This window comes from Bos grunniens, chromosome 9 (genome assembly GCF_055505025.1).
Source record: "Bos grunniens cultivar Pamir isolate PY7600 chromosome 9, Bosgru_T2T1.0, whole genome shotgun sequence".
Taxonomy (NCBI): domain Eukaryota; kingdom Metazoa; phylum Chordata; class Mammalia; order Artiodactyla; family Bovidae; genus Bos; species Bos grunniens.
In genome coordinates, this window is record NC_141173.1 from 26,110,156 (window position 1) to 26,232,051 (window position 121,896).

General features: G+C 39.4%; 2 protein-coding genes and 1 long non-coding RNA gene across 20 annotated transcripts; all 3 read right to left on the bottom strand.

Annotated features, from left to right (window-relative positions):
• Window positions 1-34,593: 34,593 nt before the first annotated feature.
• Window positions 34,594-96,900, bottom strand: TRMT11 (tRNA methyltransferase 11). 17 transcript variants are annotated; one of them, XR_015132313.1, is made up of 16 exons: window positions 96,813-96,900; window positions 88,368-88,433; window positions 86,489-86,562; window positions 81,641-81,722; window positions 81,445-81,537; window positions 81,018-81,152; window positions 80,125-80,281; window positions 71,548-71,660; window positions 69,912-69,992; window positions 67,112-67,276; window positions 64,895-64,967; window positions 64,626-64,757; window positions 62,465-62,556; window positions 57,592-57,712; window positions 41,209-41,320; window positions 34,865-35,148 (listed from the first exon to the last, which is right to left on the bottom strand). XR_015132313.1 is itself a non-coding variant. In XM_086316324.1 (13 exons), the coding sequence occupies exons 1-13, from the start codon at window positions 96,882-96,884 to the stop codon at window positions 35,017-35,019; spliced, it is 1,383 nt and encodes a 460-aa protein (XP_086172450.1). In that variant the 5' UTR covers window positions 96,885-96,900; the 3' UTR covers window positions 34,594-35,016. The 17 variants fall into 17 exon arrangements, 3 of the variants coding, with proteins under 3 accessions (XP_086172450.1, XP_086172452.1, XP_086172451.1); XR_015132315.1 differs by lacking the exon at window positions 41,209-41,320 and having other exon boundaries at window positions 34,594-35,148; window positions 71,548-71,657; XR_015132311.1 differs by lacking the exon at window positions 41,209-41,320 and having other exon boundaries at window positions 34,594-35,148.
• A 3,437-nt stretch (window positions 96,901-100,337) lies between these two features.
• Window positions 100,338-101,636, bottom strand: LOC147365704 (uncharacterized). The gene is made up of 2 exons (XR_015132317.1): window positions 101,451-101,636; window positions 100,338-101,338 (listed from the first exon to the last, which is right to left on the bottom strand). It is a non-coding gene; the product is annotated as an uncharacterized LOC147365704 (long non-coding RNA).
• Window positions 101,637-105,527: 3,891 nt separating this feature from the next.
• HINT3 (histidine triad nucleotide binding protein 3) lies at window positions 105,528-121,488 on the bottom strand. 2 transcript variants are annotated; one of them, XM_086316329.1, is made up of 5 exons: window positions 120,642-121,488; window positions 115,561-115,678; window positions 112,096-112,165; window positions 110,865-110,991; window positions 105,528-106,646 (listed from the first exon to the last, which is right to left on the bottom strand). In XM_086316329.1, exons 1-5 carry the CDS (start codon window positions 120,840-120,842, stop codon window positions 106,614-106,616), a joined length of 549 nt encoding a protein of 182 aa, XP_086172455.1. In that variant the 5' UTR covers window positions 120,843-121,488; the 3' UTR covers window positions 105,528-106,613. The 2 variants fall into 2 exon arrangements, with proteins under 2 accessions (XP_086172455.1, XP_086172454.1); XM_086316328.1 differs by having other exon boundaries at window positions 120,929-121,446.
• Window positions 121,489-121,896: the final 408 nt, after the last annotated feature.

A 121,896-nucleotide genomic window follows, 5' to 3' on the forward strand; every position in this document is an offset into this window, starting at 1 on the left:
TTGGAAAAGACTCTGATGCTGGGAGGGATCGGGGGCAGGAGGAGAAGGGGACGACAGAGGATGAGATGACTGGATGGCATCAATGACTCGATGGACGTGAGTCTGAGTTCACTCCATCACGGACAGGGAGGCCTGGTGTGCTGCGATTCATGGGGTCGCAAAGAGTCGGACACGACTGAGTGACTGAACTGACTGACTCTTGTTTACAGAATTTTTTTTGTACCACGGCATCTGATTTCTACTTTCTGCTCCTTAGACACAATCAACATCATATTACATAGATCACTAGTGTCACGTTTTGTTCAGTGTCATGACAATCAACTGCTCTGCGACTGAATACCTTATAGCAATAAGCAGAATTAATATAGCTCCTACTCAAGACTGTGAAGGTCCACTGTTGACTGTGCCAGATAAAAACAAACTGCCTCTGGTGGTTTTTGCAAAATAATTTATAGAGGGAAAGGCATGATTCAGGTCAGTAATTGTATTCCAAGCTCCGGGGCCAGTGTTTCTTTGTTTGAGTCATATTTAGAGACTAGCAAAGGCAATGGCACCCCACTCCAGTACTCTTGCCTGGAAAATCCCATGGATGGAGGAGCCTAGTAGGCTGCAGTCCATGGGGTCGCTAAGAGTCAGACACGACTGAGCAACTTCACTTTCACTTTTCACTTTCATGCATTGGAGAAGGAAATGGCAACCCACTCCAGTGTTCTTGCCTGGAGAATCCCAGGGACAGGGGAGCCTGGTGGGCTGTCGTCTATGGGGTCGCACAGAGTCGGACACGACTGAAGTGACTTAGCAGCAGAGAGTAATTGGAGTTAGTACCTGTTTAAGTTTATGATTCACAGTCATTCTCCAAGATTCAGTCAATGTCTGCACAGGCTGAACAGGTGAGTTCAATGGGCACATGAATAGGCACCCTGCACCTTTCAAGTCTTGACAGTGGCACTAATCTCTGCAATTTCCATTTTCTTTTGGTTTACTATAGTTGTAGGAATGGGAAATCCCAGGGGCTTCAACTTTGCCTTCCCCCTATTATAATGACCCTTCTCCACAGGTCAGAGAGCCTAAGGAAGAATTCTGAATGCTTCCAATTACATATCCCGATTACTACAATTATATATTCAGCAAAAATAATCACAATTTGGTCAGTTGAAAAACAGAGCTCATGGTGAGTTAAACTTGGGCTCAGACTGCATCAGTCTCTTGACCACTGAAAATCCCCATTTTAACTGGTGGACTACAGTGGGTATTTAGGTCACAGAAATTAAAATAATTAAGAGCCAGTATCTAGTAATTACTGAAAGACCTGTGTATTTCCTTTTGCTTTTCCACAAGGCATGGTCATTCTATCAAATGGCTGCAGGTCCCTTTAGGAAAAGACTTGCAGGAAATCTATGGTATTCACTTGAAGCAATAATGAAGGGTCCTCCCTCCAGGGGGCCTGGCTTTCAGTCAAGAAGCTCTGAATCTGTGAATTGGATTCGGTCAGAAAACTTGGTGAGTGGACTTTATTTTCCATTGTGGCAACTCAAGTCAGGTTTTGGCTAGCCGAACTTGTGGTTTTCTTTTATACAGATCAAGCAATACTTGATACAAGTAAACTGCTCATCTATTTCATTCCTAGGGACACCATGATCAGTTAGCCATCACCAAAGATCTCTGCAGCCCAACGCATTCTGATGATTGTGATGTCCCTGATGTCTACAACTGCAGTGGAAAGAAACTCCCTATCATGGGTAGGAAGAAAAAAAGGATCTTATTGATCTTGTCCTGGGATTTTCACAGTAAAAATAATTCTCTCTTTGGCTACCTCATGTGGGTCTGAGGTTCTGATTTATTCTACATTTATGGTCCAGGAACTCCCCAGCTGAAAAACTAACAAGCAATAAGCCCTTCTGGTCATAGTTCACTTGTCTGAAAGATGTAAATAATATTTACCTCCCACAAAGGGTAGTTCTAAAGGTTAAATGCAATAATGTATAAAAGTACATAGCATAACGCAGAGTACATATAAAATTTTTGAAAAATATTAGCTGTTATCATTATTTTATACGAGAAGACTATCACACATTGATTCTACAGAAAAAGTGCACCTCAGCTACTATACGCTGTCCAGAGTAGCAGGACAAGAGCACACAAACTTCCCAGTGTCCCCGGGTCAGCTTTTGCCACTTGTCTTGTCTGAAGCAGCTGTTCCCTCTCAAGCTGACTGGAGTTGTATACCTCTGGCTCCTCAAGTGGGGCTACGTGCATACCCCTCGGCGCTGGCTGAGTTTGTCCTCAAAGCAGCGTGACTCTCTAACCTTAAGTAAACCCAGAGATCCAGGGCCTATGACAAATGCACTGTAAGGACGACTTTATGACAGAAGAGTTGCTTGATTTATTGTGTCTTATGAAATAAAAACCTCCTCACATCATGGGAATTAGTGATGGAATTTTTAAAAGAATAACAAAATGAAATCATGAACGGAAGAAAAAAAATACCCTGATCCAACTCAAAAAAAAAAAACTTTCTAATAAAAAATGCAAACCAGATGCAGTTAGAGATGACTGATAATTAAGGATGATAAATGACTAATGTTTTCTATTGAATTATCCAGTGCACACTATTGTTTCTACATGAGGGAATGATTTACATATGGCTGCTGGGCTATCTTTTTACTTAAATTTGATTTCACAGGCAATTCACCCAATCCCAAAGTGCCCACTCCATCACTGAGTTCTATACTTCCCTCAGGAAAGTGACTATCTTACCTTTCAAATATTCCTTTTATAAGAATAAAAAAGAATAGGATATATTATAGATAAATATTTTCTCCAATTAATGTAAAATGTATTTCAGCAAAGCCACAATAAATAGGATACAAATGCTGTTTCCTCAGCAGTGGAAATGACGCATTAGCGTTGAGACTTCCCATATTCCCAAACCAGTCTATCTTGTGACAAAGAGTGTATATTTTTCAGGCACACATAATGGGTGAGGTGCATGGTCTGTAATTAAACCTTTCTTAAATCCCTGGAACAATCCTTCACTCTCACTGTCAATGTATCATTGACAGGCCACAGCCTGTTTTTTGAGCTCCTGAAGTTTCAGTCTGTATCACATCACATACTTTTAGCTATACGCTGCCTTTTGCTAGGAACCACTTCCCAGGTGGCACTAGTGGTAAAGAACCAGTCTGCCAATGCGGCAGATGCAAGAGGTGTGGGCTTGATCCCTGGTCAGGAAGATCCCCTGGAGGAGGAAATGGCTACAGTCCATGGAGTCACAAAGAGTCGGACACAACTGAGCAACTAGCACTATACACTACTGCTTAATCTATGCTAGTATTATCTCAGCAACTACATTATGAGCAGACTTGAGCCACTGACCCCATCTACTTAGTACCATGTGAGCATGATGAGTATCCTCAACACACACTTGGAGGATGTGTTCTCCATCTCATACATCCATATACATGCTAATACTCAACTGAGACAATTAGCTTCAACCCAGACTTGGTTTACGTAACTTCAGGATTTTTTAGACATGAGCTGATTATGTTAACCACATAATAAGCAGAATCCTGAAGAACGAGCTAATAGTCTAATAATCCATACTCTCTATCCCTAGAGAATCCTGTGCGGATGTGCCAAGTTGCTGTAGTCGTGTCTGACTCTTTGTGCCCCTATGGACCGTAACTCACCAGGCTCCTCTGTCCATGGGATTCTCTAGGCAAGAATACTGGAGTGGATTGCTGTGCCCTACTCAGAGAATCCTACTTAAAGCTTAATATTAGCCTTTCCTAGTCAAAGATGCCAGACATCAATTATTCTCATTTGAAGTTGTCAATTGAATTGTTAAATCTCCACTCTCACATAGGGAAAAAAAATAATGTTTAGTTTATATATGTTGAGGGGCTTCCCAGGTGGCACAGTGGTAAAGAATCTGCTTGCCAGTGCAGGAGACACAGGAGATCCAGGTTCGATTCCTGGGTTGGGAGGATCCCTTGGAGTAGGCAATGGCAACCCACTCTAGTACTGTCTGGAAAATTCCATTGACATGGGAGCCTGGCATGCTACAGTCCATGAGGTCACAAAGAGTAGGACATAACTGAGTACATGCACATATATACATACATGTTAAAGGAAAAACAGTCCCAATTTGGGAAAAAAGGAGAGGTCTTCTAACAGTGGTCCCCAACCTTTTTAGCACCAGGGACTGGTTTCATGAAAGACCATCTTTCCACAGACCAGGGTTGGAGGGATGGTTTCAGGGTGATTCAAGTGCATTACATTTATTGTGTACTTTCTTTCTATTATTATTACCTCAGCTCCACCTCAGATCATCAGACCCCAGAGGTTGAGGATCCCTGCTCTAAAAGGACACTTGACTCCTGCCCACCCCCCACCACCCTTCCAGAGTCAGTAACACTTTCTATCCAGTCAGTAGGAGGATTTGGGTTTAATTAACCTTAATACCTGAGGACAATCTATGGGGAGGGATTTAAGGGAATTTTCATGTGGAATGTTATTCAGTTCATTTAACTATCTTGGACAATAAAACTTTCTCTACTTTTGCTGCCTGGCTTGTGAAAGAGGAGGAATTCTGTTTTCCAGGTAGGGGTTTCCAGCAAACCTACACAGAATCAGATGAAAGAAACTACGTAAGAAAGGAAAGTGGTACGTCAGAGCCTCTGGTCTCATTTTATATGTCCACGTCTTGTCTGGTTTCCTAGTCACACTCTTCAAAGCCCACATGTTGCACATCTGCCCACATCTGGGGCAGAGCAGGTTGGACCCTGTGGTGATGACAATGTTAAAGGAAAGTCACTCTTCGGTTCCACGTCAGACAGCCAAATTGCTCTGTTAGTTTTAAATTTAAAAATTGGCCCCAGCTGCTTCAACTTCTTTTGGCTCCTGACTGAGAACACTACATAAAGACAAATAATTAATCAGCCTATTGGAAAGAAAGTAAGCAAATGTCATGTGATTTAGAGACTGAGGTTACAATAGTTTGGGTCATCAGAAAGTTAGAGCGTATCTTCTTTCAGACTTTTCAGCAGAAGTGTTGGGTTGAACAGGACAACTGGGCCAGATTCCCTGACACATTCTGCAAAGCTTGGTTCCGGCTGTGAGATCTATAGCTCCGCGTTGCCATGGCCAGAGAACACATCACTCAGATTTATTTCAGATATCTGCCAAACAGTCTCATTTTGGTAGAGGTGATGGGATGGAGGGGATTGTCTCCCTTAATATTTTTGATGCTGATTTAAATATTTGACTTGTCACAAGTGGAAATTATTAACTGGCAGAAGTAAATCCATTTTGACTCACATAGTAATCAGCCAACTAGTAATTATAAAACTACTAGCAGTTAAACTAGGATTAGGAAAAAAAAAAAAAACATATGTAGGACAATTTGTTACTCTCCATTTATATGATATCTAAATTACAAAAGCAACAATTCTGTGATGTAAATATATGGGTTACAACTATTAGTTACTCTCTTAGGCAACTGCAAGTTGTTTGGGTTTAAAGACAAAGAAGAACAAAGGTGCTATTTTGGAGTTTGTGGAGTGATAACTACTAGTTTTTTAGTTATGACTTAGAGAAACCAAACTCATCCTAGCTCAAACTAAAGGAATACATGGCTTACATAACAGGTAAAGTCAAGGCATGAACTGGCACTGCTTCTTCCAGGGGTTCTCTCAATGTCATAGAACACCTACTGGCATTATAGACATAGGGAGACTTAAAGAAGGGCCCCTCCTGTCTCATACTATGTCTGCTTGCCCAGCTCGAGAAAGGTCAAGCCAGAACTACATGAACCAAAACTGGGAGAGAGCTGGTTCTCATAAGGCAACAGGAGTTCTGCTACCAGAGGAGACAATAAATATCTACAACCTATGTCCTCTTCTCCCCGCCTCCTACTCCTAACCCATCAATTCTCGTAGTACATTTACCAGGCAGAAAAGGGGATGAGTGAAATCCAGTTGCTAAGGATGTTGTGGTTAAAGCAGTTAATGTTTACCAAGCATCCACATCCTCGCATGCACGTCTCAGCCTCCCCTGCAGTTATCTGGAGTACTGCCACTAGATCTTGCCAAACAGACTCTGAACCACGATGACACGTGTCACTTCCAGGCCAGGACAACTAAGACTCACGTGCCTCCTCCATCTTCCTTCTTCACATGAATGACCTTGGAGACTCTGAGGTCCAGGTGGGATGGCTATCGGATGGAGAAGGATTCACCTACCCACATGGATTCCATGTGAGCAAAACGTAAACTTTATTATATTGTTACCGAGGTTTGGAAATTTGTATGTTGCAGCAGCACCCAGCATTAATTATCTAACTAATATTTTTCAGCAATAGAGAGATGAGAGGCACCATTTAAAAAAAGCCTTACTTATAGATCTTGCATAGTCAGGTACTCTATGTCTTCTTCTTTTTTTAATTATTATAAATTTATTTTAATTGGAGGTTGATTACTTTACAATATTGTATTGGTTTTGCCATACATCAGCATGAATCTGCCACGGGTATACACATGTTCCCCATGCTGAACCCCTCTCCCACCTCCCTCCCCATACCATCCCTCTGGGTCATCCCAGTGCACCAGCCCCAAGCATCCTGTATCATGCATTGAACCTAGACTGGTGATTCATTTCATATATGATATTATACATGTTTCAATGCCATTCTCCCAAATCATCCCACCCTCTCCCTCTCCCACAGAGTCCAACAGAAAATGGAAATTTGAAAGTTTCCTTTATTTTTAAAAACTTTTAATTTTGTAGTAGGGTATAGCCGATTAACAATGTTGTGATAGTCTCAGATGAACAGTGAAGGAACTCAGCCATACATATACACGCATCCATTCTCTCCCAGATCTCCTCCCATCCAGGCTGCCACATAACATTGAGCGAAGTTTCATGTGCTATACAATGGTCCTTGCTGGTTATCCATTTTGAATATAGCAGTGTGTGCATGTCCATCCTGAACTCCCTAACTATCCCTTCCCCTCAAAATCAAATGGACACTTTTAATTACTCACTTTAAAGGCATGACTGACAAGAGAAATATGAAAAAATGAAACAGAAAAATTCCACTTGAGACCATAAGTTTGTTCCCTAAGTCTGTGAATCTCTGAAAGTTTCCTTTAACAAGAGAGTGAAAAGCAGTTGTTCTAAGGTGTCCTGCATGTGTCTCCATGATTATTTTATTGACAGTATTTTCTTTATACAGAATACTTTATTGGAATTTAGGAATTAACTTAGGAAACTTGATTTCCTAAATATCATGTTAGTTTACATTTAAATAATCTTTTGAGTTTTTATTGAGAATCTTTCTTAAATGTATTATTCTCATTATCAGCCATTATTTTTCAAAAATTAAGAAAATTTTGATGATATAATATCACAATGAAGATTGATTATCTTTATATACTTCAATAAATGATGAAATGGATTAAATGAGTGCTGACTTTCAGACTTTTTTCTGGCAGCACATCTTGAAAATAAATTATTTAATTACTTGCTCTTTGTATTGTATTTTTCCCTAAAGTCTGGTACAGGTAGGATCCAGTTAATTAGGGATTCTGCCTAATTAACTTCCTATTTATCTAGGTTCATTGAAATAAGAAATTAAGAAGTTGTCATGTTGGATGCAGTGTAGAAAACAGTGTAGAAAAAAAGACAATGTTCCAGGGATCCAACAGCAAAAAAAAAAAAAAAAAAAGTGATTAATTCCTAGGCTCTAATGTCTTTTCTCTCCCTGAAGGTGGCAGATTGGTACCACACTGGTACCAATTGGTAATGGCCCTTTAGATCATTAATTTTAGCTATAGGTACTATTCAATTAATTTAGCTTATATATACTTATCCCTAACCCAAGAAATCCATTTTGCTGAGAAAAACCTTCGTATCACTTATTCATTCAACAAGTAGTATGTGCCTATAATAAGTAAAGAAGCCTGTGCCCTGGACTTAAAGAGCTCACAGGGGGCACAGGATAAGGAGAAATTATGGTGTAAGAAATGCTAAATGCTGTGTAAGCCATATGCACAGGAATACATGCAGCAGGAGTGTAGACGAGACTTTCTGGCAGAGCAGATTCCTCAGCTTCTCCTTAGGGATAAGCCTGGTTAAAATGCAAATTTAGGATATTTCAGGCAAAGAGCACAGGTGTAGAGGCAAAGCAAGGAAGAAGGACTGGCTTGTTTTACTTATTAATGTAATCAGCCTGGGAATATTCAGGAGTCCATTTGCAACCATGGCATCTTTTCAAAAGACATGATTCTATGACCAAGTAAGTTATGCCTTATCTCTTGGAAGGACAATTCACAGCATGTTGCGTGAATTCTCGGTTTGAAAATGCATTGCCCGCAAATTGATCCCAGGAAGCTGAGATATGGCAGTTACCTCTGCAAGGACTGTCAGGAACACCAAGAGAGCCAGCCAGAGGGCAAGCGGTGGCCTGTAGGCTAAGCTGATTGGCTCCACAGGGTAGCAGCACCTAAGATGAACAAAACTGGGGCTCCACATGGTGTGGATCAGTGAGCTTCCTACTGGTGCCCAAATGTGGGACCCCCAACTGTGGAGTGAACCTTTGTCCCAGCTGTGTTAAAACCTCAGTGTGGTACCAATCTGCCACCTTCATGAAAACACCACTTATAGACCATGTTTTCTTGAGGATAGGTTGGCAATTTATTTTGATAAGAAGGGTGGCCTATTCTTATATGAAGGGTATATACTCTATTCAATTCTCCATCACAAACACCACTGCTAAGGGAAACTACAGGGGATTTCAATGTATTTTTCACCTTTCATGTGATCAGGATTATTCCTTATCAATCTGTATCTACTCACCAGATACTGATTTGTTTTTTTAAGTGTGACTAATTCACATGTATCCTTCCTTGTTCTGAAAGGATTTTAGGTAGTTTAAAAGAAATATAAACACAGAAGGATAGCATACATTAAGAGTAAGTGATGAGAGACATGCTGTTTACAGAAAAAAAGTGGCTTATGACACAGTTACACACTAATATGCCAATTTATTGAAACACAAAGATGTACCTGTGCATAGAAAAAGACTGTAAAATATTCTGGGCTTGTTGTTTTTGCCTTTCTATGTTTTCCAGTTAGTCTAAAATAAACATGAACAATTTTATAATTATAGTCTTTTTTATAAAGTAGATAACAAAAGAATTGGACACACACACACACAGGAAGGCAAAAACCGATATCCTGTACATTAGCTGATTAGTCACAAATAGGGTCCAAGCTGTCTAACAGCTACTGTGAGCATGGAAATTCAGTTAGTAACAATTTCACATTGTTTAAAAGAAACCAGCAGTTCAGGAAAAACACTGACATTTATATCCAAGAAAAAAATCTCCCTAAGACACTAAAAAAGAATGTAGTAATATACTAATAAAGTATTCGTTTATTATCTAACCAGTCAACTTTTGATGCCCATTTTCCTGTGTACAGGAAAATAAAAGAAGAACTATTTTATATTCATGTCACATGAATTTTTTGAGTACTAGGCAAGGAACTATTTCCAAAGTGGGTTTATGTTGTAACTTTGTCATTCACGTACCCATTTCAGTCATGTCTGACTCTTTGTGACCCATGGACTGTGGCCCACCATACTCCTCTGTCCATGGCATTTCCTCTGCAAGAACACTGGAATGGGTTGCCACTTCCTCCTCCAGGGGATCTTCCCAACCCAGGGATTGAACCTCCATCTCCTTGCATGAGCAAGCAAATTCTTTATCACTGAGCCACCTGGGAAGCCAACATCATTAGAGGACTTGACTTATTAACTAGAGAAATGAACTTGCCCTTACAATTAAAAATAGAAAATGGAATTATCCACATGTACTTAGTGTGTGAAGTCCAGTGATTAAGACTGTATTTTATAAGAGAGTGGTTTCAGTAACCGCTCGCTGAGTCTTCATGAGTAAAGACTCAGGAAGAGTGCTCATTCTCCCGAGTTCAGAGTGGGCAAATCTCCTTATGTGTGGTACTCAACTAGGGCTCACAGCATTTCTATTACAATACAAGTCTGTATTTTTAACAATGTTCAGAATCCAGCCATCAGTGATGGCTACAAGGGAAAAGCCTCCCAAAGAGACATAGAGCTGGAAGGCTACTCCTAGAAATCCTGGTAAGGGCAACATGAATACTCCTCAAATAAGACCCTCTCTGATCCGAGCCCCAAATGCTCAGTCATTACCTTCAACTTTTAAAAAACTGAGGAAAACAGATAATTTCTCCCAATTATGTATAAATTCTAATTCACATATGAAGGGTGCAAAATTTGTATTATTTCTATCTACTCAAAGACTATAATTTTACAGAACTGGCAACCAAGTTTAAATTTAAAATTCAATGTTTCAGCTCAACAAGCATCTATTGAACACCTACTAAACTTAAGAGATTCTCTCAGGTGCTGTGGCATACACAAAGACAAGATCACAAGTATGTGCCTTTCAGAAATAACTGTTTTCTTTTCAGAATGTCAGTGCTGAAAGGTTAATTATCAGGCTTTATTCTCTATGTTCAACATTGCTACCTGACCTTATACTGAAGAGCGTCATTAGTTCATTCTCAGAACTCCCCAAAAACAGTGAAATAAATATTTTTATCAGCTGGGATCCCAGCAGGTGCTATTAGATATATCATGTCATTCTTTTTTTTTTCTTTAATATGATTTTATTTTTAAAGATTTTTTTTATGTGGACCATTTTTAAATTTTTTTAATTTTAAAATTAATTTTTTTTCTGAAGGATAATTGCTTCACAGAATTTTGCTGTTTTCTGTCAAACCTCAACATGAATCAGCCATAGATATACATATATCCCCTTCCTTTTGAACCTCCTGCCCATCTCCCTCCCCATCCCACCCCTCTAGATTGATACAGAGAACCTGTTTGAGTTTCCTGAGCCACACAGCAAACTCCTGCTGGCTATCTATTTTACATACAGCACAGTCATTCTTAAAGTGATTGCTAAACCTGCAGTGGACTAGGAGCAAGTGATTCCAGAAAAAAGACACAGAACACTAAGAAGTGTTTAGATCACACAGCTGGATAGCATGGAGCTGGGACTGTAAATCAGACCCTCGAAATTTGGTACCTGTGCCCAGCAGCATCAGGATCAACTGAGAACAAGACAGCCATGCAAATCTCAGGCCCCATCAAAGACCTACTGAGTCAGAAACTGTGGCCTGGAGCCTGGCAATCTGTGCTGTGACAAACCCTCCAGATGATTCTGATACATGCTGCAGTTTGAGAACCACTGATATGCCAGGACACAGAGAAAACCTGAGCTGAGACTTGATTTTTCCAGCTGTGGCCATGATGTTCTGAACTAGATCTGATGTTACATCTTAACACTAAAGGCCAACTGTAGTGTGACTTCTAATCCCATCTTCCTTGCCCCAACTCTTAGAACAGTTCATTTTAGCTTCTGAGAAAAAAGAAAAATCTCCCTCACTGATCACTATGCCAGGTTTTATTCTTAGAACCAGGCCTGCACTGAATTATCTGCAAAGATCTCAAAGATCTTTAATATCCCACCAACATATGGGAAAATAAACCACTGACAATGTGTCAATGCTTTCTTTTGCCTTTTTCTTTTTTTTTTTTTTTGCTTTGCTTTTCTGTGATTGAGTTACTGGAAACAATGCAATTACTTTTGCAATCCTGAGCTCTGTGGACTTACAGAGGATCTACTAAAAATGTCATAAATTCAAAGCAATTTGGTAAAAGAAAAAAGAATTCAAGCTATCACACGAATGGCAATGGCTCAACTGGCTTATGATTAAAACATGACATCTACTTTTCATGACTTTTACAGCTAATTAGAAAGATTTATCAGTATCTAAAAGAAGCCCCCCAAAGAAACAGAGCTGCATGCAGTGATTAATGATAACCAGTCTTTCCTTCAAGGGCAACTACTGCTGCTGTGGCTGCTGTTAAGTCGCTTCAGTCAGGTCCAACTCTGTGCGACCGCATAGACGGCAGCCCACCAGATCCCCCCATCCCTGGGATTTTCCAGGCAAGAACATTGGAGTGGGTTGCCATTTCCTCCTCCAATGTATGAAAGTGAAAAGTGAAAGGGAAGTCACTCAGTCGTGTCTGACCCTTAGCGACCCCACGGACTGCAGCCTACCAGACTCCTCTGTCCATGGGATTTTCCAGGCAAGAGTACTGGAGTGGGGTGCCATTGCCTTCTCCATCAAGGGCAAACTACTACACTCCAAACACAACTGGCGATGAGAATGACAATTGGTTCTGAAGGGAAAGAACTGATCAGAACTGATGGCATAAGAAGGCCATAAATGACATTCACTTCCCCCACATATTCTTCACTAACTCAAGCTCCATAACTCCACAAAGATTAACTCACTGACACTGTATTTCCTTCTGTTTCTCACCAAATTAGCCAGTAAAGCACAGTGTAGGCTTCCCTGGTGGCTCAGCAGTAAAGAATTCGCCTGCAATGCAGGAGACACGGGTTCAATCTCTTAGTCAGGAAGATCCCCTGGAGAAGGAAATGGCAACCCACTCCAGTATTCTTGCCTGGGAAATCCCATGGACAGATGGGTCTGGCAGGCTGTAGTCCATGCGGTCGCAAAAAGCAGTGCATATGACTTAGCTTCTTAAGAAGCTGGCTTCTTTTAAGAAAAAGAAACTATGCAGAAATTAGAGAAACCCAAACAATTTTTGCTGTACGGATGTTTTCAGAATTCTCCCACAAACAGTAAAGGTATAGTCACTAACAATTTGGCATTTTAGTGGTTGCTCACAGCTTTGTCTCTTTGGCATCACAGACAACACATCTGCTCAAAGGAATCCCCTATCTCTGACACAAACTAGCAAACCACGGGTTTCCTGCTGCTTTCACTTGCTGCCTAACACTTGCAGCCTAGCTGCCTAGCTCTGCCATGTGTTCATTCAAGCACAACCTTACAGGTAGTTGGGTCAGATGAAGAGAATGGAGGAAAGGTAACCATTTACCAAACATCTTCTGTGACTTGGCATTGTTTTATGCTTATGGATCACTCTTTCAGTTATCAAGGAATCAGAATGATTGGATTTCACCAGCTTTCAAGCCCATACCTTCGTACCTTAACTTAAAGGGACTCCAAGTTCTCCCTCTCCAAACTGGCAGACTTTTCTTTCCCTGTGATCCCCTGCTCAGGTGCCCAAGACTCCCCAGATAGGCTGACTCATCTCCTAAGTGAGTCCGGTCCCTTGCCATTGGTCAGGAACTCCAATGGCTCTCGACTCTGGATAACTCCACAGCTTCTGGTCTGGAAGTTGGTTCCTATAGAAATCAGTGCTAGACCGCAGTCTTGACCATCATATTAATAGCTGTAGTGCCTAGAATATTGTCACTCACAAAGTGAGAGGAAACAATTTTTAGGGGATACACTTTGTAAAAATGGGGGTGTGGGAAAGGAGAATGAAGAAAGTCTTCCGGTCAAAATTCTAATACACACTTTTGTGGGATGTGACAAGATGATTTTTAAATTCATAAGAAAATACAAAGAGGCAAAACCACTACAATATTGTAAAGTAATTAGCCTCCAATTAAAATAAATATATTAATTTACACACACAAAAAAAGAAATAGTCAAAATGCTCCTTTGAATAAAAGCAAAAAAGGAAAGAGATGATGACTTGGCTTTTCTAGATATCAAAACATCAAATCATATTCTAAAGTTACAGAGATTAAGACAAGGTGGTATTGGCCCAAACATGTACAACCCTATCAATGGAATATTTAATAGAAAAAGCCCTAAACAGACCTGTGCATAAATGAATACTTCATTTATGTCAAATGTTGTCTGCAGAGCAGTGGGGAATGGATGATAATAATAATAATGAATATTCTAGCACTTTGAATAAACAGTGCTGCTGCTGCTGCTGCTGCTGCTAAGTTGCTTCAGTCGTGTCCAACTCTGTGCGACCCCATAGACGGTAGCCCACCAGACTCTCCCGTCCCTGGGATTCTCCAGGCAAGAACACTCCGTTGCCATTTCCTTCTCCAATGCATGAAAGTGAGAAGTAAAAGTGAAGTCGCTCAGTCGTGTGGGACTCTTAGCGACCCCATGGACTGCAGCCCACCAGGCTCCTCCATCCATGGGATTTTCCAGGCAAGAGTACTGGAGTGGGGTGCCATTGCCTTCTCCGAAACAGTGCTAGAAAACTGGTATTTTAACAGAATAAAAATAAAATTTTCTCAACTCACATCAATACACTAAAGTTACATCTGAGTGAATGAATCATAGATCTAAAGGTGAAAGGCAAAACAATAGGTTTTCTAGAAGATTATATAGAAGACTAACTGTGACTTGACTTAGGAAACTCAGTATTTCTTAAACAGGACACAGTAAGTTGTCACTATAAACAAAAAAGTTTTTGAATTTATATGCAACAAAATTGAAAACATCTGTTTATGAGATAGCAATATTAAACAAGTAAAAAGCACAAATTGAAGAAGAGTTTAGACATAGAATATTTTAAGAACTCCAGCGGAACAAGTGAATAAAGAAGATGGACAATCCCCTCAAAGGAGGCATAGATCTAGACCCATCACAGCTAAAATCCAAATGACCTGTAAACATGTGAAGAAGTGCTCATCTACAGTACTAGAAATCAGGAAAATAAAAATTACAAACAATAAGTGATGGTTACACAGTTCTGTGAATATTCTAAAAACCACTGAATTGTTCACTCAAGAAATGAGTAAATTGTGTGGCATGTGAATACTGTCTCAGCAAAACTATTATGAAAAGTAATATATAGCACAATTAGTACATACTTATCAAAATGACTAAAATTAAAAGGATTGTCCTGGTGAGAATGCAGAACAATTAAGTTGTTAATCACTTCTAGTGAGAAAGTGAATTGATATAACCACTTGGGAAAATAATCTGACACAATCTGTTAAAGTTGAAAACGTGCATACAGTGTAACCAGCACCTTAACTCCAAGGTACATGTGCATTCTAAGTCACTCCAGTCATGTCTGAGTCTGTGTGACCATATGGACTATAGCCCGCCAAGCCTCTCTGTCCATGGAATTCTCCAGGCAAGAATACTGGCATGGGTTGCTACGCCCTCCTCCAGGGGATCCTCCCAACCCAGGGATCAAACTCATGTTTCTCATATCACCTGCATTTGCAGGAGGATTGGAAAGCCCCAGCTCCAAGGTATCAGTTCAGTTCAGTCGCTCAGTTGTGACCAACTCTTTGCAACCCCATGGACAGCAGCACAGCAGGCCTCTCTCTCCATCACCAACTCCCAGAGGCTACTCAAACTCATGTCCATTGAGTCAGTGCCATCCAACCATCTCACCCTCTGTCGTCCCCTTCTCCTCCCGCCTTCAATTCTTCGCAGCATCACAGTCAATTGAAGAGTCAGTTCTTCCCATCAGGTGGCCAAAGTATTGGAGTTTCAGCTTCCGCATCAGTCCTTCCAATGAATATTCAGGACTGATTTCCTTTAAGATGGACTGCTTTGATCTTCTTGTAGTCCAAGGGACTCTCAAGAGTCTTCTCCGACACCACAGCTCAAAAGCATCAATTCTGTGATGCTCAACTTTCTTTACAGTCCAACTCTCACATCCATACTTGACTACTGGAAAAACCATAGCTTTGACTAGACAGAACTTTGCTGGCAAAGTAATGTCTCTGCTTTTTAATATGCTGTCTAGGTTGGTCATAACTTTTCTTCCAAGGAGTAAGTGTTTTAATTTCATGGCTGCAGTCACCATCTGCAGTGATTTTGGAGCCCCCCAAAATTAAGTCTCTCACTGTTTCCACTGTTTCCCCATCTATTTCCCATGAAGTGATGGGACCAGATGCCACGATCTTAGTTTACTGAATGTTGAGCTTTAAGCCAACTTTTTCACTCTCCTCCTTCACTTTCATCAAGAGGCTCTTCAGTTCTTCTTTGCTATCTGCCATACGGGTGGTGTCATCTGGATATCTGAGGTTATTGATATTTCTCCCAGCAATTTTGACTCCAGCTTGGGCTTCATCCAGCCCAGCATTTTTCATGATGTACTCTGCGTATAAGTTAAATAAGCAGGGTGACAATATACAGCCTTGACGTACTCCTTTCCCAATTTGGAACCCATCCTTTGTGCCATGTCCAGTGCTAACTGTTGCTTCCTGACCTGCATACAGATTTCTCAAGAGGCAGGTCAGGTGGTCTGATATTCCTATCTCTTTCAGAATTTTCCACAGTTTGTTGTGGTCCACACAGTCAAAGGCTTTGGCATAGTCAATAAAGCAGAAATAGATGTTTTTCTGGAACTCTCTTGCTTTTTCCATGATCCAGTGGATATTGGCAATTTGATCTCTGATTCCTCTGCCTTTCCTAAATTCAGCTTGAACATCTGGAAGTTCACAGTTCATGTACTGTTGAAGCCTGGCTTGGAGAATTTTGAGCATTACTTTACTAACCTGTGAGATGAGCACAATTGTAAGGTAGTTTGAGCATTCTTTGGCATTGCCTTTCTTTGGGACTGGAATGAAAACTGACCTTTTCCAGTCCTGTGACCACTGCTGAGTTTTCCAGATTTGCTGGCATATTGAGTGCAGCACTTTCACAGCATCATCTTCTGGATTTGAAATAGCTAAACTGGAATTCCATCACCTCCACTAGCTTTGTTCATAGTGATGCTTCCTAAGGCCCACTTGACTTCGCATTCCAGGATGTCTGGCTCTCAATATCATGTAACAATTCAAATGGGAAAAGAATTTGAAGAACAGATATATGTATATATATATAGCTGAATCCCTTTACTGTACACCTGGAACTATCACAACATTGTTAATCAATTTTATTTCCTTTTTAAAAAAGGAATACATATGTGGGGAAAGTGTGTGAATTTTTATGCAGCTCTATGAATAGATAAAACTGAAATGTGTCCACTAATTGACATCCTTTGATGGTCGTTAAGTGGATGGGTCTGTACTAATATTATTTTCTATACAATAGATTAATAAGTTCAACATGTGTTCTTCCTTTCCCTGGGGTTATTTTTAACTCATTTAAGATGTAACTCACTTAGAGCACCTGAAGACCAAAAGATATAAGAGATGGGAGGGAGGTTCAAAAGGGAGGGAATATATGTATACCTATGGCTGATTCATGTTGAGGTTTGACAGAAAACAACAAAATTCTTTAAAGAAATTATCCTTCAATAAAAAAAAAATAAAAATTTTTAAAAAGTCTGAAAACTAAAAACCACATTGTGCTTAAGGTTGAAGTCACCATGAATGTATCAAGTAGCTGTATCCTAGTGATTATTTATCAGTATTAGACTTTGCAAGGACATACTAATATATAATAAACTACAACAAGGTACAGGATAAACGTTATAAATAACATTGGAACAACCTTAAAATCTTTGACATCTGGCTAGAGAACACAATCCAGTCAACGAAACAAAGTAGAAAGTTGTGATTCGTAAGAGCCTTACCTCCTCATTAAAAATGAAATTAAGTTTTTCACAATGTGAACCATATTTAGACTCCTTTGCTCAGCCGATGTTATTTGACTTGAATCAACAGAAAGGAACTCTGGCTATTTTGGGCAAATAAAAATGGACTGTATTATAAGAGCATGAAATAGCAACAGAATAGAAAGTGAAACAGCCAGCCTCAGACAGAATGATAATTCTGAAGCCCCGGAATGTAGGCAGCAATGGTCCTTTCAGCTCTTAGAATAAATGAGCTTCAGCCTCACAATCAGAGGGTGTCTGATTGGTCCCTTTAGGTAACTGCCAACCCATCTGGCCACGGGGGGAGAGGGGAGGGGACCTTGTTTGACAGCCCCATCCACCTAGAGGTCTCTGATAAGGAAGATGCTATTATGAAATTAAGGGAAAATGGGCACCTGGGCAGGTAAGACCAACAGCTGTTCATACTGTTATTCACGGTAATCTTCTCACAGTGTGATGGCTATATACTGGCTATTGGTCGCAAAGAAAGACACCAACAAATTCAAATATCACACTGAACTGGTTACAGACATCAGTGGCTGAAAGAACTGACTGACCCTTGGTTTATTGTGAGGATTGTGAAGCATGTGGAGGGGAAAAAAAAAAAGAAGGCTATGATTTACCGATGCACAATAAATGGTTTTGGAGAGAGTCAACCATTTTAGTTTAAAGAAACAAATAATTAACCTTGATAACAAAAGTTTAAGGACTATGTGAATGACGTTAGTCATTTTTCTTCTCTGATCTTAGACGACAGTTGTTAACTTATGTGATATTACTGGAACTTGTTTTGAGTTCAGAGAGTACTTATCCAATTTTAATGTCCATATAAATCACTTGGGAGATACTGTTAAGATGCAGATTCTGGTTCAGCAAGTCTGACTTGGGGCCTGACTTTCTAACAAGCTCTGGGGGCGGATAACTGCAAAGTACCAGGTAGCTGAGCCTCTCCTGTGGCCATGATTCTCCTCTCACATCCCATCGTCCTTCATGCAGGGGCTGCATGATTCACCAGCACTTTTAGATCACAAGAGTCTACTTACCTTCTGGCAACTTTTAGAAAGCTATGGTGGAGAAGGAGATTGAAACTACCCATGAACATGAGTCTTATGGATTCCATTTACACAAGTGCAATGGACTGAATGTCTGTGTCCCTCCCAAATTCATTCATTGAAATCCTAGCCCCCAAAGAGATAGTATTAGGAGGTGGGGCCCTTGGGAGGTGCTTAGGTCATGAGGATGGAGCCTCATAAATGGAATTAGTGCCCTTACAAAAGAGAGACCCCAGAGAGTTCCCTTGCCCCTTCTGCCATGTGAGTTTACAGTGAGAATATCACTACTCAAGAACCAAGAAGCAGGCTCTCACCAGACACCAAATCTGCCAGCACTTTGATCTTGGACTCCCCACCCTCCTGAACTGTGAGAAATCAATTTCTGTTGTTTATAAGTTCCCCAGTCAATGGTATTCTGTTACAGGAGCCCAAACAGACTAAGACACCAAATAATCCCCTTTCTACAAGCACAAACTGCACAGTGCTTTTGTCTTCTGACCCAAAAGCAGACCACAAGTGGTTTATGTTGCATTTTCACAATGCTGCTCGACCCAGAAATCTAATATACTGACTTACCACCAGCCCTTAAAATGGGGGCATTGTCTGTCAACAGAGTTGGGGGATTCATTTCTCCATCAAAAGACAAAAAGGGCAACTTTGAAATGAATCTCTTGTGTGCTTGCTGGACAGAGTCCAGGCCCCGTCCTCACCTCTGGCAGTGACTGGCCACATCCTGTGAGCAGGGCCAGCCCAGACCCTCTGGATGCAGTGAGGGGCTTTTATCTGCACCTTGTCACAGACCCACTGAGTGACAGAACATGAACTGAATAGCCCATTCTCTCTGTCGAGACAGAGTCAACAGTGTTCTTGTAGCACACTCGGCCTTCCTTGCCTGAAGGAGAGTGAGGGCACCGCACACACCCGCTCTGGCAGCTCACTTCCCTTGGTGGACAGCTTGAGCTGGAGAGCCAGAGATAAGATAAAAGTAGAACAGAAAGGGCAGATGTCAGGTTCAGAGGCGAGGCATTATTTTTAGAGCTTGTAGGTAAAAGAGTGGCTAACCCTAAAGGGAAGAGAATTCCTTAATTTTTAAATTTGAGTTCTTGACCTAAGGTTCTGAATTTAAGAAATATAATAATTTTAAAAAAAATCATGCAACCAGGTCTAGGTTTGTCCTAAAGCATGAGGACAGGAAATTAAAAATAGAACCTACTCACAAAGAGTAAAAGTGACAATACATTTTCAATAAATCAACAGAATTTATATAATCTTTCTCTGGGTCTTGATGGTCTTTGTCCATTCATTTTCACTAGAATGCTGGTAAGCAAAGGGCTTGTGAAGACATCATGGCCAACAGTAGCAGTTCTCATCCACATCTCCATTGACCATGACTTTTTTCCTTTCTTTCCTCCAAATGAATTTTTTGAATATCTTTCCAGAGCTGTCTTTGGACATGGCAATGTGCAGTTTTGTCAATGGAGGCCTTACACTTCCTTGAGAAAAAGATACAATTCTGTATAACCACACTATGATTAGGTATTAAGAAATCCAAGAGAAATGGGCCAGAGGCCTTATCCTGGAGAAACCTACAGTCTATAGGAGACAAGCTATTGGTAGACTGCAATGGTCAAAAGTACAGACCTCATCAGTCAGATGCAGGTTCAAATCCCACCTCTAACATCATTCACCATTAAACCACTCACTTCAGTTAGTCTCTGTGAATTTCAGTTTCCTCATGCATAAAATAGATATAATTCCAATGGCATAAAATGACCATGAAGATGAAATATTCCATAAAAAGCACTTATCACAATGTCCACCTATTAAATATTTGGTATATACTAGTAATTATCATCAGTACTGCAGCTCACTGAATTTCCTCATGCCAATCCTCTGCCTTCTACGTATTGTTTTTCCTACTACTCATGTTTTGGGTCTGTTTACAAGACCTCGTTTTAGCCACATGATCTTTGGTCCAAAATACATTGAGAGAATAGGGAGGAACATCCTGAATGGTGTGATATACAATTGGCTTGGATTAATACCACCTCTGGGATCATTCTGGGTCCAGAATCTTAGAAGTGAAGAGAAACTTAGAAATCTATTAACTAATCCAACTTATAGAGGAGCTTTTACCTGCCACATCTTTGGCCACCAATAGTGAGATACAGTGGGGCTGATAGAGCCCGGAGGTACAAGGATCCAGTACCTCCAGAGGTACATAAAGAAATAATCTCAAGACCCAACATAGGCTCCTATATCTGTCTGAGGTGCCAATGACAAAAATCTATCCAGCTCCATCATCTGCATTGACCTTATCCTTTTGAAATACTATTGGGGAGATGGAACTGTGCTGCTAAGCCTCTCAGTCCCCACCTGCCTTTTAGCAAAGGTGCTCTAGTAGAGACTTTGAAGACAACCAGAGCCACAAGGGGGTAATCTCTTAGGCCACTAGGGCTTGACCTATGTGTCTTGAGTTCCACTGCTGTCAAAAAGCTAAAACCCTCTCAGATACAGATGGTAGGTTTGACTGACTGAAGACAATAGAGTAAATGACACATTGTGTTTTTCCTGAAGACTAATTGCTGCCTGAATAGAAGCATTTTAACTATTCTAATTATTATTAAACCCATTACAAAGCTCCTTTAAGCAACTTGCTTAACGAAGCCTATTTGATTCTTTGGTGGCCATGACTTCTCCTAGAATTACAGTGCTCAGAGTTCTGATTCAATACTGACCACCAATCCCTTCCAATCAGTAGGGACTCTCAACTTCTCCAGGGAGCCCCTAATAGAGTAAGGAACAGAAAGTGTCTCCAGCCAGACATATAATTTACAGTAACTTCAAAGAAAACTTAAGACTTCAACTCCCAGCATCAGAAAATCAAGACACACACCATTGAGACCACCAGACAATTGCCTGTGGAGTACCATTTATTTCCTGCCACAGAGGAATGGAGAAGAGAAAGAAGGAGAGAGGAGGCAGTAAAGACTTGCAACCTCAGACATTCTCCCAGGCAACCTGGACTTTGTTTAGGCTGCTTCCTAATGGAAAATGAATGTTCAAATCAAGTTTATCATTCATTGAGTCTGTAACAGTCTCTTAAAAAAAAAAAAAAAAACGAAGAAGTCTAGGAAGGGCATAAGATGAGGGTTCGTCTGATAAAACTGTGCCAGAGTTCACTGACTAGAGGACACGGGTCTTGTGCGCTTAACTGAGGGCTCTCTATTTGTCACCACACAAGACTCAGTGGACCGCAGACCAGAGCTGCTATCTGCCCTAGACACAGCCTTTCTGGGGTCAGGTGCAGGCATACACATGTCAAAGCTCACCTTATCTCCCTCCCTGCTATCTATCTCCAGTCGATAAACAAGGGCTCCAGTTCTCAGCTATCAGGCCAGGTCCTCTTCACATATGCATATTCAACTGCACAGACAGTCCTCATTCCTTCTCAAAGTACAGCTTCCTCCCCAGTGCAGTACATAGGCACGCTTTGGCCTCAGGGAGGATGGTGATGTTCATCCTGAAGACACAGCCCTCCAGCAGTCTGTCTTGTTTCCCAGTCTCACATGGTTTTCCACATAACCTTGACTAGATCTTTTCTTTGTTGGAAACCACTTGACAAGTCAGAAAGGAATCAAGCATCTCAGGAAATAAGCCTCAGCTGACCCCCAAGGCGGGAGATCAGGCGGCTACAGAAATCAAACCAATATTGTAAAGCAATCATCAATTAAAAATAAAAAAATATAACTGGAAAAAAAAAAAAAAAGGAATCGCATTCTTTGCTTAGTCACGCACCCAGAAGAGGACGCTGCCTCCACTAGGTCACAGGAGGACTCAAGAAAGGATCTGAAAATGGACAGGAAATAAATCCATCCTTTACCTTCCCCTACTGAGCCCCCAAACCACTCCAAGTTCTTCCTTGCAAGTTTTGAAATCACGTGAAAACTTTCTTGGAAGACAGCCCGGAGGATTCGACCCTTTCTTGTGACAAACAAGCCTGATGGGTTTAGCGTTAGGCTCTGGGTTTTCTCTTCCTTACAGAACAACCTTTCCAAACGCATTCATACATATCATCTCAATATACCTTCATTACAAGGGAGATAGAGAAGTAAACGTTATTATTTTTAAGTTAACAGTGAGAGAAACAGACACAGGTGAAGTCAGAGCTGTCCTGACGGGGCTGGGACGGACCGGATAACTTCGGGTCCTTTTCTTGCCAGCAAAGCCCATGAATAATTCCTGGGAAGTAAACATAGAATCTGGGTAATAAAATAAAGCCTAACCTTTCGTTTTTCCTTTTCCTTTGTGCTTAGTCTGGTTTCACTTGCTCACAAGATGCCGCAGGCAGAGGCCTTGCCCTGGTGTTCCTCGCAAGAATGTGCTGGACCAACACCTCAGCTTTGAAGCAGGGCAGAATTCAAGATGGTGGGAGGCTGGCAGAATTCAAGATGGTGGCGGGCTGGCAGAATTCAAGATGGCGGTGGGCTGCGTACAGAGACCACGCCCTCCCTCACGCCCCACTGGGATCTGGAGCCCCCCAACCTGGCTGCACCTGCTGGCATGCCCACCCTTGGGAGGTCTGCTCCCCGCTCGCCCCATTAAGACCCTATAAAGCAGCCGGGAGCACAATTTGTCAGGGAGGGCATGGGCCACAGAGTGAACTCTCACCTCTCCATTCTCTGATCAAAGACTAAAACTGTCCTCGGTTTTAGGAACTGAGTCTCATTCTATTGGCCCAAACACCATCCGGCTGGAAGAACCTTCCTGGAGCCAGACAAGTCACACTTGGTTCTCGCCATTGATTGTCCCATGTGTGTGATGCAATGATGGCCTCACATTTAGACTGTCCTAGCGCCAGTGTTCTTGCCTTGAGAATTCTAGGGATGGGGGAGCCTGGTGGGCTGCTGTCTATGGGGTCGCACAGAGTCGGACACGACTGAAGCGACTTAGCAGCAGCAGCAGTAGCTTGTTTGAAGGGGACTTCCCAGGTGGCGCTAGTGGTAAAGAACCCGGCTGCCAATGCAGGAGACATAAGAGACATAGGTTCTACCCCCTTGGTTGGGAGGATCCTCTGGAGAAGGGTATGGAACCCACTCCAGTATTCTTGCCTGAAGAATTCCATGGACGAGGAACGTGGCAGGCTATGGTCCATGGGGTTGCAAAGAGTTGGGCATGACTGAAGCGACTTAGCACACACACCCATATCCCCAGCCTACCTCTCCACCATTCTCAACCTCACTAGTCTCTCAGCAAAAGAGCAGTATATTGAAAGTGACATAATCTATGTTTTGTCTGATATTTTTGCTTGTTTTTTTAAGTACCTGACTTTGAAACTCGGAATATTATTTTTAATAGTTTAACAAAAATCACCTTAACCAAAGACTATGTATATAGCTTCTCAGCCTGAGATAAACACACTTTTTATCATCTTTTTGTCCAAGGTGGTTGGTATACATTGGGTATGCAGTAAATGCTGAAGGAGAAGCAAGAAGGGAATGATGGAGGGGGCTGGAGAGGAAAGAAGGATGATAAACAAGGGCTCTGAGGATTTCATCCTGCCTTCCTTCTCATCCTCATTATTTATGGGCTTTTAAAAAGTCATCAGAATATGATTCAAAAAAAAAAAAACCACAAAACTGGATGTTATTGGTAGCCTACTTAAAGAAGTGCTCAGGGTTCTTAGATGTAAGAACAATGAACCCCAAGGCAAGTCTCTGAAACAAGCAACAGTATTTGAATCACAAACCGTTTTTTATTTACAACAGCTTTCTTGAGGTTGATCAGTAAAATATCCTTTTGAAATCTATTTGCTAGGATTTCAAAATTATGACACTTCAACAGCTCATTTGTCTGGAGTAGAGATGCAGCTCCTGGAGACAAGGTTTGTGTTTGTCCTTGAAAATAAGGACAGACACGAGCTGGCAACTCAGAGTCTTTATTTTCGTCAGCTTGCTCTTCTGCAAGCTTACACCGTCAGCACTGTGTGAAGAGTGAAACCAATAAAAAATCACCTCCCTCAACGCAGGAGGCCAACTCAAGACTGTTTCTTGGCTCAGGAGCAAGGATCTGTCAGTCAAGGTCAGGGAGGTTTCTGCTGCATTCAGCCAAAAAATCTCTCACACAGAGTAACTGGGAGCCTGAGAAGGGAGCCTAAATGGAAGAAACTGAGGCTCCCAGATGATAACACTTTGCCTCAGTGAGGCTCGCCCTACTCAGAGGTCATTAACTGAGATCCAGAACCAAGAAAACAACAGACCCTAGTGCAATGGCAAAGTCACAAAACTCCATCACGTGGGACATTTGTCAAGGAAGTCAAGAATCTCAGCCACAGGGAGCCATTTTGCAAGAAGCTACAACTTCCTAAAGAGCCTTGACAATGGCATAAGGGAACAATCTTCATGGGGAGGGAGCTTCTCTCAGTTCAAGCCTCAAGCCTAGACTTTGTAGCAAGGGTTGGAAGTCCTTCATGATCTGGCCCTAGTTTCCTCTCTAGCTTCATTTCTTCTAGTCATCCAACACTTGTAGTTGAGCTCCAAGTATCCAAGCTACTTGAACTGCTATCCAAGTGTGCTTTTCCAGATGCCTGGAATCCCCTGCCCGCCCTCACACAACCTGACGTCAGCTGGCAAGTTCCACAGCTTCTTCTTCAGGAGCCTACTTAGATGTCAGTTCAGTTCAGTTCAGTCGCTCAGTCGTGTCCGACTCTTTGTGACCCCATGAACTGCAGCACGCCAGGCCTCCCTGTCCATCACCAACTCCCGGAGTTCACTCAGACTCACGTCCATCGAGTCAGTGATGCCATCCAGCCATCTCATCCTCTGTCGTCCCCTTCTCCTCCTGCCCCCGATCCCTCCCAGCATCAGAGTCTTTTCCAATGAGTCAACTCTTCTCATGAGGTGGCCAAAGTACTGGAGTTTCAGCTTTAGCATCATTCCTTCCAAAGAACACCCAGGACTGATCTCCTTTTGAATGGACTGGTTGGATCTCCTTGCAGTCCAAGAGACTCTCAAGAGTCTTCTCCAACACCACAGTTCAAAAGCATCAATTCTTCTGCACTCAGCTTTCTTCACTATCCAACTCTCACATCCATATATGACTACTGGAAAAACCATAGCCTTGACTAGACGGACCTTTGTTGTCAAACAACAAAGATGTCAACTTTGTTGACAAACAACTTAGATGTCACCCTCTCTCAAAAGTCTTCCTGGACCCAATCCTCTCCCACTGTTTGTGTTTGAAAATGTAGATTTCCTGATTATTCAGGTTTGCTGAGACCAACAGGTCAGAATACCATTGCAAATGAAAAGAGAGTGTTCATCAAAGATCCCCAAAGAGGGCAAGTCTTGCCAAGCCGGTGCACACAGATTTGTCAGGAGGCAAGAGGGGAGGTAGGGGGAAAAGGTGGGTAAGAGCCTTTATAAATAAAGGTTTTTATTTATTTATTTATAAATAAATAAAGGTTTCCTTTATGGGAGTTCCCGTAGGAACAAACGGAGAAGCAGGGTGAGGAGGCTTGGGATTGGCAAGTCTGACGTTTCCGTGGGCTCTGGGGTGTAGGGTCTGTCCCTATTGTCTGTGCCTGGCCTTTGAGTGATTATGGCGTGGGAACAGGGGCCCAGAGTATGAGAGCCTGAAAGAGGCAGGGGTTTATAGGCTCTGAGGTGTGTGTATATATGAGAGGCGAATCCTTTACTACCTCTCAGAATTGTCTGGCCCTGGAAGGAGCAGACTCTCCAAGGTGAGCAAGACGTTGCATGTCATGTCAAAGGATCAGAAACACATGATTAAAGACTATACACTGTTCAAAGTGGTTAACTGCTCCTCTTAAGCTCCCATGGACTTACCCTCTGGAAACCTGACTACTTAGCTCTTTATTTGCTACCACTTTTGGCCCCCTGGACTTGAAGCTCATTGAGGACGGCGGCTGTATCTTTTTCAATGCCAAGAATGATAACAAAGTATACAGAGATCCACTTGATTGGCTTCGAGGTCTAACCCTTGTTTGGGTGTACTAGGTGACCACTGCAGGATCGAGTCTCATGGAGGGTTGATCACCCGCTGCAGGATCGGGTCTCATGGACCACTCAGCAGCTCATGGAAACATGCCGTGTCTTCCACAGCACTATGTTGCCCTTTTTTCCTTAGGAACCCAGTTAGCACCATGCAAGACCTCTCTTTGGGTTCAGAAAGCCAAACTGAAGGCAAAAACAAAGTTCTGTTGTTTCCAGATTCTTGATCTGTTTTTCCAAAACTGAGAAAACAAGCTGACAAAGGCAAAAATCAAAAAATAAAATTTTACTCATCTATTTTGCTTCAAAAGATAAGACTTTGTAGAACTAAATGTCAAGGAATCTTATGACATTTCTTGGCAGAATTTCTGTGTGAAGCTTTCAAATCAATCAGTTTAATCCAAATTAGTAGGGGCTTCAGAAAAGGCTTTTGGCCCATCCTTAACTGGGAAGAGGTTTTGTCATGGACTCTGCCAAAAGCATAAGTATATATAAAAAAGAGATGGAGGGAAATTGGGATTTTGGCCCAATATTTTTTATTAATGGGGCAAACAAAACCCTCAACTTAATTAAAAATTTCCCCACATTCTGACCTACCCTGTGTGATTTTTATGTTGCTACCCAAAAGCTATTAAGAGTTACTTAAAAAAGAGAAAGGGGAAATATTTTTAAAGGAGAAGAGGAAAAAACTCGAGGTTTCCTTTCCTTTTTCTACATCCAGAGTCCAAACCATGGTGGCCTGTTTCTTTAGCAGGTTTGTCTTTGAGCCAACTAACAGCTTGTCAGTTTTTAAAGTTCTATAATGAGGCTCATGAACATATACAATAAATGGGGTGCATGTATTCATTCAGTTTGGACAGGGGCTCATCACCCCAAAGCCAGGGGTATTGCTCTCTGCAGCTTCTAACAGTGCAATGCAGCAATTTCATCTCACTGGATGAATTTCACCTTACTATATCTCACTATATTTGTAATTAAAATTAAATTTCTCATAATAATTTTGGAACTACCTCATTCAGTCTGACAGGTGTTGCTGCTGCTGCTGCTACTAAGTCGCTTCAGTCGTGTCCGACTCTGTGTGACCCCATAGATGGCAGCCCACCAGGCTCCCCCATCCCTGGGATTCTCCAGGCAAGAATACTGGAGTGGGTTGCCATTTCCTTCTTCAGTGTATGAAAGTGAAAAGTGAAAGTGAAGTCACTCAGCCGTGTCCGACTCTCAGCAACCCCACGGACTGCAGCCCACCAGGCTACTCCATCCATGGGATTTTCCAGGCAAGAGTACTGGAGTGGGTTGCCATTTCCTTCTCCAATGCATGAAAGTGAAAAAAAGTGAAGTCACTCAGTCATGTCCGACTCTTAGCGATCCCATGGACTTCAGCCTACCAGGCTCCTGCATCCATGGGATTTTCCAGGCAAGAGTACTGGAGTGGGGTGCCATTGCCTTGGGTCATGCCAATTCTCTTTACTAAATATACATATCATGCAAGGGGGCAATGCAACAGAATGAACCGGTAGGGGGTATCTTCACTCAGTGGCTCTTTGTCTCAGGCAAGGATCTTCTGCTCCTCAAATTTGCAACCACTATCCAGATTTGCTCTTGAATACTCAACAGTCTGTTGTGCAGTTTTCTGTGCCTGTTCCATAGGCTTCTCACATTCAGGATGTCTATCTGTCCAAACCTAAACACACGGTCTTTTCTATTTTCTATTCCATTGTGCCATCCACCCAGTCGCCCAACTGGAACTCTGGACATCATCCATTACTCATCTCTGTGTGTAGTCAGTCAATCAGCAGGACCTGCTCATTTCATCTTCTAAATATTCTCCATTCAATCTTTACTGTCACTGCTCTCTGGTTGAGATCCCCACATCTCTAAGCAACCCTCTGACTAGCATTCCAGCTTCTAATCTATCTCCCTTCATTCCAAACCACTGCTGCAGTGATGGTGATAGTCCAAGCCTGAAAATATCACCCACAAAAATCCCAAGGTAGCTTGCCTTCCACCCCCAGGAGGCAAGGTAGAAAGCCCTCCTGCCATAATTTCTAGCCTCATTCTGTTGCTCCCTTCAGTGATTCCAAACCACATGCAGTTCCCCTACACACCTTCATCTTTTTATGCCTTTAATCAACCAATCAGCAGCAAGCAAGCCTTAGAACACGTATAACAGGAAAAGCAGGGAGCTTCTCTGGTGGTTTAATGGTTAAGAATCCACCTTGCAATGCAAGGGATACCAGTTTGATCCCTGGTCCAGAAAGATCCCACATTCTGTGGAGCAACTAAGCCTGTTCTCTGCAACATGAGAAGCCACCACAAAGAGAAGCCCGTGTACCACAAGGAAGAGTAGCCCCACTCTCTGCAACTAGAGAAAGCCTGTATGCAGCAACTACGATCCACCACAGCCAACAAATAAAATTAGTCCTTAAAATAAAAAAAGGAAAAGTAGAGTAGCACATGTAACTGGTACATGGCAAAACAGTTATCATTAAAATAAAACAGAAAAGAATGTTTTTACATATTTTGGGCTCTAGAGGAAAATATAAAGAGAAAAAAATTAAAGATAATAAATCAGCTGAAATATTGATTTTCCAGCTTCAACATCAATAAAGCATACCAGGTAGAGGGCTCCTTTTGGACCAGATTGTCACAGCTCCCTCTCTGGGTCTAGTTCTGGAAACCTTCCCAGTCTGAGGCTCAAGCTGTTAATCAACAATTGTCTCTGAGCTGAAACCCAACAATTAAAACACTTAGGTGTCTGACAAAGGACGAAACACTGTACTGTTCAGAGCTAACTCTAGAGCAATGTATTACTAAGCCTTTCTGAGAAGGCTTGGTAAACGACTGCCAGAGAAAACATAGAACAATGCAGAGAAAATTTCCAAAGCTCAAAAATTCCAGATGCCTGTGGATGGTAGGGAGCATGGAAAGTCTATCAAATACCTTGACTATCAGCCCATGGTTGAGCGGCTTTTGCAATAAAAGGTATAATACCATTGTCATACCAATGGTTCAGTAAGCCAAACATATGACACCACTTAGTTTCAAGGGCCAAAGTGATGTGGCTGGAGTCAACTGATCAGACTGGAACAGCAACACTGTAACCAAAGAAAGTGCCAACAGCAATGACACGCAACCAACAGCTCTGAGAGTGGGGGCAAAGATCCGAAATAATCAATCTGCCAGGAGCAGGCTGGACAACACTCCATGCAACGTGGCCTCCTTCACCGCAAGGCAATCAGGTCTACTTTTCGGCAGGAGTCATAAGTCTGGCACCGAACAGTAGCTTTGCGTCAGAAACACAGCCCTTTACTTTGTGTCCTGTCTACATACTGGCGGGTGTGCGGTCACATGTGGGACAACGATGGATCCAGGCCACAACGATGGCAATCTGGGTGGTGTCGGCCCAGCCAACAGCTTTCTTCTAGCTGGCTTCATCAGAGAATGACCCAGACAGCTCTGTCAGCAGCAAGTCTGTTTCCGCTGTTGGTAGCCCCCAAGGAAGGGTATCTTTAGTCAACCAATCTGTAGTTTCCCAAGTGATGGGCCAAACCATAGGTCATCAGCAATAGCCTAAAAGTCAGTAAAAATATAACAAGTCTCAGCAAAGAGGGTACTGGCTGGAGCTATGAGAACAGCTTTGAGATTTGCCCATGGACCAGGCCAACCACACCCATTTTCGGGTCTGAGTGCCTGGTGCCAAAATGGAGTGGCCACAGCAGCCCATTGAGCACTACTGGGTTTCAGTCTGGCCAATCCTTCAGTGAAAGAGGCAAAAGGCACTTAGAGGAATCTCCTAACTGTAACATAAAAGCATTTTTAACCCACCGTAAATGTAACCTTTAAGAATCAAGGAGACCATTGAGCCACTCCCTTTGTTTCAGGCAATGTGGAATAGGGGACAAAATTTTCCTCAAACGGATAGCTGCCACCTTTTCATCTAAATCCAAGATGTAAGCAGGGCTATGCCGGCTGCATTCTTGAGTACAGCAACTCCATCTGACAAATGAGGTTTGCTGGGCCCTTCTCATCGCGGTGAGTCTGTTTGATTCACTCCACATTGGCAGTAGCAGGTTGGTTGGCTCAGGTGTTCAGTTTTGACAAGAGCCGAGTCGTTTGCTGTTTTTTAGAAGGGGGAGCAGGCAGGGGGGGAGACACTATATCTCTATCTTTCAAGGGTGCTCACACATCTACCAAAAGAGTCTAGAATGTAGGCAGTCATTGCTTCCTTAGTAAGATATATAGAAATGCAAGACATCTATGAAGAATTGTCTCCCAACAAGGTAAAAACTGTAGAAAAATGCAAAAAAAAAAAAAAAATTAGTTTGCTGTTTGTGCTGGAAGCACTCAGACTTGTGAGATACTCCAGTCCATGATTTATAAACAAACCAATATCAAAGTAGACTTCACTTACTCTATGGATATAATCCTTCTAAGAAAAAAAGATTCTTACAAGTGTTTAAAGAGGTTTTACAGATTTTTAAAGGTTCACCAATACCAGCGCTGACCATCCTGATTCACTTCACAAATGTACAACATATTAGATACAATACTTAGGCAGACCATCGAAGCCCAACCCAAGTACCATTTCACTTCCAATTTTAATTTTCTCCTCAGCCATTTTTAAAATTTGACTAACTTCACACATAAGCCCAGCTAATCTCCACTGCTGGATGTTAGACAAAATTGAGTTCTTCTGATAAGCCCTCAGGAGAGAGATGGGAAGGCTTGATTAAAGGAGAGATTTTAAAGTCATAGAGGTCAAAGCAGATTCCTTTTTGGGTGATTCAATTTGGCATCACTGTGATACAATTATCTTAGTAAGAACATTCAAATGCTATAACAAAAATATACTAAGAACATCCTAATATCCCAAGAAATAGGGCTAGCAGTTACATAAAGTGAAGTGGGCTTATCTTAACATTCATCTCTTAAGCCTATTTTGTTCTGTGACCCAGGCTTCTTAGGAGACTGCCATGAGAATTTAGCCTCCATCTCCCTAAAAGCCTGTCTACAATGGCTTATGAAGGAAGGGATAAGAGCCAAATTCCAGGTTGGCCTTGGTTATGCCTAAATGTCAACTTGCTTATCCCACCTAGTGAAACATATGAACATCCTGAGGCAGACCTCTATTGAGGGAAAAGGGTCAGGTTCCCTAGTGAGCTTTGCTAGGAATGTGCTGTCTCTATGATTCTATGGCTAGACAGAGTCACAGATATGTTTATCATTCCATTACAATTCTTTACACTCTAGACCTTATGCTCTCAAACCACTCTTTTACAGACGCTCTCAAGGTTTTAGTAAAGTACAAACATCATCAGTCTAGTATTATTGTGTCCATGTGTATGTTCTGGATTAAAGCACTTTTTTTTTGGTTTGGACTACAAACCACATTACTTGATAAATATCTGAGAAAAATGGGAGTGAGTGAGTTGGAAATAAAAGTAGATTTTGCTTATTCTATGAGTACAATTCTTCTAAGAAAAAAAGATCCTTACAAGTGTTTAGTTTTCTAAATAACTTTATAATGGAGAAAAACCATGCTCTTGTAAGTTGTCAAAGTTCTTATTCTCGTATAATTTACTCCCTTTGGTCAAACAGAAATATCAACAATAAGATAATCAATGTTCTTAGCCACAATTACCTCCCATTTCTATCCCTATGCTCCATATTAATTAATTAATTTATGCCCTGCTTTATCTACAATGGATTTTTCCCCCCTATTAGAACTATTAACATCAGCTTAGTTCCACAGTGCTTTTACAAGGGAGATTAGAATGCGGTAGAAAGATCATTTTCCCCCAAACATGTCACCTTCACTCTTTAAAACATAAACATTATGCCTTATTACATATCTCCTGAGATTAGCAATACCTGATAATACTTCCAGCATGGGTTATTTCTTTTTATCCAAAATGACTAAGGCCTTTGATTCAAGAGTCAGATTTGCTTATATAACCACCTTAACATCTAATTTCCTGATGTTAAAAAAAAGTCATCCCTGATTGTAAGAGTATAATAAAACATATTACCTAAACAGTTGTTTCTGTCCCAAACTTTTAAAGCACATCTTTCACTCGATAATGTAAACACCTTCACTGTAATTCGTCCATTAACTCATACTCTACCTTCCTTTCCCTACCAAACTTGAAATTTCTTTAGTTGTAATCATCATTCTCCTTAAATGTATAGGCAATATCAAATTTTAAGTGAAATTTCACCATAAGGAAATAGTTGTAACACTGACTTACCTTCCAGAGTTTAAACAGTTTGAAAATACTTTATTGCTCAATCTCTGTATTTAAAGAATTAGTCATAAGGACGTTAGCGGTGAACAGGCCTAAACCCGGGCTACCCTGGGCAGGAAGCGGCTAGAAATTTATAGGAGATTTGAAACTTTTATTTTTAATCTGCTGGTCACTTTGTCTAAATACCCCAAAGACCACCTACTCCACTATTCCCTCCCAGCTATCACAGAAAAAAAGAAAAAAAAAAAAAAAAATCCACCAGAATGGATGGGAAGGAGGTTACTTATGATGAAACACCACCAAGGTAAACCATCTGGCTTTTATAGATGTTTTAATATATGCCAGAAGCGAAATTATAGAGTCTGTCATATTATGAACATTAACTAGGCCAGCCCACAGACCACCTAAGGTTCACTCACAGATTATACTGTAAATACATACCTCAGGACTGCCTAACATACAGGCATTATGCTAGGTGATATTCTTGCTAGTAAAGTGCATGAGGAATATACATAAAACTCAAGCAATCCTGGAAATGATCTTCTCCAACTTATGCAGGAAGTAGTAAGATCCTGATGCCAGAAAATAAAGTTGTTCTTTCTAGAATAAGAGGATGTGTGACCTCTAAAATCGAAATTGGTTGAGAGTGATTAGTTTCTTTTTCACTTTTGGGTACCGACCTTAAAACAAGTGAAAACAATCTCACAACGATGAAGAATTAAAGAGGAGAAGGCCTCCACTAGAGGTAATACGAAATCATTTGAATTTTTTTTTTAAATGTAGGGTCATTTTTCTAGAACAAGTGATTAAAATTAACATTGCAACTTTTCCAGATCTAATTTGGACTAATTTTTGTGAAAACCAAAAAACGAGGCAAGGCTAAAATTTCATATTCCAAATTTAGTCAGCTACAAACTTTCAAACTCACTCCCCATACAACCTCAAAAAATTTTAAATAAGACGGTTTACAACAGAAATACTGAAAATAAATCATTCTTGAATACTTTTAGATGTTCCCCAGTGTACCACAAATCACATCCAAAAACCCAAACAAAATAATCACTGAACTGTTTGAGATCTGCTGAAATTCAGAGCTGCAGAACAAGAAAAAGAGGGAGAATGTAGCAGACGGCCTGCTCCCTTTCTGCTTGGGCAGCACCGGTCTTCTGGAGGTCTTAAGCTATGCACATTCAAATTGTGAGTCCATAAAAGCCAGCAGTAACACTAAAATAATAATAACAGCATAAATAAAAATAGGCTCTGGTTAGAGAGAGAGGATTCATTTACTGCCGCCCTGCTGAGGTACTTTGGCCACTGAAAACAGGAAAGCTATTAGCATCCTGAATTAATGGGTATAGTGGTTTCCAAACAAGATATTTTCATGATGGACACAATGTGGACTCAGCAAAGTTTCTACTTCAAGAAAAATATAGCTTCTATTTCAAAGAGCTCTGATTAGACTTAATACCATTAGGGAACCATCAAGGATTTGTGTTGTTGTTACTGCTTTAACTATCAGTTACTTTCTAAACCAAAAATTGTGGGTAGTTAACTTGACCGACAGTCAAGGTTTAGGAATGCAGAAGCAAATCCAAGGTACAGACGAACTTCAAATGTGAACAGGCCTCAAGGAGTTTGGAATCTTTTTAGGTTGTCAGGTCCTAGCCTTTCTCATTATCACCATGATCATTGTTACTACTTATTTGTCTGCGATTTATAAATAGAAGTTCATTTCCATCATCACACCCCCTCTGTATACTACATGATTTTAGAAATCCTCAGTAAGCTTTATTAGTGACAATGACAATGTATAACAATTACAATCAAAAACAAAATAAGTCTACCTAATGATAAGTTCTCAACCACTATCAATTGCCTATAACATATCCAGCAGATTATGTTTAAAAACTCAATACGATTAGTTCCCTTTATAAATTAATTACCAAAAATATAACTGTTTAATTTCCATAATACTTGAAAGTACAAATATAAATTAAAGTTCAAAAGACACATACAAAATAGTCTGTAAAATAAAGCTAGCGTTAAAAGAATTGTACTTTGTAGAATTTATTTTATTATATAAAGCTATTTAAAACAGTACATTTTCTGTATTATACATGAAAATTCACATCCAGATGTCTTTTCTATCAAATCCTTATTCTTTCCCCTTTGTCAAAAATCTTAAATTTTCATTCCTGGCTAGACTTTTCTTCCTTGGCAATTCTTTTTGTTACCCCACTGAAATATTTCTCACGGAAGGAATTATGACCTTGGTACAGCAGAAAGTGATCGCTCAGCAGATGTGAATACTGGTCCCGGTTCTGGTTGGTTGGAAAATACAAAAAATAAAAATGTTTGAGTTACTTCTTTTGTTAGCCTGCAAGCAAAGCAGTTACTTTAAGCAAAATCTCACTCTCTGGTACACAGTTGTTTTTCCTTTATCACATGTGAATTGGAAATATACCACCATCTTATATCTGGGTCATGCCTGTGTATCCAAAGTACTTTCACCTACTTCACCTCACCCGGTCCACCCAACGGTCCTCTGCACAAAGAGGACACATACTCTTACTGGGTGAGAGGGAAAGCAGGGAGAACCATCTCCCCCAGCTTTAGTCTGGACAGCCATCAGCATCTTCCGATTCCTCACTCAGCACAAAGAGAAGCCTTCTTTGACTATAAGAATTATTGAGCGAAGAAGCTTCTATTCCAACAAATTACTATATCTGCATGATACCTTACAGGTCAGTAAAACTGTCTGGGGATACGTCCACGTTTGGTTAATGACGTCAACCACTCCTGGCAACTTTAACCTCAGTAGATGAGATACAGGCTAAACAAGTGGTCTTCACACTCTGAGACTTCAAAGACAGGTGAGGACTAATGGTCAGACAGATCTTTAGGAAACTAGAAATACCAAACTGGGATAGACTGTCATGTTTCAGATTCGAAAACTGAGGGATAAGAAGACTGACAGAAAACACTGAAACATCAGCTTCTTGGTCAATTTCACTAGTCGCCTCAAAATGTGAAAAAAATCGAATCAGAAATAAAACCTCATATCCCATCCCCTTCTGCAAGTTCATATTCTACTGCACAAGGATTAATGTGATTTGGAGAACAGGCATGGAGATACAATTAGAAAATATGAAGCCTAATTTATTACTCTGGTTTCAGTATAAAACAATATCTACAAATATATCTGGAATATCACAATCCTCAAAATATTCTTGTACTTTTCCTCATTCCTGTATGAGATGAATATGTTCATTCTTTCCCTCATATCTAATATTAATAATAGCCCAGGTTTAGCCAAAATAAAGTTATTTTGGCTGATTCATTTATTCGAAACTATTTTGCCCCAGAATGCTTTTTTAAGAATCACACACAAAAGAAACAAATTATTAAACATGCCAAGATTTCCTGATTCATTTTATTAAAAAAAAAAAAGTGGCTACTTAAAATTCTATGGCACTAAGAATACTATACTTCCAAATTCTTGCAAGCACATGAAAACATGATGGTGATTACTAACTTCAGGCTATATAAACGTCAAAAGATTAAAAATAAATTTTATCTATCTACAGGTAAAAAAATTAAAGAATACCAAATGAAAGATAGTGTTTATGTGGTATTTATTATGGGCCAAAAAGACAACCCACTCCAGTATTCTTGCCTGGGAAATCCCATGGACAGAGGAGCCTGGTGGGCTACAGACCAAGGAGCAGCAAAGAGTCAGACACATATACACACACACACCATCCTCAGTGCTTCGTAGAAGTGGAATTGTTAGTTGCTTAGTCGCGTCCAACTCTTTGCGACCACATGGACTATAGCCCCCCCAAGCTCCTCTGTCCACTGGATTCTCCAGGCAAGAATACTGGAGTGGGTTACCATGCCCTCCTCCAGGGTATCTTCCCAACCCAGAGATGGAACCTGGGTGCCTTGCATTGCAGGCAGATTCTTTACCATTTGAGCCACCAGGGAAGCTCAAATGCTTCATAAGCACTATCTAATATAAACTCATCAGCTCTAAGAGATAAGCACACTACTATCACATCTAGAGATGAATTATTTAAGAGTACAGGCCCAAGATAATACAGCTAGTAAGTGACACAGCTAGGATTTGAACACAGGTCTATCAGACCCAGGGATTACACTCTTTAAATGTAACATGATGAGGCTTTTTTTTTTTTTTTTTGGTCCCCCAAAGAGCTAACTCTTTCCTCAACTCGAGAAGCAGAAGTATATCTGGGAACAAAGCATGTGATGAACAAAGGCCTCCCAGAAAGGAAGAGAACTGGATCAGAAATGCTATTAACTTAGTTCTAGTAACTAAAAGAATTACTTCAATGACACAAAATCTTCCTACTAGGAGATATAAGGAGCCACAGATGCCCTAACCCTAGGAGGACAGTTGACTTGAAGGGAGGACTCAAGGTCCACATCTCAGAACCAGACATGGGAGAGCAGCAGCAGTACAGAACAATGGTCCAGCATTCAGCCTCTGCACATGCCAACTCTAATCAAACGTCTGACCGAGGAGTCATAAGAAAGGACGGGACACGCCTTCATCTATTCCTCCAGGTATTCTGCATTCTGTCAATATATCAAATAAGATCATTAGGAAACTTGTCTACTTGCTGAACTGCATGAGTTTAATCCTGGCAGAAATACCTTTGCTGCTACTGCTGCTAAGTGGCTTCAGTCGTGTCCGACTCTGTGTGACCCCATAGAGGGCAGCCCACCAGGCTCCCCTGTCCCTGGGATTCTCCAGGCAAGAACACTGGAGTGGGTTGCCATTTCCTTCTCCAATGCATGAAAGTGAAAAGTGAAGTGAAGTCGCTCAGTCGTGTCCGACTCTTCACGACCCCATGGACTGCAGCCCACCAGGCTCCCCCATCCATGGGATTTTCCAGGCAAGAGTACTAGAGTGGGGTGCCATTGTCTTCTCCAGAAATACCTTTACTTAGTTATAAATAGAGCTATATCCAGAAGTGACATCTCTCCTGCTATTACGTCTCACAGCTCTTTGTGTCATTCTCCACCCAGTCATCAAAATCAGAAAGTGATTTTGGGTCAAAGTGCTCTCTCTTTCTTTCTCACTTTAAATCAGTCCTGTAATATTAGGTCGGAGAAGGCAATGGCACCCCACTCCAGTACTCTTGCCTGGAAAATCCCATGGGCGGAGGAGCCTGGTAGGCTGCAGTTCATGGGGTCGCTAGGAGTGGGACACGACTGAACGACTTCACTTTCACTTTTCACTTTCATGCACTGGAGAAGGAACTGGCAACCCACTCCAGTGTTCTTGCCTGGAGAATCCCAGGGACGGGGGAGCCTAGTGGGCTGCCGTCTATGGGGTCGCACAGAGTCGGACACGACTGAAGTGACTTAGTGTAGTGTGTGTGTAATCTTAGGTTCTACATCCTAAATATTTCACATCCACCCCTCCTCTTCATTTATAACTCCAGTACTATAGTTAAAGCCTTCCTCATCTCTCCTTGCTTTTTTCCTGAACAGCCAGTTGCTCTGCCTTTGCGGCTCCCTCTCTAGTCTATTTTCTACAGTGGGATCAAATACAACTTACTAAAGTGCAAATCTACTACACCAGCATTCTGGTTGAATCCAAACAAGTCCAAACTCTCCCCAGTGCTGAGGCTTTTCTCTTAACGTTTGGGAGTGACATACAATTTCACATCAGTTTGCTGAACGTCCTCTCACTTTCCCCTTCTGAACAAGAGGGATCAGAACACTATCAGGCAGTGAGATCCTTCGGTTCTGCTTTCTGTCCTTTCTTCTCCCTGTGACTCCTCTAAGCCACGCAAATCACCTCTATACCAAAATGCACTGCAGACTAGTTTAGCGAATGTTCCAGGGCTACAGGGGTATGACAGGACAGAAATGTGTGATGCGAGTGTGCAAGCTTAAAAGGTAGAGGTGTGGTAAGACAGCTGAAGACCAGGAAGGGCCAGGAACTGACTGGGGCTCAGTTGGTCCTGCATGTAACCTACCTCAACTGCCAACTATGCAGCTCATGAGGGGAAGCAGGAGAGAGTCAGAGCACAATGGAAGACAGGTGTCCTCAGAAGACAAACTGAGAGCTTAACAAGATAGCTTGCCTTTGATTTCAAGGATATACACAGGACAAACTGATGATAAATAAAGACAAGACTATAAAGACCAGAGGCAGAGACTAGGAATGAACAGCAGAAGCCTGGAAAACTCAAAGTGATGATTATAACCTATACCAATGAATGATTACCAAGAAAACATGTACTAGCTATGGCATTCTTTATCTGACTAGTTTAGACCTCAAGATTTACTCAAAATACAGTAAAAGCAAACTAAGCCTCTTAACAGATCATATGCTCAGTGCTACAGAGACGCAGTGACAGAGAAATACATGCTACTGGAAAAGTGGGGAAAGACTATTATTAGAAATGCAACCTCTTCGGGGGTGGGGGGGGTATGGTGGTGGTGAAGTGAAAGTCACTCAGTCATGTCCAACTCTGCGACCCCATGTAATAATAGTTCATGGAATTGTCCAGGCCAGAATACTGGAGTGGGTAGCCGTTCCCTTCTCCAGGGGATCTTCTCAACCCAGGGATTGAACCCAGGTCTCCCACATTGCAGGCGGATTCTTTACCAGCTGAGCCACCAGGGAAGCCTTGGGTGGAGAGGGGATCCTATTCATCTCCCAGGGAGTAGAGAAGAATTAATGTGAGTCCTATACTGGAACGCCTCCTTATGCAATGATTGATTGCCCCCTGATTGCAAAATCAGACATTCATAACAAAAACTCCTGGAGAACCCCAAAGCTCCAAATCCCTTGTTCAGCCAGGGATCTGGCAAGCGCTGTTCTATTACTAACAGCATAAGTCTGCTTCAGGGCAAGCCAGACACTCCAGGACTTTGACTACCATTTTCATCTAAGTGGAAAAGACATGGTTCACAAAATGTTTCACATAATAAGTTCAGTACGTTTATGGTCCACATAGATATATGTAAATATCACACCTATGAACAGTACACTCTGGTCCGTTATGAAAAATACCATTTGCAGCATTCAGAACTTCTGTTACCTTGACGCTGAATAAAATAGCAAAGTCAATGTTTTTTTTCTTATTTCTCTCTTTCAACCTATCTTTAGTTCAGTTTACCAGGGATCACACTTGAGATGATGATATTCAACTCCACATATTTTTCATCACCTTTTGATAACTCTTCTCTATTCACATTCCCTGCCCATCTCAACCAAGAATATCTGCAGGTTTTTTTTTTTTTTCAACTCAGTATCTCAAAGGCCAAGGGTTTACTTAAAAGGGAGAAGAGGATCCTCAAGCAACACGACCCTTGAAGTCCCTCACTAACTCCAGCTTGCCCCGGTGTTTGATTTCTGGTTTCTCTGACACTTCCCAATCTGTCTATCACTATCAGTCATGATATCATCTGTGTATCATAAAACCTGAGTTCTGCCAGTTTTTAGTAAGCAAGATATACTGCATGGAAAATAAACATACACAAACAATTAGGAAATGCCAATAAAAAAAACTATGGCAATGAAAGATTACAGACCACCTTACCTAAATATGACTACTGGTTAAATTTTGGCACATGTCAGTACTTGAGGAAACAGGAATAAAATATTAAGATTGTTGATTATACTGTCTACTGTTTATCATTTTTATAACTAGAAATCAAGAATTTCTGTAGGAAAATTCTGGTTACATAATGGGAATACACAGTTTTCAGATCTATCGCTTAACTTTGTAAGACAAATAGCAATTATGACAAGAAACATATAAATTCTGATTTAAGAAAGCAATTGATATACATTTATAGCTATGTGTTTGACAGAAGTGAATTATTTAATTTTCTGCATCTTTTCACAGCAGATTATTATCTAAATTTTCCACAAACGGAGACTTCAAAAGTTTAAATAATCTGACACAAGTCACATAGCTATCAAGTAATGCCAGAATTGTAGACTAGATCAGGCTTTAAAGCGCATACTTTTTTCTGTCACACATTTTTTTTAACAGACATTACATCAAAACAGTGGTTAAAGAGTTAACTTCCTGCATGGTAGATTAGTGGGTTGTTCAAAATGGAGTGTGACATTTTGAGGCTGTTTTTCACTGAACAGCAACATTATGGTAGTACATATTTCGTCTCTAAACTTTTAGACAGAACCCCTTTAACCACTGTCCCACCCAGCCAATTTCCGGTCCTATCACTACTAATTCTAAACATAAACTTCTGGAGGAATTTTAACACAATTGCCAAGGGAAAAAAAAAAAATCAAAGGAAGCTTTACAATTGGCCATGTACTTTTTAATGTGTACAGTGCCCCCTGCTGGCTGGCGCAGATAAATTCTTACAGTATTTCCTGATGTGGGTAAAGCGCATTTGAAGCCCAGCTGACCACGATGCATCGGACAGTCAGGAGCACTCCACTTCCCTCTCTGTCTGAATCCTTGTTGCTGTAAACATCTAGAGCCACAGAACATCAACAGGACAGCCGTTTTCCTTCAGAGAGCACTGGCATGTATTCACATCATTTCATCCTTAGAAGAATGAGGTGGAAATATACCAATACGTATTTACCTTAGTGATTCTAAAGTGTTTTATCATTGTCATTTATGTCCAATCTAGAACTGCAAATTATTCTCTACAAAAATAAAGAAAAAGTACATAAACCACGCCTTATTCAAGTTAACCTTTATTTTTACAACTAATTCTACATCAAAAGTTGTTTAGTTGCTCAGTTGTGTCCGACTCCTTGGCAACCCCATGGACTTCAGCCTGCCGGGCTCCTCTGTCCATGAGATCTCCCAGGCAAGAATACTGGAGTGGGTTGCCATTTCCTCCTCCAGGGGATCTTCCCTACCCAGAGATCGAACCTGCATCTTCTGCATTGGCAGGCAGATTCTTTACCACTGAACCATCTGGGAAAAAAGTACAGCGTCAAAAAGAAAAAAAGAGACTTTAAAAGGGAAGTACTTTGGCTGCTTATAATTTAATAAATGTTAACTTAAAGGGGAACAAATCCTCAAGAAAAAAAACAAACTATGTTTTATAGTAACATCTGAAGCTGCAACTTTAAATGGAACTAATGACACACTGGATTAATCTGGGAGAATACATATTTGCAAGAGTGTCCTCAAACTGAATGTCATAAAACCGCTCACTTTTAAGAAAATAAAGCTGAGAACTGCACTTACATAAAACTATCCTTCTAACTACTGTCTTCTCCCAGAGATCTACCATTCTTTGTTATTTCTGCCTTAATTAGAAGGAAGGTGTTCTGATTTCCACAGTATACTGATCCACCTGTTTTTTTGTTTGCTTCTCATAACAAATAAGGCCTAGATATCATAGGATTAAACTATTTCTAAATCACTGACTTTTCAGGAGTGACATCAGGGTAATGACAAAATTCAGTGTATTACTCTTCCTTCAAATGGATGATTTAAATACATTTAACTGCTTTTATTCTAGAAGGGCCCCAAACAATCACCGAACAGTTACTATTTATTTCATAAGTATTTACTGAGTAGTGAGCAAAACAGTCAAACTCCATTAATTCAGAGTTACAGACATTAAACAATATACACCCTAACATATACTTACAAACTGTGATGAAATACTAGGAAGAAAAGGGTACCATAAAAATATAAGGAGACACCTAGTTAGATGGGAGAGAAGAAAATGAATAAGAAAGGCTTCCCAAAGGAAGTGACATTTACCTGAGACCTAAAGGATGAATCAAATTTACTTGTAAAAAGAGACAGGAAGAAAGCATTCTAGGAACACAATGAGTGAGGAAACACAATGTGAAAAGATTCAGATTAGAAACAGCTAAATACATTCTGGGGAGTGAAAGCGGGCCAGTGTGGCTCAGGCTTGAAGAATGAACGGAAAGGTGGCTCAAAATCAAATTGGAGAGACCGGCTAGAAGTAGTTCAGGCTGGCCCTGAAGGTTATGTGATGGATTCTGAATTTTGGTCTAAATTTCATAGCAAGTTATTGATGAATTTTAAACAGGGGAGTTTGATTATCTACTTCCACTCTATGTGATGGGAGGAGAAGCTGCAGAAGCAGGGAAACCAGGGGGAAGCCTCCTGCAGTAGCCCAGGGGAGCAGCGCTGCGCCCTGTCCTTTGGGATGGAGGGGCAAGGGTAACAACACCTGCAACCTACTCAGCCCAGATTTCCAAGTCAGCCTTCAACCTGTCTCCCTTCCCCAATCATTCAATCAGTCTTCAGGTCCTGCTGCATATACCTACCCGGAAACTCTCAATATCACTGTCTCTCCCTATATATATCACAATCTCTATATTCTTTTTTTTTTTTAAGCATTCTTTTTTTTTAATTTTATTTTTAAACTTTACATAATTGTATTAGTTTTGCCAAATATCAAAATGAATCCACCACAGGTATACATGTGTTCCCCATCCTGAACCCTCCTCCCTCCTCCCTCCCCATACCATCCCTCTGGGTCATCCCAGTGCACTAGCCCCAAGCATCCAGTATCGTGCATTGAACCTGGACTGGCAACTCATTTCTTACATATTTTACATGTTTCAATGTCATTCTCCTAAATCTTCCCACCCTCTCCCTCTCCCACAGAGTCCATAAGACTGTTCTATACATCAGTGTCTCTTTTGCTGTCTCGTACACTGGGTTATTGTTACCATCTTTCTAAATTCCATATATATGCGTTAGTATACTGTATTGATGTTTTTCCTTCTGGCTTACTTCACTCTGTATAATAGGCTCCAGTTTCATCCACCTCATTAGAACTGATTCAAATGATTTCTTTTTAATGGCTGAGTAATACTCCATTGTGTATATGTACCATAGCTTTCTTATCCATTCATCTGCTGATGGACATCTAGGTTGCTTCCATGTCCTGGCTATTATAAACAGTGCTGCGATGAACATTGGGGTACACGTGTCTCTTTCCCTTCTGGTTTCCTCAGTGTGTATGCCCAGCAGTGGGATTGCTGGATCAGGGCCAAAGAACTAAATAGACATTTCTCCAAAGAAGACATACAGATGGCTAACAAACACATGAAAAGATGCTCAACATCACTCATTATCAGAGAAATGCAAATCAAAACCACTATGAGGTACCATTTCACACCAGTCAGAATGGCTGCGATCCAAAAGTCTACAAATAATAAATGCTGGAGAGGGTGTGGAGAAAAGGGAACCCTCTTACACTGTTGGTGGAAATGCAAACTAGTACAGCCACTATGGAGAACAGTGTGGAGATTCCTTAAAAAACTGGAAATATATCACAATCTCTATATTCTATCTTTCTTAGTTGACAGCCTCATTGTCTTCACAAGATCATGCCAGAAGCCTCCAGGCTGGTGTCACAGACATCTTTCTACCACAAAAACTTGCCTGCATATTAAAGTCTGGGTGACCTTCCTAAACAAGAACCTCTGTTACTCTCCTAACTCACATCCCTCAGGATTTGCCATCGCCAATAGGATAAACTTGAAACTCTTTATTGGTAAAGACCTTCAACACTAGGCAGGCCTCTGGTTTTCCACTTTATCTCCAACCACCTCTCCCCAAATACTTTCAGTCACGCTTCAATGTCTAGAATTCCCTGAATGCACCCCTCTCGTATCTCTGTAGCTTTGCTGAGAATGCTGGCCTCTTGACTCTAGCACCATCTCCTCAGGGAGGTGCCCACTGGTGTTCACAGAGCAACTTGCACAGATCACTACAGAACCAAACTTTCTCTCACACCAAGTTCTCTAAGGGTAAGGACGATGTTTCATTAGTCTTGTTCTATCTCAGCAGATGACAGAAGTGGTTCTATAAACACATGCTGAGTGATGAAAGCCATGGCTTTCCCCTCAGGGAGCACACAATCAAGTCAGAAAAAGAAAACACAACAAAACTATCTGAATGTAAAAATCAGTAAAAGACAGCTTTCTTTCTCATTTTGCATAGTACTTTTTCCATTCGCTCTCAACAAAAACTTATATCCTTTATAGAGAAAAAAGAGGAGTCAGGAGGTATGAATTTCCTCAACCTCCTTGCCTGCAGCCCACCCTCTACTACAAACTGGATCCCCTTGCTTAATTCTACAGTCTCATCTCTCACACCACTCCCTACTCACATTCTAACTGAAGCCAAAATTCTCTCACAGCATCCCTTTTCTGCCAAAGAGTGACTTTTAAAGAATCCCCCAATAATACACCTAAGGATAATCATCAATTTATAATTAATTTACTGTTTAAAAACAAGAGCTTTCCCCTAGAAAGGTATCACTTTGGGGATGAAGTTGAAAACCATTTAGAAGAAAACCAAATGCCTTCTATTTTAATTATAGGTCAGGTTTAAGTTGTCCTTTTACTTAACTGACAATTCCTGATAATGAGATAATGATTTTTTCTACCTCACTAGTATTAACCTTAAGTCATTTATATTCTCAAAGTGGCAGCAGTTTATATAACACAGCAGTCTCACTGCAAACACTTGATACAAATGGCTTATGAAACTTATTCTTTGATAAGTGGAAACCAATGATGCTGTCATCATAATAAAAGCCAAACTGGTGATGCTCACCTAATTTTGTCAAGACCAACTTCTGGATTCAGGCAACAGATTAAAGGTATAATATACATTCTTTAATAAGGTGAGAGGAAGAAGGCAAAGAGATGGAAGAGAAAAGAGTCAATAGATTTTCCTTCTTATAATGAGCAGAGAGTGAAATGAAAAGTAAATGATAGTGCTGAATATAATGGACCTCTCAGTTCAGCTTCAGGGTAATTACCCATGTCCGGCTTTTGTTTAAAAATCCTTGCTCCCCTTATCAAAGCTTCCCACTGTTCTACATCTGGTACTGGACAGTAGCTATAGAAACCACTTGTGCTAAAGTTATACAACTATAAACAGCACTAGGCCATTTCCAAACCAAGGACAAGCAGGTCAAAAGTCTGGCATCCAATACTATTAAGGGAAACTTCTAGCATTACTCTTAATGGGAACAAGGTAAGGGTTGGAAATCTTCCTCCCTAAATTAGGTGTTCACATATAATCGATACTTGTAAAAAAAAAAATTACTCTGTACGGCATTAAGTTACCTAAAATCTGGTAAAATATTTTAATATATTAAAAAACTCTTTATAGCTAGAGTTCTGAAAATGAGTGACATTCAATGACTGAACTTTGACATCTGGCACTCAACACATAACTTCTAACTGTAAAAAAACACCAAAAAACCCATCATGGATATCTGTGCTATCATGATGATACAGAACTATGAGTATATTCTATATGCTCACCACTAAAACCTGTAACTTCATAAAATTCAAAACTTAACCCCAAACATTAAAATACAGGCCAAAGCACAGGATAAAAATCTAATGACAACTTATTAGTTACTCTATCTAATAGTTAATTACAGTTAAGAAGAATCTTACTTATTTTAAGCAGCAAAGGATGAGTCATAGACCAAAGCATGCACAGACATGCACATACAAACTGTTTTAATGTGGAGACACTCATCTCCTAGGTGACTTTTTAAAACCATCACAACCCATTAAAAGGAAAATTAATAAAAATACATGTGCATTTATATATATAAAGATCAAAAACAAAGAATTATTTTGCTTAGCAATGAACTGGATAGCGATAATATTACAAAAGAAAGCAAGGAAATGATTACCGTTAGAGTCAGATTAGTGCTTATACCTGTGGGAGGAGGTGTTTATGACCAAAAAGAGCCACAAAAGTGGGGTGCTCCAATACTCCATAATTTTGACCTTGGTGGTCGCTACAGAAATGTTTACTTTATAATTATTCATTAAACTGTACCCTTAGGATTTGGGCAAAAAAATACATATTAAATTTCAGGGTTAGGTTCTTGGTGGGTCATACGGTGAGAAGACAAGTTTGTGTCTGAATTTGAAAAATACTAAAAAGACAATTCTAAATTAAATAACCATACGATAAACAAAAATACAAAAAACAGAAAATGTGTCATTTGAGAATTATAATAAATTAAATAACCATATGATAAATAAAAATACAAAAAATAGAAAATGTGTCATTTGAGAATTATAAAAAAAAAAGCTCCAGAGGATTATGCTGACTCTGAACATACACTTCTCATTTCCCTAAACCATTCATGCCTTGGACTCCCAGATCACACTTTATATTTTGCAAATGACCTCTGCCTAAGATTCTGTAAGAGCAATACATTAAAGACTGTTTTACTGTCATGGTTTGAAAATATGAACATTAGAGCTGGAACATTAAGACGAATGCTCCCTCTGCCATCAGAGAACTGCTTTTTCCTGCAAATAAGAGAATTATATCCAAGTAGCATCGTTAAGTAGAAAGACCCAGATATCTTAAATGATTCCTTCTTGGAGGTAGTAGGGGACAGAGTTTTGTTTTTACCTGGTTTACCAGAAACAGTAATTTCAAAATATTGTGATAGGATTAATTTAACAGAAAATCCAGTCTGGCAAAGTCATTTGTTTGCAGAAATATAAAAGAAAAAGTCAAATGATGACTCTCTAAAATTTAAATTCAAGGGAAACTACCATTAATAGCAAAAGTAATTCACTTTGTAAGTAGATGTCATGATCCTTAAAGCTGAATTAATACAATATGATATATAGCATCATCAGGCTTCTATGTGTGGTTATAAGCCTTTTGTAAACACCTCAAGTTGAACTATAATTTAAAACTAATACAAATAGCTTCCTTTTGATTTCTAATGCAAAATAATTTGGAAGATTCTCTCTCCACCTCTGTTCCTTGACCTCTCTCTCTCTCTCTCTCTCACACACACACACACATTTTGATGCTAATGAATACTGTATTGTACTAAGACTCAGACTGAGTTCATATTCCACCATCACGTTCTTAGCGTCATTTTGTCTTATTTTTGTCACTGATAAACGAAGTAGCATCTATTTCCCACTAGGCTTAAGATCGAAATACTTCATACCTAATTTTTAATCTTTCCTCTCTGATCGAAAGGAAAATACCCAATCACCCTGGCAAGGGATAGGCAAAAAACAAAGTATTTCAGAAACAGGAAGAGACAACCTTTAATTCAAATGGCTGCCTAAGGAAAAACAGCTAACAACACTGATCCTGGGAAAGGGTAATGCATCGTGGAAACAGGTGCAGGCATGAAGTCAGCAGAACGCCAGAGTTTATGATTAGCGACACTACTGTCATTCTAATATGCCAACTACTTATACAGTCAAACTTCTTCCACTTCAAGCCATCCGTAAGTCACCTTCTCAAACAAGTGACCTCAGTTTCTCCTCTCTCTCCTCCTCATTTAAAACACTGTTGTTGTTAGTGGTATGTTAATGGCTCTTTTCTCCCTCCACAGCTTTAACATCTTTCAGTCCTTGAGTCAAGTCTTTCGGTTTTGGCCACCTTCCATTATGATTAATGAAGCATTCATAGGCTTCATGTTACGGGACTCTTTCATTTGGTCCAAAATAAAAAATTACATTAACTTTCATCACCTGCCACTATGACCTCCCAATATTCTCTATTTTAAGTCATGTGAACTATACTGCCTAGCTACTAAAAAAAAAAAAAAAATGACAACTGACTCACACTATAACTTTAGTCTAAATTAATGTCCGTGATATCTAAGATTAATTTACCCATATTTCAGTGCTTTTCAAATCACCAGCAGGGTAAGGCAGGATGTCAAGTAAATAAGCCACAAATAACTAGGGCATGTGTGTTAGTTGCTTAGTCGTGTCCAACTCTTTACAACCCCATAGACTGTAGCCCACCAGGCCCCTCTGTCCATGGGATTCTCCAGGCAAGAACACTGGAGTGGGTTGCCATTTCCTTCTCGAAAAGGAACTATAGAAAGAAAGAAAATGAAGTCGCTCAGTTGTGTCTGACTCTTTGCGACCCCATGGACCATAGCCTACCAGGCTCCTCCATCCATGGAATTTTCCAGGCAGGAATACTGGAGTAGGTTGCCATTTCCTGCTCCAAAATAGGGCATATGAGGCCTATTTAGTGTAATGGCAATTTAAGATAATTTTCTTATATTTAATTAAGTACTTCTATAGCATGTAAAAGTTGTATGAATGTTTAAAAAAAAATTTCAAGATCTTGAAAATGGCTGCCTTGGGTACACATTCGTCTGTCCAAGTACACTGGTATAGAACACAGAGTATTATTTTGGGTAATTTTCACTAAAGAGAAACTACCGCACTCATAGTCTTCTGGATAACTCTAGCTGCTGCTGCTGCTAAGTCGCTTCAGTCGTGTCCGACTCTGTGCGACCCCATAGACGGCAGCCCACCAGGCTCCACCACCCCTGGGATTCTCCAGGCAAGAACACTGGAGTGGGTTGCCATTTCCTTCTTCAATGAATGAAAGTGAAAAGTGAAAGTGAAGTCGCTCAGTCATGTCCCACTCTTCGCGACCCCATGGACTGCAGCCTACCAGGCTCCTCCATCCATGGGATTTTCCAGGCAAGAGTACTGGAGTGGGTTGCCCTGGCCTTCTCCAGGATAACTCTAGAGATCAGCATTTTTCTCCTATGAATTTTATATGAGAAAAATGTTTTATACAAGTAACCACTGTGACCACAACTACATATGGCAGCATTGACTACACGTTGTATCAGCAGGAAAAATAAGATGTAGTACAACAAATCACATTCTACCACAGCCACATGAGGCATGAGAAAAGAAACTTGTAACATGCCACTCAAGAATGTCTGCCTTTTAATCTTGGCATATTCTAAAGGCAGGATTGTGTTTTGGTAAAGAGGCAACATGATGCTGAAAAAAGGATATAGAATTTCAGGTGCAAAGGAGGAGTTTTGGTCTCAAACTGGCTACTTCCTACTTAAGCGGACTGGGCTAGGGCCTTGGGCACTTCCTCATCTCTAACCATATGCAACAATAAGAAGGTCAAATTGATGTGAAACTGCTGCAAAAAATAAAGCCTTATAAAAGGGCTATTTGTCATTCATTTAGCTTTCAGATTATAGCAACAGGGAATAATGACAAAAACTGGCTTTTCTTAGCATGCATTTTCATATTTTAACAGTCAGCAAGAATTTTCTTCCTTACTACCAATGTTCAGTAAGTCTAAAAAACCATACAATAAAGATACAAAATTTTATGACTTATCTATACTCTTTAGATATTTTTTACATTTATAACTTATGTTTACATTTTAAATGGGGGGAGAGGGAGAACACTTTATAACAACATATCAGCTGGGCCAAGAGTTATACTGAAGTTAATCCTAACAAGTGACAAATCAAAAATGAAGAGACACAGTATACAAAAGTGTAAAAATCTAAAATTAATAGTCTTCCACTGCCAAAGTCAACAACACTGAACAAGGTCAAGAATAATTCGTTAGATGTACATGAGAACTGTTTGACAATTTTATGTCATCACTTTCATTATAAAGGACTGGGATCTTGCTGCAATTATATACACTCCTCTCCATACAAACAGAAGGTAGAAATGAAGCAATTAATTAAAAGCCAAACATGACTAATTCAACATGACAAAATAATTTCAGTTATAATAAACTCCATGCAAATTAAAACTCACTGATTAAATTTGATCTTATAAAGGGAAGGCCATTTCAAAAAATTACTCGAGCAACAGGATTTCCTTACTTTATAAATTAATTTAAAAGGACAAAAGTAAAATATTAAATATTAAAAATATCTCAGGAGACTGCCTTTATTTTTAGATAGCAGAAATATTCTCAGAAGCATCTTTAGATCATCCTCTATTTCCTCTTCTGTGTATCAAATTTGCTTGGGGAAATATAAATCTATCCAAAAAATACCAGACTTTCTTAAACAAATTAAACTCGGAGGAAAGCAAACGTGCAATGGTCCACAATGGGTCTTAATTCTGTCATTAAAACAGAAATGACTGGCTTATCATGTAGCTCCATTAATTCTTAAGCCTTTTCTCTAGACTGTTCTTCCAGTTCTTTAGAATCACTGCTTCAAGTCTTCATAACTGTCATACGGTGTACTTTTTACAGAGGCCACGAAGTAACAATTGCTGATGTCATTCACTGTACTTTCTAATATCAAGACTTAAAACTGAAAAATCTATTGGTAATGTTAATTTTTCAAACATATTAAAATAAGCATTAAATAAACAACCTAACTTTATACCTCAACAAACTAGAAAAAGAGAACCAAAGCCCAGAGTAGAAGGAAATACAGGTCAGAGCAGAAATAAATGAAATAGAGACTAAAAGGATAATAGAAAAGATAAATGACATTAAGAGCCGGTTCCTTGAAAAGATAAAAACTGGTAAGCCTTTAGCCAGACTCATTAAAAATAAAAAAGGCTCAAATAAGTAAAATCAGAATTGAAAGAAGAGACTTGAAACTGACACCACAGGGGAAAAAGAAAGGACAAGAGACCACTGTTAACATTTACATGCCAACAAATTATACAATCTAGAAGAAATAGGATAAATTCTTAGAAAGACTTCTAAAGAATTCTAACAAATTCCTAGAAATTCCTTCTAAGACTGAGTCATGAGGACAAACAAAATCTGAACAGACCAATTACTAATAGAGACTGAAAAAGTGACAGTCAAAGTGTTAGTCGCTCAGTCGTGTCTGACTCTGCAACCCCATAAACTGCAGCCCACCAGGCTCCTCTGTCTATGGAATTCTCCTGGCAAGAATATTGGACTGGGGAGCCATTCCCTGGGCTTCCCTGGTGACTCAGACAGTAAAGAATCCACCTCCAATGTGGGAGACCTGGGTTCGATCACTGGGTTGGGAAGTTCCCCTGGAGGAAGGCATGGCAAACCACTCCAATATTCTTGCCTGGAGAATCCCCATGGACAGAGAAGCCTGGCGGGCTACAGTCCATGGGGTCGCAAAGAGTCAGATACAACTGAGCAACTAAGCATAGCACAGCACAGCCATCCCCTTCTCCAGGGGATCTTCCTTACTCAGGGATCAAACCCCGGTCTTCTGTACTACAAGAGGATTCTTTACCATCTGAGCCAGCAGGGAAATCAATAGAGATTGCATTAGTAATCAAAAGCTTCTCAACATACAAAAGCAGAGGACCAGAGAGCTTCATTCGGTGATTTCTACCAAGCATTCAAACAAGAATTAATACCAACTTTTTCAAACTATTCAAAATATAGAAGATGAGGGAACAATTCCAAACTCATTCTACAAGCCCAGCTGTAACCAGACAAGGATACCACAGCAAAAGAAATTACAGGCTATATCCTTCATGAACACAGATACACAACTCCTTAACAAAATATTACTGAACCAAACTCAACAATACATTAAAAGAATCATATACCATGAACACATGGGATTGATGCAACAGTTTCAGGGATGCAACAGTTTAATACAGATCAATCAACATGATACACCACATTAACAAAAGGAAGAATAAAAATCATATGATCATCTCAATAGATACAGAAAAGGCACCTGACAAAATTCAACATCCATTTATGATAAAAAAAAAAAAAAAAAAAAAACCTGTCAACAAAGCAGGTATATAGGGAATGTACCTCAACATAATAAAAGCCAGGTATGATAAGCCTACACTCAAGAGAGAAAAGCTTAAAGCTTGTCTTCTAAGATCAAGACAAGGATGCCCACTCTTGACAATTTTATTCAATTCAGTATTGAAAGTGCTAACCAAAGCAATTAGGCAAGAACAAGAAATAAAAGGCATCCAAAATGGAAAGGAAAAAGTAAAACTGTCACTATTTGTAGATGATGTGATAATATATATAGAAAACCCTAAAGGCTCCACTAAAAACTGTTAGAGATAATAAACTGTGATGTTTCAGATACAGTAAAGCTGCAGAATACACAAATCAATATACAAAAATAAGTTGTATTTCTATATACTAACAAACTATCAGAAACAGAAATTAAGAGAACAATCCCATTTACAATTACATCAAGAAGAAGAAAATACCTAGGAATAAATTTAACCAAGGAGGTAAAAGATCTGAAAACTATGACACTGATGAAAGAAACTAAAGAGAACACAAATAGAAAGGTATTCCATACTCATGGACTGGAAATTTTAATATTGTTATAACGTCCATGCTACAGGTTCAGTGCAATCCCTATCAAAATTCCAACGGTATTTTTCAAAGAAATGGAACAATTCTAAAATTTGTATGGAATTGCCAAAAAAAACCAAAAACCCAAAGAGCTGAAAGACAACACATAGACAATGGATACCTGAAAAGATGCTCAACATGACTAATCAGGGAAATGCAAATCAAAACCACAACCAGGTAACATCTCACACCTGTTAGAATAGCCATTTTTCAAAGGAAATAACAAGTGTTGGTGAGGATACAAACAGAAGGGAACCTGTGTGCTTTGTTGGAAGGAAGGTAAACTTGTGCAGCCACTATGGAAAACAGTCTGCTCCTGCTGCTAAATCACTTCAGTCGTGTCCGACTCTGTGTGACCCCACAGGCGGCAGCCCACCAGGCTCCCCCATCCCTGGGATTCTCCAGGCAAGAACACTGGAGTGGGCTGCCACTGCCTTCTCCAATGCATGCATGCATGCTAAGTCACTTCAGTTGTGTCCAATTCTGTGCAACCCCACGGACAGCAGACCATGAAGCTCCCCTGTCCCTGGGATTCTCCAGGCAAGAACACTGGAGTGGGCTGCCACTGCCTTCTCCAATGCATGCATGCATGCTAAGTCACTTCAGTTGTGTCCAATTCTGTGCAACCCCACGGACAGCAGACCATGAAGCTCCCCTGTCCCTGGGATTCTCCAGGCAAGAACACTGGAGTGGGCTGCCACTGCCTTCTCCAATGCATGCATGCATGCTAAGTCACTTCAGTTGTGTCCAATTCTGTGCAACCCCACGGACAGCAGACCATGAAGCTCCCCTGCCCCTGGGATTCTCCAGGCAAGAACACTGGAGTGGGCTGCCACTGCCTTCTCCAATGCATGCATGTGTGCTAAGTCACTTCAGTCATGTCTGACTCTGTGCGACCCCACGGACAGCAGCCCATGAGGCTCCTCTGTCCCTGGGATTCTCCAGGCAAGAACACTGGAGTGGGCTGCCACTGCCTTCTCCAATGCATGCATGCATGCTAAGTCACTTCAGTTGTGTCCAATTCTGTGCAACCCCACGGACAGCAGACCATGAAGCTCCCCTGTCCCTGGGATTCTCCAGGCAAGAACACTGGAGTGGGCTGCCACTGCCTTCTCCAATGCATGCATGCATGCTAAGTCACTTCAGTTGTGTCCAATTCTGTGCAACCCCACGGACAGCAGACCATGAAGCTCCCCTGTCCCTGGGATTCTCCAGGCAAGAACACTGGAGTGGGCTGCCATTGCCTTCTCCAATGCATGCATGCATGCTAAGTCACTTCAGTCATGTCTGACTCTATGCAACCCTACGGACAGCAGCCCACCAGGTTCCTCTGTCCACGGGATTCTCTAGGCAAGAGTTCTGGAGTAGGTTGCCATTTCCTTCTCCAATGGAAAACAGTATGAAGATCCTGCAAATTAAAAACAGAACTACCACAGGAACCAGCAATTCCACTTCTAGGAATTTATCTTAAGAAAATGAAAACACTAATCAGAAAAGATATATACAACCCCACATTCAAGGCAGTATTATTTACAATAGCCAACATATAGAAGTAATCTATCACTGATGGATGAATGGATAAAGATGTAATACATATATGCAAAGATGCACACAATAAAGGACGGAAATGGTACAAACCTAACAGAAACAGAAGATATTAAGAAGAGGTGGCAAGAATACACAGAACTGTACAAAAAAGATTTTCATGACACAGATAATCACGTTGGTGTGATCACTCAACCTAGCGCCAGACATCCTGGAGTGTGAAGTCAAGTGGGCCTTAGGAAGTATCACTATGAACAAAGCTAGTGGAGGTGATGGAATTCCAGTGGAGATATTTCAAATCCTAAAAGATGACGCTGGGAAAGTACTGCAATCAATATGCCAGCAAATTTGGAAAACTCAGCAGTGGCCACAGGACTGGAAAAGGTCAGTTTTCATTCCAATCCCAAAGAAAGGCAATGTCAAAGAATGCTCAAACTACCACACAATTGCACTCATCTCACACGCTAGTAAAGTAATGCTCAAAATTCTACAAGCCAGGCTTCAGCAGTACATGAACTGTGAACTTCCAGATGTTCAAGCTGGATTTAGAAAAGGTAGAGGAACCAGAGATCAAATTGCCAACATCCGCTGGATCATGGAAAAAGCAAGAGAGTTCCAGAAAAACATCTATTTCTGCTTTATTGACTACGCCAAAGCCTTTGACTGTGTGGACCACAACAAGCTCTGGAAAATTCTGAAAGAGATGGGAACACCAGACCACTTGACCTGACTCTTGAGAAATCTGTATGCAGGTCAAGAAGCAACTGTTAGAACTGGACATGGAACAGACCAGTTCCAAATCAGGACAGGAGTATGTCAAGGCTGTATATTGTCACCCTTATTTAACTTATATGCAGAGTACATCATGAGAAACACTGGGCTGGATGAAGCACAAATTGGAATCAAGATTGCTGGGAGAAATACCAATAACCTCAGAAATGCAGATGACACCACCCTTACGGCAAAAAAAGCAAAGAAGAACTAAAGAGCCTCTCGATAAAAGTGAAAGGGGAGAGTGAAAAAGTTGGCTTAAAGCTCAACATTCAGAAAACTAAAATCATGGCATCTGGTCCCATCACTTCATGGCAAATAGATGGGGAAACAGTGGAAACAGTGACAGACTTTATTTTGGGGGGCTCCAGAATCACTGCAGATGGTGATTGCAGCTATGAAATAAAAAGACACTTGTTCCTTGGAAGAAAAGTTATGACCAACCTAGATAGCATATTCAAAAGCTGAGATATTACTTTGCCAGCAAAGTTATGTCTAGTCAAAGCTATGGTTTTTCCAGTAGTCATGTATGGATGTGAAGAGTTGGACTGTGAAGAAAGCTGAGCGCCAAAGAATTGATGCTTTTGAACTGTGGTGTTGGAGAAGACTCTTGAGAGTCCCTTGGACTTCAGGGACATCAAACCAGTCCATCCTAAAGGAGATCAGTCCTGATGCTGAAGCTGAAACTCCAATACTTTGGCCACCTGATGCGAAGAGCTGACTCATTTGAAAAGACGCTGATGCTGGAAAAGATTGAAGGCAGGAGGAGAAGGGGACGACAGAGGAAGAGATGGTTGGATGGCATCACTGACTCAATAATGGACATGAGTTTGAGTAAACTCCAGGAGTTGGTGATGGACAGGGAGGCCTGGCGTGCTGCAGTCCATGGGGTCGCAAGGAGTTGGATTCAACTGAGTGACTGAACTGAACTGATACACACATATATATGTGTGCATATACACACAGCTTAGCTTTCAGAAATGCCCTGATACTAAAGCCCAATTATTGAGAAAAATGTCATACTGAAGATTCTGAACCTTACTCTGTAATAAAAATCGGTCACTAAAATTCCTGCAGAAAGAAGTCACCTAACAAATGCAGTGTTTTAGGAAGATTTATTTAACATATAGAGCTTCACAGGTGGCGCTGGTGATACCAAAGCTGCCTGTCAATGCAGGAGATTTAAGAGATGCAGATTCCATCCCTGGGTTGGGAAGATCCCCCTGGAGGAGGGCATGGCAACCCACTCTAGTATTCTTGCCTGGAGAATCTCATGGACAGAAAAGGCCTAGCAGGCTACAGTCCATGGGGTCGGACAGAGTTGGACACAACCAAAGAGTCTTAGAACACACGCACATTTAACATATAAGAGCTAGAGGTGTGAAAAGTAGAAGGAGAGGTAATTTAGGAGCTTATCAGCATAAACCAGGTATATGGTAACAAGGGCCTATATTAGCGACAGACAGGAAATAGAAATTAAAAGGAAAAAAAAAAAACAAGAAATTTGTAGAACAACATATGCAAACACACTGTATAAATATTAGTCTTTATTATTGTGAAAGAATCCATAAGCTGTGAAGCACATGAAAAAAATGAAATGCAGAGTTAAGGATGAGTAAGACAAAATCCTCAGGCAGTAACACTATTCTTTTCTGCTTGCCCTCCAGATCCAAAGCACTCATGGGGCTTACCCAAGTTCTAGTGAATGTAGAAGTGCTTTGGTTGTTAATCAAGATCTGTACAGACCAAGATGAATTCTGCAGATTTAATTAAGCTCCATGAGGAGGCATTATTCATATCAAATCTGATCTTGGTATGAAATAACAGATGTTTTGTTCTTTCTTTTCAACCTGAAATGAATTGTGTGTGGTAGAGAAAGAACGAAAGAGAGGTAACACATGTTGGACCCTAACAGATGGGTCCTTCTCCTTTATATAAAGTGACATTTTCTCTTCAGTAAAGTCTGCAGTCAAGCAGGTTCTGCTTTTGAAGAAAACGGGTAACTAGTACATTGCTAGTTACACCTTGGTTGTTTAATTAACAGTGCTCTGTTCTATAACTAAGTTAGCCTAAGGATAACAAACATAGCCTGAAAAATAAAGGTCAACCATTCTTTCTATTCTTCAGTTTCTATATTCTATTCTTACCCCACCAAATGCCACAAACCTGTTCAACTTTTGCCTCCTCCTGAATGCATTAAAAACTTAAAAAAATCAAGGACTAACATTAACCAAACTTCATTAGAGGAAATTAGAAAAATCTACGTTTAATTCTTCCAGAATTTATCTGAAGAAAAAAAAAACTTGGATAATTTACCTCAAATTCCTTCACCTTTTCCATTGTTATCAAGCGCCTTGATGTGTGACTGGAAAGCTTCTGCTCGCAGTTGCTGATGAGTTTCAAGCAGGGGTGCCAGGGTACCATCTCCTCGGTGTATCTGAAGAAAGAAGAACTGACAGTTATGAACACTCACAGGTGCATCCTGCACAGGATCATCAAGGGGGCTGATCCAGTGTGGAATGGGACCTCGTCCCCATATAGGCTGCACCATTTTATTTCACATATGCTAACTGTCCACATAATCCATAAACCATCTGCTTTTTATCAAGCAGCAGTTTAATTTTTTTACCTATATAATGTGAGAGAATACAGATACGTTTTATTGAAGAATGCCAAGCATTTAAACCACAAAAATACAAAATGACAATTCGACCCTAAAGGATACCGAAAGAGCACAAAAAGACAAATACAGACCACAATAACTCTCTGACATTCTTGACGGACTGATTCAGCTAGGGATTTTTATAAATTCCCCAAGTATAAAGTCCACTACACTATATGTTTTCCCCTTTAAAATGAAATGTCCCTGAAAAATTTTAATGACATCTTGAGAACTCTAATAACTTTGTTATGTAAAGATAATTGAGACAAACTACCGCTAGAACACTACAGAGGACATCAATCCTCTGCCATGAAATAAAACCAGAGTCAGGATGAAGAGCGGTGGTACCCGCTGCTGTGCAGCTCATGTAGCGTACTCGGTGAATGAAGATGAGGACACCAAGAAAGCACAGCAGTCCAGCTGCAGGAGTTCAGAACCTGACATCCAATAGGCTTCTGGCATTGATCTTGGTAGAAGAAGCAAGTAACAAATGTGGGGGAAATAGTTATGGAGCAGAATTCAGAAGAACAGTAGAAGAGAGGGCTCCCTAGGTATGGGCACCTTTAAGAACACAGGGATTGCCAGTTTTTGTTTTCTTTTTTCTTTGCAAATCTTCATACCTTTCTAGATACATAGTTTCTGCAAACATTTCTTATATGGGAAATTTTAAAGCTCTGATCCAAGGTGGGAAAGGAGCTGATCAGCACTTCCTGTAAAGGACCACCCACCATCTTGGTTAGCCCATTGTAATACATCAACACTGTCTCCCCCACCCCTCTAACTGATTTATCTAGGTCCCTGTGACCTTCAACAAGCTCTCCCTCACTACCTTGACCACTTGCTCAGAACCTTCACCACCCACTTACCAAACGACATTCATAATGCACCTCACTTCATTATCAGTGGAAGGAATTCTCTTGAAGTCATTCTCTGACTCCTTCCTCAGGGCTTTCCAACAAGTAATGACCATTTTGGATTTCATTTCACCCCACAATTCTCTAATGCTAACTACACAATCAAAAATGTGCTCTTATAACATCAGCTGACGTCAAATTTGGAGACTTCATATAAAGCATTTATGATATGAAAGAATACATTCTATATCATAGTTGACAGACTAAAATAATGATAACAGAAAGAAAATACAGTTCTGACCTTAGGCTCGCAAGCAGCAGGGTTTCTAGATGTCTGAAACTGTCAAATTTAGTAATGTACCCTTTTTTAAAGAAAAGCATCTTATTTTCCAGCAAAGTAATAAGGTATTATTGTTAAAATGCTTCTTAAATGTATACAAATATAAATTCCTCGTGCTTATATAATCTGTATAATTATAAAACCCAAGAGAAATCTAGAAATCAAAGGACAAAACCAATACAATTATTTATGACATGAATAATATTAAACTGGTAAAACTAAGTCATGGCATTTGGCTTAACAGCAGAAAAACATATTTACATGTTCTAGATTATTTTTTGACTTGATCTTTGAGTTTGAGCATGAAAGGACATCATTTAGGTTATCATCATTAACAAACTTGTTTTTAACTTACTACTCTTGAATGAGCCAATCAATTTAATCATGTACTTCCAAAATATACTAAAAAAAATTAAAAAACAGCATTTAAAATCATCTACTATATATTTATTAATATATTTCATACCAATGGATTGTTTGCCATCTGTTAAGTAGGAGCTATAAATCTGTACTATGCCCAGATTATGATGATGGAATGGTATCTTAATTCTGTTTTTATTACCATCCCCCTATGATACAAGCAACTATTTAAAAATCTAAATAGTTAATGGTCAGCTAGAATAGGTAAATCCACAGAGATAGATAAGTGGTTGGCAGGGAAAACAGCAAGAGACATTGTTTGCGTGAACGGGGTTTATTTAGGGGATGATAAAAACATTGTGGAGTTAGACCTGCAGAATGTCATGGACGGAGGAGCCTGGTAGGCTGCAGTCCATGGGGTTGCGAAAAGTCGGACACGAACTGAGCGACTTCACTTTCACTTTTCACTTTCATGCATTGGAGAAGGAAATGGCACCCCACTCCAGGACTCTTGCCTGGAAAATCCCATGGACGGAGGAGCCTGGTGGGCTGCCGTCTATGGGGTCGTGCAGAGTCGGACATGACTGAAGTGACTTAGCAGCATGGTTAAATAACCTTGTGGCAAGGCTAAAAACTGTGGGGTTGCACACTTAAAAACTGTGATTTTTCTGGACTTCCTTGGCAGTCCAGTGGTTAAGACTTTGCTTCCCAATGTTAGGGGGGTGTGGGTTCGATCTCTGGTTAGGGGAACTCTGATTCCACATGCCTCGTGGCCAAAAAAACCAAAATATGAAACAGAAACAATATTATAACAAATTCAATCTTATTTAAAGATAAAATTGTGATTTTCATGGTATACAAATTAAATTTCAACTTTTTTTAAAAAATGGGGGAAAAACCCTATATTTATACATAGCTTTTCCATCAATCAGTTCTGACAGTCATTTATCTTCCTGTGAATCTTCACGCCTCAGACTAACCATTTCCAAATGTCATTTGAGGTGTACTTCCCATTCAAGACACAGATTTTGCGCTGATTAGAGCACTTACTAAAAACAATTTAAAGAATCATTTTTTTCTGTTTCCCAAATGAAAAATGAAAAATATGTTCTGTTCACTGCTCTGAGCCACCACAAAATTCATTTTATCACAATTAAAATTTACCCCCAAATCCTACTCTGGAGTTCTTTATCAGACTTCTTCACTTTGTCATTATTTTTTCACAAGCTTAGCAGTTGGATTTCTATGAAAGGACATCTTTCACAAAGAAACACAGTTCCTAATCGTTTCATATGGATATGTGGAACCTGGGCAAGAAGCTACAGTCACTCAACAGCTTAGCAACTCCTGTAACATCAAACACACAAGTTGAATGTATGGCCTGACCAAATGAATGTTACACAGATCTTCAGTTTCATTTGCAAATAGTTGAAATTGTGAATAAACTCACATATACCAAGAGTCAACAGTAACTTTATGTGGTTAAGTTTCTATGAGTAATAAGAGTAAACTACTAGAAGAGCACAGATGCTAGACTGATGTATTCTGCTGAGAAGGGCCGGGAGGCTCAGAGGTCGTGACAATTAAGCCTGGCCTTAGATTACCAGAATTTTAAAGCTGAAGAAAGAAGAAAGAGTATATCAAGCAAAGGGGACAAAATAAAAAGGTAAAAGGATATAAAGAGTACAGAGTGTCTTGATGCAGGCCTCAAACCCAATATACTAGAGCAGGAAGAATCTGATCTAGAGGAAGCAGAATTTGTTGAGCAGTAGTTTCTTCACCACAATTTAAATTGTTAAACAGTGAAAAAAATCCTTTTTCAATCATCAGTTTTGATAATTCTTCACAAATAACTAAGCTGTGATGTTTTTATGATGCCTTACAACTTTCAAAATGTCCTGGGTTTAATGAATAATACCTTAACTTGATTATAATGTGCAATTCTTACTTTTAAACTTCAATCATATTAACAGGATTTGGTTGAGTAAATGAATTCAACAGCAGGACTAAAAGCCAACATCACTATACCAAAAATACAAAAGCTTTCCAATTAAGCTGTGCCAAGGCACAGTTTTAAAATGAACTCTTTATTCCCAGTCTAATAAGAAGCTATATCCACAATACAACATAACCAAACTAATTCTACATTGTTTAATTCAAAATATTTCAAACTTTCGCAGATGACTTTAGTTTTAAGTTTATCTAATAGAAACAGTAAAGATTTGGGGTTATGTTTGCTGCAAAGGTGAAAACAGTTCATTCCCTAATATAAACTCATGACAAATTAAGTTCATTAATAAGAGCACTTCGGGTTAGAAGACACAATGGAAGTCTAGTAATGAACATCAGAAAATCTGAAAATAACTCTCAGACAAGTAAGTCAGGGAAGTAAATGCCACAGAAGTCTTCCTATTTGTGTCCTAGCCTGGATGAAATCTGCCCTTTGATAAAACATCTAAAGCGAAAAAAAAAAAAAGATTAAAAACCTGCCTCCTTTTTTACTTGTAAAAAATCCCTTTGGTTATATGGACTTGGAAATTTCCCGTTGTCAAAAACTATCAAAAGAGACGTCACTGAAGAAACATCCTAGCCATTTTTTAAGATCTTCAGAAATAGTAAAATAGTTGAAAGTGCCTCCAATTTGACTTTTCTTAACAACAATAAAAGAATTATAAAACATACTCATAGCCACATTTAATTTCAATTATAATTAAATAATAAACTACAAAATAGTGGAAAGTAAAAAAATGCCAGAAAATAAGAAACACGAAAACTAACGAGGATACTTCAAAATGACAGAGCAGCTACCTCAAAGGGACTCTCATAGTTCAAATCTAGGACAATGTGAGTAACAAAGTCATGATAGAATTAAATTATAACCCAATGAATAATATTGGAAGACTCCATACCAATATAAATCAACAAATTAATGGGAGGGAAGGGGAAACTAATCCTTGCAGAATGCCAACTTACAAATGCAGAAGGAATGATGGAATAGCAAACTCATCATTATGGTGGTTGTCAACAATGAAACGAGATATTGGTGTATCCTGGGTTTCTGTCCCCTGGAACATACATATTGAAAAGAAAATGATAAATCACTTTCTTTATCAGAGTTCTGATATTTCTTTATCACAAATGATAAAGTTTTTCCACTTGACAGAACATGACCAGATGATTAAGATCTCCAGGAGGGGCTGCTTCTGTGTGCCCCATAATGCAATGCACTAAGAACATAGTATCATTTTTGTGGTATTCCTACCAAGAGCATTACCAGAGTCTGATCACGGAAGAAACATCAGATGGACCTGGTTAAGGGTCAACCTTCAGAATATAAGCCATGTACCGTACAACTCTTAAGGACACAAAAGATAAGGAAAAGACTGAGGAAGTGTTCCAGACTGGAGGAGAATGACATGATGGATCAAGGCAGTTTTCCTGGAGAGACTATAATCAGTAAAATCTGAAGAGGTCCAGGATCGGGCAGAAGCATTGTCAGTGCTGTTTCCAGACTCTGGGGCTTGATGGGGATTTGACAAGAATGCTCTTGCTACTGAGAAATGCAATGAAATACGTAGGGGTGATAGGACATCATATCTGCAACTTCTTAAACAGTTCCGAAAAAGACTAATGACAGTGGGCATAAATGTAATGTGTGAGCAAACAACGGCAGAGGAGGTGTATGTGAACAGTTGGAAAATTTGGATGAGGGGAGAAATTAGAGCTTTTTGTACTGTATTTGAAACTTTTCTGTAATTTTTAAATTTATTTCAAAATAAGTTTTTAAAAAATTCAGTCCTGAAACTTGAATTAAAACAAAAACACAAGGAAGCTTGCTGCTGGAATTTAGCTTGTCTAAGGCAGAAACCACTTTTTCATAGAAATAAGCAAATATGTTCTTTTCTGAAAATATTAATAAAACCTCATCTATCACTTCATATACCAGGTACCTGAGATCTTTGCAGGATGCTGAATTAAGTGAACACAGCACAAGGAATAATGAAACCAATGAACTAGTCAGCTTTAAACTTTAGACAAGTCATTTCATTCCTTAGAATTAACTTCTCACATTTCTAAAATTAAGAAACGATTAATTTCTTAACAGAACAGAAGCCCAGTGTTAAGGGGTTCAGATACAAATGTACACAGTTTTATTAGCCAAGAAACAAAATGCAAGACTAAAGTTAGCGCATGGTAGCTCCCAATGTGACATTTATAAAAAAACAAAAAAGCATAGCTTCCAACTGCTGAAAGACCATCCACCACTACAAAAACACAAACGAGATAAGACTGTTCTAAAATGCTCTTTGTATAACTATATACAGTAAATATAGAAATTAAAATAATTTTTAAGAAAGATTTCTATAGCAGATTGAATAGCCAAATCTTGAGCTTAATACTGCTTTTCAACTCTAAAGATTACATATCATGTCTTTCACTGTTGATGTACATAGCTCTGTTTAAAATTAATAATTACTGAATAATAAAACCCAAACCACTAATGTTGAACATAATCAGGGCTTTAACTATATGCATAGCTCTTATTTTGTTCTTAGTTTTTTAAGACAATCACAAGAGCCAACATATATTAAAGCTAACAGGCAGTAAATAGATGAATCACTGAGCTAAGTTGTTAAAAATTACCTAGGTTTGTGGCCTGGCAAAAGAGCTAATGAACAGCTGACACACAGACCCTGAGCTAAGAGTGATAAACACTAGGGCAAGCTTTTGCACTTACAGGTCAGACAGTAAATATTTTAGCCTTATGGACCACGTGTGCTTCTGACACATATTCTTTTTCGTTGCCTTTTTCCTTTCTAACAGCCCTTTAAAAAGGTAAAAACCAGCCTTAACTGCTTTACAAAAAAAAAAAAGGCTAAAGACCATATCAGGCTCATAGGCTGTAATTTGCCAACCCCTGATATAAAATAAAAAGTTCAAAGCAATTCAATCAATAAGAGAAAGGGGTCTGTTTTATACAACATGTTGGTAAATAAAGGCTATTGTTCACATGTACACATTAAACACGAAGATACTCACTCTGAATATGATTAGAGACAGAAAAAAAGCATGTTAGATACACAAACACCATAATAAAAATGAAATTAAAAGTAAAATTATTATTATTACGTACTCTGGTGTGTATACTGGTAACCAATAGACGAGCCTTCCACCTAATACAAGGGTCTCTGCTGAGAAGTTTAACAGGTCAAAAAACATATCACTCAGATGATAACTCAAGGAAACAGGAACGTGGCTTTCTGGACTAGACAAAACAAAATTTCAGAATCAGTGAAAAACTTAAAAACCACTGAAAACTAACACTATTAAACTCAGTTAATTAAAAAGAAGCAATATGCTTCTTCCCAAGGTAGTAATATATCATATTTAATATTCACTTACCATTTTTCTATTCCCTTTGGTATTTCCTTCTGTGAACCTGTTCTTCTTGTAGATTCTCTAATACCATATGGAGCTAGAGAGAAAGCACAGGGAATAAGGACAGTCAAAAGTCACCCCATCACCACTGCCAAGCAGATGGACACCACGTGCCTCCAGATGTGACATCCTGAGGACACAGCACCTGTGCAATATTCCAGCTGAGAATGCAAACGAGAGGGACATCTTGTTAACACTGGGAGGGCAGGCAGGCAGGTGACTGTGTTCTTCAAAATGTCAATGTCATGAAAGACAGAGGAAGGTTGTGGAAATGCTACAAATTAAAGGAGGCCTTAAAGATATGATTACTAAAAGCAATGCCTGACATTAGACTGGATACTGTACTTCAGGGAAAAATATGCTATAAAGAAGTATTACTGGGTCAACCGACAAAACTGGATGAGAAACTACAGATTAAAGTACTGCACGGACTCACTGAAATTGATAACTGTACTCTGGCTATCTAGGGCTTCCCAGGCTCAGTGGTAAAGAATCTGCCTGCCAATGCAGGAGCACAGGTTTGATCTGTGGGTTGAGAAGGTCCTCTAGAGGAGGAAATGGCAAACTGAGCCAGTTATTCTCACTAGGATAATCCCATGGACAGAGAAGCACGGCGGGCTGCAGCTCATGGCATTGCAAAGGGTTGGACAGGACTGAGCATGCATGCTCTCTGGCTATCTGAGAGCCTATCCCTATTCTTAGGAAATACACACTGGAGTGTAGGAAGGTAAAGGGCCAAGATGGACACAACTTACTCTCAACTGATCAGGAACAAAATTACATATTTTTATAAATACATATAGAGTGAGAGCAAGTAATACAGTAGGTTATAAATAAAAAGCCACCCAATTTCCATAAGTACATTCATAGTGACATTGTAAAGTGAAACTTTACAACGTATCCAACTCTTTGAGACCTCATGGACTGTAGTCCATGGAGTTCTCCAGGCCAGAATACTGGAGGGGGTAGCTTTTCCCTTGTCCAGGGGATCTTCCCAACCCAGGGATCAAACCCAGGTCTCCTGCATTGTGGGTGGATTCTTTACCAGCTGAGCCATAAAGGAAGCCCAAGAATACTGGACCGAGTAGACTGTTCCTTCTCCAGTGGATCTTCCCAACCCAGAAATCAAACCGGGGTCTCCTGCATTGCAGGTGATTCTTAACCAACTGAACTATCATTGTAATGCCTTAATAATTTTCCTTTTGTTATATATGAAACCACCTAAGTTACCAAAGAACTGAAGAGGTCTGAGATGGAAGGGCTGAGATACAGCTTTCCATTATGTACAGTCAAAGACTACAGAAAAGGCAGATCTATTCTTAGACAGGATGCCTGAAAAGCCCAAGAGCTAAGGAGGCAAGTGAAAACAAGTTCCTGTGCACATTCCTGAAGCTCAGTGGGTTCACAATCCCAGTGGTTCACAGAACTCCAAATTTTTTATAACTCTAGGAAGAAGATGCCAGTTATAATGGGCATAAAAACAACAACAAACACAAAAAGTTAGACACAGAGAATCTGAGATACCTGAAACTCTCTTTTTCAAAATCTGATCCCATAATTGCAAATGACATTTTGGCTCTAGTTGGTATGCTAATAACCAACTACAGGTAAACATAAAACAAATATACAAACAAATTTATGTCTTGAAAATAAGCTGAAGAGAAAAAAGGGGTGACAAGTTAATATACATAGTTTAGAAAAACAAAACCATGAAGTTAAATTGATGTCCTGCCCTACATTCATAACTTCTTCCTTCTCACTATGTAAAGAAGTCAGGAGTGGGGGTAACGTTAGTACAAGTTGGTTCTTTTTTGTTGTACTGATATATTTTGTACATGAAATATAAATGACCTTAGGAACTCAATCCTACTCCTGCTGCTGCTTCTAAGTCACTTCAGTCATGTCTGACTCTGTGCGACCCCATAGACGGCAGCCCACCAGGCTCCCCTTCCCTGGGATTCTCCAGGCAAGAACACTGGAGTGGGTTGCCATTTCCTTCTCCAATGCTTGAAAGTGAAAAGTGAAAGTGAAGTCGCTCAGTTGTGCCCGACTCTTCGCGACCCCATGGACTGCAGCCCACCAGGCTCCTCCGTCCATGGGATTTTCCAGGCAAGAGTACTGGAGTGGGGTGCCATTGCCTTCTCCAATCCTATTCCTACTTTTGTATAAAAACATACTTACGATCAGTGATGATTGCATCAAAATACGTGCCCTTCCTCCAGGAAGGTTTAGATGCGTCTGAGACCAGGACATCAAGGTAATACTTCTCTAAACCATACTGACGAAGATTTGCCCTAATGTTTTCATCCGGTCCTCTCCATTTCTGGTTTTTCCTACTAGCCTTTCCTAAAGGGAAAGAAAAATGAAGACAGAACTAACAAACAACATTCTTAACTCTTGTCATTTAGCTAAAAGCAATATTTAGCTCATCCAAACCTAACTCAAATAGAACCTGCTTTTGTTTATAAAAGTTTAATTTCATTTATACAAATGAACAATTATTTTTATTTTAACTTATTATAAAAACATATTCTGAACAGTAAATTGTAGTGCTGTCTAATTATCCTTTCATGTAAAATGGTCTTAAAACACTCATTCAATAATTAATGCATTCAAAGCACACTAATAAAGATACAGGGCTGGTTTGGCAGAAACCAACACAATACTGTAAAGCAACTATCCTTCGATTTAAAATAAATAAATGACAAAAATAGATATAGGGCTGAACAGAACATGGTCCTTTTCTTCTAGCAATGAAGAAATACTGATGAATGAGATAAACGGAGCAGAAATGAAGAGAGCTAACTTTGGAAATGCAGAAGCAGTGACCATAGACAGAGAAAGTAAAAGGGAGACACGAGATATGAAAAGTTAAAGTGGGGGCTCAAGGGAAGTTCAAAAGTTTTAGTTTAGGAGACATGAGTAGATGATGACATCGTCAATTAAGATCTGAGAAACCAAGAAGAAAAACAAGCCTAGGAAAAAAGATGAAATTCATTTGCAATACATCAATCTCGATATACCTTGAGGTATCTATAGAGGATTCAGAAAGAGATATTCAGCAGGGAGTTAGAGGCCAGAATATATATACACACTGGGAGATATCAGTAAATAAACTTAAGCTAAATGTATAAGAATGAATGATATTTTTTATTAACGTAAGTGGCAATTGTATGTTTGCTCTATAATTTCTCTATTTTTATAAACTCCTCTGTATTATGATCTACTTCACAATAAAAACGAAACCTAAAAATTAAAAGATGAATGACATGACTCTGCAGAGTATGTAATGTGATAGAAGGGGCTAACAAAGATGCCTGGAGAAAAGCAACATGTAAACAGACCCTGAAGAAAACCACAGGGCCTTCAGGAAACTGAGAAAGAGACAAAGAAATCAAAGTACCACCAGATGAAGTCACTGTCTAGGAAACCAAGGGAGGCGTTATGAAGGTCAACACTGCCAAGTACTGTAGACCTGTGGCCTGAGTTTTCAGTAAGCATGGAAGCTGGAAAAGAACAGGCAGAAGACAGTTAAGAGATGAAAAAGAGGAAATAGCAAGTAAATACTAGTCTTTTTAAGTAGCACTTTGGCAAACAGAAGAGGAAAACAAAGTAGTAGCTAGGAGGAGGGCCTCTATAGGGTTGATAGAAAAAGTTTTGCATTTTTAAAATAGAAGAAATTTGGAAGTATTTGAGAGTATAGTAAGAGATGGGAAGCATAGGAAACAGAGGGCAAATCTAACAGCACCTTGGATAAGCTCTGAGGAAATTCTACCTCAATCAGAATTCTACTCAAGCAGACTGAGAGGTTAGCATATAACTTTTACATGTAACTCTAATAAATAAAAATTAAAATGAAGCACACAGGACAATACCCTTAAAGCAAACAGACTGTTTCTACTAAAAGCAAACAGGAATAATTCTTCTTAGCACTCTGTCTATGCTAAAATACTGCAAACAAAGACTATCTTTTTCTAGTTAGCCCATTTAGGTGAACTTTATAAAATGTTATTCATTCTCCTTATAGTACTAAATTCCTTAAAGTCAAGGTAGAAAAAAAAGCAGTTCATCAAATACAATATATCAAATTACTTCAAGAAAAAAAAGTCTAATAAATTCTCACCTATATAGTCATTTACACTGGGTGAGAAAAATAAAAAGCATGTTTTACAGGCTGATTCTAACTACAACGATGAAACAATAACATAAATACAATTTCAAAATCAAAGAAACTTTACATTTTTAACACTATTCAGCTATAAATAAATATCTTTAGATTGATTCAATTTCATGCAATCACATTTCATTAGCGTAGCTTCTAGATTTTAAAAGTGTTTTCCAGAACTGCCTCAAAACCAAGCCAATGCTTATTTCAAGTTACTCTTCAGTCTAATGCAGAATCTTTAGAGTTACTGTCACCTTAACTGCTTTGAAGATGTTTTGGTTAATTATGAAATCAAAAACATATATGGTACTCAAGGACTAGAGTAATTAATCAAGTATACACATAACAAATGACTGCTAAACAAAAGAATGGTGGTAATTTTTAAATTATTTTAAATTATAGAAACTATGTTTTACTAGGTGAATACACTAACTACAAAAGGCTTAGTTCATCCCTCTCCTACTTCTTTCCCAGCCATAAAGTTTTACAACTTTATTGACTGCCTACTTTTTAAAAATCTAAGACCAAAAATAGCTCTGAGAGAAGGGCTTTTTGTTATTCATCTTTGGTTCCCCTGGGAGATCATTTTGCTCACTGGATAACTTCATGAAAAGCAGATACCCAATGAAAAGTCTTATTGTTGTAAAAATAACTAAAACTATATCACAGTGCTATATTTTAACATTAAAAGCAGCTGCATAATGCCATACATAACTATTTAAGTATTTTAAAGGTACATTTGGTACAAGAGCAAAGACTCATTTGCTCACTTGTTATAGAGGAAAGACTGTAACACTGTCTAGAACCACTACTCACCCAAGCCATGAACAGTATTGTAGTCTATATCTGTCCCATATACGTATGCACCAAAATGAGCAGAAGCTATCAGAAGGCCACCTGAAAAAAATCACACAGTTGTGATTTGTTAACCAGAAAGTTCCAGACTGTTATTTCTTCCTCTATTTAATCTGATCCAGATTCTTACAGACTACCTGTAGGCAGACAGGTACCTGGAATGACCTGGAATGTACCCTGGAATGACCTTGGTTCTGGCCATATTTAACAGGCTTCAGGATGAAAAAACAAACTCCTAACCTGTGCTCATCACCCTGGTTCAAAAGCAAGGAATTAATATATGTCCTGGCATTACTACTTAAAAATTCCCAGCACTACTTTGGGAAAATTATCCATTTTGGGGGTGAAAATAAGGTGTTTAGACATTTTCCTTTTATTTTTGAGAAGTCTATATAAAAGCATCTTGCTCCCTTCTTACAAATAAACATATAAGGCTGTTACACAAAGAGCTGGCAATAAGTAAGTTCTAACAATTGAACTTAATTCTCACTGAAGTCAGAGTTTCAGATAACTTAAAGAGGGCATAATTAATATATAAGAGATTAATTCTTACAAAAATTAAAATATGAGGACAAGTAACAGTTACTCCTATAATCAGTGAGGTAGTTATCTCATTTTAAACTGTAAATATCTATGGTAGGGCAATTATGTCTGAATAAAGCTATTAAAAAAAAACTGTAAATACAAATTTCTGAATAACTGTTATCAGACATAAACAAAAACAGTTAATACAACAAATCTTTTTACCTAGTGTTATAAACAAAGAAAACACAAATGTCCTAATACAATCTGAGGGGACTAAGTAACTTGGTAGGTATGACCAGTTTAATATGAAAAAGAATCCTAATAGAAATTAAAAATGAAACCCTTAATGAAAAATGAAATATTTTAAAATTGTTTAAGAACAAAAATTCACAAAGTTAATAGCTGTTCTTTTCAGTGAACTTCACTTTATAAAATACCCAAACTAAAAATGTTCTTAGTGACTGGGTAAATCCTAATAGCTTTACTGCAGAAAGATCTGCCAGTCAATATGAAATCAGAAATATACAGAAACATATACTTAGACGATGCACAAACTTGGATACGGGGAAATAACTAGGGCTCTTTCCATTCTATCCTTTTGAAATGTAATCTCTAAAATTAAGATGGGTAGTGCCTCCAGAGGGTCAAGATCCATAAATCTTGTTTTGAGATTTATAGATAGATATAGATCTATATATCTATATAGATATAGATCTATAAATCTATAAATCGTGTTCCTTCCATAGTCATTTAAAACATAGTTTGGTAACATGTACTTAAAAATACTTTGCTCAATGAAAAACAACTGACTACTTCCTAGTGGAGCCACGAGTAAGAGAGATGGAAGACTAATAGCATAGCAGAAATCAAAAACTAGGTTCCCCCATACAAACTACAAAAAGCATTTGTTTGAGGAGGTAAAGTAAGACCTCCTAATTCTTAGCCTATAAATGGAACAGTCAAAATTTAGGAAAGATACTGTATGTAATGACTTGAAATAATCATAAAAAAAATCACTTCATCCAAATTATGAAGCATTACTGCAATTCTGCCAATTAAGGCAGATACTCACCTAGAAGAACTAGTTGTCAAGGGGAACAGAAAAGCTTTCCTGTGCTTCCTTAAACAGAACCTTATCCATTTGGTTAGAGTGAGCTTTGAGAAGACCCAATTTAGAGTACACTGCTGAAAGGAGATGAATAATCTGTTAGACTACATCTGTTAGTTAACTTTGTACTCTTTAAAGGTTTTCAAGTTTTAAATAAAATCACTATAAATTAGCTTCTCTGGTCACTGGGTTATCATTGTTAATCATCTCATTTTATTTCTAAATTGAAGCAGTTTTGCATTTAGTTATATATCTCAGATGGAGTTTTCTTGGAAGCTTTTTGGTGGAAGAAGGGGTAATAAAAAAGGAGGGGTGAAGTGTTGAGGGGGCAGATAATGCAATTCACCCAATTTCTCATTATGCTATCAAGTGTAAAAGTACCACAGTGTGATCCACACTAGTAAACCAGTGTTTTAATTTCTTATTACTTAAACAGTAACCAGTTTAAGGTTTGGGCAATAACTTGGTAGGCAAACGGACACAATAACTGAACTTTATAATGGAGAAACTAATTTATGATTTCCATCTATAGAGATTTAAGCAGAAAGCTATACAAAATGTGAAAGTCAGAACTGGGCTTTAGTTTTGCTGAAAGAAAAGGAGGAAAAATTGTGATACTACTTTACCTATGTTACCCTAAAAGAAGAAAACAAAATACACAGAACTCTAATAAACTGGCAGCATATGCAGGATACTGCCAGAAAACAGAAAGTCTACCAAACTATGAGACTCAGGAAAATGGGACTACAGAGTGGTGAATAAAACGGAAGCAGAAATTATTAGAAAGACCTATAGAGATCCATTATCTCTCTCCTAACTTCCTCTCCTCCTCTTCATAGTCTCTTTTCAGAGCTAGGACAGTGGGTATCTCAACACCTTGCTCTATCATTTTGCAAAGATAAAATTTCACTCTTTTCCTTACACCTATGGGCCATTTGAAGGTAGAAGAAGCCAAGGAATACACAACCAGTCTCCTGGGTATATTCTCCACTAAAGGAGTTGATTCATTTGAGAAAGGAGAAAGGGAAAAGGAATCTGAGCTATGGCTGCAGAGCTATGTCACTGCATCTGCAGACACTGGCAGACAATTCATGCCAATTATTTTCATTATAAACAAAGAAACAGAAGTTTATAATTTTAACCCTCAATTACTTTTCCCACTGCCATAATTTGCAAATAACTGCAAATTATGAATATCTTGGAAATCAGCCAAAGAAGGAACTAGAAAATGAATTCATGGCCAAATTGTTCATGCTAACAATTCAATATTGGCTATATCTAACATCTTTCACCAAAAAGGATCTCAGTGCTTAACAAAATAATTTAAAAATGATAAACAGTACAGTTCACTGTCTACCATGCATCACACAATTTCCTAATGAATTCATATACATATATTACCTCATTTACCCTCACAATATATTACTTATTACAGTTTTACAAATGATGAAATGGAGGCCCAAACAAGTTAACAATTTTGCTCAAAGTCACATAGTAACTGGTAAGAGTAAGGATTTAAAACTCACTCTCTTTGCTGTTACAGTGGTCTATAATCAGACAACCTCCTCTAGATCAGCAGCAACTGAAGTAAATATTTATTAGGCTACTACTTAAATACACAAAAGTAAAAATTTGTTATTAAACAGATTAAGTAAGACTATACACTCAGTTAAGAGTTGTGTACCATTCACAAGTCTTATATCACATCACAGGTCTGCCTGTGACATTATAGGTATTCAACTGATGCATCCTCATCACTCCTTTAGTGATGTTCATATTAGAATAGCAGTATTTTCTAATTACTGAGAGCTGATCCAGGATATGTATCTTCTCCCTTAGAAAAATGGAGATGCAAAACTTAAAAAAAAAAAAAAAACTTACTACAATGAGAATCAATGTATTTGCTAAAACAGAAATGAAAAGTGTGCTTCTGCAGCTTATAATGTCATTCTAGACAAGACAGCAGACTGTCCAAAAGAAAAAGGTATTTAGGTAGCAAAAGATTATATCTCTCCTTTCAACTTCCCAGAAGTTCTCTAACCTACTCTATAACCTTGAGAATATCAAAAGTCATAAGTAGTCTGTGGGTAAAGCACTTAGGAAACTAATAAATATCAATTTTATACTTTTAAAACAGAAAAGGGATTGCAGACACTTACATTTATAAACAAACAAAAACTAAAAAGGAAAAAGGACAAAAATAACTAATAGTGTGTGAAAAACTATGACCATGGAGGAAAGCACAGGGCTGCTTATTTCTCCAATCCTTCAGAAGGTACTACCCATCAGAGAGAAAAGGCCCAAGCAAGAGGACAAACTGCTTAAAAACTGTTGCCTGTTCACAATTACTGGCCATTATCAGTTCTAAAGGTGGAGCCAGTGGTGAAAAATCCACCTGCCAATGCAGGAGATGTGAGTTTGACCCCTGGGTGGGGAAGATTCCCTGGAGAAGGAAATTGCAACCCACTCCAGTATTCTTGCCTGGAAAATTCCATGGACAGAGGAGCCTGGTGGGCTACAGTCCATGGGGTTGCGAAGAGTAGGACCAACTGAGCACCAGTTTTAAAACAAAAGCACTAACAGCTAAAGTCTTAAAGCTATGCTTAAACAACAAGCACAAATTATGAAATGTATTTTAGCAACGTCTTTGCAAAGATCTTCCTCCTGCAATTTTTCATTAACTGTCCTGCATAGTGCAATTAATTTCTCCATTAATTGTCCTTATGTTGTTATCAATCAGTCGCCAAATCGTATTTGACTCTTCGAAAACCCATAGACTGCAACACACCAGGCTTCCCTGTTCCCTGTCCCTCACCATTTCCTGGAGTTTGCCCAAGTTCATGTCCATTGAATCGGTGATGCCATCCCATCATCTTATCCTCTGTAACTGTCCTATACAAACACTTAAATGACCAAGATATGCCCCTCACTCTAAAGAGCTGCCCTAAAGCACATTAGGGGCAGATCTCTCACCTCTTCCCACACTAAAGGTAGTCAACATCTTGACTGCTATGGAAGTTAGCATTTCATAACATGCCCAGCCTCATCCATGTCAAGGGAAGAAAATTTTACCCATACCAGTAACTATTTTTAATCTTTATGATCTTGCCTATGTGTGTGTGTGTGTGTGTGTGTGTGTGTGCATATTAAACACGTACATGTATGTATCTCATAAAAAATCACTCCCCAGAAAAAAGTTTTAGAAATCCAAGAACAAGATAATTAATAGAGTGTTGGGGGCCAGAGTGAGGTACTCCGCCCGTGACAAAGGTCATGAGGAAGGAGGCTCGACATACGCAAAGGCGGGATCGAGCCTCAGGAGTCCCCCTGGAACTCCTCGAGCATCTACCCCCATAACCAGAGCCTGCCTACTTTACTACTTTGTGCTCTCACCTACACCTCTGACTTTACAGGGGGCTGTCCCCCACCACCTCTTTTGGAGAAGGAGTTAACCTAGAGCTCCAGTTAATAATAATTCCTGGGCGTGATAAGAATGTTTTAACCTACAAACTCCTCTGAAGGTTCTCTAGCCTGCCTGACAGGCTCGTCCGGCCACATGCGATTGCTCACAGCCTCCCAACCGTGAGAGGCACGAGATGCTTTAAACCCTCTAAAAACAGGTTCTTTAGAGAAGTTAGAAAACTATAAGTATAGTGGGCTGATTAGAAATTGTGTTGGTGAAGGGTTTTTCATTTGTTGAGCCAATGTTTGTTGCTATGTCTCCACATCCCCTGCCCTTACACACATTAATGAATATATAGAAGAAATAAGTATTAACCTTTGATATTAATCACATTAGACCTTAGGCTAAGTAAATTCTTTCCTTAACTAAAACCCACTACACCCTCACCCTGTAGGAATGTAACTTTATTTGGGTGGCGTCTGTTTTGAGAATAATCAGCCCTGGAGAAATAAGTGTCCTGACTGACTGACCGCTGTCACAAGGAGAGGGTCGTAAATTGTCAGCAGGCCCCCCTGGCCAGAAGATGATGTAACACCCCTAAGACCTCTGTATACATTTGTGTGAAGCACCTGACTTTAATAAAAGTCAGGACTGCTGTCCCCACGTGACTTTTGTATAACATCTCAGTGTATAAAAACAGACTCTGGAAAATAAAGAATTGGGATCAGTTTCTCGAAATACTGGTCTCCCCATGTCGCTCTCTCTTTCACTCTGGCTGAGTCTCCATCTGGAGCGCAGAACCCACCATGCTTACTAATTACGCCTGGGCTTCTAAGATCCGACCGGGGAGGCCTCAGTGTCTCCTCTCCTTCGGGAGAACGGAAGGACGCCTGCGGCCTACGTAAGTGGTGCAAACTTCTTGTCTTGAAGTTTTATTGGTCTCCCGCGTAAACCAAGCTACTCAGCCTCTTTTCTCCACTGAATTTTCCTACTGAGCTATCCTCATTCTATTACTCTTTATATCCTTAATTAACATTTAATTAAGCAATTGTTTCCTGATCTTCGCCTACGCCGTCTCTCCTTCGAATACCCTGGATCAGCCGGGGCAGGACCCCGGCAATAGAGGGTTAGCATTTGGAAAAAGACAAATTAGATTTATTCCTCACAGCACATAAAAAATAAACTCCAAATGCATGAGAGATCTAAAAGGAAAAAATCAAAACTACTGAAGAAACCATAGCTGAATTCCTCTATAACTTGGATGTAGGGAAAGCTATTGCCTGGTTAAAAAAAAAAAAAAGTTACACGCAAAATCAAAAGAAAAACGGCAAACTGAGAGAAAATATTTTATATATTTATATACATTAAAACAGGAAAAAAAGAGGGGGACTAAAATACAAAGTATTTTTAAAAATAAGGGGGGAAACCAAAATATCTACAGAAAAATAGGGAAATGACTTTAAGAAAATTCCAAAAAAGTTACACTGCTAGTCCTTAAAATAGAAAGTTATTAGACTTCACTCATAAGAAAAATACAAATTAAGATTACACTGAGATAACATTTTCACCCAATGGACTGGCAAATTTCAACAGCCTGATAATACACTCTGCTGGTGAGGCTGTGGGGGAACAGGGACTCCTATATATTGCTGGCAAGAAAGCAAAATGGCATAATGGAGAGTAACTTCGCCACATTTAACAAAATTACGCAAACTCTTCAACCTAATTTCCTAATTCTAGGAATTTACCCTAGAGCTGTATTTCCAACACTATAAAAGTATATATATAAAGATTATTCACTGCAAGCACTATTTATAACTGTGAATATGGGAAACTACCTATACCCAAGCTTAGGAGACTATCTGAATACATTACAGTACATAAGAATCTGCTTGCAATGCAGGAGATGGGTTTGACCCCTAGGTTGGGAAGATCCCCTGGAGAAGGGAACGGCTACCCAGTATTCTGGCCTGGAGAATTCTATGGACTATATAGTCCATGGGGTCACAAAGAGTCAGGTACAACTGACTCTTTCATTTCATTTCAAACCCATGGAGTATGCTGTAAAATAGATGAAAACAATCTCTATGAACTAAAGAAAGTGATTTCTAGGAAATATTGTTAAGTGAAAAAAGGTTAGAGTGGAATTTGTAGTATATGTGAGAACTCACAAGTTCTAAACTATGCATATATGTTTAGTTATGTGTACATACAGTACGTATGCATGAATATGTATATTTGCATATACATTTATATACAGATTATATATACATACACACACACACACACACACACACACATGCATTTCCAAGTTGTCTGCTGAAAGGGTGTAGAAGCAAAAATACCTAGCACCTAGATCTTGGTTTCTAATATTAATACCATTCCCCACTAAAAGAAATAAGAATTTCTAAGAGACATGACTGATTCCAGGGTCTGAATGAGCCAGAAAGAAGAGGGAGGTGTTAAAAAAAAAAAAGACTACAGGAACATATCACAAGACAGATCCAGTATGAAAGGGCCTGCACAAGACAAATCTGGGACAATTTGAGCAATAAAATAATTAAGAAAAAAATGAATTAAGACCACTTGGGGAAAGGAGGGGAAATCCACTAATTCTTATAAACAATAGATAAATGAATACAAAGGAAAAGAAACAGCTTTTGCTTATAATAAGAAAGGTGTCCACTGGAGGGAGTGCTGAAGACAGAAAATCATCCCTTTGTAGCCAAAGTCAAGACAGGTGTAGGCAAGAACCGACAATCAGTGCTAAACCTGACAACCACAGGGTGGGGGTGATTCAGATGTAGGATCTTGGTGTGTCACCATACAGACTGCCTATTAAATGCATGGAAAAAAAATAGTAATCACACAGTGGGGGGGGGAAAAATCAAACACCATCTTAATCAGTTGATCAAAATTAACATTACCAATGGTGAGAGATGGGTACTATGTGGACGCCCTAAGAAGGACACAAAATCATTGATGCAGTGGTCCAGCCAGGAAAGTAAGACCCCTTAATCTAACCATAAGGAAACATCAAATTAGCCAAAATAAGGAATATTCTGGATAAAAAATAAAGAGAGGAGGGATAATATTCCAAGTTTCCTAAAAGAAAAAGACAGACTTTGGATATATTCCATATCAAGGGATCAAAGAAATGCTGACAACAAAATACAACACCTGATGCTAGAATGAAAAAGAAAAAAGATGGTATAAAAAACATTCGTGAGTCAACCAACAACAATGGAATACCAACTCTAAAGTACTATCTGAATAGTATGTTTACTAACAGTGAAAACTATACTGTGGTGATGTAAGAGAATATACTTATCATCAAGAAATACATATTAAAGTGTTTGAGAGGTAAAGGGATATAATGGATGCAACTTACTTTCAAATGGTACAGAAAGAAAAATACTGTGTATATAAAACATAATGAGAAAGTGATAAAGCAAATAATGCCAAATTTTAATAACAGTCCACTCTGGGTCAGGGATATGTAGGATTTCTTTCTCTTATTTTTATAATTGTAACATTTCCATAAGTTTTATTTCCTGTCAAGTTCAAAAAGTTGGGGAGGCACTTAGGATGATTAGGATAGGAAAAAAAGGAATGGGTAATATGTCAGGGGTAGGATATACAGAGACAATGGAGGAATGGAGCAGAGAGACGCACCAAGATTGATTTAACAACTCAGGAAATTATTCCACCATTTAGAAATCTCTTGACCTTGATTCTATTTGCTCCTAATGTGCTGTTTTCCTCACGTTAGTTTATGGTACAGTAGCTGGCTGTGGCAACCTACTCCAGCACTCTTGCCTGGAAAATCCCATGGATGGAGGAGCCTGGTGGGCTGCAGTCCATGGGGTCTCTAAGAGTCGGACACGACTGAGCGACTTCCCTTTCACTTTTCACTCTCATGCATTGGAGAAGGAAATGGCAGCCCACTCCAGTGTTCTTGCTTGGAGAATCCCAGGGACAGGGGAGCCTGGTGGGCTGCCGTCTATGGGATCCCACAGAGTTGGACACGACTGAAGCGACTTAGCAACAGCAGCTGGCTGGCAAATCCTAATGCTGAGAGAGGCAGTGCTATGACAGTAACAGGCACTGAGCCCTGGAGTTAGTCTGGTTGAGTGTGAAACCCATGAGACGTCTACCATGCATAAGTTTGCGCAAGTCCCTTAATCTCTGTGCCATAATCTCAGGAAGATTTTGTAAAGTATCTCAATCTCAGTAGCTGTAGAGAGTTAAATCAGACAGTAACCTTGGAATGCACAGCTAGTACGTGACATGTTTTCTATTCAACAAATGGGAGCTCCCGCATCATCACTGCTTACGGAGTTTCAGAGGAGTTTCTGACAGGGAAAGACCACTACAGTGAGAAATTCCAACTGCACATAATTTATTCTTACAGTCTGAACATAGTGAATTTAGGCGAATCTAATTGTGAATACTCCATATGCATAGGCAAGATGGAAGAAAAATGGGTTGAAGCAGGAAAATGTCTTCACTCAGGTGAAATAACCTTGGGCTTTCACACAAAGTTAACTACGAGGACATCCAATCAAGGGCGTACAAAACCCAGGTAACGGCCTCAGCAGTCATGCTCTAGGCCACTGATCCTTAGTCACTTTTCTTATTTTCAAACTTCACACATGAACCTCCACAACCCAAAGATAAGGCACATTAATCATTTTTTACGTAAGTATATAACTGCCAATTTTAAAAGATGAATACTTTTTAAAATTGTGTCACTCAAGTCTTTCTTCCTCAAGTGTTTTCCCGTTTTTTTAATTCAAGTACAGTAAGAAATTTCCTATATAAAGAAACTGTAAAGCTTTACAACATTTCTATAATGAATGGTATGATCCCCTGAGTCGTTACTTATGGGGAAAAAACCCACAAAATTCTTAAAAACATAATAAAAATAAAAACAGAGCCCACAAAATTTCTTTCAGCGTTATCTCTGGAAGTAGCAAAAATGTCAAATACTATTATACAAATATGTGGTTGTCTCTTATTTAGTGATAAATAAAAAATTATTCTACTTAATCTTTTAGCAAAAATAATACTATGACCTTGATTAATATAAACAAGTAACATTTCTACATTAGTTTAAAACAATTAAATAAAAATACCTGTTCCAACAAATGGATCAAATACAATATCATTTTTTTTCACTTTTCCATGGTTGGCCATGATGAATGATAAGCCAGCATCCATGCTTGTATTTCCAATAAAGTGTCTCTTTTTGACACTGTATGACTCAATAAGCTCTCTCTGCCCATCTGCAATCTAGATCAGAGATATTTTTCAATAAGTATAAATCTACAAAACAGATTTAATATAATTATTCACATTAAATCCACAGTATCTTGATGACAATAACTTCTTTCCACTTAATCACTGCTTCATATAAAAATGTGACTGAGGCAGTTACAGACATACACTTGTTATTTCTTAGTGTGTTCCCATTTACTTCTGCTTTTCAAAGCAAATATGAATTGAATTTGAATGCAACTATTCCAGGAGCTGGTAGGGAGCTCTAACCACCTCTTTTATTCTCCTAAATAGCAATATCTTGTAGCATAAGCCACAGATTCCACTTGCCCTCTCAGTGCCTCAGGGAAGTGGGCAGAACTGCTTTGCAGTAATTTCCTTTAAGAATGGAAACCTCAATCACAGAGCTTCACAAATGAGGTTCCTGCTGTCACAGCACTCTGCCTTTTCTCTACTTTTATTTAAAAAGCAGTTCACGCTTTCCAGCAAGTTTTGGGTTAAGGTTTCCAGGTACGCAACCTCCTACCTAGGCCCCACACCTTATAACACCTTATAATAATCCTCTTGCATTTCATCAGAATCTCGGGGGGGGAAAAAAAAACACACAACCACATATTTTCCACTGATTTTACTTCACACAGTAGTTCTGACTCTTCGGCTCCTTTCAAGTTTTACATATAGAGTCCAATTCAAAGGACTAACATTTAGGTTTTAAAGAAAACTAAAATAGGTAAAAAGAACACTTGCTTACCCATCTACCAAAATAAATATTATGTGGATTTTCAGGGATGTGGTTTGGGTCCAAACCATAATCCTCCAAAATAGAGAATACATGTTGTGGCTTCTTTAAATTTACTTTCCCTTCAAATGGCAGAAATTCAAGTGCCTAAAAAATAAAAGTAACTCTAAATAATATAAATATCTAAAAGGAAAAATAGTGCTTATATAATAATTCCTATATTGTAAGTCTGGTTATCAGCTATTAAATAAGACAAAACATGAAAAGTGCTTAGCAATGTGGTACAAAAGCACTCAGTAGACACTGGGGATTCTTATCCATCAACGGTGGCTATTTTACATTAATCTCATAGGTCCTTTTAGCTTTGCTTTTGCCTGCATGCTCAGTTGTGTCCAACTCTTTGCGACCATAGGTTTTGGTTTTTGCTAAATTCACTTACATCTATCCGTTTGACTTTTTCTTCTTGTGTCAGTGTTTTATTAAATGTGTGAATCTTTATTTTATATGTAGAATCTGAATGCAGAAATGGAACCTAAAATAAGAGCAGATAAATCCTTTAAGTTTTGTACATAGTACACATGTAGATAGTACAGTATCTACAGATCTACTTATATAAAGCCACATTTGCTACGTACCATCTTCTCTGCAGGGTAGTTTTTAAGAGAACTGTACAGCTCCTCTGGACACTTCCCATGACCCCACAGTTCAAATATAGACCTAGGAAATAAATGATTGGCACTAACCTCAGTAAAAAAAGTTAGTTCATACAGTAATATGTAACAGTTATTTCATTGGTTCTTTATGCTAGCTCCACCAAAACAATCACTGCCTATGTTTCTAAGCTATTAAATGAGAAATACGTATCCTGAAAACAAATATAGCTTAAGTCTAAATTACAAACACAAGTTGAACTTTACACAGAAGAAGAATTTGTAAGTCAAGATCTTTTTCGAAGTCTTCACCATTATCATTTCATTTTTTTTAAAACTAGAACACAAATGATGCCATAAAAATCACTTCTTTTAATGAAACAGTTATAAAGTGCAGAAAATTCAATCTTTCCCAATGTCTTCTACATAAAAGGAAAAATGGATAAAAATGTTACCATTAATATCTAGCCATATTTGATAACACTTAGTAATTGTTACTTTTAAATAAAAAATTCTTATTATGAAAAAAATCTCAAGTTTGTATCTATTTTAGGGAATAAAAAAAATTAAGCAAAATTTTATTGCAATCAACGAAACCACTTTTAGAATCAGTTGTAATGAAACTTGATCTATATATTACAGTTTTGTGCATCTAAAATCAACTACTTTATGATTAGAAAAAATGCTGCTCTCAGGACTGCAAATATTATCCTTTGAAAATGAATTCCTCCTTTCCCTTGTACTGAATTTATAGAAACAGGGCCTCTACAATTATACTATTCTTACTCAGCTAAGTAAGAGCTAACACTTAATATAACGCAAAGTACCAGGGACTGTTTTAAGGCCATTTAATATTAATTCAGGTATTCCTAATAGGAATCCTGAGGTAGCTCAGGATTCCTCAGTATCATCATCCATTTAACCAGTGAGGAAACTGAGGTACAAAAAGATTAAATGACTCTCTCAAGTCATATAGCAATTTGTAAGGTAGGATTCAAACCCCAATCCATCTGACTCCAGAATCCATACATCACTTCTCTATGCAAAAAGACAAGAACTCCAGGCCATTCAGGAAAGGCACAGACAATGCCACAATTCATAATTATCCCTAATGAACTATTATACAGTAATAATAAAGGAACTAATGCTTGGAGTGACAACCCAGATTCAGTAAAAATAATACTCCATATCCTCTTTCAGAAAGAATTTATATAACATATAATTTATATACATATAATAAATTTATATGTAAATGGAAAAATAAAAATATTCAATATATAACATCATAAGCTTCCATTATAACTGGCACACTGGAGTAACACCTTTTATGATTTAGATTTTCATAGTAAACTGTTTCCATATATATGACTGCACTATTATGATTCCTATTTTAGACATTAGAAAACTTAAATGGATTGCTACATTTCCCATGGCTGCTATATAAATAAGCATGGCGTCAACTTATTAATATCCGTATGATCAAAAATATTTCACTGATTATAGCAATAATAATGAAACCTTTCTCACAAATAATGCTTTAAGAAACTATCCTTTGAAGGAAGGAGGGTTAGAACTGGGAAGTGTACACAGGGAGCACCAATCATTTCTGTAATGGTTTATTTTTTTAAAAAATTGTGGCAAATTACCCCAAAATGTTGAGATTTAACAAGATAGGTACCTAGGCATTTGTTATATTTTTCACTCTGTAATATGCTAAAAAAAAAAACAGTGCATGTTAAAAATAAGTCAAATAAAATCAACTTTCAATCCCTATTCTACCACAAAAAAATCTGAATCTAAGTGAGTTTTGAATACACACTTCTAATGTCTGTTATTCAAGAATAATTAATGCTACAATTAGGATTGTCAATTTTATCCTCTGAAAATGACTTCCCCTTTACCTATTAATTATAGGGAGAAGGCCTCCACAGTGATACTACTTTTACTTAGTTATCACTTAAGGTATAACCTCAACCATGAAAAATATACAAAGACTAAAAAGGGAAGTCAAGTGGGCCTTACGAAGTATCACTATGATGAACAAAGCTAGTGGGGATGATAGAATTCCAGCTGAGCTATTTCAAATCCTAAAAGATGATGCTGTGAAAGTGCTGCACCCAATATGCCAGAAAATTTGGAAAACTCAACACTGACCAAAGGACTGAAAAAGGTCAGTTTTCATTCTAATCCCAAAGAAAGGCAATGCCAAAGAATGTTCAAAGTACTGCACAATTGCACTCATCTCACACGCTAGCAAAGTAATGCTCAAAATTCTCCAAGCTAGGCTTCAACACTATGTGAACTGAGAACTTCCAGATGTTTAAGCTGGATTTAGAAAAGTCAGAGGAACCAAAGATCAAACTGTCAACATCTGTTGGAGCAACAAAAAAGCAAGAGAATACCAGAAAAACATCTACTTCTGCTTCACTGACTATGCTAAAGCCTTTGACCGTGTGGATAACAACTGTGGAAAATTCTTCAAGAGACAGGAATACGGGACCACCTTACCTGCCTCCTGAGAAATCTGTTTGCAGGTGAAGAAGGAACAGTTAGAACCAGACATGCAACAATACTGGTTCAAAATTGGGAAAGGAGTATGTCAAGGCTGTATACTGTCACCCTGCTTATTTAACTTATATGCAGAGTACATCATGAGAAATGCCAGGTTGGATGAAGCTGAAGCTGGAATCAAGATTGCTGGGAGAAATATCAATAACCTCAGATATGCTGATGATACCACCCTTATGGCAGAAAAGTGAAGAGGAACTAAAAAGCCTCTTAATGAAGTGAAAGAGGAAAGTGAAAAAGCTGGCTTAAAACTCAAAAAACTAAGATCATGGTATCCAGTCCCATCACTTCATGGCAAATAGATGGTGAAACAATGGAAACAGTGAGAGACTTTCTTTTCTTGGGCTTCATTATCACTGTAGATGGTGACTGCAGCCATGAAATTAAAAGACGCTTACTCCATGGAAGAAAAGCTATGACCAGCCTAGACAGCATACTGAAAAGCAAAGACATTACTTTGCCAACAAAGGTCCATATAGTTAAAGCTATGGTTTTTCCAGTAATCAAGTATGGATGTGAGAGTTGGACCATAAAGAAAGCTAAGCACCAAAGAACTGATGCTTTTGAACTGTGGTGGAGAAGACTTGAGAGTCCCTTGGACTGCAAGGAAATTCAACCAGTCCATCCTATATCAGTCCTGAATATTTATTGGAAGGACTGATGCTGAAGCTGAAGCTCTGATATTTCGGCCACCTGATGCGAAGAACCGACTCTCTAAAAAAGACCCTGATGCTGGGAAAGACTGAAGGCAGGAGGAGAAGGAGATGACAGAGGATGAGATGGTTGGACGGCATCACTGACTCAATGCACATGAGTCTGAGCAACCTCCGAGAGTTGGTGATGGACAGGGAAGCCCAGCGTGCTATAGTCCATGGGGTCACAGTCAGACACGACTGAGCAACTGAACTGAACTGAAAAAGCGGCCAGGGATATTATTTCATAAAGTTACACAAGTATTACACAACTATTTACTGTACCATTACTCAAATGCATTCATCAAAGATATGAGCTATGAAGGAAGCATATAAATCTGGTTCTCAGTAAGCTATTTTAAGCCTATAAGATTTATCTTTGGAATTCAAACATCTCTCAGAGCCATAAATTTTAATATGCTAACATACAGTGATAATTACTCAAATGACATGTTTTTTAGTTCTGTTTCCATTTTCTGGTCATTTTTATTGACTAAGTAAAACTCATTAACAAGCTTCAATTTATGAGATTAGACTGAGCAATGCAGCTAGTTTTCAATTGTTGTTAAGTCACCAAGTCATGTCCTACTCTTTGGGACCCCATGGACTGCAGCATGCCAGGCTTTCCTGTCCATCTCCTGGAGTTTGCTCAAACTCGTGTCCATTGACTTGGTGATGCCATCCAACCACCTCATCCTCTGTTGCCCCCTTCTCCTCCTGCCCTCAATTATATGGGGGTTGTAATCTACTCAATAATAAAGCATTGCCAACCATATTAACAAAACTAGATATATGTAAATTCTTATTTGCACTGCATTATTAAGTATAATTTCCAAGCAAAAAGAAGGAATTTCTCAGAAATCTGTCAAAATCTTCAGGGAGTTGAAGAGGAGTGTTAAAAAAAAAAAAGCAAGGATAGCATAAGTTTTTCAATTTTAAAATGCTAATTGAAAATGCAGTTTAATTTCCAAACCCAAAGACAGATTTTTCCAACAACGAAACAAGAAGGAAGGAAGAATAGATACTAATGATGAAAGCCAGAAAACACTCAGGCAGGATAAACAAGAATGACATCATTATATTAATTCACATCAAGATATTATAATCAGAACTACACTAACAAATAAAACAGTAAAACATATTTTATGGTAGGCTTCATTTTTTGTCATCTTACACTTCACCGATCTGTTCATCTAATTAAAAAGCATATATAAGAAAAAGATTTTTAGGCTTTCAATACTTTGGTTATAATTAAATGTGGCATTTTTCCTATGTAATAACATAGCATTTACATCTTAAACCATATGCTTGCTTAATATAGAAGTTTAAAAAAATTATTCTAAAGCACGTGTTTCTGCATTTCATCATCTGAGATTCTCTCATCCACAGTTTCAGTAGGTAACTCTCCTCTGTTCTCTTACCACCATCCAGTGGCAAATACACATAACTACAAGCTAAACTGGGCTCACAACAATCAACCCCTTCTACTTTCTGCCAATATAGTGAAAGAACAGAGTAGTTACGAGAAGTCCAGCTTACACTCATGCAGGAGAACATAATAAGTTTTTCTTACTTGGCACACACTGTCCGTTTCATTAAGTTTCTGGCAATATCCTCAGAGGGAATGCTAAGAATCCAAAAAGGAGACTGAAAGAAATAATAATATACAACTTACTTCTAAGTGGTTTTATGACCTTATTTAAGAAGTCAGTAAGAAGAAATTCCTATTTGCTACTTTTATGTGACAATATCTAATCTGACACTAACCAAAATAAAAACTGCTCCAATAGTGGAAAAAAAATTAATTAATAGGTAACCTGTTAGGATAATACAGTACAAAATCAGAATTCTTTTTAAAATGATCATATAAATGAAAACATTTTTTACCGGAAATTTAAGGTTATTTAAACTTAAGGTTAATTTCATGTTTGCTCATATGTATTATGACCAAGAATTAATGCACATTTTACCCTTAAGTATAATCTCAGAATATTTTTTATTGTTGCTAAAATTTTCTTATAATACAGCTATTTTGTTTTGAATTACTAAGTAATATATGTCTGAATCATCTTTTTTTTTTTTTCTAGCTAGCTTTGGCCACCTAAGAGGGTGGGGTCTCTGCAATAACTATGATGAAAAATTATATAGAGTATATTATTCAATTATCATTTATTATTTTATCCAAGGAAAAAAGTTCCAAGTGCATCAGGGGGTTTTAATACCCAAGATTATAGGCATCTTTGTGCTCCCCCCAGATAACCACTTGCCAGAATGCAGCAATATGTAGCAGGACCCCAACCTCAGTTCATCCCCCTCACCCAATTATATCCACACGCTCTCTCCTTTCCTCCTCCATCAATAATTGAAGTTCACTTCCCTGGTGGCTCGGACGGTAAAGCGTCTGCCTACAATGCAGGAGACCCGGGTTCGATCCCTGGGTGGGGAAGATCCTCTGGAGAAGGAAATGGCAACCCACTCCAGTACTCTTGCCTGGAAAATCCCATGGGAGGACCCTGGTAGGCTACAGTCCATGGGGTCGCAAAGAGTCGGACACGACTGAGCGACTTTACTTCACTTCACTTCAGGTGTAAAAGTCCAATACCAGAGAACTTTCAATTTAAGTTCTCTCACTTTTTATGAGAAGACCTCCCTGCCAGACCCAGTCTTGATTCCAATTTTTATACTATCCTACAAAAAAATTCAAAATAACTCAAACAGGGAAAAGACAGTAACCTTAGTATTATTTTTATTAGGAAAAATTTTAAAGCAAGCTGAATTAAGTGAAATCATTAGATAAATTATGGTTGAGTTAACTGATGGAAAAATACACAGTCCTGTTAGTAATCAATGCTAAGCAGAGTGACTATATTATATGTGACTATATTATATATGTGATTATATTATATGTGACTATATTAATGCTATCAAATGAAAAAGAGATCCAGAAGTTCATTGCTAGTATTACAACGAAGGGGGAAAACATATATCAAAAGACTAGAAGGCAGTCTCGCCAAATTATAAGTCACGTCAAAGAAGAACTGTAAATGATTTTTTTTGTTTTTTAAACTTCCCCAATACACTGATAAACTGTCAAACCCAAACATATGGCTCATAAACTCACAATTTCACATATGCATAATTAATTTAAAATTATAAAATGAGTACCAAAAATAAGTCTGAAAGCAGCTAAATTCTAATTATACCTCATCAACAGAGGACAGACCTCTTTTCAATAAAGGGACAGATAAAAATTATGGTAGACTACCAAAGTAAAATTTAAAAACTAATAAAGTGAAAATTGGAGATAAATCTAACTTTCCAAAACAAAAATTTCCCCAAAATATCCTTTTTATTCAACTGCCCTTAAAAACAGACACAAGTAACTATATAAATTTAAGATTTCTAAGGATACTATATATATAGGTCTAATAAAAAATATAAATTCAACTTACCTTTCCATAAGTTTCCTGACTACTGATGAATTGACCTCCAAAAAGTGAAAGCAAAGACTTTATCTCCTATATTGAAAATATTAGAGAATACATTTGAACACATGGAACTTAGAAGTATAATAAAACACATTTATTAACACAATTAAGAAAAAAGAGAGAGGGGGTTGATTATCTACCTAAAGGGCTAAAATGTCAATACCAGACAAATTATAACTCTGGGTTCTGAAAATATTTTACAGTCACAACCATGGGAAGCAATTTCTGAGAAATTTCAGGAAAAAAAAAAGTTGTCAAAAGATTCTGAGAAAATGCCCTGATTTCTGAAAAGGAAAAAGCAGATTGCAAAAAATGGTATCTGACAATGGATCAATAAAAATAAAACCATTAGATGATTTGAGGATGTTCAGAAAGGAAATAACATGTTTGTAATGAGGTTTAGGACTCTTCTTCCCTTTAAATATTAATTTCATAAACATTTTTCTCCTTGGCATTAGGATTACAAGTTTTTCAGTAGGAAACAATATACTATATGTTGAACACTTAGGTGTTTTCTAAATTTTATCAGTTTAAAAGGCTAAATACTCATTTTCATAAATATCTGGCTTTTTCCAAATTTTAGATTGTTTCTTTAAGATAGAGATGCAATAAACAACGATATTACACCCAGAGATGTGGAAAGTTGTATGGCTTCTTAAAGTACGTATGGTCATAATACTTTCTTAAAGAATTGTTCTAAGTTATAAAGTGAGAGTATCAATTTGCCTTCACTACTGTTCAACTGGATGCTGTACTGCTTTTAATTCATTAAATATATGAAAAATAGCACTTTTGTTAAAGTTTTAATTTTTTGACTACTTGGATAGAAAATTATTTTTAATGTATGTTTACAAGCTGTATTTGGAACCATTCTTTCTCTAGAAAATAAAATCATTAGTTATGTATTAATTTATGATTAATGAAGACCAATAATAGAATTTTACCAAATGTCAGAAGAGAATACTTTACAGACTAAGTTCACTGTCTTGTCCAGTTAATTAGATGAATAAATATATGTTGAATTAAAAAAAAAAGAAAAGTGATTATTAGGGAGCATAACTATAGATTAATTGAATAAGTACAAGTTATGGTACTTTTTATCCTTTCTGGATAAAATTACAGAACTAGAAAGAGAATACAACAGGTACTTTAAAAACATCAAGTATGCAAAGTTGAAATCTGTTCAGATAGTTCATATGGCCTATGAAGCAAATACTTTGTACTGGTAAACACAAGATGAGAATACAAACTTTCTAATTCGTGCTGCTAACAAATTTTACCTTCCTCAAATAACATAAAGCAGGCAGACTCCCACTCCGCTGGGGAGGTCTTACACAGGATGAAACCCAATGAGAGGGTGCCTACAATCCCCTTTCCTCTCAGGCACGGGAAGGAAGAATTAACACCGAGTCCACGAGCCCTGGTCACCCTGGGAGAAAGTACACCCAGATTGTGAAAGCCCTCCACCTCCAGACCAAGAAGAATGGGAGGTTTGCACAGCTAGCGCCTTATCTGTTTTTCCTTTTGTCTGTGCAACGAATCTTTTTTTTTAATCCCAGGTACTAGAAGGTGCTGCATTCACCGGAATCATATGGACAGACCAAGAACTAGCACAGACTATCAGGAAATCACTCAAGGTAGTCCAACAGTTATTTTGCAACATAGGTGACACAAATGTAAACAGGAGGCATCATTCGACCTTGGAGGCCAGCCACAATTTGGTTTCCAGTTCTTCCAAATGGCAGCTATGTGATTTTATACAAGAATCTTAACTCCCTCGACTCCCAGTTCCCTCATCAATGAAACAGGAATCAGCTACCTCAAAAGGTTAAGGAGATCTGTAATGAAAAGAGCAAAGAACCTAGGCTGTAACTGAATGAATCAAGATAGTGATCACCACAACACTGTCCTTGAAGTTCAGTGGGTCAAGAAAGCAAGCAAGACTGACAATTATACTACTTAAAAGAAAAATGAAGTTATAGACTGTTTCTTGGCAAGAATGATAATTGTTCACTCCTTATTGAAGCATATTATGAATATGAATTCACACATTCATAACATACTTTCAAAACATGAAAGTTTGCTGCTCTTGGAATACAGTTAGAAATGAACAACAGGTTAAAGCACAAAGGTTCTAAGCATAAAAAAAAAGTGAGGATCATTCAAAATTTTACGGCATAGGATTAGCACCATTACCCAAAATCTAAGAAATGATTTAAAAGTCAGAGTAAACGTGATAATCCATGTTTCGAACTGAAAAGCAAAACACGTATTAAAACTACCACATCAATCTACTTGGAAAAAGCAAAACAAAATTTTTATTCATCACATGGCAAATTTACTTTTCAGTTAATCTTTTTACATCAGGAACAAAAATATGGCATGATCTGGGGCATACCTGATGCATTAATTCACACGAGCTTTGCAGTTCTTGTAGCCACTCACTTTTTCATCCATTTAGTTTGCTTCAGAACCAGCAGTAAAATCCAGGTGCCTAAACTTTACTTTTAGTACAATAAGGCAGCTGCCAACTAAAACTAGCCCTGATTAACTGCACAGAGGTAAAACCAGAACCATATTTGCACTCTTAATCTTTCACTTTAAATCACATAGGCTGCTACTCATTACAGCTTTCCTGTCTAGCAGTTCTAATAATGTGTGTGTGTGCACGCACGCATGCACACTCAGTCAAACCCAACTCTTTGCCACCCCATGGACTGTAGCCCGCCAGGCTCCTCTGTCCATAGAATTCTTCAGACAAGAATACTTGAGTGGGTAGCCACTGCCTTCTCCAGGGGATCTTTGCCATCCAGGGATCAAACTCACATCTCTTGTGCCTCCTGCATTGGCGGGCAGGTTCTTTACCACGATGCCATCTGGGAAGCCCTCTAACATAGGAGATGGGTCCAAAAGCGTGCTTGATTGCCTTCCCCAAAGAGATCCTATTTCACTCAATTCAATATTTATTAAATGACTAATATATGCAAGGCATTGAGCTGTGTAAAGATTCACTGAGCTGTGTAAAGACCCTGAGGGAGCTAGGGTCTAGTAGAACTAATATTTAATAGTAACTGAAATGTGAGGTGTACAACAGTAAAGGCCCTTAAAGAAGCAAAAAAAAAAAAAAAAGACAAAACACAATAATAATATACTAGAGTACAAAGGAAGAAAAGATTGCTTCAGTTTTAGAAGAAAACTTTCAATGGAAACTCACTTTAAGCCCTGAAACACAGGGAGAATCTATACAGAAAGAGAACTTTGAGTGATGGCAATTCAATTCAAATCTAATTCAGGTAACTCAGATTAAGCCTCCCGTTGAGAAGAATTAAAAAAAAAAAAAATGACCTCTACTTGAAGGCATGAGAGATTACAAGAATTACCAAATCAAGATCCAGGACAGGACAGATATCTCAAGGTACAGTCACTCTTTCCCTGGGAAATAAATCAAATCCAAGAGTAGCGGTGAAGGTGGACAGCTTAATGGAGCCAGAAGAACAAAAAAGAGCACAGGGCCAACAATGGGAAGGAAAGAAAGTTTGATAAAACCACTCAGTTCAGACTGGAATCCCCCAAACCTATGCATATTATCAAGTGCGTGCAAATCAGAGCAGAGACAGAACTCGAGGCCTGAAAACGAGTTCAAGCGATCCTTGATGGATCGCTTTAATGGAGTGTTTAATGGAGTTTTAATGCTCCTATCTTCCAGAGCATTTGCATCATCCCAGTATTCATTTCTTTTTTTAAATAAATTTTCAAATATATCTGGCATGTATTTTAAAAACACCCAGCACACATATGAAAAAGCAGCAAGAGAAACAATACATGAAAGAAACTGATCCATAGGACCCCTTTTATCAATTACATATTTTAACACAGCAGTGCTTTCTATATTGAAGAAGATAAAAGACAAAATTAAGAATTTGGGCAGAGGATTAAAAAAAAAGAAACTGCATATCTGAAAAAGAATCAAGTAAAAAAAAAATCATGAAATCTAAAATAAACAAGTATGTGGGCAAATCTAAATGAACACTGACTATATAAAATCAATAGACTGAAGAGTGGTACAGGAAAGACCCAAACAAGATGGTGGGAATGACAGGGAAGGGTATCTGGCTGCGCTGTTTGTGGCAGAGGTCGTGGGAGGACGCAGAGAAGAAAATCATGCAATGGCAGGCTTTAAACACCAGACTAGAGTTTCAGCCTTAGGACAATGGAGACAGAAAAAAGATTGAGTTCTGGGGAGATGGAACTGGCACAAAGGAAAGATACTAAGAAGAACTTAAGAAAGAAGAAACAGGTAAACAATCAGCAACTACTAGGGATGCTGTTTTTAAAACTGCAGCCTAACCACGCCATTCTCCCTGCATTACCTGACTACAGGCACTCACCCTCCTTGGCTGCTCTCTAGTTTCCACCCTGGTGGATTAGAATCCTAGAGGATTCTAAGTGGTATCCCTTCTCTGGGACTCCAGAGTTACTTTTTAAAACACAAATGACTGCTAGTCACTTCATGATTTAAAAAGGAAAAAAGTTTGTTACTTCTTGGCTTAAAAAGGAAATTAAAAAAAAAAGCCAGTGGTTCTCCATGATCTAAAATAAAATCCAAATTACTTCCAACAGTTTCAAAACACTTCAGAATCTGGATCCTTGCCACCTCTCTAGCCTCACTGTCCATTACTTCATCCTCCTTCCCCATACAACCCACACCCAAACCACCATAAACAACCACCCCTCCGGGCCTCTACACTTGCTTTCTTTTCTCAGTGAAGTGGGCTCTTGAGTCCTCTTCATCCCCAGAGTATCTTCCTCATCAATTAAGATCTAACTAAAATATTACTTCCTCCATGAGACTCTATGCCCTTGCACCTCATCTCGCCGGTGCACCTGCTCAGCCACACATTAGTCCTGAATGAATGCAGCAGTCTTCCTTGGAAACTCGTAAGGCCAGTGGACTGAACACAACTGAAGAGAATCACAGAATCCTGGCACAATTACAAATATGTGCTCTTCACCCCAGCTGAGTTTTCCACATCACTCTAACACGCGAGTCCCTCTCTACCCAATAGTTTAGCTCATCAGTTCCCTCTTTGCTCTCAAGATTGTTTCAAAGTTTTCTCAATTTCTCCATTCAACTGCTTGGTCCTCTATCTTTCAAGAAAGTACCTTGACTCATTCATTACCTAGAAAATAGCCCTTCAGGCAACTACCCTCACCTGCTCTAAGTCTCCTCTGCCCAAGCTCCCTCCTGTGGAAAGGCCAACACCTCCAGCTGTGTCCTTATACCCACTTTCCCCTTCCCTCCAGCCGTCAAACACAGCAATTTCTCCAACAGGGAAAGGGATTCTCCCTCAACTCTAGGTCTCCCTCAAACTGTTAACCAATCTCTTACTTTCCATTCTTGTGTTAAGAGCAGTCTATCTCTGCTTTCTCATTTTCTAGTGATCACTAAACCAAGTAATCTATTTCTTCCTAAAACTATACAACCACTCTAGAAAAACCCTAAAGCTTTATCCTCTTGATTTCTTTGGTCTCACATTAAAAAACAGAGACATCAATTCGCCGACAGATGTCCATACAGTCAGAGCTATGGTTTTTCCAGTAGTCATTTATGGATGTAAGAGTTGGACCACAAAGGCTAAGTGCTGAAGAATTGATGCTTTTGAACTTCGGTGCTGGAGAAGACTCTTGAGAGTGCCCTGGACTGCAAGAAGAGCAATCCAGTCAATCCTAAAGGAAATCAACCCTAAATATTCACTAGAAGGACTGATGCTGAAGCTCCAATACTTTGGCCACCTGATATGAAGAGTCGACTCACTGGAAAAGACCCTGAGACTGCAAAAGTTGAAGGCAAGAAGAGGAGGAGGTGACAGAGGATGAGATGGTTGGAGGGCATCACTGGCTTAATGGATATGAGTCTGAGCAAATTCCAGGAAAGAGTGAAGGACAGAGAAGCCTAGCGTGCTGCAGTTAATGGGGTCGCAAAGAGTCGGACACAACTTGGAGACTGAACAACAAGAAGAACAACTCTCTTCCTATTCTGACGCTTGCCTATTTTCCTCATGACCTTCTTTTCCCACTTCCCCTTAACATCAATGCTTCCAGTGCTGTATTTGGCCTACTGCTTTTTTTGATGCTATGCTTTCTCTGAATAATTTCGTTCTCTCTCCTAGAGTTCATATGCAAAAGACTTCTAAATGTTAGTTACCAGCTCATGCAGCTATATTAAGATCCATGCATACTCATATTCACTGCCTCGTCATGTCTGTTTGGTGTTACACAAGCATATCAAATTCAGCATAACCAAAATTTAAATCTTACTTCTGCCCGTGCTATTTTAAACAGAAACACCTTGATATCCATCCCAGGACTCATCCTTGATTGATCCCTCTTCCCCCCACCTTCAACCAATCATCTAACCGTCAACCCTCATCATCAAGCCCTGATGATTTTATCACCTAAATGTTGTCCCAATGTATACAGTCATCTTATTCCTTGCCCTAATTAAGGCTTTCTTAATTTATTAACAAGACTATTCCAACAGACTCAACTCCTAGCTCCTGATTACCCTCAAATCCATCCTCCGTACTGCTTCCAAAGTGATTTTTAAAAAATCTGATTTTGTCACTTCCTTACTTAAAATTCTTCAATAAAATCTCCAAGTTCCAGAGTATTTAAGGCTTTGCATTTTATGAACCCTACCCTTCTCTCCAATATATTGGCCACCTGATGTGAAGAACTGACTCATTGGAAAAGACCCTGATGCTGGTAAAGACTGAAGGCAGGAGAAGGGGATGACAGAGGATGAGATGGTTGGATGGCATCACTGATGCGATGGACGTGAGTCTGAGCAAGCTCCAGGAGTTTGTGATGGAGAGGGACGCCTGGTATGCTGTAATCCATGGGATCGCAAAGAGTTGGGACACTACTGAGGGAACTGAACTGACCCTTCTCTCCCAGGCAGAGGTAAAGAATTCGCCTGCCAATGCAGGAGACACGGGTTCAACCCCTGGGTTGGGAAGATCCCATGGAGAAGGAAATGGCTACGCACTCCAGTATTCTAGCCTGGGAAATCCCAGGACAGAGGAGCCTGGTGGGCTAGAGTCCATGGGGTCGCTAAACACTTGGACACAACTTAAGACACTACAACAACAATCCTTCTCTCCCACTCTCTTGTCATTCTTTGCTACATATTTGGTAATTCAGTAATAATGAATAGCTTGTAATTCTAATTTACTTGTGTCTCTCCCTGGCCTGGCTAACTTCTACTCATCTTTTAAGTTACAGCTCAAGTGTTATACCCTCCTGAAAGCCATCTCAATGGCCAACATCCCCCACCCCTCAGATTTCCCTTCCATATGCTGGTATTTCACTGCGTGTCTATCACTGCACTTACCAAAGTTATTTCATAATGCTCTGTTTACGCATCTGGTCACCCTTTATCCTAAACGGTAAACTCCGTGAAGACAGAAAATCTTGTCGTCATTATATCCCCAGCGTCCAGCACATTCTATTACATGTATTCTGAAAATCTTTCTTGAATGAATAAAAAACTTCCCCAACTTTTCATCATTCAACCCTAGCACCCAAATTCACCACCACTACTCCAACCCCCATGAAATTTGAGCCGCATATTCGATACTTAGAATACTACCCGAAGCATTTCTGTCCGCTGTCTCTATTTTCCCATAGACGAAAAGCTCCAGCAGGAAGAGGACCGGTCGTATTCACCTACCTGCTGCTGCTGCTGCTAAGTCGCTTCAGTCGTGTCCGACTCTGTGCGACCCCTTGGACGGCAGCCCACCAGGCTCCCCCGTCCCTGGGATTCTCCAGGCAAAAACACTGGAGTGGGTTGCCATTTCCTTCTCCAATGCATGAAAGTGAAAAGTCAAAGTGAAGTCATTCAGTCGTATCCGACTCTTCGCGACCTCATGGACTGCAGCCTACCAGGTTCCTCCGTCCATGGGATTTTCCAGGCAAGAGTACTGGAGTGGGGTGCCATTTCCTTCTCCAGTGCATGCATACATGCTAAGTCGCTTCAGTCGTGTCCGACTCTGTGCGACCCTATGGACAGCAGCCCACCAGGCTCCTCTGTCCACGGGATTCTCTAGGCAAGAATACTGGGGTAGGTTGCCATTTCACCTAACTCCGGTTAACTGGCACAAGGACAGAAGAATAAATAAATATGCTTAGCGAGGATGTGAAGCTGTTTCGGACTTCTCTCTCACATCCTCCGCGGAGCTCAGACCTGTCCCAGGGGCCGAAGGATTGGAGGGGACGAGTCATCTCCCCGACAAGCACAGACCCCCAATCCCCGCGGGCTCAGAGTGCGCGGGTCGCCTCCACCCGCACATCAATCCCCACCGCGCCGTCGTCTCCAGCCAGAAGCAGTGGACGGTACTGCGGGCTCACCGGAAGGCGGAACTCCAGGTGCTCCTGTGCCATGAGCAGAAGATACCTGTTCAAGATACCCGGCGGCGCCATCGCAGCAACCCACAACACGCCTGCGCGGTCCAGAGTGTCTCATCGCTTTCTTCCCCCACACACCACTTCCGCTGGGGGCGGAGTCTGAGCCGGAAGCGGGAGTAAGGCGAGCGGGGCACTGTCCCGTGTTTCCCAGCTGTTGGAATTTGAACCCTGCGGCTCCAGGGGAGGCTTCCTCTGGTACTAGGTGCGCGCTGGTTGAGGCCACCTTGTACTAGGAGCTTGTGTGGGATGCTGCGTTGTGTTCCAGAGCAGGTTGCGATGAGACAGTGTAGTTCCCAGTGATCCTCCACCTGAAATGTACTTTTAACTTTCCCTGCTGCTACTGCTAAGTCACTTAAGTCGTGTCCGACTCTGTGTGACCCCATAGACGGCAGCCCACCAGGCTCCCCCGTCCCTGGGATTCTCCAGGCAAGAACACTGGAGTGTGTTGCCATTTCCTTCTCCAATGCATGAAAGTAAAAAGTGAAAGTGAAGTCGCTCAGTCGTGTCCGACTCTGTGCGACCCCATAGACTGCAGCCTACCAGGCTTCTCCGTCCATGGGATTCTCCAGGCAAGAACACTGGAGTGGGTTTTCATTTCCTTCTCCAGTGCATGAAAGTGGAAAGTGAAAGTGAAGTCGCTCAGTCATGTCCGACTCTTAGCGACCCCATGGACTGCAGCCCACTCAGGCTCCTCCATCCACGGGATTTTCTAGGCAAAAGTACTGGAGTGGGGTGCCATTGCCTTCTCCTACAACTCTTCAAATCCGAGTTCTAACTGAACTGAAATTTCACTTACTTCAGTGCAGACTTCTCCAACCACTTTAGGCTTGGGGACTGACTTAGCTGGCCCACTCAAGATTTAGTATCCTTTTTATATTTTCGGTAACTTTCAAAGATACTTGCCTTGTAAGCCAATTAGACTCAGCTCTTGAGGACGGAGGTCATCTCAACAATCCATTCTGTACCTCACAGAAAACAAAGTGAAAGTGAAGTAGCTCACTCCTGTCTGAGTCTTTGGGACCTCATGGACTGTAGCCTACCAGGCTTCTTCGTCCATGGGATTTTCCAGGTAAGAATACTGGAGTAGGTTACCATTTCCTTCTCCAGGAGATCTTCCCGACCCAGGGATTAGAACCTGGGTCTCTCGCATTGTAGGCAGACGCTTTACTGTCTGAGCCACCAGGAAAGCCCTCCTCAAAGTAAGTACGGCTGATCGTTGAACAAGATGGATTTGTACTGCTTGGGGTCCAGTTATATGTGGTGGTGGTTGTTTTTCCACTGAGTACTAAAGTACTACAAGATTAGAGGTTGAAGGGCCAACTATAAATTTTTACACAGATTTTCAATTTTGCAGGGGCTGAATACCCCTAATCCTTCCCCAAGACCCCACCCACACGGTTTTGTTGAAGGATCAACTGTACCTGAGTTGTGGTGTTAGGCTCACGTGACAAGTCCACAGCCAATTGTATATTAAAACAATGATGTAAGTTGCTTCTAACTATTCACACTGGCACAGATTTGATAGCAGATAGTTCATAAGTTCTAATAATTTACATATTCTATGTGTATGTTGTTGCTTTTGAGGGTACTGAGTCTTTTGTGCTTTTGAGACCTGTTTTACATTGTACATAATATTGTGCAAAGTACAGAAGGGTTGGTATTCTGCATATCCCCACCATCAAGTGCCAAGATCATAGCTGATGCTTAGTGGAATTGATTAAGAGCATAGGCTGTTGTCAGTCTTAGGTTCAAACTTCAGTTCCACTGTTTACCATCTATATGCTCTTAAGCAAATTTCTTTGCCTCTTTTACGCTGTTTTATCAGAAATGGAATAATACTGCCTCGCTTAAGGGATTGTTCTGATTGAGATAATTTACATAAAGAGTTTAATAAATTGTATGGGGCAAAGGGGCTTTCCAGGTGGTGCTAGTGGTAAAGAACCCACCTGCCAATACAGGAGACGTAAGAGAAGTGGGTTCGATCTCTGGGTTGGGGAAAGGGCATAGCAACCCACTCCAGTATTCTTGCCTGAAGAATCTCACGGACAGAGAAGCCTGACGAGCTACTGTCCATAGAGTTGCAAAGAGTTGGACATGACTGAAGCAACTTAGTACATGTAGGGCAAAAAAAAAAAAAAAGGATATTTTTCTTCTCGTAAAAAAAACTGTATGAGAATTCCTCTTAACAAGCCATCTACTTTTTTTTTTAGGTAAAATGTCTTGATAAGCCCACTTGAAGTAAGTGAGCTTCTGAACGTCTCTTGGCCAAGGCTTCAGAGAGGAATAAAACTACTAGATGTGAAAAGGGAGATGTTGACTCCTTTAAGAAAAGAGGCCAAGGTAGGCACAGACCCAATGAAATGTTAGGGCAAGGATGTGCAGTGCTTGATAAACCCCTATCCCCCGAGCTTCTCAGAATGATTAAATACTATACATGAGATTTTGATGGAACAGCTTTTTAAGTTTTAAAGAAATGCTGGTTTTCATGGCTGGGTTGATTTGGTGCTGTGATGAAATACCAAGTGAGAATACTGGCCCTAGGAGAACCCAGATGAATTCAAGTTTCACAGATTTTTCACGTTGAGATCCTTTAAGCTAAGGTTCATAACTAAATCACCACTAATTCTTCACTCCAGAAATGAGCAGGAGAGCATCTGCATCATGAATCTCAAAGCGTTGGCTACATGGTCCGGGGAGATAGAAATTAACCCTGCATAGGCCATTAAGGTTAGTGTGAAACTACTCTGAGATCAATTAAACTGCCTTTGGAGGAATCACAGCTAGAACTGTTCAACATTTTGGGGCTTTCTAGAGTAGTTAAGGAGCAGCAGGAAGGTATGGATTTGGGAATTTGGTGTTCAAACTAGCATCTAGAGACTTACAATTAAAAAAAAAAATCATTTTGTTGAAGTATAGTTCATTTACAGTATTGTGTTAGTTTCTTGTGTACAGCAAAGTGATTCAGTTCTACATATATATATTCTTTTTCATATCCTTTTCCATGGTTTATTATCAGATATTGAATGTAGTTCCCTGTGTTATTCAGTAGGACCTTGCTGTTTATTCATTCTATATATCATAGTTTGCATCTCCAACTAAAAAAAAAAAAGTACTGGAAGGAGTTAAGAGGTTCAAATTCTGTCTTCTGGGAGCTGATCCAAAGCTCCATTTTTGTTTCATCTATCCAGACAGATCTCTTAGAGACCCGGCTCCTCTTGTGAGATTGGAGCTTCTGGGATAGGCTGCTCATATTAAAAACCCAGAGGTATTCCCGGGAAGTCAGGAGAGGAGAATTTTGAGTTCAGGTTATAATAGGTCACTACAGTGTTGAGACTAGTAGGACATAGTGAAGCTAGGAAAGGAGAGTTAACAGGCCCAGCAGCAGAAGTGGGACCATACATCTAACTGAACATCTAACACTTGAAAAGTGTTTAGGTGTCGCAAAGAACCACAGGGATTGTGAATCAATTAGAGGGAGAAAAGTATGTATTAAGGCTAGATTTTTGCAACAAATTAAAAGCAAGGGGATTCTGAGCAGTTCAAAAAGTACGTATTTGTTGTAACAAGTCATATAAGAAGTGAAAACTTCACTATATGAAGCATTCCTGAGGGAGTTCTGTTTCACAGGATTTCAAAAGAATACTCGGCATTGTCAGTCTTAATGAAGATAATTCAGGAAGAAAAGAGAAAAAAAAAACTGGCTGCTTTCAGGAAACAAAACGGAACAAAGTGGGACTCTGAGTTCAAACTCAGCTCCTGGAGGCTAAATTTCCAACAAGCAAGATCTCTAGATGAGGATAAAAGTAGATTCCATCTTCTGGTCGAAAGACTCCCCAGAACAAACCTGAAGTCCCAGTTGCAAACTAGACCAACTAATTTGCTTCCTGTGAAGCACAATCTGTGCATAGAAAAAAGTGTGAAGGGAAACAGGCTGGAGATTCAGCCTTCTCTCTTGGTCGTCCTGCCACTTTCAAATAATCAAGGGCCATATACTTCCAGGCAGATGTGATTGAGTTAGGCTGGAAGCCAACTCTCCCCAACTGAGCAACTGCATGAAATCAAAACAATTTTTCCAAAAGGAGCCTGACCTAGGGGCTGCTGCCAAAATTAGGGATGCCTTTCGTCTTAGGGCCTGTCCTTAATTTCTTTTGTTTGCAATGAGATCGATTGCAAGATATGAAAAAATGGTTTCAGTCTTTTACTCCACTTCAAATACAAGGCCATGCAAGACCTGGGTATCATCTGCACTGCTCCAGGCTTCAGCTTTGTAGCTCAGGTGGCTCTGCACATCTTTGTACATTTATGTACATTTATTATGCCATTTATTGCCATATAATGCCATTTATTACTTCTCTTGGGCAGAACTTGTGTACTAGGCGTAAGTTCACAGTGCATGTGTTTTATCTGAGCCAGATCTTTCGTCTTTTTCTTCCTCCTCGTTTTCCTTCTCTTGCTTCCTTCTTTCCTTCCTAAAATATAAGAAGCAAAATATGATATCTAAATAAAGGCTTTTGACAAGTGTACATGCTGAATTGCTTCAGTTGTGTCTGACCCTTTGCAACCCTGTGGAATGTAGCCCACCAGGCTCCTTTGTCCGTGGGATTCTCCAGGCAAGAATACTGGAGTGGGTTGCCATGCCCTGCTCCAGAGGATCTTCCCAACTCAGGGATCAAACTCTTGTCTCTTGTATCTCCTGCAGTAGAAGGCAGGTTCTTTACCACTAGGGCCACCATTTGTTTGCAGATATTAAGTAGGTGTGCAGCTTTCCTAGGGGAAAAAAAACACACACAGATTTTTATTTAGGTACAATTCCCAATAATCACCATCTCTTGATCCTAGCTGCTTCCCACGAGTAGGAAAATAATCATATATAGTTAGCTTCAGGTCCCAGAGAAAGATTTTCTTGAACATCTACTGTAATAGGGCCCAGAGAAGTTTATTCAATCCCATAGGACACAGGTTCTCCAGTTTAACTGCACACTGGAATTACCTGAAGACTTTTTAAAACTACAAAGCCTGGAATCTATCTCCAGAGACTCTATAATTTGCCTGGTATGTGGCCTGAACACAGTTATTTTTTAAAAACTCCTCAGTTTTTATTTACTGTGCAGCCACCAGCATATCACCTGGGAACCACTCAGAAATGCAAAATCCTGTCCCACCCTACATCAGACACTCCAGTGTAGGGCCCAGTAGTCTGTTTTCAGTGAGCCCACAAGGTGATTTGAATGCACAATGAGGTTTGAGAATCACTGCCGAGGAGACAGGGGCATGGATGATGGATGGGCTTTGAGTCCCAGGTACCAGAGATAATAGCATGTTTTGCCTTCTTCGCACCCACCTTTGGGAGGAGAATTTATGTGATAAATTTGCAAAACACTGCAAATATTTTCTCAGAAAATATAACAAGAAAATATTCCTCTCTTACTAGCCAGAATGAGAATCAAAGATAAATCTCCTTAGCTGAGAAAATACCTAATATAGCCTCCTGTGCTAGGTCACTTCAGTTGTGTCCAGCTCTTTGTGACCCTACAGACTGTAGCCCACCAGGCTCCCCCGTCCATGGTGATTTTCCAGTATAACCTCCTAAGGTAGGTGAGTTCTTGTGGCCCAGGCATGGTGATTAGAACTGAGGCTTCAGAGCAAGTTTTTAAATTCCAGAGTGAAAGTGAGATAAATGTGTCCCCAAGGCAAGGAGAGAAGAAGTAGAGGAAAAGTGAGTCAACAAGATGGCAGGAGCTAGATAACGCTTTCCTCTTGCCCTGCAAAGGTACGGTTGTTAGCTGCAGGAAATGCTTCATGTGGGTGGATTCTTTGGAATCTCTGAGGTTTCAAACCTGAGTTATCTTGGTCATGGACACTGCTGTAATGCCAGGAAGGTCCTAACATCTAGGTTGTACTCTTGATTTTGGGATTGAAAGCTGCCTGAAATCGTTAAATCATGGTGCTTGACCAGATTTTGGTTTGTTATGGTAATGTTTTAAGAGACGCAGAAATTAAAATACAATATTTCCTGAGTGGTGGTATGCATCAGTCACCGGGTTAAGGCAGTGGGAATACAAGGATAAAAAAATCATCCAACTAAGAGTTTTAAATCCAATGGCAAGAAATACACCATATTTCCTGGCTAGACTGTGTAAGGTCTATGCTAGGAAAATAAAATGTCATGGACCACAGCTGATGGTACATTTAATAATGCTGTGGTTGGGGATGGGAAGTATCAGACATGACTTCCCTAAGGAGGCAACGTTTTAACCTGGCCTTTAAAAGTGAACAGATTTTCAGAGGTGTGCTCAGTTTAGTTGAAATAGTAAAAAACATCTGGCATGTGGACTATGAGAACAGGAGATAAAGCTGAAAAGGTTGCTGAATAATCTTGATGGTAAATGGACGTTTTCATAAGAAAGAAAATTGCATAATCGGGTCAGTAATTTAGAATGGACTCTGATGGAGGCTGTGTTAGAACGGAACCAATAACGGAAGCAGAAAGCCCAGTCGACAGATTCTAGTAACATTCAAGGCAAGAGAGGATGAGTGTCTGGAAAGGCAGCGACTTTGGGCACTTACAGGAATGAACTGATTTTTGTTTTAGCTTCCTTCAATACACAGTCTTATGATACCATAATGATACAGGTCGTTAGGGAGCATCCGCGTGTGCTCGGTCGTGTCAGTTGTGTCTGACTCTGCAACCCTAATGGACTGTAGCCCACCAGACTCTTCTGTCCATGAGATTCTCCAGGCGAGAATACTGGTCTGGGTCGCTGTGCCGTCCAGGGGATCTTCCTGACCCAGGGATTAAACGGATCTCTTGTATTGCAGGTGGATTCTTTACCCGCTGGGCACCTGGGAAACCCCTACATGTCATTCATTATCTATTTGTCCAAACCCACAGAATGTACCACACCAAGGGTAAACTTGAAGATAAACTATCAACTCTGGGGTGATTTTGATGTGTCAATGTAAGTTAATCAGTTGTATTAATAACAAATGCACCACTCTGGTGGGGAACCTTGATAATGGGAGAGGCCTTGCATGTGTAGGGACAGGAAGTATAAGAAATCTACGTACCTTTCTCCTAATTCCGCCATGAAGCTAAAACTACTCTAAAAAAGCACAATCTTTTAAAAACAAAAAAATTTTTTAAAGTCCAGAGAGACAAAATTTCACACAATATTTTTCCATATTTATTTAGCAGAAATTTAGCTAAGTAAACAATTTGAAACAGTTCATTATTAAGAATTTTAAAATTCTGCAGTTACCAAAAATAGTATCACAACATGCATTAATAACGCTCTTGATACTACTTTAAACATTTTTAAGACAGGTTATGAATTAGCATTTTTACTGAGCTAATGTTATAACTGTAGCAGCTAGCGTTACCAGATATTAATAATTAAATAAATAAACTAATAATTAAACTGTATACTTAAATAAACCTAATAATTAAATTACTGCAAAAGCTGAGTGAATTTCAGTTGTCATAATTCAATTATTAACCTTGACAGGAGAAGTGCCACTAAAAATTTAAGGCTCCAAGGGTTTTCCAGCAAAGGAAAAAAGCTTACTATGAGAGGGTATAACCCCATACAGATTAAATCAAATGGCTAATCAACATTTTTTGTGAAGCCCATAGGGCATCTGAGAATTCTGAGAATTCCTTAAAAAGCTTACATGTTACTATCATATACTGTCCATTATGTCACCACAAGGTCACAAAGCACGACACGTTGCACATGTTGAAAACTCCTTTCCTGAAGAAGCTGGTCACGGCTGAACTGATTTATAGGAACATGTGACTGCAAATCTGCGTAGGTGCTCAGCAAGCTACTTAATACAGTAGTGCTGACAAACTTGTAAATATGATTTTGAGAGCCCATAACCCCTCTCTCCGGAGAAGGCAACGGCACCCCACTCCAGTACTCTTGCCTGGAAAATCCCATGGATGGAGGAGCCTGGTGGGCTGCAGTCCATGGGGTCGCTAAGAGTTGGACACGACTGAGCGACTTCACTTTCACTTTTCACGTTCATGCATTGGAGAAGGAAATGAAAACCCACTCCAGTGTTCCTGCCTGGAGAATCCCAGGGACGGGGGAGCCTGGTGGGCTGCCGTCTATGGGGTCGCACAGAGTCAGACACGACCGAAGCGACTTAGCAGTAGCAGTAGCAACCCCTCTCTCCACCTCCAGTGAATACAATGGAATCCGGATATTCAATTGTAAAGTAAATAATAATGGAGGCAAAACCCAAGGAAAGTGCACGTTCGTCTCTCGGCCTTAACGTCCACGATCCACCTGCCTAACACTGAGTCATGAGCACTTAGTTCTGCCACCTGTCTCCAGTGTTTCCCTCTCTATAGACACGGCTATGGACACTTTGATACTTAACACACCAACTTGTACTCACTGCGTTTGTCTGATCATTGTATTGGCAATTAAAGGCAGATGGTCCTTTCTCACTTCTATATTTCCTGATCCTGGCAGTGCCTGGTACAACTTAAATGCTCAGCAAATGTTTGTTGAGTGAATAAATGAACTAGACAATATTGACTCTAGAGGTTGTAACTAAACATTGTAATTGTAATAAGTATTTCATTACTTAAAACTATGTTTAATATAATGCCCCCCAAAAAGGAAGAAAAAAAAAACTAGTCTTCTCAGATTATTTCCACGATCAATACTTTAATCCTTATGTTCATTTATATTCATGTGCATGGTACAATTATACACTGGCACAACGTAAGATCAGCTTTCAGTGCTTATTTTTCATTCACATTCGCTACTATTAGTGTAGATTAGCACCAAATTCCTAAACAAATATGTCTCATGAAATGATTTATCAGTAATATTAATGTATTATGAAAGTACATTTTCTCATCCACGCCTATCCATCTCTACTTTCAAGTCAGGGCTTGTTCATGATAAAACACAGGTCTAATCACTTTTTAATTCTAATTTTCATTTGGTATAGTAAACAAATTATCAAGCAGCAGCTTCCTCCAGTTTTTAATATATTAATAAAACCACTTCATGTGTCTTCCCCATTTATATTCTTACAGGTAAAATTCCATTACAATGAATTCTCTTGGATAACCAAATTGATTTGTTGTAGCAAATTCACTGTTAGAGAAAAGTTAATTTTATATATATACTATATAGCTTTCAGTATCAATTTATTACAAAGATGCTAGGTTTCAGGAAGTGAAAACCAGCATCTGAAGTCTGAGTAAAAAGTGACACATATACAATTCTTTCCATCAAGATCAGAGATCACTGTGTAGTATGGTACTCTTTATTTTGAAATTTTACGTGTAAAATTACAGAACAATCAATAAGTAATTTCTTTCTCTCCTTCCTATAACAAACGTTCCAACAAAGTACTTTTATACCAGTTTATTCTTCATAAATAAATCACTATTATAACTGACTACTTACAGAGAAATAAAAATATTTTAATTTCTTAAAAAAATACAGAGCCCTTCTTGATTAACAGAATTTGTTTTAATGGGATTTTATCTAGAGTATCTTATACCTTAGACAGGAGCCATTAAAACAAAGTCAATGACAAAGAATTTATATGATTATATCACACATTTCAGGAAACAAACATGAAGAAACAATTTAAGGCTACCCAGTAATAGCTTCTCATAAAACCCAGTGAACCTTACAATTGTAATTAGACTTCAAAGAGATGAAAATATTAGTCTATGTTGAGCCAAGATTAGGAAATCTTCCACTGTTGACATTTTCATGTTCTTAGTTTTTCAATCAAATAATCAGCCTGCAATTAAAAAAATAACATATCTTTATTCTAATTACCATAGCCTATATGAAATAATTTTACTGGCACTCCTATTATAATAAGCCACAACAGAAGAGCTGGATACTACATATTCTTTTCCTAAAAATCTTACGAAAAACTCTCAATTGTTTTTAAACTATACTCATCTCACACGCTAGTAAAGTAATGCTCAAAATTCTCCAAGCCAGGCTTCAGCAATACGTGAACTGTGAACTTCCAGATGTTCAAGCTGGTTTTAGAAAAGGCAGAGGAACCAGAGATCAAATTGCCAACATCCGCTGGATCATGGAAAAAGCAAGAGAGTTCCAGAAAAACATCTATTTCTGCTTTATTGACTATGCCAAAGCCTTTGACTGTGTGGATCACAATAAACTGTGGAAAATTCTGAAAGAGATGGGAATACCAGACCACCTGATCTGCCTCTTGAGAAATTTGTCTGCAGGTCAGGAAGCAACAGTTAGAACTGGACATGGAACAACAGACTGGTTCCAGATAGGAAAAGGAGTACGTCAAGGCTGTATATTGTCACCCTGCTTATTTAACTTCTATGCAGAGTACATCATGAGAAACTCTGGGCTGGAAGAAGCACAAGCTGGAATCAAGATTGCCGGGAGAAATATCAATAACCTCAGATATGCAGATGACACCACCCTTATGGCAGAAAGTGAAGAGGAACTAAAAAGCCTCTTGATGAAAGTGAAAGAGGAGAGCGAAAAAGTTGGCTTAAAGTTCAACATTCAGAAAACTAAGATCATGGCATCTGGTCCCATCACTTCATGGGAAATAGATGGGGAAACAGTGGAAACAGTGTCAGACTTTATTTTTTGAGGGTCTAAAATCACTACAGATGGTGACTGCAGCCATGAAATTAAAAGATGCTTACTCCTTGGAAGGAAAGTTATGACCAACCTAGATAGCATATTCAAAAGCAGAGACATTACTTTGCCAACAAAGGTCCGTCTAGTCAAGGGTATGGTTTTTCCAGTGGTCATGTATGGATGTGAGAGTTGGACTGTGAAGAAAGCTGAGTGCAGAAGAATTGATGTTTTTGAACTGTGGTGTTGGAGAAGACTCTTGAGAGTCCCTTGGACTGCAAGGAGATCCAACCAGTCCATTCTAAAGGTGATCAGTCCTGGGTATTCTCTGGAAGGAATGATGCTGAAGCTGAGACTCCAGTACTTTGTCCACCTCATGTGAAGAGTTGACTCACTGGAAAAGATTCTGATGCTGGGAGGGATTGGGGGCAGGAGGAGAAGGGGATGACAGAGCATGAGATGGCTGGATGGCATCACCGACTTGATGGACGTGAGTTTGAGTGAACTCCAGGAGTTGGTGATGGACAGGGAGGCCTGGAGTGCTGCAATTCACGGGATCACAAAGAGTCGGACATGACCGAGGAACTGAACTGAACTGAACTGAACTGAAAGGTGTTTATTTAATATTTTGTATATAAATAGGCAGATTTTTATCCACATTGCCTATTTGTCAGAAAGTTTCAAAAAGAAAAAGAAATATATAACACTAAAGTTTTATAAAGTAAACTAGGGGGGCTTCCCTAGTGGCTCAGCAGTAAAAGAACCCGCCTGCACATGCAGGAGACAAGGGTTCAATCCCTGGCCAGGGAGGATCCCACAGGCTGTGGGGCAACTGAGCCTGTGTACCACAACCACTGAGCCTGCTCTCCAGAACCCAGGAGCTGCAATTCCCGGGCCCATGTGCCACAACTGCTGAAGCCCGTGCACCCTAGAGGCTGTGCTCCACAAAGAGAGGCCACCGCAATGAGCAGAGAGTGGCTCCCACTCGCCAAGACTAGAGAAAAGCCCGTGCAGCAACCAAGACCCAGCACAGCCAAAGCTCAGTAAGAATTATTTTTTAAAAATCAAGAAGTAAACTATATATGGAGGAACTTGAAATGCATTTTACCAAGTGAAAGAAGTGAAAAGGCTACATACAATATGATTCTAACTATGTGATGTTCTGGAAAAGGCAAAACTGGAGACTTGGAAAAAAAAAAAAAAATCAGTGGTTACCAGAGGTTAAGGGGCAGGGAGAAACGAGTATCAGAGCACAGAGGATTTTTAGGGCACTTTAACTACTCTGCATGGTACTACAGTGTTGGATATATGTCATGATACATTTGTCCAAAGCCACAGTATATATACTACACAAAGAATGAACCCTAATAAAAACTATGGACTTTGAGTGATAAGGATATATCAATGTAGTTTCACGGATTATAACAAACGTATCACTGTGGTGTAGGATGTTGATAGTGGGAGAGATTGTGAGTACGTGGGGACACAGGATATATGGGAACTCTCTGAACTTTCCATTCAATTTTGCTGTGAACCTAAAATTCTTTAAAAAAAAAAAAAATCTATTTAAAAAAGAATAAAAACTAAGGTCTTCTAGTTGTATTATTTCAGATACTTTACTCAATCATCTTATATATCTGGAATACTATATAAGATTTCAGAATAAATGTTAATATCTTTATTTTGATTTTTTCAAAGTCTCATAATACATATTTAATATCTATATTTAAGAAGAGTTCAGATTCCCAGGATGAACCATTAACAGATATCATAACTTTGTTCATTCATTTTTTTCCCAACTAAAAAATCTTTTAAGGAATACAGTTTAGAAGTTATAAAAATGTATTTAAATTATTTTTTATTATAAAACATAGTATAGAAAATGAGAAATACAGATAAAAAAAATACCTCTTTTTTATCATACCAATCTTTTAAAGAGACCACACCAGCTTCCTACAAAATGTCCCATTTTTTAATGTGAAGTACACATACATCTTGGCTTCCCAGGTGGCACTAGTGGTAAGGAATTCATCTGCCAATGCAGGAATGTAACAGACAGGGGTTCATTCCTAGGTTAGGAAGATCCACTGGAGAAGGGCATGGCTATCCACTCCAGTATTCCTGCCTGGAAAATTCCATGGACAGAGGAGCCTGGCAGGTTACAGTCCATGGGGTCACACAGAGTCATACATGACTGAAGCAACTAAGCATGCACACATGTACATCTTAAATATATTTTTAATTAAATAAAATAATCTGGACAAGTTGAAGAAAGAGATAATAAGTCTGAAATATGAAGTTTCTAAAAATGAAATGTTTTTTCATTTCTTCTGTAATATGACTATAATAACAATACATATTAACTAATGGTAATTACTTAATTTATAATTTGATGGTTTTTCAGATATAGCTGCTACAGGTCACCTTATCATCACGGACATATAAGAAACTGGTAAATTACTAGTCAAGTGGCCCTGGAAAGACAGAGTCATTTAATAACTTGACTAAATTTAAACTGAATAAATTTAATAATTTAAAAGCTTGACTGTCGGGTTACAAGCTTATAATCAGTAGAATTCTATTCTACTGTTGCTCTAGCAAAGCAGAATTCTTCAATTTTTTAGACTCACAGCTTCAACTTCAGGTTTAGTGGCTGATGCTACTTGCCTCTCTGTTTTTACGAAGAGGCTAATGATGATACAGGCTGCATTTACTGAGCCCTTACTATCTGCAAGGTACAGTTTTAAGCACTTTGTGCACATGTGTGTGTTTGTGTGTGTCTGTGCTTAGTCGCTCAGTTGTGTCCAACTCTTTGCAACCCCATGGACTATAGCCCACCTAGCTCCTCTTTCAACCGAATTTTCCAGGCGAGAATACTGGAGCGGGTTGCCACTTCCTCCTCCATGGGATCTTCCTGACCCAGGGATCGAACCTTCGGCTCCTGCACCTCCTGCATTGGCAGGCAGACTCCTTACCACTGCACCATGTTAATTAAATCATCAATCCTCTTCTGAACCCTAGAGGCAGGCACTATTACCTATAAGTCAGTAGTAGACAAAAAACTTGGGCCTTAAAAAGTTTAAGTAACTTGCACATGGTCACTTGAATAACTAATGGAGGCAGAATTCAGAACTATTAATGCCACGAACTTCTATATCATATCCTCTGCTTACAATTCAGAGACTTGACCACGGTGTCTCTTCCTACAGATCTGATGACCTGGAAAGTCCCCCAAATTACAAAGATTATTTTGGATATGTGCAAATAGTATGTTAAAACAGATGACCAAATCTAGTAAGTATCTACTGTTGCCAAGAAAAGAAAAACTACAACCAAAAGGGCAAATATTTTTGTATGCTGCTAGCGTAACAGTAATACTCACTGTGATAAACCAATAGGAATTCACTCTATAAACCAATCTTGACATGAAGCTCAGCTGATCAGCTGGTGCCAGAACATGAAGGTGCAAGTGGGCAATGGAACAGAATGGTGACACATGGAAACCCATTCTGAAACAGAAAAGTACGAGATAACTGACAGATTAGTTCTACAATAGTTTACAACTATATTTTCAGGTTAAAACACATAAGTATTAAAGATACCCAGAACAGGTTACCTAAGGTAGACAGATGACCACTCAAACAACTCTTCCACTGGTTTTCTGCATGAACTTCAGAGTATTCACACCATTCTTTCTCATGTTGAGGTTCACAGTAAGATAAAGTCCTCATCAAGAAAAGCTTTCACAGAATATTATGGCACTGTATAACTCTTATTAATTCTGAGCTGGCATTATATCTTACTTCAGTTCTTATCCCTGGTGGCTCAGACGGTAAAGCATCTGTCTACAATGTGGGAGACCCGGGATCGATCCCTGGGTTGGGAAGATCCCCTGGAGAAGGAAATGGCAATCCACTCCAGGACTATTGCCTGGAAAATCCCATGGACAGAGGAGCCTGGTAGGCTATATAGTCCATGGGGTCGCAAAGATCGACTCCAGGGCTATTGCCTGGAAAATCCCACGGACAGAGGAGCCTGGTAGGCTATAGTCCATGGGATCGCAAAGAGTCAGCCACGACTGAGCGACTTCACTTTCACTTTCAGTTCTTATCATATTATCTTTAATTTTCCTAAAAAATGCTGAGTCACTGGACAGGGAGTAGAAGTAGGGAGTCCTTACTTCTAAGACATGACCAGTAGATGGCATGCTTTCTCCTAAATAAAGTGGTCATTTCCTTAGCATCACTAAAAAAACTTTCATCACTTTAAGTTTCTTGAATACTAAAAGTAAGTTAGATTTTTTTCCCTAAGGAAATTCAGTTTATACACAATTTTATAGGAATGCACATACTGAACAAAGAAGACTAAGTAACTAGTTTTACCTGCCCACTGCTTGAATATTCCTGTCTGTCTAAACTCTAAGTGGTGCTTATTAGAAGATGTTGAGATGTGAAAAGTTTTGTTTATTAAATTTACTAATGAACAATATGTTCACTTTCAGGAAAACTTCATTTAAACCATGAACTCTGCATCTCTCCTTTCATTTTCCCGAGGAAATAACATTTGAGAAAAACCAACTGTATGTATTGGTTTCTATCTGGAAGTAGACATACCTTGTATTTTCAAAGTCAGTGAAATTATTCCTTTCTAGAATGGCTTTTCCAACAGTTACCATGTTCTCAACTGTAAAACAGGAAAGAACTACATTATGCTCTAGGAGACTTTAAGTTCATTACCAAGTTATTAACCCAAACTTTTAGATCCTAGTAAAAAGTCATATCAAATAGATACACATTTAAAGACTTCTTCAACAGCTCTGTTACTGAGACGTTTGCTGATCAATACCTGAAATGAAGGTTCAACCTATCACAAACTATCACACATGAGCTGACTCTAAACAGCTCTTGAGGGATATTATCAAGTGATACTACTTAGGACATCTGATCCGCTGTGGTCTAATTCTAATCATAAGGAAACCAAGTATCTACACAAAACTTGTCTGAGTTAAGAAGACAAGAAAACTTTGAATTTGCCTTTGAACTTAAATTAGGAATATGACACCCCCTATACACTAGCCCTGCTGTGACTAAATGTTTGTTTTGTTTTCCAAACTCTCATCTGCCTTAGCATCTTAGTCTCAGTGTTTCACGGTCTTCAGATGGGATATGCTTCCCCATTAAAACATTTTTGGCAACCTGGTATCTTCAAGCACAGTGCCAAACTTCAGATCCCTTCTGTTTCTGAATGGTGTAATCAAGCATTTAAAAAGAGAAGAAGTGAGAGAATCTGCAGAGGATAGTTTTATAAGAGGTTTAAAATCATTGCTATCAGTTTGCTTCTCTTAAGTCAGGCTTGAGTGGGAAGGCTTCCATGACAAGGTCAGTACCACTCAGTCAAAAAAAAAAAAGCTCAAGCCAAACTGTATCTTGCTTTCTTTCAAAAGTCTCCCAAGATTTGAGGGGGTGGGGTAAGGTTAAATTAGGAGGCTGGGATTATCATATATACACCGCTATATGTAAAACAGATAACCAACAGGTACCTACTGTAAAACACAGGGAACTATACTCAGTATTTTGTTATAACCTGTAAGGAAAAAGAATTTGAAAAAGAATATATATACATACATGTATAACTGAATCACTATGCTGTATACCTGATACTAACACGATATTGAAAATCAACTATACTTCAATGAAAAAATTTTAAACTAAGAGAGAGATGGTAGAAGCATGCTACTGCCCATGTAACAAGATGGAGAAGGACTTTCAGCACCATAAATCTAGTCCAGAGATCTTAACTGGATGACAAATTAAACTGAAAATATTCAGATGAATGTTGCCTGGTTTCTGGTTCAATATGGAGACCTGTGTGATTATTCAACTTGCTTTTGCTTTCAACATAAAACCATTCTCGAAAGTATAAAATGAGAAAAAAAAATACCCCCAAGATGCCAAACATTTGAATAAATAAAAAAGACTGTTTTTTCTTTTAATTTCTTTAAAGGACATATGACTATTTAATCATTTTAACAGTAACATGGCATTATAAAGTATATAGATGAAATATAAATGACAACAGTAACAAAGTGTTGCAAAGTTTCTCATATTTTGAATTGATACAATGCTAATTCTAAGTAGGCTGTTATAATTGTAGGATGTGTATTTTAATTTCGCTATAGCAACTAGTTTAAAAAAATACAAAGAAAATTGGCTAAAATGACAGGAGATAAATTAAAGTGGAATATTAAAAGTATGTTTGAAAAAAAAAAAGTATGTTTGATCAACCACAGAAAGGCAGGAAAGAAGAAACAGGACAACAAAAAGCAAGTGGGACAAATAGAAAACAAATGGCAAGACGGCGGACCTAAACCCAACTATGCCAATAGTTATACTAAATGTTTCTGAACTACATGCTCCGGTTAAAAGACGGAGATTTCCACATTATATTGTTTTTTTAAAATGCCAGATGCAATTACATTGCTATCTTCACGTCTTTAAATATACATATTCAATTTATTATAAGTAAAGGATAGAAGGGGCTTCCCTGGCAGCTCAGTGGTAAAGAATCCTCCTGCCAGTGCAGGGGACACAGCTTCCATCCCTGGGTCGGAAAGCTCCCGTGGAAAAGAAAATGGCAACCCACTCCAGTATTCTTGCCTAGGAAATCCAACGGACAGAGAAGCCTGACAAGCTACAGTCCACGGGGTCTCAAAAGAGTTGGATACAACTTAATGACAACAACAACACAAGGATAGAAAAAGATACCCAAGGCAAACAGCAAGTAATAAGAAAGTTGGGGTATCTAAATTAATATCATACAAAATAGACACAAGAAGTATTTCCAGAGATTAAGGAATGTTTTATAATGATAAAAATAGATCATTGAGAAGACATGACAATTATGTTATGCATTCACTTAAAATCAACTCCAAACTACATTAAGCAAAACCAATTGTCTCATTCCTATTTCATTGATTGGTATCTACTCTATTATTTCCTTCTTTATTCTTATTTTTATCTGATTTTGCTTGCCTCTTTCTAGTGTCCTAAACTGAAAACAGATCATTGGTTTTATACCTCCCTGTCTAACATAAGCACTTAAAGCTATAAATTTTACTCTATATACTTTAGCTACATTCTATAATCCTTTGATATATATTTTTATTACCAATCAATTCAAAATATTGTCTTTTTTGAACTATTTAGAAGTTACTTAAAAGTGGGTTAATTTAAAAATATTCAGTACTATTCTAGATTTTATTATTTCTTCAATGTAATTCCATTGTCATCAGACAACATATAAGATTTTGATCATTTGAAAATGTACTGAGACTTACTTTATTGTCCAGAGTATATCTTGGTAAACATGTGCTCATAACAAAATATGTATTCTATAGTTAGGTGAAGTTCTATTAATGTTAATTATAGTCACAGGGCTTGACACTGTTACTAAGCTCTTCTATATGGTTATTATTTTCCTAACTTTAAAGACCATAAAAAAATTAATTGCATTGACTTTTAAAGGTTTATTATGAAGAGATTCAAATATACACAAAATCAGTAAAAACAGTATTATATAATGAAATCCAAAACATCTACTATGCTGCTTCAAAATTAGGAACATTTGATTTGCAACAGTTATAAAAGCTTTCATGAAGAAATATTAGAAAAAGAAAAGCAAGCATAAACACATTTCTTCCTCTTAAAAAAAAAAAAGTAAATACTTAAAGGGCTTCCCTGATGGCTCAGTGGTAGAGTGTCTGCCTGCCAGTGCAGGAGAAATAAGTTCGATCCATGATCTAGGAAGATTCCACGTGCCACAGAGGAGCTAGGCCTGTGTGCCACAACTATGGAGCCTGGCCACGAGTTAATAAATGTTGAGGTTTGATGATAAGGACATAAAGGTTATACTAAATATTTTCTTTACTTTTGTATATATTGGAAATTTTTCATAGTGACAGTTTAAAAAGCCACATGCTCCTTTATCACAATACCTGTCTCAACTATTTCAATTGTCACTGCCATCACTGATGCCAGTTCAAGATGATATGACCGTGAAGAATACCACCATCCACTTACTGAGTTCTATTTGATCTTTCTTTAGATATTTGCAGTTTTCAAAATGCTTCTTTGGTACCACAAGATAATGATGAGGTGCTGCTGGCTTGATATCTTTGAAGCAAACTAGGTCTTCATTCTAAAGGAAAAAAAAAAAATGTGTCATTTGTTACTAAATTTTTAAAAAGAATTTCCTAATGCAGTTGAGGCATGTGTCAGACATCATAAATCTCAGTCTGATACGGAAATGGTACTTACGTTACAACTAATCTCCATTGGGCAATTTTGTGATTATGCATTATGTCCATAAACACAAGCTTTAGCTTCCTTCATGAGACACTCATTTATCCCAGAGAAGAAAAAGACTTTTTTAAAGTCAATTTCAAGGAAAAAATTATGAATGAAGCTATTAAATTCATTACTATAATCCCAAATTTTAAAAAATTTTCATTATATATTTCTCCATCTCTACCCTAAGGTTTTTCTCCTCCTAATATGTACTTTTCGGAGAAGGCAATGGCACCCCACTCCAGTACTCTTGCCTAGAAAATCCCACGGAGGGGAAGAGCCTACTTTTAAAGGTGTGACAACAGAATCATAGCAAGTTTGATAAATTCTTTTTTAAATTTAGTTTTTTTCCAAAGTCACATTTTCTTCAATTATAGCATCATCTAGCATCTACATGGGATTACATTTTAAAACTTTTTCCAAAAATTTTTTTTATTTGCCACTTTACAGCATTAAAAAAGACTCAAAATATTGAAAACAAACTCCAGTATATTGTGCTAAGCTTTGTATGGCATCAGTTTTCTGTTTTATAAACTCTACATAGTAATGTAAGGAAAAAAGAAAAGGAAACAAAACAGTGAATCTTTCAATCTATTAACATTTGAGTTTCAAGCTTTTCCAAGAGAAAAATCTATATTCCCTAAATAAGCTTATTCAATTTCTCCTACTTAAAAATTAAGTAAAAACTAAAATCAGTATCAATAAGCATGCTGCTGCTGCTGCTAAGTCGCTTCAGTCGTGTCCGACTCTGTGCGACCCCATAGACGGCAGCCCACCAGGCTCCCCGGTCCCTGGGATTCTCCAGGCAAGAACACTGGAGTGGGTTGCCATTTCCTTCTCCAACGCATGAAAGTGAAAAGTGAAAGGGAAGTCCCTGAGTTGTGTCCGACTCTTAGCGACCCCATGGCCTGAGCTCACCAGGCTCCTCCGTCCATGGGATTTTCCAGGCAAGAGTACTGGAGTGGGGTGCCATTGCCTTAAGCATAGTTTCCCTCAAAAACACTGACAGAATGCACTGTTGCTCATTAGTTCTCCATTCCAAGAACTAAAATTCAACTGGGACAAGGACCTCATATGCATACCAATAATCTTGATTTCAACAAGAATAATGACGAAAGGCAATTGTACATGTATCATGAACTTCCTTATCAGTATCCATCAGTTCAGTTCGGTTGCTCAGTCGTGTCAGACTCTTTGCGACCCCATGGACTGCAGCACACCAGGCCTCCCTGTCCATTAGCAACTCCTGAAGTTTACACAAACTCATGTCCATTGAGTCGGTGATGCCATCCAACCATCTCATCCTCTGTAGTCCCCTTCTCCTCCCGCCTTCAATCTTTTCCAGCATCAGGGTCTTTTCAAATGAGTCAGTTCCTCATATCAGGTGGCCAAAGTACTGGAGTTTCAGCTTCAGCCTCAGACCTTCCAATGAATATTCAGGACTGATCTCCTTTAGGATGGACTGGTTGGATCTCCTTGCAGTCCAAGGGACTCTCAAGAGTTTTCTCCAATACCACCGTTTAAAAGCATAAATTCTTTGGTGCTCAGCTTTCTACACAAACTCTCACATCCATACATGACTACTGGAAAACCATAGCCTTGACTAGACAGACCTTTGTTGGCAAAGTAATGTCTCTGCTTTTTAATATGCTGTCTAGGTTGGTCATAGCTTTTCTTCCAAGGAGCAATCATCTTTTAATTTCATGGCTGCAATCACCATCTGCAGTGATTTTGGAGCCCAAAAAATAAAGTCTGACACTGTTGCCACTGTTTCCCCATCTATTTGCCATGAAATGATCAGTATCCATACTGCTCATCTAAACTTTAGGTGACTGACAAGCTGATCTCCAATGACACCACATGATATTTTAATATCACAAATATACTGTATATCTGTCATATTCTATATGACATAGCTGTACTTTATAAATGATATACTTTGCTCCTTCTCCTTCTTCAGAGCTTTATTCAAATGCCACCCTCTTTTCTTAATTTTTTAAAATTTCTTTGGCTACATCAGATCTTAGCTGTGGCACACAGGATCTCTGTTGTGTTATACGGACTCTTGCGTTGAGGCATGCAGGCATGGGCTCCAGCTCAGCAGTTGTGGTGCACGGGCCCAGTTGTTCCAGGGCACATGAGATCTTAGTTCCCTGACCAGGGATCAAACCCGTGTCCCCTGCATTAGCAGGCGGATTCTGAACCACTGGACTACCAGGGAAGTCCTCAAATGCCACCTTCTTAGTGAAGCATTTCCTTACTAAAATTTTAAAACTGCATCCCTTTTCTCTTTTGTTGTTCCCCATCTAAGAAACTATGCATTTTATTTATTATGTTGCTTATTGTCTATTTCCTGTGAGTAGAATGTAAGCGCCTCGAGGATGGGGATTTTTGCTCATTTTATTTGTTGCTGTATCCCAATGCCTCCAGCAGTGTCTGGCACACAGAAGGCACTCATGTAAATACTGAGTAATGGACGGGTGACTGAATTTCCTCTTTCCCAGGGACAAAGCTCTACCTCTTGGGGCCAGTTTAAACCTTTCTCCATTGGCACCTCCCCATTGGGATTTAAGCACACCAAAGACTTCCCTGTTTTATAAAACTTTCTCTTAACTCCACCTCCTCCTGTAGTTACCACTATCTCTCCCTACTCCCCAAGACTGCCAAACTTCCTTCAGAAGTTGTCTGTCTTTGCTGTCTTCAATGTTTTAGGTTGAATCTTGAGGTTTTCATCAGCGATCTGCCCTCTGGCCCATCACTGCACTGCAGTTGTTCTCCTGAAGGTCAGCGGTCATCACCCTGGGGACAAAACCAGTTCTAATCTAAGTTGGCCTCTCTGCATGCATACTGGAGAGTCATCCAACCCAGATATGAGGATGAGGGAAGGTAGATACTGCTGCCAATTCCTATCTCCTCAACATATTCCTTTCTCTTCGCTTTCCTACTTTCCCCTTTGTTTCTCTGTCCCCTTTACAGGTCTTCATCCTCTACCTGTCTCTTACGATGTTAGGGTTCTTTAGAGTTCTGTGCAGGGATCCCTTCACTACCCTACAAATATGTCCTGCTGCTGCTGCTGCTGCTGCTAAGTCGCTTCAGTCGTGTCCGACTCTGTGCGACCCCATAGACGGCAGCCCACCAGGCTCCCCAGTCCCTGGGATTCTCCAGGCAAGAACACTGGAGTGGGCTGCCATTTCCCCCTCCAATGCATTAAAGTGAAAAGTGAAAGTGAAGTCGCTCAGTCCTGTAGGACTCCCAGCGACCCCATGGACTGCAGCCTACCAGGCTCCTTCATCCGTGGGGTGATAATTTCCCTCTTTTCAATTTCCACCTATAAGCTGGCAGTTCCTATCATCTGGGCTAGAAATGCAGACCTCTGCATTGTCAGACCCCTAATTATTCCTAAATTGATCTGCTTTTCTTCATCCCCATTATTACATTTTATATCAGGCTGGATTACCTCAACAGCTTCATAACCAATCTCTATGCCTCCAGCCTGGTCCTCTCCCAATCATTCTCCCCCAGGGTACCAGATGATCTTTCAAAGATCAAACGTTTTCATGGACCTCAACCATTTTCTTCCAACCCAGCATCAACAGTAGCAATAAACTGTGGAGCTTCCTTCCTTTCACTCTTTAAATAAAGCCCAAACTGCTTAACATGAAGTACAACAGCCTTAATAACTTGGCCCTCGCCTACCTCTCCACCCTCATCTTTTACCACTCACCCTTTCAAACTCTATCTGTGCTCCAGTTAGATTGAATTTCTATTCGCCTGTGGCAGAGATCAAACCGCGGAAGGTTCTCTTTACCGAAGACATTCTTTTCTCCTCCTCCTCACCTGACCATACTTATTTTTTCATGTCTCACTTCCTCTGGAAGCTCTTCCCTAACCCTTCAAGTCTGGTCAGGTGCCCCTCCCACGGGCCTTGCAAAATACTGCAGGTAGTAAAACCATCTCACCATAGCACGGAGCACTATCAGCTGCCTCTTCTGTGGGTACTGACTCCACCCTTTAGATTATAAAATGTAGACAGGGACTACTAGCCTTTATTTACCTTGCTCCCCACTGAATCTCCAACAGTGCTTAGAAGGAATTCAATTTACTTTTAACCAATGAATGATTACTACAAAACAAAAACAAAGCCCAGAATCTTTGGAGCTGATTCTTTCAAAAGACTATTTCTTTAAAGGCCAGTCAAGCTGGTAGACGAAAGTGCCTACCCGATATCTGTTTTTAAATATCTGAGCAAAGTCTAAATGCTCTGAAAATTTCCACATATCCCAACTGATAATAACACTTCTAAGGAACTGGACTCTTTAGTGGAAATCAGAATGCATTAACTAATTGTGTGACCACGGACCACTTCTGCCAACCTATTTTCAATCTAACAAATGGGTCACTGTGATGCTTTTCACAGTGACCATCATCTATTATCTACTAGTTTGTTTTTAGTATATTTGCAGAACGTAAAGGCAGTGTCTAGAAAAGTGGGGGGAGGTGGGGTAGGGGGAGGTTCCTTTAATAAAATCAGAGGTCACTATTGTCCACCGACCACCTCGGCAGCTGCGGAGAGAGGTTTTATATCTACATTTTCTCCCATTAGAACAGTAAACGAGGCTGGCGACACTCCCGGCGCCTAGAGAAACAAGCCTGTCTGTATCACTAGGACACCCAGCCTCCCCCAGCTCCATTTACCCAGGACCGTCCCCACCCGATCCACGCCGGCGAGGCCCCCCTGAGCTGAGGCGCCCTAAGCGGAGCTCCCCTAGGGCGTTCCGGATCCCACCCGCGCCGGGTCGCGCGTCGCAGCCCACCTCACAGTGCAGGAGTTCGGTGCCGGGATCCTGGTGCGCCGCGATCCGGCAGAACACGCACTTGCTACTGTAGTTCGCGAGCTCCGGGGACTCTGCGGCGACCGCGGGGGTCTCCCCTGGGGACCCCGCGGGTTGGGCAGCCGCCACTGGCTCAGAGCGGGCACACGACTTCCCTAAACCGCATTCCTCCTCCTCCATCATCGCACCCGCTCTTCTGCGCCGCTGAGAGACCTCTCCGGGACAACAGGGCCTCTTGCAGTTAGCCTCCTGCACCTCCTAGATTTTACCTCGAGGCGTCGCCCCTCGTCTGGCGCTGGGCCGGGCCGGGAGCTGGGCACAGCGCGGATCCAGGGCGACCGGAGCCGCAAGGTGACTCGCCGCGGAGCCGCAAAATCCAGAGGCTGGCCTTCACGCTGACTGCCACGCGGGGGCGCGCAAGGACGCGACACGGAAGAGCCGCCGCCACCGGCGGCAGTCGCCCATCCCCGTGCGTCTCGGTGGTAACGACTCAGGACTTCCGCCACAACGCCGGCTCGCGCCCCACGCCGCGATGACATCACGTTTGCGCTCTACCCGGGAGCCGAATGGCACTTATTGACCGTTCTGAACGTCATCTCCCGGAAGCCAGCAACATAAAGTGCCTCGAGTGTATAATGATGTCTTTAAAAAAAAAAAAAAGTTTTAAAAAATTGGTAGGTTTTACGAGAATGAACATTTCTAGAGCTTTGATGCTTTGGGTATCCATTTTCTATAATGATAATCTTAGGTGATAACGCTCAAAATATCAAACAGAACTTCACACCTGTTTTTACCTTTTGTTGTTATTATTGACAGCACCAGCTAGATCAAAATAGTGGGCTTTATCTCATTCTTCATACACAGATAAATGCGGAATCCTGTAGTTTATAGTCTGACATATTCCAGAACTTCATAGAAATTGACGAGGAATTGACCTAGAAACTTTAAGAAACTGACAAGAAATTCAGGCTTTCTTGGGAGTTGTGCTTCGGGAAAGAGCGAAAAATGAGTAACACATTCCCTTGCTGGTTCCCTGGGTTGGGAGGGGCGCATGAGTTGGTCCCTTAAATGGGATGAGGGCGGGGGCAGATCTGGGGGTCTTTTGGCAGGGGTGGCTTAGGAGGTATGCCCACCCACCCCCCACCCCCTTGGTGCTGTGTGCAGGGATCATGAGTAATACCCTCTTTCTGCTCAGGACATCACAGAAGTAGCAGTTGGGTTTTTGGTCTTTTTGTAC

Bases quoted from the DNA above. Each gene is read 5' to 3' on its own strand.
- TRMT11 (XM_086316324.1), bottom strand. From the start codon at position 96,884: ATGGCGCCGCCGGGTATCTTGAACAGGTATCTTCTGCTCATGGCACAG. The intron at 81,538-81,640 runs GTACGTAGCAAA...CTCTTATTTTAG, and splicing joins ACTACCCTGCAGAGAAGATG to GTTCCATTTCTGCATTCAGA. The intron at 67,277-69,911 runs GTGAGTAGTGGT...CTTTCCCTTTAG, and splicing joins CAATACTGTTCATGGCTTGG to GAAAGGCTAGTAGGAAAAAC.
- HINT3 (XM_086316328.1), bottom strand. From the start codon at position 121,198: ATGTCATCGCGGCGTGGGGCGCGAGCCGGCGTTGTGGCGGAAGTCCTG. The intron at 110,992-112,095 runs GTATGTCTACTT...TTTCTGTTTCAG, and splicing joins ACTGACTTTGAAAATACAAG to AATGGGTTTCCATGTGTCAC. The intron at 106,647-110,864 runs GTGAGTATTACT...TTTTAATTGCAG, and splicing joins ATTCCTATTGGTTTATCACA to GCTGATTATTTGATTGAAAA.